The sequence below is a fragment of the Mustela nivalis genome (assembly GCF_964662115.1).
Source record: "Mustela nivalis genome assembly, chromosome: 10".
Taxonomy (NCBI): Eukaryota; Metazoa; Chordata; class Mammalia; order Carnivora; family Mustelidae; genus Mustela; species Mustela nivalis.
Genome location: NC_139029.1, coordinates 103,973,106 through 104,117,284, shown reverse-complemented (window position 1 = coordinate 104,117,284; position 144,179 = coordinate 103,973,106). Strand labels below are relative to the sequence as shown.

Genomic DNA, 144,179 nt, shown 5'->3' with positions numbered 1-144,179 from the left:
CACACTCACGCAGGTGCCCACGGGTCTGTTCAACTACAGGCACCAAGTTCACGCATGTTTGGGAACCAGACTCTACTGAACACAGCCACTCAAACTCGGGGCCCTTGGGAGCTTGTGCTCTTGAAATTAGACGCTGACTCAATAGTCAGGGTCAGCCTCAGCATCGACAGGTGTCCTTACCAGACCCAATGAGAGCTGAGAAGGTCCAAGCCCACTTCACCATTTCTCCTCTTCTCAGCTCGCTTTACCTGTCAGTCTAATACCTCTCCCTGCAGACGTCCTTTGCTGAGCATCCCCTGTGTCCCGGGCATGCGGCCCAGGATTGCAGACCTGAACTTGGCTCCAAGGAGGCACCATCTCAGCTCTGAGAATTTTCACACCCAAAATAACCTGTGGGCTTCTTGCAAAGCCCAGGGGAGACTTGAGTTGTGAAAATGTTTTGAACAAGTGGAGTATCTCAGTAATGTTATGCCGCGTACTTTGGTGGGGTGTGTAATAGGGCTCACTAGCGAGGTTGCCGCCGAAAGGAAGTGAACGTTGCAGACCTTGGCCCCCACTGGACCACAAGAGAGGTGGGAGGTCTGAGCCGCAATCAAGGTGTGAATATGTGAGAGACCATGAGCATCAGGTTCCCAGGGTGAATAGGGCTATGAAAACTAAAGCTGCTTTAGTTTGCTTTATCATTTTTTTTTCTTTTTGTGATATATAAGAAAAACAAAAACAACAAAGGAAACCAAATTCAGATTGGTACTTATTTTATGGGGGGCTCAGATACCAGTCTTTGGCTTATCCGGAAATTGAAAGTATCAGTTGCCCTAGTGATAGAGGCCTGGAGACCTGGGGGTGGAAGGTGGGGCCAAGGTTGTTTACCAGCTTGCTCTGGGGAAGAAGGTGAAACCGTCACCCACAGCACTAACCAGAGGAAACTGCCTGTTCCCCCAAGGTTGTCGTAGAGCTTCCTGCCAGAGCATCTGACCCTGGAGTTCATGACTGAAGCCTTTGCCACAAAGCCTTTCCTTAGATGGAGACCCCTGAGGGTTTGTGAATGACCAGCCAACTGCCTCCAGCTCAGACCGGAGCTCCTTCAGGCTGACTGGGGCGGGGCTGCAGGTAGAGACAGAAACAGGCTTTTGTTTGATTCTGTGGTTGGTTTTTTTTTTTTTTTTTTTTTTCAGGCTTTTGAATTTCTGTGTGGAAACCCTGGCTCTACCACGTGAAAGCTACAGGACTCCTTCCCTCTAACATGGGGACAGGGTATAACGCCTGCTGGCTGAGGGTCATGGAACTTTCTCTCCCATCCATCCCATTTTCCCCTTCCCTTTTCGATTCCCAAGATCCCTTCACCCTCCTCTTCTGTGGCTACCCAAAACTCAAAACTCTTCTATATATGGCAAAGCAACTTTGCTTTCTTTGTGTCATATGCTGCTCTCTAAGCCGGATCCTGGAACCTAACTTTTCAGAATTGAGTGCTAGGTAAGAGCATTGTTGACCAGAACTGCAGAAGTTTTCTAAAAGGGATTCTGCCTCCAGTGTTAACAGAACATTCATGTCCCCCCTAGTTCTACACTACACTACACTAGTTCTGCACTCTGTACTTCTGAGTTTCCCAAGAGAACCTACAATGAATGAGATGAACAAACTGACAGCCAAATGGGCCTACCCTCTTCTACTTCACAGATCTCCCGATCTCCGGTGCATTGCTCCTCTCACAGGGAGCAATCCGAGACCAATCACACCCACCCTGTCCCCCTACACGTCTCTCTCGTTTTTCTTTCAAGCAGCTTATTTGTGAAGTCTTTCAAAGTCACTACGCCATCATGCCGAAATACATGGTAGCCATGTATGTTTATCACACACACTTGCCAAACACAGGAAGGGGGAAAAGTTGTTTTGTAACAAAATTGCAAAAAGCAATCCATCAATGATAGAAATTGTCAGTCACTAATCTAACATTCTTCGTGAAGTGTGCCCCTTTCACTCTAACAGAACCTCAAGTGTTTAGCTATCAGCGACAATCTTTTGACTCTAGGGAAAGAAGACCTCCTGCTCTGGCCATAAAGAATGAGTTGCAATTGGCCTAGACCACAAATAGAATCTCATTCTCCAAAGTTTGGCCTCATGACCCAATGAAATAAAAGGGGAAGTTTGCTGGATGTGGCTTCCAGGAAAGCTTTTTCTTTCTTGGGTTAAAAAGAGACCAACTCCACTGGCAGTGTCCCTTTTGTCCCTTTGTCATTTCTTCTTTCCTGGAATACTGATACTATGCCTGGAAGTACAGCAGCCACCTTGGAACCATGAGGCACAAGAACAAGGGCAAAGATACAATCTCAAAATATGGTTTCATAGAAAGATAGCAAGAGCCTGAGATATTGATGGTAACCTTGAGTAGTGGACCAACGTTGGTCTAACAAGTCATGTAAAATGAATACATCTCCATTTGTTTATGTCATTGGGATTTGTGTTATACATACCTAAATACAGTCCTAAATGATACATGGTTATTGCTCTTAAGAAATGGTTAGTGGCTCAGCGTATACAAGTTAACGTCACTCTACTTTCTATATCCAGTGCATGATGGGGTAGCCCGGTGATGGGTATTAAGGAGGGCACATGATGTGATGAGCACTGCGTGTTATATGCAACTAATGAATCATTGAACACCACAGCAAAAACTAATGGTGTAGTATACAGTGGCTAACTGAACATAATACAAAAAAAATAAAATAAAATAAAATAAAATGAAATAAATTCAGTGCATGAAAAAATCCTCTCTGTTCTACCATCAAAATATATCCCTGGGGTGCCTGACTGGCTCAGTCGGTAGAGCATGGGACACTTGATCTTGGGGTCATGAGTTGGATACTCCACAAGGGGCATACAGCTTACTTAAAACAACAACAAAAACAACAGATCCTACAAAACATATCCCAGATTTCAACCATTTCTCATTGCACTGATATTAACCTGGATTAAACCGCCATCATTTCTCACTCAGAATATTACTAGCATTCACTCAATAGGCCATGGCCCGACTAACCTTCCCTTCTGCATTCTGTTCTCCACACAGCAGCAGAGAGATCCCATTCAAAAGCAAATCAGATGGTATCACTTCCATCATCAAAACTGTCCAGTGGTGTCCAGGTTACCCAGAGGAGAAGCCAAAATCCTGAAAGTGACCTACAGGGTACCTGGTGTGATCTAGCTCCTTTTTTTTTTTCTTTTTTGTCATTTTGTTTAGTTTCCATCATTCTGCTTTGAAGTTCTATTGCTGTTTTTTTCTTCAGCATCTCATCTACTTCTATGCCCATCCAGTGAGTTTTTCACCTTGAGTATTTTATTTTTCAGCTCCTGAGCTTCCTTTTTTTTTGGGTTTCTTTCTTCATCGTACTCATGTTTCCCTTTACATCCCTGAACGTAGTTATAATAGCAGCTGCATGGTCCTTGTGTGGTAATCTCTGTCACTTCTGGGCCTGTTTCTAGACAGAACTTTTCCCCTTGGTTCTGAGTCACATTTCCTGGTTTTTTTTTTGGCATATCTAATAATCAACATTGGATGCCGAACACTGTTATGTTGTCAATTGTTCAGTGTGTGTGTGGGCAGATGGTTCCTTCACTTACTGATTGACTCAAGCATTTTGCAGCTCTTGTTTAAGTTTGTCGGGGAAGAGCTAGCACTTTCTTTAAGGGCCAATGTGTCCTTTACTAAGCATTGCACCTTCTGAGATCCCGATTGAATTTCCTAGCCGGTCCAACCAACACTCTCCACCTGTGAGAATGAATCTAATGAATCATTGTGAACTAGCTCGGAATTCACAGTCCGGCGCTAGGTGTTGTCTAACATCTGAAAACACGGTTTCATAGACTGAATCTAGATTTCTAGTTGACGGCATGAGAATTACTCAGTCATAACTGGAAATGTCCAAAAACACTACTTTTTTTAACAAATTCTTCATTTTTTATTTCATTTTGCCATTTTTGCCATCAGATGAAATGATTAATGATGCTGAAGATGGAGATGAAGCTGGCAACAGCTCTTTGGGAGATGGATGGAGCTCAAGTGAATTAAAAAGTTATGAGGAGCAGAGAGACCCAGAGTACCAGAGTGGGGTCCCCAGGTCCTTCCTGTGCAGCAGCCCCCAAAAGCAAATATGTGTTCAGTCTGTGTAAGAGAGAATATCTCATGTTTTGTTTCTTCAAGTTTTTACTTAAATTCTAGTTAGTTAGCATGATATGCTAACATTAGTTTCAGGAGTAGGATTTAGGGATTCCTCACTTCCATATCACACCTGATGCTCATCATAAGTGCCCTCCTTAATCCCCATCCCCCATTTAGCCCATCCCCCACCCACCTACCTCCATCAATCCTAAGTTTGCTTTTTGTAGTTAAGAGTCTCTTATGGTTTGCTTCCCTCATTCTCTCCCCACCCCTTCCCCTATGTTCATCTGCTTTGTTTCTTAAATTCCACATATACGTGAAATCGTATGGTATTTGTCTTTCTCTGACTGACTTATTTCCCATAGCATAATACTCTCTAGCTCCATCCCCGTCATTGCAAATGACAAGATTTCATTCTTTCTGATGACTAATATTCCACCGTATATATACACCACATCTTCTCTATCCATTTATCAGTCAACGCACACTTGGGCTCTTTCACTCGTTTGGCTATGGTTGATAATCCTGCTATAAATATAAACATCAGAATGCATGTATCCCTCGGAATTTGTATTTTTGTGTCCTCTGGGTAAATACTTAGTAGAATAATTGCTGGGTTGTAGGGTAGTTCTATTTTTAACTCTTTGAGGAACTTCCATATGACCACAAAAACTTCTTAAGTGTGCATTAAACGAATATTTCGGCCTCTGTGCTAGTTTCTAGGATACCAAGTTGAGTGTGAGTCCATGGGCATGTTGCAGAGGAAGTGAAACTCAGAGTAGGGAAATAATTTGCCTAAAGACAAAGCTGTTGCAGGAGCTAGGAGTAGGGCCCAGGTGTTTTGTGCTCTTAGACTGACCTTTATGCTCAAACCATATCACCTTTTCCAGGCTTAGCTCCTCTGAGTACCCCCTCCCCCCAATTCCTGTGTTCTAACATTTGCTATACTGACTCCCCTCCAACACCTTCCCCTACCTTCTTTCAGACTAGCTAGGAAAGGTCTTTCAAGCTCACCGCATCAGACCGTTTAGAAAGACCGAGACCCACTCCATCTCGAGCCAGTGGGATGAGCTTTCTGATTCTCCCCACTTTGACATCTGCCTCAGATTTCTCCCCAAGGCCCCTCTTACCAGCTTGCAACAAGATGAGACCATGTCTGTGAAATTGTGTTGTGACCAGCAACACTTAAGCAAACAGGATTCATCAAAAAATAAAAAAATTAGAGTAGAAGACATCTGCTTCTGTGTGTCAGGCGAGGAGGGGATAAGGGTCACAAAAGGTCTTTTTTCTCCCGAAAGACTTGTTCCAGGGACTTGCTGCCCAGCCGCAGGGGTGCCTTCGCTGTTGGTTTCCTCAGGGTCCTCTCTGAGGCAGACATCCTTTTTCCAAAGGTCATACACTTACTAGAGGACTGAATGAGGTGGACGTATAAGCCTCAGGCATTTTAGTCTGAAGCAGGACCACTCTGATGGGCAGCGCTTGTTCCAGAGCTCCTGGCCAGGTGGGCCAAAGCTTTGTCAGGGCTGCATTGTGACTCAGCTTCTCCCTCTGCCCACTTCTGCCTCCTTCCCAGCCTTTCCCAGGTGACAATTCCAGGTGAATGATCTGCACCCAAGTTCTGGCTCCACATCTGTTTCCAGAGAACCCAACCCATGACTCCAGGAACCACTGGTGTACCATACAGTCCACGTTTCCTGCAGTCATGGCCTCAAGGTTAGGCGATGGGTGGTAACACCCTAGGACCTTCACCCTGATTCAACAGGTGTGGGCTCCTCATAACTTTCCACCTTCCTTCTTTATGAATGTGATGGAAAATTGAAGTGAACCTCCAGAATGTACTGGAAAAAAATATCAGATATGTATTGAGTGTACATTCTGAGCCAAAACACTATGCTGCCCACATGTGATCACATTTGATCTCCACAAAAGATCCCACAGAAAAAGGTAACCCTATCGCCCCCATTCTGTAAAGACCTTCCCTAGCCTCTGTCTGTGAGGTGTCGCGGCAGGTGTGTGGGTAGGTGATGAGCAAAAATCTCAGGGTCCTTCCAGGGTCCTGGCCCCTTTTTCCACAGCATGAGCCCCTGACAGTGGCTTCCTTCTCATCTCTAGCTGCTGTTTACATCCACCCTTTTCTCCTTCCTCCCCCAGCTCTCAGTTCTGCCCATCTGGCAGCCCCTGCACTGGCCCCACTGGCAAAGCAGCGGCACTTTCAGTGCCCAACCCCCACACTTGAAAGTAGGAACATGAGAAACTTTCAGCCCACATCCTGTATCTGAGCGAAGTTCTCACAGGTGGTTCAACCTAAACAAGACTTTATGCAACATCTTTCAGCTTACCGCCAATCTGGCAACCACCAAATCTGGGGTCCCAAGAGGTCACTCATTCATTTATCCATTCATCAACAATGAACTACCAGCAGTGATGGCCCTACTGGGGCCCAGGGGCCAGCTGGCTGGAAGAGCACAGATGAAGCACCTATTCGTTTGTTCATACTCTTGTTTATTTAACAATGACCTACTGAGATCCTATTTTGTCTGTAGCACACGTACTGACAAAATGGTGGGTGCAAGAAGCAGCCTTGACCTTGAAATCCTCGGGAAGGGAGAAAGGTTATTGTCCATTATTCAATTACTTTACTGTATAGCTCATTCCCACACATAGTGTCCAGAAGGACGTACAAGAGATTTTTAGTTCAGGTGGGATAGTGACTTCTTATGCAGAAGGGGTTCTCAGACAAGGTGGGCATCTCCTTTGGTTGGTTCCTCCATAGTTCTATTTGGGTGGGGTCTTTCAGTTGGGCTATCTGGGGGCCTCGCAAGTACATTCTTCTCACCAAGGAACAGATACATCTTTCAGAAGCTGCTCTCTCCTCTCTTCCCCCCAGTACTCTGTCTTGTAGACCAGCCTTTCTCCGCATGCTTCCCATGTGTTTCCAAGGCTGACATATGTGGAAAAAGCCCATCCCTTCCTCTGCCTAGAGGCACATAAACAATATGCCCCTTTCTGTTATACCAAATTTAGGCCTGAAACAGGTCCCAGGAAGCAACACGGGGAGGTGCCAAGCCTTAGGAATGCATGCGTGTTGGGTCAAGCAAGGAAAACCCATCTTGCCATATTTAGAACAGAGTGTTCCTTCCTCTTTTTTCTGCATTTTCCCCTTCAACTTTTCCTGTTGTTCTTCCCCTACGCCCTCCTTCTTTTGGGTACGTATTTCCGCAGTGAGCCAGGTAATATATTCATTCCTCTCTCCCTATTAATCCTTCCAATCTTTCGGAGACAATCCCTGTCCCAAGAAAAGACTGAGAGGCTGGAGGTGACAGTACCCTCACAGGAGCCTACCAGGTGTTGAGCACCTGCCAGCCACCACTAGAGGGCGATGCTTCCCCTGGCCTCTGGTGGGGGAGGCTGTCTCCCAGTTCTGGCAGGGGTTGGTTCACAGGCTGGGGGGTAGGGGTGGGAGGGTCCCTCCAGCCAGGTTTCTGTCTGGACAGTGGAAGTGCCTCTGTTGCCTCACTGACTAATAAACTGCCATCTTCCATTTTTATTCGCTGCTTTGGCAGAACAAACTTCTGAATTTCCTCCTCAAGCAAATCATTAAAGCATATGGTTTCTGACCAAATCTTGGGTTAATAAGTAAATTTTCCCCCACTTTTAGGGATCCAAGTCTTCCCTGGTGTTTCAGAGCTAGATCTTGCCTTCTGAGGCCCCTGTAAATCAAGGTGATTCAGAACTGACATTTAAATCTGACCTTATTAACAAAAAATAGATGTCCTTACATTTCTGGCCATCTGACATTTCTCAGTTGCTGTGATGCCCCTAAAGGCCTGTTGGCCACTCTTGCTCCCCGTGTCTGCCCAGGGAGACCATTCCCGCCCCCAAGACTTCACAGATGGTTGAGTGCTGAGTATGTTTCTAACTTTTCTTCTGCACCCTGGCAATGCCCAGACCCTCTTTCCAATCCTATCTCAAAGCTAGCTTTCTTTCTTTCTTTTTTGAAGTTTTAATTAAAATTCTAGCATACAGTGTATGATTAATTTCAGGGGAACAATATAGTGATTTGACACTTCCATACAACATTCCTTAGCCCCCATCACCTGTTTCAGCCAGCCCCTCACCCACGTCCCCTCTGGTAACCACAGTTTGTTTTCTATAGTCAAGTCTGTTTCTTGGTTTGCCTCTCTATTTCTTTTCCCCTTTGCTCTTTTGTTTCTTAAATTCCACATATAAGTGAAATCTATGGGATTTGTCTTTCTTCAGCTGACTTATTTCTCTTACCAAAGCTCACTTTCCAGAGGAATGGGGTCTGATCCCTGCCAGAGTGCCCCCTCATTCCATTCACCAGTCTCATCCCATTGGGATTGTGCTGTGGCTGGGATTCAATCCTCTGCTCCTTTCTTCTGTGTTTTTTTTTTCTTTTTCTTTTTCTTACAGATTTTATTTATTTATTTGGCAGACAGAGATCACAAGTAGGCAGAGAGACAGGCAGAGAGGCTCATGACTGAGCTGAAGGCAGAGGCTTAACCCATTGAACCACCCAGGCATCCCTAAATTCTGATTCTGAGACCTCAGAGTAACCCAAGGTTTCAAAACAGTATCCTTTTGCCACATGTGGATATTTAAATTAAAATGTCAGGGGCACCTGGGTGGCTCAGTGGGTTAAGCCTCTGCCTTCAGCTCAGGTCAGGATCTCAGGGTCCTAGGATCGATTCCCGCATCAGGCTCTCTGCTCAGCAGGGAGCCTGCTTCCCCCCTCTCTCTTATATGATTTCACATATATGTGGAATTTAAGAAACAAAAAAGCAAAGGGGAGAAGAAATAGAGGGGCAAACCAAGAAACAGACTTAACTATATTGTTGGGTCCGTTATCAAAGGAACGAGACTGAGACAAAGTTACGCAAAGCCTTATTCTATGCCAAACATTAGAAGTTAGGCTGACTGGCCAGGGAAATGAAGCTGAGACAAAGTGAAAGTTATGTAAAGCTTTATTCTATGCCAAACATTAGAAGTCAGACTGACCGGCCAGGGCCGCCTCTGAAGAGAGCGACGCCCCTTGGTCTTCCAGGCTAGTTTTTATAGGGCACAATCGCAGACATCTGCATATGTGGCTTTGGCTGATTGGATGTCTCCTACCTGTGTGTTTTAGTAATGGTTACCTGGAACCAATACTAGTAACTGTTGAGGCGTTTATTAAACAACAAAATGGCTTTGTTTTAGGTGTGTGTTTTAGTAACAGTTACCTTGTTTTATGTGTTGTGTTTTAGTAACAGTTACCTGGAACGGAGAGCAGTAACTTTTCTAGACAACAAAATGTCTATCTAGGCAACATGGAGTCACTATGGCTAAGTAGGCCCAGGCAGGCCCTGGGGGGTTAACATGTTTTAACGTGGAATTGACCCCAACACTATAGAGAACAAACTGGTTACCAGAGGAGATGTAGGGGGGTGGGGGTGAAACAGGTGATAAGGACTAAGAAATATACTTGTGATGAGCACCAGGTGTTGTATGGAAGTGTCGAATCACTATATTGTTCCCCTGAAATTAATTATACACTGTATGTTCACTAACTGGAATTTTAATTAAAACTTTAAAAAAAGGAAGAAAGAAAGAAAGCTTTGAGATAGGATTGGAAAGAGGGTCTGGACATTGCCAGGGTGCAGAAGAAAAGTTAGAAACACACTCAGCACTCAGCCATCTGTGAAGTCTGAGATCATGACCTGAGCCAGAGGCAGATGCTTAACCATTTAAGCCACCCAGGGGACCCCTTCCTCTTGCATCTTGCATGGCTCCTGCCCCTGTCCTTTCCAGGTTCCATCAGAAGTCATACATGAAGACTGACAGTTTGGACTTGATAAAAATATTTTTGTAACTGCACAAACACAATATAAACAAAATGTGAAGGGAAAAAATGGGAAAAAGTGAAAGAAACATGAGAGAAAAAGATCAATACATGTAATACAGAGATAATTCCTAAAAAGTAATAAAAAAAAGATGGACAATCTGATAGGAATGGGCGGGCCACTGAGAGTAGCAATAGTATTGGCCAAAAATACACACTTTAACTGCTCAAACTTGAGTTTTAATATAAGTTAAACTTTATTTTTTTTCATTTTTTATTTATTTTTATAAACATATAATATATTTTTATCCCCAGGGGTACAGGTCTGTGAATTGCCAGGTTTACACACTTCACAGCACTCACCATAGCACATACCCACCCCCCTTCTCTCAATCCCCCTTCCCCCAGCAACCCTCAGTTTGTTTTGTAAGATTAAGAGTCACTTATGGTTTGTCTCCCTCCCATTCCCATCTTCTTTCATTTATTCTTCTCTTACCCCCTTAACCCCGCATGTTTCATCTCCACTTCCTCATATCAGGGAGATCATATGATAGTTGTCTTTCTCTGATTGACTAATTTCGCATGATACCCTCTAGTTCCATCCACATCGTTGCAAATGGTAAGGTTTCATTTCTTTTGATGGCTGCATAGTATTCCATTGTGTATATATACCACATCTTCTTGATCCATTCATCTGTTGATGGACATCTAGGTTCTTTCCATAGTTTGGCTATTGTGGACATTGCTGCTATAAACATTTGGGTGCACATGCCCCTTCGGATCACTACGTTTGTATCTTTAGGAAAAATTCCCAGTAGTGCAATTGCTGGGTCATAGGGTAGTTCTATTTTCAACATTTTGAGGAACTTCCATGCTGTTTTCCAGAGTGGTTGCACCAGCTTGCATTCCCACCAACAGTGTAGGAAGGTTCCCCTTTCTCTGCATCCTCGCCAGCATCTGTCATTTCCTGACTTGTTAATTTTAGCCATTCTGACTGGTGTGAGGTGATATCTCATTGTGGTTTTGATTTGTATATCCATGATGCCGAGTGATATGGAGCACTTTTTCATGGGTCTGTTGGCCATCTGGATGTCTTCTTTGAAGAAATGTCTGTTCATGTCTTCTGCCCATTTCTTGATTGGATTATTCTTTGGGTGTTGAGTTTGCTAAGTTCTTTATAGATTTTGGACACTGGCCTTTTATCTGATATGTCGATTGCAAATATCTTCTCCCATTCTGTCAGTTGTCTTTTGGTTTTGTTAACTGTTTCCTTTGCTGTGCAAAAGATTTTGATCTTGATGAAATCCCAATAGTTCATTTTTGCCCTTGCTTCCCTTGCCTTTGGTGATGGTCTTAGGAAGATGTTGCTGTGGCTGAGGTCGAAGAGGTTGCTGCCTGTGTTCTCCTCAAGGATTTTGATGGATTCCTTTCTCACATTGAGGTCTTTCATCCATTTTGAGTCTATTTTTGTGTATGGTGTAAGGAAATGGTCCAATTTCATTCTTCTGCATGTGGCTGTCCAATTTAGCCAACACCATTTGTTGAAGAGGCTGTCTTTTTTAAATTGGACATTCTTTTCTGCTTTGTCGAAGATTAGTTGACCATAGAGTTGAGGGTCTATTTCTGGGCTCTCTATTCTGTTCCATTGATCTATGTGTCTGTATTTGTGCCAGTACCATGCTGTCTTGATGATGACAGCTTTGTAATAGAGCTTGAAGTCTGGAATTGTGATGCCACCCACTGTGGCTTTCTTTTTCAATATTCCTTTGGCTATTTGAGGTCTTTTCTGGTTCCATATAAATTTTAGGATTTTTTTGTTCCATTTCTTTGAAAAAAATGGATGGTATTTTGATAGGAATTGCATTAAATGTGTAGATTACTTTAGATAGCATAGACATTTTCACAATATTTATTCTTCCAATCCAGAAGCATGGAACATTTTTTCATTTCTTTGTGTCTTCCTCAATTTCTTTCATGAGTACTTTATAGTTTTCTGAGTATAGATTCTTTGCCTCTTTGGTTAGGTTTATTCCTAGGTATCTTGTGGTTTTGGGTGCAACTGTAAATGGGATGGACTCCTTAATTTCTCTTTCTTCTGTCTTGTTGTTGGTGTAGAGAAATGCAACTGATTTCTGTGCATTGATTTTATATCCTGACACTTTACTGAATTCCTGTAAAAGTTCTAGCAGTTTTGGAGTGGAGTCTTTTACTCATATACTATCATATACTATCATAGTTTTACTCATATACTATCATATCATCTGCAAAGAGTGATAGTTTGACTTTTTCTTTGCCAATTTAATTTCCTTTTGTTGTCTGATTGCTGAGGCTAGGACTTCTAGTACTATGTTGAATAGCAGAGGTGATAATGGATATCCCTGCCATGTTCCTGACCTTAGTGGAAAAGCTTTCAGTTTTTCTCCATTGAGAATGATATTTGCAGTGGGTTTTTCATAGATGGCTTTGATAATATTGAGGTATGTGCCCTCTCTCCCTACACTTTGATAAGTTTTGATCAGGAAGGGATGCTGTACTTTGTAAATTCTTTTCCAGCATCTATTGAGAGTATCATATGGTTCTTGTTCTTTATTAAAGTGTTGTATCACATTGATTGATTTGCGGATGTTGAACCAACCTTGCAGCCCACTTGGTCGTGGTAAATTATCCTTTTAATGTACTGTTGAATCCTATTGGCTAGTATTTTGGTGAGAATTTTCACATCTGTGTTCATCTAAGATATTGGTCTGTAGTTCCTTTTTTGATGGGATCCTTGTCTGATTTTGGGATCAAGGTGATGCTGACCTCATAAAATGAGTTTGGAAGTTTTCCTTCCTTTTCTATTTTTTGGAAGTTTCAGGAGAATAGGAATTAGTTCTTCTTTAAATGTTTGGTAGAATTCCCCCGGGAAGCCGTCTGGCCCTGGGCTTTTGTTTGTTTAGAGATTTTTGATGACCGTTTCAATCTCCTTAGTGGTTATGGGTCTGTTCAGGTTTTCTATTTCTTCCTGGCTCAGTTGTGGTAGTTCATATGTCTCTAGGAATGCATCCATTTCTTCCAGATTGTCAAATTTGTTGGCGTAGTGTTGCTCATAGTATGTTCTTATAATTGTCTGTATTTCTTTGGTGTTGATTGTGATCTCTCCTCTTTCATTCATGATTTTATTTATTTGGGTCCTTGGGTTTATCAATCTTATTAATTCTTTCAAAGAACCAGCTCCTAGTTTCATTGATTTGCTCTATTGTTTTTTTTTTGTTGTTGTTGTTGTTGTTGTTTCTATTTCATTGATTTCTGCTCTGATCTTTATGATTTCTCTTCTCCTGCTGGGTTTAGGGTTTCTCTCTTGTTCTTTCTCCAGCTCCTTTAGGTGTAGGGTTAGGTTGTGTACCTGAGACCTTTCTTGTTTCTTGAGAAAGGCTTGTACTGCTATATATTTTCCTCTCAGGACTGCCTTTGTTGTGTCCCATGGATTTTGAACTGTTGTGTTTTCATTATCATTTGTTTCCATGAATTTTTTCAATTTTTCTTTAATTTCCTGGTTGACCCATTCATTCTTTAGAAGGATGCTGTTTAGTCTCCACGTGTTTGGGTTCTTTCCAAATTTCCTCTTGTGATTGAGTTCTAGCTTCAGAGCATTGCGGTCTGAAAATATGCAGGGAATGATCCCAATCTTTTGATACCAGTTGATACCTGATTTAGGATCCAGGATGTGATCTATTCTGGAGAATGTTCCATGTGCACTAGAGAAGAATTTGTATTCGGTTGCTTTGGGATGAAATGTTCTGAATATATCTTTGATGTCCATCTGGTCCAGTGTGTCATTTAAGGCCTTTATTTCCTTGTTGATCTTTTGCTTGGATGATCTGTCCATTTCAGTGAGGGGAGTGTTAAAGTCCCCTACTATTATTGTATTATTGTTGATGTGTTTTTTTAAATTTTTTTATTAATTTGTTTATATAGTTGGCTGCTCCCACGTTAGGGGCATAGATATTTAAAATTGTTAGATCTTCTTGTTGGAAAGATCCTCTGAGTATCATATAGTGTCCTTCTTCATCTCTTATTATAGCCTTTGGCTTAAAAACTAATTGATCTGATATAAGGATTGCCACCCTGCTTTCTTCTGATGTCCATTAGCATGGTCAATTCTTTTCCACCCCCTCACTTTAAATCTGGAGGTGTCTTTGGGTTTAAAATGTATTTCTTTTAAGCAACATATAGATGGGTTTTGTTTTTTTATCCATTCTGATACCCTGTGTCTTTTGATTGGTACATTTAGCCCATTAACATTCAGGGTAACTATTAAGAGATATGAATTTAGTGCCATTGTATTGCCTGTAAGGTGACTGTTACTGTATATTGTCTCTGTTCCTTTCTGATCTACTACTTTCAGGCTCTCTCTTTGCTTAGAGGATCCCTTTCAATATTTCCTGTAGAGCTGGTTTAGTGTTTGCAAATTCTTTCAGTTTTTGTTTGTCCTGAAAGTTTTTAATCTCTCCTTCTATTTTCAATGATAGCCTAGCTGGATATAGTATTCTTGGCTGCATGTTTTTCTTGTTTAGTGCTCTGAATATATCATACCAGCTCTTTCTGGCCTGCCAGGTCTCTGTGGAGAAGTCTGCTGCCAATCTAATATTTTTACCATTGTATGTTACAGACTTCTTTTCCCAGGCTGCTTTCAGGATTTTCTCTTTGTCACTAAGACTTGTAAATTTTACTATTAGATGACGGGGTGTGGACCTATTCTTATTGATTTTGAGGGAGGTTCTCCGCACCTCCTGGATTTTGATGCTTGTTCCCTTTGCCATATTGGGAAAATTCTCTCCAATAATTCTCTCTAATATACCTCTGCTCCCCTCACTCTTCTTCTTCTGGAATCCCAATTATTCTAATGTTGTTTTGTCTTATGGTGTCACTTATCTCTCGAATTCTGCCCTCATTGTCCAGTAGCTGTTTGTCCCTTTTTTGCTCCGCTTCTTTATTCTCTGTCATTTGGTCTTCTTTATCGCTAATTCTTTCTTCTGTCTCATTTATCCTAGCAGTGAGAGCCTCCATTTTTTATTGCACCTCATTAATAGTTTTTTTTTTTTATTTCAAGTTGGTTAGATTTTAGTTCTTTTATTTCTCCAGAAAGGGCTTTTATATCTCCTGGGAGGGTTTCTCTAATATCTTCCATGCCTTTTTCAATCCCAGCTAGAACCTTAAGAATCGTCATTCTGAACTCTAGATCTGACATATTACCAATGTCTGTATTGATTAGGTCCCTAGCCTTTGGTACTGTCTCTTGTTCTTTTTTTGTGTGGTGAATTTTTCCATTTTGTCATCTGTCCAGATAAGAGTATATGAAGGAGCAAGTAAAATACTAAGAGGATGGCAAAGACCCAAGGAAAATATGCTTCAACTAAATCAGAAGAGATCCCAAATCATGAGGGGGGAGAAAGAGGATAAAAAAAGGTTCAGAAAGAAACAATTAAAAAAAGAAAATGAATAAAGGGAAAATATAAAAAAGAAATATATACACATATATATCATAAACTAGTTAAAAAACATTAAGAAAAAAAAGGGTAAAAGCTTAAAAAAATTAGCAGAAGAAGAGATAGGGAAAAAAATTGAAAAAGAAAAAAAATTAAATTAACTGCAAGACTAAAGAATCATGGGGAGAAAGCCATGAGTTCCATGCTTTTCTTTCTCCTCCTCTGGAATTCCGCTGCTCTCCTTGGTATTGAAACCGCACTCCTTTGTAGTGCCAAGGTGAACTTGGTCCTGGCTGGATTTCTTGTTGATCTTCTGGGGGAGGGGCCTGTTGTAGTGATTCTCAAGTGTCTTTGCCCCAGGCAGAATTGCACCGCCCTTACCTGGGGCCGGGCTGAGTAATCTGCTCGGGTTTGTTCCCTGAACGGTTTCCATAGAGTTCCAGAGGATGGGAATGGAAATGGCGGCCTCCCGGTCTCCGGCCCAGAGTTGCCGAGAGCTTGGGGCCCCACTCCTCAGTGCGCCCTCAGAGAACAAGGTAACCCCGAGCTAAGAGATCACTCCTCAGCTCTGTCTCTGTAGCTGGCTTCCCCGTTCTAATACCTGCAAGCTCTGCAACACTCAGACACCCCCAATCCTTCTGTGACCCTGCGGGACCTGAGGCCACGCTGACCCCGCCTGGGCTTCACCCCAGTTTAGCCTCTGGAGCGATGTCCCTCAGCGGAACAGACTTTTGAAAGTCCTGATTTTGTGCTCCGTTGCTCTGCCGCTTGCCGGGAGCCAGCCCCTCCCCACGCAGTCTATCTTCCCGTCACTTTGGATTCACTTCTCCGCTGGTCCTACCTTTCAGAAAGTGGTTGATTTTCTGTTTCTAGAATTGCTGTTCTTCTTCTCTTCAATCTCCCGTTGGATTTGTAGGTGTTTGCAATCTTTCAATAAGCTATCTAGCTGATCTCCTGCTAGCTGAAGTAGTCTCAGCCTGCTACTTCTCCATCTTGACTCCTCCCTCCTAAACTTTAATTTTAATATGTTAAAATAACTTGCTCAACCTTTAATTTTAATGTAAGTTAAAATAAGAAGGCATCATTGTTTGATATAAAAAGTATAAAAGACTGAGAATACCCATTATTTGTTAGAATGGGGGTATTAGGCATGCTCTATACACTGGTGGAGGTAATACAAACTGAACCACATTTTGAAGAGTAGTATAGCAATAATAAGTGCATGTTCTTTTTTACAGACTCATTGCAGTACTGCCTGTTGTTGTGGAATTTAGAAACAACTAAAATCAGTGGGAGATTGTAGCCATTAAAAGGGCATTAACTTGATATATCTAGATTGATGACATGTAAGGCTGCTTTATCTTAAATTGTCGAAAATGTGTGCATAGAGATAGACAGAGACAGAAACAGAAAGAAGAAAGTTATGGTAATATACTAAACCATTAACAGTGGTTTTTTTTTTTTTTTTTAGAGAGAATGAATGGTTACTTTCATTTTCTGCCTTACATACTTTCGTATTCTTTAGAGTGTTTTGCAATTTGCATTTGCTACAATTATAATTTTTTTTCAAATTTCTAGTATGGGGGGAAAAGGGAACAATTTGTTTATGTATTTTTCTCTCCCCCTAAGGACATAAATTATTAGAAAGCTGGAACCAAATCATATTTATATTTATAAAGTAGCTGGCATGAATACTCTACATATATATATACGAAAATATTCATATATATTTTCATATATATATATGAAATACTCCATATGAATATATATTCATATATAAATATATATTGTTAGATTAACATATATATTATTTACATACACATTTATATATATATATATATATATATATATTTTAGAGAGGCATGTACACAAGCTGGCAAGAGGGTTGTGGGGAGGGAGAAAGGGGCAGGGGGAGACAGAGACAGGCTCCATGTTCAGCACGGAGCCTGATGAGGGGCTTGATCTCACAACCCTGATTTCATGATCTGAGCCTAAATCAAGAGTCAGGTGCTTAACCAACTGAGCTACGCAAGTGCCCCATCCATTTATATATTTTGAGTTGATTTTCTTGTACACATTTTAAATTCGATACTCTATTTAAGCATATACTTCATTCCCTACGGTATTATATTTAGTTGTATTTTCATATTTGCCTCCCAAAGTAGAGTCAAGTTCCTTGACACAGATCAGATGCAACCCTTATATGCTCTTAGCAGCTCATTGCCAAGTATGGACTTTCCATAACATTTGCTGTACTTGTTGGATACTGAGTGATTAAAAGTCTTACGCCCTTTCTAGACTCCTCCCCCTCCCCAGCCATATTCTCTTCCTCCTCTTCAGTGGAACTTTGAATTTCGAACTGATGACTGCCTCTGTGATTGGGAAAGAGCCGAAGTCTGGGAAGGAATGTCTCCAGTTCAGGCTTTAAGTTGGGATAGGCAATGCAACAATCGAGCAGAAGACCTTACTCGGGACAGAGTCCATAACTTGAACCTGGAATGCAAACCGTTGTCATGATCTTGAAGGTAACACAATGCTGGCCAGGCTGGGAGGTGGGCAGAGAGCTGGGCAGAGCAGGACACGGCAGCCTGGGGGAGACCACCTTCACATATTTGGGCTGATCCAGTCTTAGTTCCTTCGCAACCATCTGCCTTGTTTTCTTATTGATTACTCTGGTTTGGGTGTTTCCCATAGACCTTTAAAATAATAACTGTAATAATTTTGACTACCATTTATTGAGTGCAGTCTGAATTAAGGGGTTTTTTTTTTACTTTTTAAATTTATTTTTTAATTATTTTTATAAACATATAATATATTTTTATCCCCAGGAGTACAGGTCTATGAATTGCCAGGTTTACACATTTCACAGCACTCACCATAGCACATGTTAAGGGCTTTTATTCACACGTGTAGTAGGGTAAGCATGGAGTCTGCCACAATCCTTCATGACAAAAAGCATCATTCTAATTTTCTAAATCAGAATAAATCTGATCCTATGCCCTTAACTTGCTGGACTGATGAGAAATACAACCTCAATTATTAGTAACACTCATTCCCCCCACCAACAACTGATCGGACTTTAGCCCACATATTCAGGAGTTCCCACCATCATTGTTGCTATGCTCCTGCCCAAGCCTACCGAAGGCAGGTGCTTTGGCTGACCCTGTTGTCCCTGAGTCGTGGGTATCCCATGGCCTCTTGGGCAGATAGGAGCTGTTGATGACTCACCAGTCAGGCCAAGATGGTCAGAGTGGAGGAGCAAAGAGCTGGGGCTCCCTGCAGACAGATACCTGGAGAGGACTGGCCATGCTATCCTGGAGTAGGGCCCAGAGCAGTTTGGAATCTTCTAGACTAGGCTCCTGGGCAGCCACCTTCCAGGTTTGAGCATCTATGTTTTAGTTACCAGTTCAGGCCTCAGGTTACTAATAACTTGGGCTTTGAAATATTTGTTTGTTTGTTTCCAAGCTTAACTTACATCAGAGCTGGCGAGGTGACTTCACTGTGGGCTTCCTCTCCAGGAATTCTTGTGTGGGATTCCCGGAGGCTATATGAGGCCTTCCAAATCTCCCCCTCCGGGCCTTCCCTTAACTTCCTCTCAGACTTTGGACTTGGCTTTGTTCTCCAGCAGCTGCTGACTTGTTCCCTGAGGCATGTGAGCTCACACACAAATCATTTTGCTCCAGCAAGTGTGGCCTCATTTGTGCAATCTTGACTCTGTGGTGTAAAGCTGTCCCATTTCTACTATTTGTGGGACCCAGTGCAAGGGTACAAGTAGAGGTCTGCATTTTGTATGTTTAAATATTTCAAAGAGCTAACTGTTAAAATATGATTTATACTTCTGTGTTAAAAACAGTATTTCACAACAACTGAGAAGATCAGGTTTGAATTTAGCATTTTCAGACTCCTGGGAATTCTGTTGAAGCCTGTGTTCGGAACTCAGCCCGCGGGCAGCCCCCTCTTCTCCCTTGCAGCTTCTCACCAAGCTGGGGCTTCTCTCTCTCTCTCTCTCTCTCTCTCTCTCTCTCTCACACACACACACACACAAGACCCTTTGGGACAAGCATGGGCACACCAGCCTTGGGGTCTACACTCAGGATGACGGGACCAAGGCAAAGTCCTGTTCAGCCCTGACAGTGGGCACCAGGCTGTTTGGACAGGAATCCTGAGATATGGTTTAGAAGAGGAGAGATGTGAGTTCCAGGTGGCTATGCCCTTAGCCCTGGAGTCTCATCTCACAACGACGGTGCAGCTGGAGGAGGACCAGAGCAGAACCACCAAAAGCAGGGGGCAGCCAACTATCGCCCATAGGTCAAATCCAGCCCATTGCCTATTTTTGTAATACAATTTTTGGGGGGAACACAGCTATGCCCAGTTTTTTGCCTATGGCTGCTTTCTCTCTACAGTTGCAGGGTTGGGAAGTAACAACAGATAGTATGGCCTGGAAAGACTACACTATTCCTTGATAGAGCTAAGTTTGCAGTTCTTCCTCCAAAGCATGGTACCCGGAGCAGTCACTAAGGCTAGTAGGGTGTAAGGCTGTTCCTGGGTCCAGACACCTTCATTTCACCATCAATTCTCCTGATTCTCCCACTTCTCTTCCCTTCCTTTTCCTTCTAGAAAAAAAATGATTTTTTTTTTAACCTACACTTTGAACCCCACTTTCATGAGTCTATTTAATCCTCACAGGTTATGAAGGCGGTCACACAGGCCCAATTGGGAGTTGAGCTGAGTGGGGCTCAGGGAACATCAGGCCCAGAATTTCACAGAGGAGCCACAGGGGGTGGCTATGTGATCCTAAGGGGAGTGAGAGCCAGGCGCTCAGGGATTTACTTCAGAGGGGCTTAGAATATTCCCTCACGACTGAGAAAACACCAGATGTATGCACCATAGAATAGGGGTGGCCAGTGGTGGTGGAGCAGGGGAACTCAGTCCTCAGACCCCGCTAACACTGCCTCAGTGCTCAGATTTTCTTATGATAAGGTAGGCATTCCCCAGCACACGTGTCTGATCATCTAACTGATTTAGTGGTTTCCTCGGGTCATTGTGTTCCCAAGAGGCAGAAAGGCAGAATAATCAAGAGCACAAGTGGGAGTCAGACTGCCTGGATTCACGTCATGTCTTTGTCGCTAGCTTTCTGGCTGTGCAGCCTTGGGCCAGTTGTTTACCTTCTCTGTGCCCCAGTTTTCTCACCAGTCAAATGGGGGTAATAAGAGGACTTACCTCCCAGAACAGCCGAGCTCTCGGCTCTCGGGACAGGCAGTTGCTGTCATTTTTCTGGATTATTTTTTCCCCAAATCCTTGGCACTGGATTCAACATGTACCAGGAGGTGTTACCCACAAGGGACTCATTGTGGACACCGTGCCCTGGAGTCTGCCACGTGCAGCACAGCCTCCCAGCCACCTCAGAGCTAGCCACCAACATACCTGAAGGGACCTTGCGCCTGTTAAACACTTAGCACACTGACCGATGACAGCCGTGTGCCAAGCATTACGTGGGATGCTTTTCATTTATTATTTATATAACCCTCACAACAAATAGCACAAAGCAGGAATATTAAAGTTTAAAAAAAAAAACATTTTTAAAGTTGGGGAAACAGGCGCCTGGTGGCTCAGTTGGTTGAGCATCTGCCTTTGGCTCAGGTTATGATCTCAAGATCCTGGGATCGAGCCCCGAGTCAGGCTCCCTGCGCAGTAGGGAGCCTGCTTCTTCCTCTCTTCCCTGCTCCTGCTCTATCTTGCTATCTCTCTCTGTCTCTCTTCAATAAATAAATCTTAAAAAAGAAAATAAAGTTGAGGAGACTGAACCACAGAGAGGCTAAAAGCTTTCCCTAGACCACAGACTAGTGAGAGGCAGAATCCAGGAATGCCTGATCAGATAGGTTAATGACACTTTTGTCCAGGTGGGAATCCAGTGAGCAGGTTGTAAGGTCAAGCTCTCAGGACCTGGGTGTGTGCTGGACGACATCACGGACAACAGAAATTTGGTTCTCTTCCTGACTCTGCCACCTTACTAGTTAGGTCATCTTAGACAAATGGCTTAACTTCTTTCAATGTCACTTAAAAGTCAAATGACATTTTGGTTTCCTGCCAGTGACCTCTTCACTGTGCCCTGGACTAGAAGCAAAGCAGTGGTGCTGGGGTGAAAATGGAACCATGAACTCTTATTTCCAGCAAGGATAGGTGTGGTGCTGAGAAAAGAAAGGGAGGGACAAAGGAAAGGTGGCCTGAGCAGAGCAGGGCATATCTGAGTCAAGACTCTTCCTCCTGCACCTACCCCAGGTCTGCTCCTTCCTCCTGAAAGGAGCCACCAAGGTGTGGAACAACCGCTAAAGATACCCTATGTCTAGAAGTGGGACCCGTGGACTGTGTATGTCCACCTTAAGAGTGTGACCCTCAAGGCAAGGCCCTCCACAAGGCTCCTTTGGCTCAGCTGGGAGAGCTAGAACGCCCCCACCAGGGCATTTGGTGAATTACAATCCCAGAAACAACTGAGAGAGGTAAGGCAAGGTGAGGCAAGACCCAAGGAGGCCCTAAGTTTCTTTCTGTAAAAAAAAAAAAAAAAAAAAAAAAAAAAATTATTTATTTATTTGAGAGGGAGAGAGACACAATGAAAGAGAGAACATGAGAGGAGAGAGGTCAGCAGGAGAATCAAACTCCCTGCTGAGCAGGGAGCCCTGTGTGGGACTTGATCCTGGGACTCCAGGATCATGACCTGAGCTGAAGGCAGTCACTTAACCAACTGAGCCACCCAGGTGCCCAGGCCCTAAGTTTCAAGGAGAACTGATGACTCAGCTGCAAAGTCTGACAGTTGGAGGAGCCCCTCTGGGCTTCCTTCCTTCCCACAGCTCCTGCACCTTCCCGTCCCCCCAACTCCTGGACACTCCCTTTTGGTCTCCTATCCTGCTCTGCTCTGGTCCTGATCCAGCTCAAGGACCAGTGCTGATCAGAATTTCTTCCCCTTCCTTGCTCCTATCCTGCTTATGGCAAATATATACAGGAGGTGAGAGATCGTTGAAGCCATTAGGCTTCTGCCCCTGGTCTTTGCATGCTCAGGTGTGGGTGGTAACTGCTGACCAACATGGGGTCTTTCTCCCCGTACCTCCCCATCTGGAGTCCTATCTCTTTGCCCAGACACCTGCTGTGTGAAGGGCCCTAAGTCTCTTATGACACAATAACCCACCCAAGCTCCAACTTAGACAAGCCTTCTCAGAAGATGGTTGGTAGTAACAGAAGGCAGGGGGAAAGGGATGCTTGAAGTCCAAGACTCATTCTTTCTGACTTGGCAGTCCTAAAATCTTTCCTTGGAAACAAACATGCCCGTGATTCCCTCCAAGTCACTGTGAGAAAGCCACTCTCCCATTCCCCCCTCCCTATGATTAGATCATTCCCCTCCCACTGTCCTCCTGGATTCATATTCATAATAATAATTCTAAGAAAGAGTGTTATTATCCCATCATTAAATGGAGGAACTGAGGCACAGAGAAGTTAGGGATTTGTTCATGGTCACACAGCTCAAGGCAGAGCTGGGCTGTGAACTTGGGTAGCAGATTCTGGCCCAGAACATTTAATCTCTGGTTCTGGTAGGATGTTCCCTCATTGAGTGGAACCTCCAGTGACCTTATGGACATGACACTCATCCTGGGAAAGGAGTCCACCTCTGAACTCACAGGAGCCACTTGCTTTCTCTTCAAGTTGCCAAGCACCCATCTCTACCAGGTACCAGCTCAGCCCCATCACCACTGTGGCTCCTGGGGTTAGAGTGCGGGTGATGGAGGATTCTGTGCCAGGAGGTCCAAGAGTCTCTGTCCCAGCACCCCCATCACATCTTCGTGAATGAGCACATCTATGAGGAGGCTTGTCAGACAGGCCTGGTCTTTGAGCCAGCTGCTTCTGCTGTCATTTGTGTTAAGCCACTTACCTGTTGGGTCCACTGGAGACTATAGGATGGAAGGATAATTAGATGGCGGTTTTGCTTCAGAATGCCAGCTGTGTCTTTGGATTTATAAATCTGCACATTTCTACCCTGCATGTAAAAGAGAAGCCCACCTACCTGCTCTCCAGAGGTTGGGGCTGGAAGGAAGGCAGAGCAGTGGCTGGGACCTCTCTGAGCGTCTCTGTGGCCCATCCTGAGGACAAGGGGAAAGGAAATGGGAGGCTCTGGGTGACAAGAGAGATCAAGTCCTGCTTCCTTCCCACAAATATGCCTCCAAAGGGTCTTACAGAAGGACCGAGAAGAGTAGCTGGACTCAGGACACTTAATTTATTGCCTCACCTCCTTCCAGAACTCTTCCTTTCCCAAGTTTTTATCTCCCAACTCCAGGGCTCAAACCCCATGCAGCCGTACTGGTAGACTGAGGACAGAGCATGATGTCGGGGAATCCGAGCACTCCACTTCCACACCTGTAAGGTTAGGAGCAAAGATTCTCAGCACTGCTTCCAAAATTACTTTTAAATCACCTCCTTATCATCTTTATTGCCACACCACACCCATATGTACCTTTCAGTTCCCTCAGGGAAGGCACCAAGAAAATAAGAAGAGCAGGGGTGGAGCGGGGGTCTCCTTCCTACCGTGTTGAGGACAGCTTGGCTTCTGCCCATCCGCAGACCAGTGCCCAAGCTGAAGAAGCTGAGGAAGAATGCTGCTCACCAAGCAAGAAGGTGCTCCCACACTAACCAGTCCCCCAGGGGCGGAAGTGGAGGGTCCTGCCGCTTATGCTCGCTAGACAAAAGCAAACCGTAGGGGGAGTTTTTCTCTCTCCTCTCCTCAGCTGGGGTACCAGCAGGATGCCCAGCCATCTTGGTTTGCTGAGCGTGGTCCCGGCTGGTCACTGTGGTTCCAGCCTCCCATTCACTTAGCGATTTGGCTGGTTTTTCAATTGTATTATAAGAATGTTTTTGTTACTAGTTGGATCAAAATGATCTGGAATGGATTCAATAGACTTCCACTTACTACTTTCACTTTCTGCCGTGTTTCATACACAGAGCTCTTCCTTTAACGTGGGGCTGCATCTAAATGTTCCCAAAGGATAGCCAATTTTCCCTTTCCTGGCCCTTTTGGACAAACCTAAATTATAGTGTCTTGCAGTGACCGCTGGCAGGGGGCTTGCTGATCAACGGACATTTGCTCAAGTGGAGGTGACTGGGGACAGCTATCTGTCTGCTCTCCAGGACTGGCTAGAGAGGTTCCGGTGACCAGTTCACCTGTGCCAAGGTCCCAACCATGCGTAGGCTTCGAGGTGCACAGAGACCTCCTGCCATCAGTGATGGGATCCATGGGAAATGTGGGACATTACAGGTTGGGGGGATGTGGATGACAAACGGGGACCCAGGCCAAATTAATGTTTCCTTTTTTCCATTCTTGTTGTGTATGTGTTTGTACAGGTATAAAAGTGAAGCTCAATTTACAGATAAGATTCACTAGGTTTTAAGTAATACCTCATTTATATCCAAATCGTCAGATGCTTCAAATAGAAAAGCAGATAAATCCATTGTAACAAGGGGTGAAATTTTTTCACCCAGTTCATGAAGTTAAAGGAAGGCTTTTGGTGGTTCATTTTGTCAAAGATAAAAACATCAGACGTTATTATAAATGCTATTGTAAAGTCAGTGAAAAAAAAAAGTTGAAAATATTTTTGGTGATAATAATAAAGTCAAATATTTGGGGTGCCTGGGTGGCTCAGTAGGTCAAGCCTCTGCCTTTGGCTCAGGTCAAGGTCTCAGAGTCCTGGGATCAAGCCTGGCATTGGGCTCTCTGCTCAGCAGGGAGCCTGCTTCCTCCCTCTCTCTCTGCTTGCTGCTCTGCCTACTTGGGATCTCTCTCTCTGTCAAATAAATAAATAAAATCTTTAAAAAAAAGTCAAATATTAGTGGAGTATAACATTATGTGAAAACAATATTTTTTTCTAAATTAAAAAAACACACCAAGGAGAAATGCTCAGGGGATTGGGTGGAGGCCACAAATCACTCACTGATGTGTCCAAAACAAACTGTGACAATTTATTGTGCAAAATAAAAATTGTCAAATTTTCAAATACTTTTAGATACACTGAGTAGCTGATTAATAGCTTTAAAGAGGTAATTGATAAAATGAGGTCATTAGGGTTGGCCCTAGTCCAGGATGACTGGTGTCCTTACAAGAAAAGGAGATTAGGACCAAGACACACACACACAGGGGACCATGTGAAGACACAGGGAGAAGGTGGTCATCTACAAGCCAAGGAGAGAGGCCTCAGAAGATCACCTCAGAAGATCAATCCAGCAGACACCTTGATCTCGGACTTTTAGCCTCCACAACTGTGAGACAAAATTCTGTTGTTTAAGCTGCCCAGTCCGTGGTATTTTGTTATGATCCCTGATGAATGAATATAGAAGGGATCAGCATTTTCAAAATAATTAAGTATGAAGAGCGACTTTGAAAATTCCAAGAAATACTATGAAAAAAATTAAAAATAATAAAACCATATTGAAAAATCCTTCATAAAATGCCAGTGATACTGAACTAGGAATATGGATAAGAAACTGATCAGTTTGTCATTATACAGCAAGAATAATTACTCAGATTTTTGTTGTTGTTGCTTTAATCATTTTATTTTATTTTCATCATAAGTGTACTTTTTAATTCCCCATCTCCTACACTACCCATCTCCCTAGGGCCCCCCACACCACCCGCCATAACCTTCAGTTTGTTCTCTATAGTTAAGAGTCCATTTCTTGGTTTGTCTCTCTATGTCTCTCTTTTCCTTTGCTCATCTGTTACGTTTCTGAAACTCCATATATGAATGAAATCATATGGTATTTGTCTTTCTCTGATTGACTTATTTCACTTAGCATTATACACTCTAGCTCCATCCATGTTCTTGAAAATGGCAAGATTTCATTCTCTTTTACAGCTGAATAATATTCTGTTGGATATATACATCACATCTTCTTTATCCACTCATCAATTCATGGACACTTGAACTGCTTCCATATTTGGGCGATTGAAAATAATGTTATAAATACAGGGGTGCCTGTACCCCATTTGAATTAGTGTTTTTGTATTTTGGGGGGTACATGCCGAGTAGTGTGATTACTGTTTTGTAGGGTAGTTTGTATTAAAAATTTTTTAAGATTTTATTTATTTATGTGAGAGAGAGAGAGTGAGAGCATGAGAGGGGAGAAGGTCAGAGGCAGAAGCAGACTCCCCATGGAACTGGAAGCCCAATGTAGGACTTGGTCCTGGGACTCCAGGATCATAATCTGAGCCAAAGGTAGTCACTTATCCAACTGAGCCACCCACGTGCCCTATTTTTAAGGGTTTTTAAAAATTTATTTTTTATTTTTTTATTTTTAAGTTTTTGAGGAACTGCCATACTGTTTCCCACAGTGGCTGCAATATATAACAAGAATAATTACTCAGATTTTAAAATTTTGATTTATTATGCAGATACGTATTATTTTTTAGAAAAAACATTTTTTTGAAAATAGTTTTAATGGAAATATTTGATAAGTTTATTTGTATAACAACACAATCAAAATTAACTCTTTCAAAAGTGACAAAATTCTAATGTCCCTTTCACTCTCTAATGTGTCTGGCTTTGGGTGATGGATTATGTGATGGGATTCAGAATGTTGGTCAGACATTCCATTAGACACTGAATGTTCTCTTACTTCCGCAGAATAGAAGACACCAGATTTGCACCAAGTGCTGACCCAGCCATTTTGTAAGTGAATTACAAAAGGAAAACTTGAACATATCGTGAGGCCCAGGATCTTTGGCTCAGGGTTTCCCCAGATGCCCCCATGATCGTGTGATCGCTGTGGTTTGCCCTTTAGACATCTGTACAGGCATCTGTATTGCTGTCTTCCTGCTGAGGGTCCATGCACCAGGATGGCTCCTTATCTCATTGCCCGGCTCTGCAGGCAGTAAGTCACCCTTGGTAATCCCCAGCCCTTGGCCCCAAGGCCCTTCCTGCTGCCTTATTTAACCAACACTTACAGAGCGCCCTATATGCAGGCCCTGTGCTCTGCACTCAAGAAACATCAACTTCTTGGGCACCTTTTCCTCTCCCACTCCCCCTGCTTGTGTTCCCTCTCTCTCTGTCTCTGTCTCTCTCTCTCTCTGTATCAAAAATATATAAAATCTTTAAAAAAGAAAGAAAGAAAAAGAAAAGAAAAGAAACATAAACTTCTTGAATCTTCACAAGGACCCCCTGAGGTAGTCATGGTGATTATTTCCACTTTACAGAGAGGAAACTTAGCCCAGGAAGGCTGAAAGCCTTGCCTAAAGTCATACAGCGGGAAAATGCCTGTCAAAGCCGGCAGTGTGGCTCGGGTGTGCATGATCTTGCCCCACACTGTGCTTTCCTTTGGCCCAAGTACACCCCGAAACCCACCCTCACTCACAGCCCCGACTCCTGTCTCTGAATCTTACTCAGAACTAGGGAGAAAGTAGAGAGGAGCAGGTCAGGGGGCGCCATTCAGTATTTTAGGAGCCCACCTTGTCCTCTGACTTCAGTACACCCCACCCAGATCCTGGAGCCCCAGGGCTGACCGCCTGTCTGGTCGGCCTCCTCGTGAGGCATGGACCTGCAGGCGGTGCGGGCACAATCGAGCATCGCTCGCGAGTGACGAGCCCCTCGCGGTGCCATCCCGCTGGGATCCAGCCCTACGCTCCCGCCCCGCCTGTGCTCGGTGACCAGTTCGGAGCTGGGCTGCTATGGCGATGGTCCCCAACCCCAACATCCTTTCCCCTCCTGGCCGGGGCCCAGCCAGAGCGACCCCTAGCGGCGTTCCGGGAGAGCGCAGTTGCTGGCACTCCGCGCTGCCTCCTCTCCCCTCCTTGCAGCATTCACCCTTCATCCCCGCAGGTGGTGGGGTCCCTCCACCCCACATCCCCTTGAGCTGAGCGGAAGGGATGGCCGCGGCGCCGAAATCTCTGCTTACAGAGATGGAAATGGCCGCAGGAAGCTGCCATGCTGGCAAGGCGGGATGGCATAGAACGCGACAGGGTTGGGGTGTGCCCAACGAGGAAATCCCCACTGCGGTTCCCGAAGGGGGCGATTCAGGATTAACGGTAAAGTGACACTCAGCGCATTGGAGGTGTCGGTGATCAACGCCTCTTGTACTTATTTCTCGCTGCTACCTGCGCCCTTCACCCACACATTGGCTGGGTGATCTATTGCTGGGTGATCTATTGCCAAAGGTTGTCAGGAGTTTTTTAAATCCTCTGTAGGAGCATCCAGCATCCCTGAGGCGGCTTGAGCCTTCGAGCAAGACAGATGTTGGCCAGAATCCAAGGGAAATACTGCGCTTCCAGCCGGCTGGTTGGAGCATCAGGTCCTACTCAGGAAACTCACCAGGTAATTGCGGGCCCTCGCTTGCACCCACTGCCTGCCGTCTGCGGTTCTAAAGACTCTTCGTGGGCCACCACGGTGTAGCCAGGGGCAGTCACCACCATCCCCAGCAACATGGGGCAAGTGGGCGATGCCCTGTATTTTAAAAACCTCCTGGTGCAAAGTTCCATGTGCCCAGATCCGAGGCAGGTAAGTGTGTGGGACTAGGTGCCCAGATTTTGTGCCACTTTTCCACCTCACTTGCTTCACTCTAGCTTCTCACTCCTTCACTCCTTTCTTCTTCTTCTTCTTCTTCTTCTTCTTCTTCTTCTTCTTCTTCTTCTTCTTCTTCTTCTTTAGCCGAGTTATTTGGATCTGACAGGTGGCTGGTCCGTCAGCTGAGGCATTTCACAAAACGGGTTATAAATAACAGTAGGGTTTTACAAGCTGGTAATAGACTAAACACATTTGGGGAAATGCTATCCTGTTTTCTTGCTATGTGTGGGCCACAAATTTGATTCTGTATTTCTCGTAGCTAATGAAAGATAGGAAATGAGTTACACAATTTATAATGTCCAGAAAGAAAAAAAAAAAAACAACAACAACAACCAACAAGACAATTTAAAAAAAAAAACACAACTATTTTAGATTCTAGGAGAAGAAATATACTCCCTCCCCCCCAGGGTTTGTAAAGAGAATGCTGTATAATGTTAGGATGAACACTCTTAAAATAAACACAAGGCCTATTTTATATATGGATGGTCCCTATGGCTTCTCTCAGAAGAAAGAGAGGGCCTAAGTTGAAACCATAACCAATTACAGCAAACCTATGGGAAGGCTGTAACAGAAAAGCCATGTCTGAGCTCTCTGCTGGGCTCTCTAGAGCAGGGCTGTCCAATCCCATAGCCACTAGTCACGGATGGTTACTGAACACTTGAAATTTGTCTAGTCTAAACTGAGATGTGTATGTATATAAGTATGAAATACACTCCAAATTTTGAAGACTCACTAAGGGGAAAACAAAAGTAAAACATCTCAATGACTTACATATAAATTACATAAATGAGTAGAGCAGTCCCAGGAAAAAATGATAATAATATAGATAAGTTAGATTGAATAGAACATATTAAATTAATTCCACTAGTTTCTTTTTACTTTTCTAAAGGTGGCTATTAAAAAATTTAGAGTTACATCTATAGCTCCCAGTATATTTCTATGAAACAGAGCTGCAACGTTTCTTAAACTACATATGCTAAGATATCAATAAATATGCATGAACAAAGGATGCCATAGTTTAACAATTTGGGAAACACTGTCTAAAGTTAGCCTTTTCTTGGTGTGTTCTGTAGGATGATAAGGTAACAAACTTGAAAAAAATTCCATAAATTAACACACTTGGGAAATGCCAAAATAAGCATAGAGGCCTTCTTGGGACTCTTTATAATGATAATAGGGATTTTCCAAGAAAAGCTTCTCCTATGTAGCATTTCTTCAAGGTAATCAAAGACACTTTTTCATCATGAACACAACACCAATTGATGGCATTCTGAAGGGCACTTGAGGGAACGCTGGCCAGGAGGATAAAACTCAGGGGCCTTACCCTGTTCCCTTAGATTCCCTGTATGGCTTGTGGTTTGGCTCTGAAGTCTTTCCTTGCTTTTTACTCCAACTGACATCTAAACTGATATTTTCACCTGATTTCAAGTCCTTACCCCAGACTTAATGAATCCTATTCTTTGAGACCACACTTTTTATCTTAACATTGGCTGCATGATAAGCCACCCCCAAATACAGTCCTTTAAAACAGCCACAATTTCACATGCTATGACATGGGTGAACTTTGAGGATCTTATGCTGACTGAAATAAGCCAGTTGCAATAATACAAATACTGTATGATTCCATTTACATGAGATATCTAGAGTAGCCAAAAGCAGGGGCACAGAGAGTAGAATGATGGTTGCCAAGGACTGTGGGGAGAGGGGCTGGGTAGTCATCAAATGGGTAACAGAGAGTTTCAGTTTGGCAAGATGAAAAACTTCTAGACCTCTGTGTCATGATAATGCTTGATTATAACAAATGCTACTGGTCAGTGCACTTAAAAATGTTTAAGAGGGTGAATTTTGTATGTTTTTTTTTACCACAATTAAAAAAAATTTAAATTAAAAAAAAAAAGCCAGCAGCAATTAATTTCATTCACAATTCCGTGGGTCAGCAGTTTGGGCTAGGTTGAGCTGGGTCCTTTTTCTACTGGTCTTGGCTGGGCTCCCTTACCCATCTATGGTCAGCTGCAGTCAAGGAGATTGTTTCTGGGAGTTTCTGGGAATTGCCTAGCTCGGGGCTGAAGCGGAGAGCATGACTGGCCACATGCTTCTCATCTTCCCTCAGGCTGGCCCCGCTCACGTGACAGTCTTGGCATTCTGAGACCGTGAGAGCCAAAGCCTCATGGCCTGTTCATGATTGGGCTCAGAACTCACCAGTGTCACACCAGCTGCATTCCATCAATTGAAGCAAATCACAAGGCCAGCTCAGATTCAAAGGGTGGGGTGAGCATCTCTATTGCCTGGTGAAAAGAGCTCAAAAGCTCTGTGGCGGTTTTTACAATGCTCCTTGCTTGTCCCATAACTCCATCTTCCAGAAAAATCCATCATTATCTGTCTCTTGTGTTTCCTACATACAGAAGCATCCCCTTTTGTACCTTTCCTTCACTTTCTCAAACCCTTCTCCATCTTACTCTATGCTTTTTGGTGGTGAATTTTCACATTATCACTTTGCAAGGCTTCCTGTGCCCCCGTCTCTCCACGTCTTTACTATATCTTTACATATCCAAATATATATCCAATATATATCCAAATATATCCAAATGCTGGATATCCTAAAAAAATATTCTCCAAAAATGTTCTCTTGATTCTCCCCGCTTACCTGTGTCTTGCTTTTTTTTTTTTTTAATGAATCTTTAAATCCAGATGCATTGTTGCCCACTCCTCAAGCCAGACTCCTTTTTATTTGGCTCTAATAGTTACTCCGTTCTCACTTGTCCTGTAGCACTTAATTCACCAGGTCATAATTTTCCACTTACGTATCTGCCTGCACTGATAATGGTGAGCCCTGTGTCTTGTTTACTCATATAGCTCAGCACCTACGTGGTACCTTGTAATGGTCCCTCAGAACAACGTACTGCTTAAAATATAAGCCATGATAAATTATACTAGCCATCAAGCATGCTTAGATATAGCCTTGAGAAAAACATGTACTGCCAACAGGCCTCTGAGGGGAGAGGACGATAGACGTCCATGAAGCCAAGCAGCTAAGGATGCCCTAGCTTGTTGCCCTAGCTTGAAGCCCCGTGTTTGGGCTTGCTCACTGTAGGTCACATACTACGTGACCAGACATTTTGCCTTTCTTCTTACTTATCTACAAGACCTCTGGTCAATGTGTAACCTACTCTGGCTTCTTTGTTGGTTGTTACCTACTTTCCAATAAATAGGAGAGTGAGGACTTGTTTGGGGCGATGGTCTTTTGTGTTTTCTATTGTGGCCCCCTGCTCCCGTTCTCTTGCTGCTGACTCTTTTGTGCCTCATTCTTCTTGCGTGCACCGTGGGGAAGCAGCAGTACCTGCCACAGGGTAGGCAGCCATTAAATCATTATCAAATACATGAATGAACATTATTGAATGAATAGTGTAATACAGGTGCATTCCCATGGTATTTACTGCAAGTACAGTATCTAACCAAAAAGTTATAGAAGATGGGAACTGCTCCTTCTCCATTTCCTCCTTTCAATTTGTGACTCACCTTTTATTGGAAGAATGCCTTCTTTTAATACCTCCTATCTGGTTTCCCATATGTGAATTTCTATGGTAATGCTCTCAGCCTTCTGTGCACACACTTAAGGGTGCCACCTGCCAGAATGTGTCTCTTCAATAGATTATTTCTTCTTCGTATGTGCTTTCAGGGAGAGAGCTCTCTGGAAACAACATCCCCGACCCCTTTAACTTCATCATGTGCACTTGAAAAGAATGGGATTGTGCAGCTATGGATAGATACAGTGTTTTATGGATGTCAGTTAAAATTAATCATGTGCTTTGATCTAGACACCATTTTCTTTGTTCTATTGCTGTGAGAGGTTCTTTAAACTCTCCTACTATGGTAGTGAACTTTCATTTCTGTCAATTTTATATTATGAAGATTACACATTTCTATATCTTTTTATTGGATCAACTTATTATTCTCAAGTGCCCTTCTTTATTTCTAGGGATGCTTCTTATCTTAAAGTCTGCTTTGTCTGATAGCAGTATGCTATACCAACTTTCTTTGGTTAATGTTTGCATGGTACACTTTTTCCCTCCTTCTACTTTGATTGACTCTATCTTGTTGGTATGTATCTTAAGAGTATTTTTTAAGTTTTTTTAATTTTATAAGTATTTTTTAAAATATTTAATTTTTTCAGTGTAACAGTATTCATTATTTTTGCACCACACCCAGTGCTCCATGCAATCCATGCCCTCTCCAATACCCACCATCTGGATCCCCCAACCTCCCACCACCCACCCCTTCAAAACCCTCAGATTGTTTTTCAGAGTCCATAGTCTCTCATGGTTCACCTCCCCTTCCAATTTCCCTCAACTCCCTTCACCTCTCCATCTCCCCTTATCCTCCATGCTATTTGTTATGCTCCACAAATAAGTGAAACCATATGATAATTGACTTATTTCACTCAGCATAATCTCTTCCAGTCCCGTCCATGTTGCTATAAAAGTTGGGTATTTATCCTTTCTGATGGAGGCATAATACTCCATAGTGTATATGGACCACATCTTCCTTATCCATTTGTCCGTTGAAGGGCATCTTGGTTCTTTCCACAGTTTGGCGACCATGGCCATTGCTGCTATAAACATTGGGATACAGATGGCCCTTCTTTTCACTACATCTGTATCTTTGGGGTAAATACCCAGTAGTGCAATTGCAGGGTCATAGGGAAGCTCTATTTTTAGTTTCTTGAGGAATCTCCACACTGTTCTCCAAAGAGGCTGCACCAACTTGCATTCCCACCAACAGTGGAAGAGGGTTCCCCTTTCTCCACATCCTCTCCAACACATGTTGTTTCCTGTCTTGCTAATTTTGGCCATTCTAACTGGTGTAAGGTGGTATCTCAATGTGGTTTTAATTTGAATCTCCCTGAGGCTAGTGATGATGAACATTTTTTCAATAAATCATGCTGGGAAAACTGGACAGCTATATGCAGAAGAATGAAACTTGACCATTCTCTTACACTGTACACAAAGATAAACTCAAAATGGATAAAAGATCTCAATGTGAGACAGGAACCCATCAGAATCCTAGAGGAGAACATAGGCAGTAACCTCTTCGATATCAGCCACAGCAACTTCTTTCAAGATATGTCTCCAAAGACAAAGGAAACAAAAGCGCAGATGAATTTTTGGGACTTCATCAAGATCAAAAGCTTCTGCACAGCAAAGGAAACAGTCAAAAAAACAAAGAGGCAACCCACGGAATGGGAGAAGATATTTGCAAATGACAGTACAGACAAAAGGTTGATATCCAGGATCTATAAAGAACTTCTCAAAATCAACACGCACAAAACAGACAAGCATATCAAAAAATGGGCAGAAGATATGAACAGACACTTCTCCAATGAAGACATACAAATGGCTATCACACACATGAAAAAATGTTCATTATCACTAGCCATCAGGGAGATTCAAATTATAAGTATTTTTTAAACAAGAAAACAGTTTGGGAATCTTTGATTTATACCTATGATATTTAACCTATTTACATTTAATGCAATTACTGGTATATTTAGGTTTAAATCTATAATCCTTTTTTTTTTTTAAAGACCCCAGGGCCATGGAGCTTGAGCAGGAGACCACCTTTGTATGGATGGGTTTTTGGTGTGGCTTATTACATTTGACAGCGTGGGAGTACAAGCAAGGAAAACACTTGGGACAGACCATCCTGTCCAAGTTGTATTTCTGGACAGGCTCAATAATGCCATCTGAGAGGCAGAACACCAAGGTCAGGGTGGATTTTTCTGGATAGTGTTGCCCAAGTATGGCTATTCTCCAGCTGTTTAGTCACAAAAATCAGATGCCACTGGCCAAGTGGGATGCCCTCCCTGTCTTGAATTTTGGCTTTGAAACTCTTGATGATGTCACTGGGATCAGCCTTAAGGGTGTGGTCTTGTGCATCAAGGTCTCACAAAGATCTGCTGACTGACTGCCTCACTGGAGAGAAAGAGCTAAAGCCTACAATGTTTTTGACCCACATGTTTTACATTCTGTTTTCTCTCCTCTTTGGAGGGGATAACAATTTGGAAAAGGAAAGCAAGGAAGGAAAATCTTCAGACTGAAGACTAGTTTTCAGGCAAATAATTTCTAGCAAATAGTACATCCAGAATTTGAGAATCTGGGCATTTATCCTATTCAAAAGAGTTAGATATTCTATCGTCCGGTAAAGGGAAAGGGAGAGAGATACAGAATGAGACTATGCTAATCTGTTACTGGAAGGAAGCAATGAAATCATTCGCTCCAACTACATGAGATTGGAAGCCAGAGAGATTATGTGACATCCCCCTCAAGGCCTTCAGCATGTTAATGGCAGTGATCACACTAGACATTTCCTGACTGCCTCTCTCTCTCATTTCCTCTCCTCTGTCACCATACCCCTAATACTGCTGTGATCCTGGTTCTTAGAGTTCTTTGAAGGGTTTGAACAGCACTGCCCTGGAATTATAGGCTGGGTTCTGCTCTGACCATTGATAGAGAGGTCAGACAAGGGAATAGTATAGCCCTCTAGGGTTTTCCAGGAGCCCACACCCGGATGGGAAGACTTTCAAAGGAAGCAGCTCCACTACTGAACTAACACAAATGATTGTGAACTTTCTTGAACTCACTTGAGAGCCATAAGATCTGGAAGGGCCACAATGCCATTCAACAGATTGGGATCACAATGCCATTCAACAGATTGGGAACCCAAAATAAGTCAGAGGTAGGACTGAGTCCAGACCCCCAGGCACCAGCAAAACTCTCCATATGCTATACTGTTAGTGGTCCCTAACTCACCCATTTTACTTTTAAGGGAGAGGAACAATTTGAACATTCTAAAATACAGCTAGAGAAACACAGGACAGAGTAATGCTGAGCTAGGAGAGCTGGAGTACAATATGGGAGAAAACACACTTGCTTTTCTTCCAGGTGTACCTGATATATGCATTGCCTCCATGCCTCACTTTTATGGCTTCAAGTTTCACGGCAACTCCTTCTCAGACTGCAAAACTCAAGAGAAATTCATCTTGCAATTCCTAGTGCTTCCACTAAGGCAGACAGTATATCGAGACAGTTTTCTACAAGTTGTGACTTGAAAGAGATCAGAATATCCCTGCCCCCAAAAATGCCCTTGTACTAGCCTATTCTTCTATATAAAATATTCACAACAGTTACTTCTATTAAAATTAATTCATTTGCTGTCCAATGTTTATTTGAGGGGCCATTTTGCACAGGAAATAGAATTTCAGTGTGACATGAGAATCAACAATGGTTTGATTAGTGTTCTTAAGAAGAGGGGGATAAGAACATATACAGTATTTTATAATTAAAATTATCTCCCTGATGCCGAGTGATGTGGAGCACTTTTTCATGTGTCTGTTGCTCATCTGGGTGTCTTCTTTGCAGAAATGTCTGTTCATGTCCTTTGCCCATTTCTTAATTGAATTATTTGTTCTTTGGGTGTTGAGTTTGCTAACCTCTTTATAGATTGATGGGAAGAGTGATGGACTCAAGAAGATAACCACCTGGGAAGTGTTACCTGTTGGGCTCAGGGTCTGGTGGCCAGGTATGCTCTGCTGGGGGTAACCAAGACTGTAGGATGGAGCCTGAGCAGAGAGGAGCCAAACTAGGGCTGCTTCAGTGACAGAAGTCTTAGACAAAGTGGGAAGAATAGGAACAGGCAAATAAATAGGAGAAAAGCAGGTAGTGGATTTGGGGGCAAAAAGACAGAGTAGGCTACATCCCTCTATGCCTTTGCTTAAGGAGGGTCCCTTCTTCTTATAATGAATGAATACAAATTTAATCAATTCTTCTGTCTAAGAAAGCGTGAAATCATCCATTAGTTGCTTCACTGTCCAAATAGATTATAGCCCACTACACAAATCATTTTGAATTATGTAAGCTACTCCATAATGGAGCTTATAGGTGTGGTTCCTGGGCTCAAGCTCAATCTTGATAGCATGGTTTCCCGGACAATAACAGGTTCTTAAATGGGTTTGAGTTTTGTAAGCACTATGAAGATCAACATTTACTTTAGAGGCAATCACAATAAAGAAGAATCTGGTAAGTCATAAGAGAGGAGAAGAAGGCTCTAAAAGGCAAGTTGGATGAGGTAGTCTATACCACTGAGGCAAGATGGCCAACCTCACCATCCTCACTGGGAAGAACTACCACAATTCTCTGTGCCTGCGAGCCACTCTCTCCCTCTTGTTTTTTTGCCCCTTTAAAACTTTCAAACAAATTTCCTGAGATGGTCACCTTTGGCAAAAGTACAGGGACATAGTCCCATCCCCAGTGATAGGGTCAACCCTGCAGTCTCCCTCCCTTCACAAGCCTCAAGGCTATGGCATCTTAATGGTCTTGTGAGTAGGAGCAGAGAGGAGTGGGCTTTCAGGAGAAACCCTGAAGTTTATCAGTCTCAGTAGGTTGGGAGTCTACAGAGAGTATTAAAAAGACTCAAAGAGGGGCTCCTGGGTGGCTCAGTTGGTTAAGCGTCTGCCTTTAGCTCAGGTCATGATCCCAAGTCCTGAGATCAAGCCCCTTATCAGTCTCCTTGCTCAGTGGGGAGTCTGCTTCTCCCTCTGCCTCTCTCTCTCTCTCTCTCTATCTCTCATGAATAAATAAATAAATAAATCTTTTAAAAAATAGTCAAAGAGCTCTTAATCTTAGGAAACAAACTGAGGGTTGCAGGAGGGGAGCGGGGTTGGAGGGATAGGGTGGCTGGGTCATGGATATTGGGGAAGGTATGTGCTATGGTGAGTGCTGTGAATTGTGTAAGACTGATGATTCACAGACCTCTACCCCAAAACAAATAATACATTGTATGTTAATAAAAATAAAATAAAATAAAATATTAAAGAGACTCAAAGAGAAAAATAGGAAAAGTTTCTTACAAGTGAAGCATGAGTTTACAAATGCTGCTCTTCCTCTAGCTCATTATTCTCTCTGTTGTTTCAGGATGTGCTTCTTGTGCTTACTGCTGGCATAGGTGTGCATTATTGGGATGGGTTACCATATTGTTTGTTTCTGTCTTCATAATTTGGAAATTCAGCATGGCCCTTTTTCTTTCTACTTCGAACATTAAGTTTTTAAAAATATTTTATTTATTTATTTAAGAGAGAGAGAGTGAGAGAGCATGAGAAGGGAGAAGTCATGGGAAGTTGGGAGCCTGATGTCGGACACGATCCTGACACTCTGGAATCATGACCTGAGCCAAAGGCAGTTGCCCAACCAACCTAGCCACCCATACCCCCAGAAGAAAAAATTTTTTAGGGAGTTTGAAATTCTTTAACCAAATTTGAAGGATTGGGATCATGGACCTAAAAATCCCAAAGCTGAAATGAACTGACACTGGTCTTGAAAATTAATGTTAACAATAAAAAATAATATGGAGAAATCATGCACATGGTGTCCTTGGCTCTGTTAAAGCATTTTCAAATCTTCATCTTACTGGATATTTGAAACAGGTCTTCTCTGAGAGGGGAACAGGAAAAGCATTCATACCCTATCTCACAGACCAGTTAACTAAGACAGAAGTGAGTTGTATGACTTGTCCTAAGAAATATAAAGAGTTCATGGCAGAATACAAATCAGGAGCCAGGATTCTTTACTACTAGCAGATGGTTCATTTCCCTCTGGGTGAAATTATTACTCAGGGAGACAGCTTTTTTTTTTTTTTTAAGATTTCCTTTATTTATTTGAGAGATAGAGAGAGAGCATGAAAGGGAAGAAGGTGAGAGGGAGAAGCAGACTAGTGAGCTTCTAGTAAGACTAGTAAGGGAGCCCGATGTGGGACTCGATCCTGGGACTCCCAGATCATGACCTGAGCTGAAGACCATCCCTTAACCAACTGAGCCACCCAGGCACCCTCAGGAGACAGCTTTAAGTGCTAAATGGACTTCTACCTTTATTCTTTCTGTGTTTTAGTTTCCAAATGAATAAGATGGAAGTAATAATAGGACCCACCTCATAGGGTTTTGGTGAGGATTAATGAATGAATTTAAGTAAATTACTCAGAACAATTCTTGGTATATAACAAGTGCCAAGTCAGCATTAATAATTGCTATTATTAACATGTAGAAGAGGCTAGAATACATCTAAATCAAAGCTTACTAGCTGTAAGATTTCATTCCAGGCTTAAGGCACTGATTTCTAAGGTTCTTTAATTCTCTCTTGGAGGGACAGCACTACTTCTAAGAGATATCTTCCTGAACTGCCTGCTAATTATGGGTTTGTCGCAATACACTAGGTTCTCATGCAGAATTTCCGCTTCCATCTGAGAGTTAACAGGAAAGTTATCTGGGAATCTGTAGTTTCTGAAGATACCTATGACTCTCTGGGGAGCTTTTATGTGATAGTTTCTCACCCCTCAGATAATAGATTCTGCCTAACAGCTGACACTACTTTACCAACTGGGCCCAGTACCAGCCAGGCCGGGGCCGCTTCAAGTTGGCCCACTTCAAGCATACCCCTTCACCTGAGGGTATCAACCCCTGTTCCTGTACTCCCCTGATCTAAGCCTTTGCTGAGATGGAGGATGAGATCACTAGCTGTGAATGCAGTGTGTGACCCTACCAAGCTTTCAATGACCTGAAAACGGGTAAATAGTAAAAAGACCAAGGATCAAAGTCTTTTAACCTTCAAGCACAGTTTGAGCAAAACCTTCCAGAGCAGGCTTTAGGCAGCCATCCTAAATAAGCCAGCAAGCAGCGCACAGTTAAGTTCCAAGCTTTCTTATTATTTCCAGTGCAGTGGTGACTCTAACATTAAGAGGAAAGGCTGGCTCACAAGACGTGGTTGTTGATTAAAGTCCAGCTCAGTTGCCAAGGAAATTTAGCAAAGTCCAAGTACTTGTAAACTCAGATGAAAACAATCTTCCACTTGGAATCCAACAAAAGCTGGCACTGATGAAGCACTCAGTGTCCTCAGTCAGGGGCTCCACTCCAAGGGGTGTAATTAGAACTGTAGAGACATTGAAACATATCAACCTCAGGCCACCTACTCCAACCACTCTCACAATTTAGGAATAAGGTTGAGAATGAAGAAAACTAGTATGAGAGGCTGCATCAGACTTCTCCCGGCTTCTCAATCCCGATAACAGCTAAAGTTGAAATGAATGGTCTTTCCATTTGTACTAACAAATCTTTGCTTCCCCCGCCCCCCAAAACAGTCAGCTGCAAACTCTTCTGGATTTTGGTGGCTAGAATTTTAGAACTCTTTTTTGAGATGACTTCCCTCACTGATTTTATGACAAGGTGATCGGCAAACCAAGGATTCCCCTCACCCCGCCTTCCTTGCGTCTCCCTCAGCTTCACTGCCATGGTTTCCACTACTGAGAGCCACCAGACCTTCACTGCCTTAGTCATAAAATTCCTGCTTTGGTCTGAGTTTAACAGGCTGGACTTTGACTGGGAGTACACTTGTCCTTGAGGGAGTCTTCCTCAGGATAAGCATTTCTCCAGGATCCTGGGGCACCTGAACCATGTTCCATATCATTTTGACTGGAAAGCCTACAACATGTCTCCTGTGAAAAATCACTGAGGTATGCAGAAAACCTAGCTCCTTATGACCTCAGTTGGAGATGAAGGACCCTATTCCAGTGAGAATGCTGGAGAATGAAAAATGGGAAAGATTAATTTAATTCAAAGAGTTGTCATGGAAGTCAACTCTAAGTTGATATTCATAGACTTTCTTCTACTTGTGTATAGGAAATATGTGAAGCTTACAAACAGGAGGCCAAGTAGATCAACAAGCCCAGGCTCATTGCTTTGGTCATAGTAATTGTTGGCATCTCCAACATCTAGTCTGGCTATGAGATCTCCCAGCTGTTCCGGTGAATGAAGACTTGTCCCCATCTCCTCTATGTGTCACTTGTTCAAGAGACACTCATCTTTAGTCTGCCTACTTTTCAGAGTACTTGTTTAGAAGGCTTTCTTGAACTGAACCCAAACAAATAAAGTTTAATATCCAAAATAAAGTTGAAATATGAACTTAAATAACTTCTAAAGAAGAGAGAGAGTTTGACTTCTTCCTTGCTAATTTGGATACATTTTATTTCTCTTTGTTGCCTGATTGCTGTTGCTAGGACTTTTAATGCTATGTTGAACAAGGGTGGTGAGAGTGGGCATCCTTGTCGTGTTCCTGATCTCAACGGGAAGGCTGCAAGCTTTTTCCCATTGAGGATGATATTTGCTGTGGGTCTTTCATAGATAGATTTTATGTTCTCTCTACCCCTATACTTTGAAGCGTTTTAATCAGGATTTTGTCAAATGCTATTTCTGCATCAATTGAGAGGACCATGTGGTTCTTCTCTCTTCTCTTATTAATTTGTTCTATCACATTGATTGATTTGCGAATGTTGAACCATCCTTGTAGCCCAGGGATGAATACCACCTGGTCATGGTGGATAATCTTTTTAATGTGCTGTTGGATCCTGTTTGCTAGGATCTTGTTGAGAATCTTAGCATCCATATTCATCAGTGATATTGGTCTGAAATTCTCCTTTTTTGTAGGGTCTTTGCCTGGTTTGGGGATCAGGGTAATGCTGGCTTCATAGAAAGAGTCTGGAAGTTTTCCTTCTGCTTCAATTTTTTTAAACAGCTTTAGGAGAATAGGTGTTATTTCTTCTTTGAAAGTTTGGTAGAATTCCCCAGGGAATCCATTCTTAATTTTTAAAATGCATATAACATAAAACTTACCATCTTAACCATTTTTAAGTGTATAGTTCAGTATATAGTTCAGTTCAGCACTATAATCACATTATTGTGCAACAGATCTCTAGAATTTCCATCTTGAATGACTGAAAGTCTATACTCATTGAACATCCACTACCCATTTTCCCTCACCCCAAAACCCTGGCAACCACCATTCTAATTTCTGTTTCAAAGAGTTTGACTACTTTAGGTACCTTGTTTAAGTGAAATCATGCAGTATTTGTTTTGGTTTTTTTGTGACTTATTTCACTTAGCATAATGTCCTCAAGCTCCATCCATGTTGTCACAAATGGCAGGATTTCCTTCTTTCTCGTAGCTGAATAATTTTCCACATTGTGTGTGTATTTGTGTGTGTGTATTTGTGTACATACATATAAAAATCTTCATCCATTCATCTGTTAATAGACACTTAGGTTGTTTCCCTTATCTTGGCTATTGTGAATAATGCTGCAATAACATGGGAGTTCAGATATCTTTTCAATATCTCATTTTAATTTACTTTGGATACAGACCCAGAAGTGGCATTGCTAGTGGTTCTAATTTTAATTCTTTGAGGAATCCCCTTATTGTTTTCCATTGTGGCTGAGCCAATTTACATTCCCACCAACAGTGCACAAGGGTTTCCTTTTCTTCTGATCCTCGCCAACACTTGCTATCTTTTATCTTCTTGATGATAGCCATTCTAACAGGTTTGATTTCTCATTACAGTTTTGATTTGCATTTCCCTGATGATTAGTGATGTTGAGCATCTTTTGATGTTCCTTTTGGTCCTTTAGATGTCATCTTTGAACAGTTTTGCCTATTTTTAGTTAAGATTGTTTGGATTTTTTTGTTATTGAGTTATAGGAATTCTTCTTTATATATGTTGGATATTAACCCAAATTTATGGTTTACAATTTTTTTTCTCATCCCATAGGCTGCCTTTTCATTCTGGTGACTTTTGTTTATCTTCTGTGAAGAATTTCACTTTTTGTCTTGCCTAAAATCTCTAGCTAGGACTTCCAGTTCTATGCTGAATAGAAGTGGCAAAAGGAAGAATCCTTGCCTTATTCCTGATCTTACAGGGAAAGCTTTCAGCTTTTCACCATTGAGTATGATGTTAGCTACAGGGTTGTTTTTTTAAGATTTTATTAATTTATTTGAGAGAGAGAGAGAGCATGTGCAAGAGAGAGTGAGCATGAGCAAGGTGAGAGGCAGAGGGAGAAACAGAATACCCAAAGAACAGGGAGTCTGATGCAGGACTTGATCCCAGAACCCTGGGATCATGACCTAAGACCAAGTTAGATGCTTAACCAACTGAGCCATGCAGGTTCCCTAGCCATAGATTTTTTTATACATGGCCAGAGTTCTTAGTTTTTAGTAACAAATTGTACTCTGATTAATCTAAGCAATAATTGAACTTTTAAAGTATGTTTTGGTACACAGAATCTCTGGAAGACTGAAAGAGATGGAGACAGTGCCTATCTCCTGTGGAAGTGGCTTTAGTTGAGATAGCACAGTGTCCAATTGTCTACAACCAATAACACTCAGGGCTGTGCCAGCAGGTTACCATTGCTCCCCAGGAAGAAGTCACTTTCATCACTGCACTTCTTAGAAGGTAGATTCTCTCACATATGGCCACCTCTCATGTTGAAGTCCAAGACTCACATTTATTGGTAGATTCTAGGTCACAGGCCTGTTCACTAGCACTGAGTGAGACAGGAAATGTGAGTTTCTGACTTCCACTTGGAAAAGTGGGATTTGTAAGGAAGAAATTATCAAATAGTAGATATAGTGTACAAAGATATTGGATGACAAAAAATGAGAAATACCAACTCCAGAAATAAAAGGATTGAAGTTAGTTAGCAGGCATATTACAGATAAACATCACACTTTTTTATTCTAGCAGAAGTCAAGAAAATTCTGTTTTGACCTGGCTAGACAGAGATCCCTCGGCACTTACAAAGTTTTACGTAAATAAGCATCCCAGACTGGAATACAAATCAATAGGACAGAATCATAGATGAAGGCTGCTTTTCTAATTTTGCCCATGCTTACCACCCAAACCACATCTCTAATAATGAAGAATGTTCTGCTTTCTCCAAAGAGCTTTACATTAGTGGTTTTGAAGATAAGAAGAGAATTCATTGAAATCTAAGTCAATTTAATCATAATCATAATTTTCCCTTTCTTTCTTTTCTTTTATTAACATATAATGTATTATTTGCCCCAGGGGTGCAGATCTGTGAATCATCAGGCTTACACATTTCACAGCACTCACCACAGCACATACCCTCCCCAATGTCCATCACCCAGCCACCCTATCCCTACCACTCCACCCCCCAGCAAACGTCAGTTTGTTTTATGAGATTAAGAGTCTCTTATTGTTTGTCTATTTGAGTCTATTTTTCTGCGTGGTGTAAGGAAATGGTCCATTTTCATTTTTCTGCATGTGGCTGTAAAATTTTCCCAACACCATTTGTTGAAAAGACTGTCTTTTTTTCCATTAGACATTCTTTCCTGCTTTGTCAAAGATTAATTTACCATATAGTTAAGGGTCCATTTCTGGGCTCTGTGTTCTGTTCCACTGATCTATGTAACTATTTGTGTACCATACTGTCTTGATGATGACAGCTTTGTAATAAAGTTTGAAGTCTGGAATTGTGATGCCACAAACTTTGGCTTTCTTTTTCAACATTCCTCTGGCTATTCGGGGTCTTTTCTGGTTCCATATAAATTTTAGGATTATTTGTTCCATTTCCTTGAAAAAAATTGATGGTATTTTGATAGGGATTGCATTAAATGTGTAGATTGCTTTAGGTAGCATAGACATTTTCATAATATTTTTTTTTCTTCCAATCCATGGGCATGGAATGCTTTTCCATTTCTTTGTGTCTTCCTCAATTTCTTTCATGAGTACTTTACTTTTCATGAGTTTTCTGAGTACAGATTTTTTGCCTCTTTGGTTAGGTTTATTCCTAGGTATTTTATGGTTTTGGTGCAGTTGTAAATGGGTTCGACTCCTTAATTACTCTTTCTTCTGTCACATTGTTGTTGTATAGAAATGCAACTGATTTCTATGTATTGATTTTATATCCTGACACTTGAATTCCGGTATGAGTTCTAGCAGTTTTGAAGTAGAGTCTTTTGGGTTTTCCACATAAAGTATCATATCATCTACAAAGAGTGAGAATTTGACTTTTTCTTTGCCAATTTGGATGCCTTTACTTTCTTTTTGTTGTCTGATTGCTGAGGCCAGGAGTTCTAGTACTATGTTGATAGTGGACCACCCTGCTATGTTTCTGACCTTAGGGGAAAAGCTCTCGGTTTTTCCCCATTGAGAATGATATTCACTGTGGGTTTTTCTTCGATGGATTTGATGATATTGAGATATGTGCCCTCTATCCATACAGTGTGAAGAGTTTTAATTAAGAAAGGATGCTGTACTTTGTCAAATGCTCTACTGAGATTACCATATGGTTCTTATTCTTTCTTTTATTAATGCTTTGTATCACATTTATTGATTTGCAGATGTTGAACCAACCTTGCAGCCCAGGAATAAATCCCACTTGTTTCTGGTGAATAATCCTTTTAATGTACTGTTGGATCCTATTGGCTAGTATTTAGGTGAGAATTTTTGCATCTGTGTTCATCAAGGATATTGGTCTGTAATTCTCCTTTTTGATGGGGTCTTTTAAAAAAATTTTATTTATTTATTTGACAGAGAGAGATCACAATTAGGCAGAGAGGCAGGCAGAGAGGGGGGGTAGAAGGCTCCCTGCTGAGCAGCGAGCCCAATGTGGGGATCGATCCCAGGACTCTGGGATCATGACCTGAGCTGAAAGCAGAGGCTTTAACCCACTGAGCCACCCAGGCACCCCTTGATGGGGGTCTTTGTCTGGTTTTGGGATCAAGGTAATGTTGGCCCCATAAAATGAGTTTGGAAGTTTTCCTTCCATTTCTATTTTTTGGAACAGTTTCAGGAGAATAGGTATTAATTCTTCTTTAAATGTTTGGTAGAATTCTCATGGGTAGCCATCTGGCCCTTGGCTCTTGTTTCTTGGGAGATTTTTGATGACTGCTTCAATCTCCTTACTGGTTATGGGGCTGTTCAGGTTTTCTATTTCTTCCTGGTTCATTTGTGGTAGTTTATATGTCTCTAGGAATGTATCCATTTCTTCCAGATTGTCAAATTTGCTGGTGTATGGTTGCTCATAATGTGTTTTTATAATCATTTGTTTTTGGTGTTGGTTGTGATCTCTTCTCTTTCATTCATTATTTCATTAATTTGGGTCCTTTCTCTTTTCTTTTTGATAAGTCTGGCTAGGGGTTTATCAATCTTATTAATTCTTTCAAAGAACCAGCTGCTAGTTTTGTTGATTTGTTCTACTGTTCTTTTGGTTTCTATTTCATTGATTTCTGCTCTAATCTTTATTATTTCTCTTCTCCTGCTGGGTTTAGGATTTCTTTTCTGTTTGTTCTCCAGCTCCTTTAGATGTAGGGCTAGGCTGTGTACTTGAGACCTTTCTTGAGAAAGGCTTGTATTGCTATATACTTTCCTCTCAGAACCACCTTTGCCATGTCCCAAAGGTTTTGAACAGTTATGTTTTCATTTTCATTTGTTTCCATGAATTTTAAAAATTCTTCTTTAATTTCCTAATTGGCCTGTTCATTCTTTAGTAAAATGCTCTTTAGCCTCCATGTATTTGAGTTCTTTCCAACTTTCCTCTTGTGATTGAGTTCTATCTTCAGAGTATTGTGGTCTGAAAATATGCAGGGAATGATCCCTGTCTTTTGGTACCAGTTGAGACATGATTTGTGACCCAGGATGTGATCTATTCTGGAGAATGTTCTATGTGCCCTCAAGAAGAATGTGTATTCTGTTGCTTTGGGGTGGAATGTTCTGAATATATCTGTGATGGTCCAGTGTGTCCTTTAAAGCCTTTATTTCTTTGTTGACCTTTTGCTTGGATGATCTGTCCATTTCAGTGAGGGGGTTGTTAAAGTCCCCTACTATTATTGTATTATTGTTAATGTGTTTCTTTGATTTTGTTATTAATTTTTATATAGTAGGCTGCTCCCATGTTAGGGCCATAGATATTTAAAACTGCTAGATCTTCTTGTTGGACAGACCCCTTACATATAATATAGTGTCCTTCCTCATCTCTCATTGTAGTCTTTTACTTAAAATCTAATTTGTCTGACATAAGGATTGCCACCCCAGTTTTGTTTTGATGTCCATTAGCATAGTAAATTGTGTTCCCTCCCTCACTTTCAAACTGGAGGTGTCTTTGGGTCTAAAATGAATTTCTTGTAGACAACATATTGATGGGTCTTGGTTTTTTTTGTTTGTTTGTTTGTTTGTTTGTTTTATCCATTCTGATCCCCTGTGTCTTTTGATTGGGGCATTTAGCCAATTTATATTCAGGTCAACATTGAAGTATATGAATTTAGTGCCATTGGATTGCCTGTAAGGTGACTTCTACTGTATATTCTCTCTGTTCCTTTCTGGTCTGTTACTTTTAGGCTCTCTCTTTGCTTAGAAGATCCCTTTCAATATTTCCTGGAGGGCTGGTTTGATGCTTGCAAATTCTTTTAGTTTTTGTTTGCCCTGGAAGTTTTTTTGTTTTGTTTTGTTTGTTTGTTTGTTTGTTTTTATCTCTCCCTCTATTTTCAATGACAGCCTAGCAGGATATAGTACTCTTGGATGCATGTTTTTCTCATTTATTGCTCTGAATATATCATGCCAGTCCTTTCTGGCCTGCCAGGTCTCTGTAAGAGGTGTGCTGCCAAGATAATATTTCTACCATTGTATGTTATAGAACACTTGTCCTGAGCTGCTTTAAGGATTTTCTCTTTGTCACTAAGACTTTTAAGTTTTACTATTAGATGATGGGTTGTGAACCTATTTTTTATTGATTTTGAGGGGGGTTCTCTGTGCCCCCTGGATTTTGATGTTTGTTTCCTTCGCCATATTAGGGAAATTCTCTACTATAATTTGCTTCCATATACCTTCTGTCCCCTCTCTCTTTCTTCTTCTTCTGGGATAACAATTATTCTAATATTGTTTTGTCTTATGGTATCACTTATCTCTTGAATTCTCCCCTCGTGGTCCAGTTGTTTATCTCTCTTTTTCTCAGCTTCTTTATTCTCCATCATTTGGTCTTCTATATCAATAATTCTCTCTTCTGCCTCATGTATCCTAGCAATAAGAGCCTCTATTTTTTATTGCACCTCATTAATAGCTTTTATGATTTCAACTTGGTTATATTTTAGTTCTTTTATATATAAAAGAAGTAAAATATATATATATATATATATATATATATTTCTCCAGAGAGGGATTCTCTAGTAATTTCCATGCTTATTTGTGAGCCCAGCTACCACCTTGATAATTGTCATTCTGAACTCTAGTTCTGACATCTTACTAATGTCTATATTGAATAGGTCCCTAGCCATTGGTACTACCTCTTATTCTTTTTTTGTTTTGTTTTGTTTTAGGTGAGTTTTCTGCCATGTCATTTTATCCAGATGAGAGAACAAAACACCAAAATGGTAGCAACGATCCCAGAAAAATAAACACTAACCAAACCAGAAGAGCCCTGAAACTGGGAAAAGAAGAAAAGAGAGGGAAAAAACTATATATATATATATATATATATATAGAGAGAGAGAGAGAGAGAGAGAGAACTATATATATATAAAATACTATATATACTATATATATAGTATATATATCAAAATTTTAAAACTATAGAACTATATATATATATAAAATACTATATATACTATATATAACTATATATATAGTTATATATATATAACTATATATATAGTTATATATATACTATATATATAGTATATATATCAAAATTTTAAAACTATAGAACTATATATATATAAAATACTATATATACTATATATAACTATATATATAGTATATATATCAAAATTTTAAAAGAAAGAAAAATTGTATATATACAAAATAAGAGTAAACATGATGAAGGGATGGGCCATGGCTATAAAGATAAAAATTTTTAAAAAGATTCTTAAAAAGGAATTTGTAAGATGATAAGTTGGTTGAGGGGCACCTGGGTGGCTCAGTTGGTTAAAGCCTCTGCCTTTGGCTCAATTCATGGTCCCAGGGTCCTGGGATCAAGCCCTTCATCAGGCTCTCTGCTTGGAGGCAGCCTGCTTCCTCCTCTCTCTCTGTCTGCCTCTCTGCCTACTTTTGATCTCTGTCAAATAAATAAATAAAAATCTTTAAAAAAAAAAAAAGAAGTTGGTTGAAAAAAGAAAAAAAAAAAAGAGTAAAGAATGTGATCAGGCTGGAGACTAGAACAAGCCACACATTAGATTTAGGGTATATTTTGATCTGTTAGAGGAATCTGTATCCCAAAATTTTAAAGAAAGTAAAATCTATATGTATACAAAAAATAAAATTAAATACAATGAAGGGATACAACATGACTATAACAATGAAAATTTTAAAAGATTTTTTTAAAGGTATTGATAAGATAAAATTGTTTAAAAGGGTTAAAATAAGAAAGAGGAAAAATTTTAAAAGTAGAGTAAGAAAAAAATAACATTTAAAAAATTTAACTTGGAACAACTAAGGAATCATGGAGAAAAAGCCTGGAATTCCATGTGTTGCATTCCCCTAGTTCTGGAGTTCCACAGTTTTCATTGATTGGTGAACTTGGTCTTGGCCAGATGTTTTTGCTGATCTTCTGGGGAAGGGACATTTTGCCGTGATTCTCAAATGTCTGCCTGAGGCAGAATTGCACCACCTTTGCTGGGGGCCAGGCTAAGTAATCTGCATGGTTTTTGGTGTCGGGAGCTTTTGTTCCCTGAATTCTTTCCATACAACTTTAGAGGATAGGAATGAAAATGTTGGCCTCCCAATCTCTGGCCCCATAGGACCCAAGAGCTTGGGGCCCCACTCTTCAGTGTGCCCTCAGAGAAAAGCAGTCAACCCTCCCATCTCCCTGGTCTCTGGCCACACTCTGAGCTCACCCAGTCTGTGACCAAGCATCTTTATCTCTGTCACACAGCCCTGCCTGGAGTCTCCAAATCCAGCAGACTCCTGCCACACTCTTCTGTGCCACTCCTCCTGGAAGAGGAAGGAGGGGGTCTCCCTGGATTCGCCACTTGTGGGGACCCTGCTTGAAGAACAGTGGCCTGACAGTGTCTGGGATCATGGTTTAAGGTAAGCTCGAGCTGAGAACCAACTCCTTGGCCCCATCTCTGGAGCCCGCTTCCCTGCTCCAGTACCTGGGAGCTCTACCACCCTCAGACACCCCTGGTATTTTTGTGACCCTGTGGGTCCTGAGACTACACTGTCCCCACAAGGGCTCCATCCCCTAATCAGCCTCTGGAGTGACCTCCCTCAGTGGAACAGACATCCATAAGTTCAGATTTTGTGCTCTGCTGCTCCACTGCTTGCTGGGAGCCAGCCCCTCCCCCACTGAAGTCTATCCTCCCGCCTTGGATTTACTTCTCCACACATCCTACCTACCAGAAAGTGGTTGCTTTTCTGTTCCTAGAATTGTTGCTTTTCTTCTCTTGGATCTCCTGTTGGGTTTGTAGGTGTTCAGAATGGCTTGATAAATATCTAGATGAATGCCTGAGACCTGATGAAATTTAGGTCTCCTACTCCTCCACCATCTTTCTCCTCCCTGAATGCTAACTTTCAATATGAGGACACACATTACTTTTTTCAATTATCATATTTTATCTGTTTTTAATCTAACTTTTTGTTTTTGTCAAAATAATACATGTAACAATTGCACCCAAAACCATAAGATACCTAGGAATAACCCTAACCAAAGAGGCAAAGAATCTATACTCAGAAAACTATAAAGTACTCATGAAAGAAATTGAGGAAGACACAAAGAAATGGAAAAATGTTCCATGCTTCTGGATTGGAAGAACAAATATTGTGAAAATGTCTATGCTACCTAAAGCAATCTACACATTTAATGCAATCCCTACCAAAATACCACCCATTTTTTTCAAAGAAATGGAACAAATAATTCTAAAATTTATATGGAACCAGAAAAGACCTCGAATAGCCAAAGGGATATTGAAAAAGAAAGCCAAAGTTGGTTTGGCTTCCGAACTTCAAGCTCTATTACAAAGCTGTCATCATCAAGACAGCATGGTACTGGCACAAAAACAGACACATAGATCAATGGAACAGAATAGAGAGCCCAGAAATAGACCCTCAACTCTATGGTCAACTGATCTTCGACAAAGCAGAAAAGAATGTCCAATGGAAAAAAGACAGCCTCTTCAATAAATGGTGCTGGGAAAATTGGACAGCCACATGCAGAAAAATGAAATTGGACCATTTCCTTACACCACACACAAAAATAGACTCAAAATGGATGAAGGACCTCACTGTGAGAAAGGAATCCATCAAAATCCTTGAGGAGAACACAGGCAGCAACCTCTTCGACCTCAGCCGCAGCAACATCTTCCTAGGAACAACACAAAAGGCAAGGGAAGCAAGGGCAAAAATGAACTATTGGGATTTCATCAAGATCAAAATCTTTTGCACAGCAAAGGAAACAGTTAACAAAATCAAAAGACAACTGACAGAATGGGAGAAGATATTTGCAAACAACATATCAGATAAAGGACTAGTGTCCAGAATCTATAAAGAACTTAGCAAACTCAACACCCAAAGAACAAATAATCCAATCAAGAAATGTGCAGAAGACATGAACAGACATTTCTTCAAAGAAGACATCCAGATGGCCAACAGACACATGAAAAAGTGCTCCATATCACTCGGCATCAGGGAAATACAAATCAAAACCACAATGAGATATCACCTCACACCAGTCAGAATGGCTAAAATTAACAAGTCAGGAAATGACAGATGCTGGCGAGGATGCGGAGAAAGGGGAACCCTCCTACACTGTTGGTGGGAATGCAAGCTGGTGCAACCACTCTGGAAAACAGCATGGAGGTTCCTCAAAATGTTGAAAATAGAACTGCCCTATGACCCAGCAATTGCACTACTGGGTATTTACCCTAAAGATACAAACGTAGTGATCCAAAGGGGCACGTGCACCCGAATGTTTATAGCAGCAATGTCCACAATAGCCAAACTATGGAAAGAACCTAGATGTCCATCAACAGATGAATGGATCAAGAAGATGTGGTATATATACACAATGGAATACTATGCAGCCATCAAAAGAAATGAAATCTTGCCATTTGTGACAACATGGATGGAACTAGAGCGTATCATGCTTAGCGAAATAAGTCAAGCAGAGAAAGACAACTATCATATGATCTCCCTGATATGAGGAAGTGGTGATGCAACATGGGGGCTTAAGTTGGTAGAAGAAGAATCAATGAAACAAGATGGAATTGGGAGGGAGACAAACCATAAGTGACTCTTAATCTCACAAAACAAACTGAGGGTTGCTGGGGGGAGGAGGGTTGGGAGAAGGGGGTGAGGTTATGGACATTGGGAGGGTATGTGCTTTGGTGAGTGCTGTGAAGTGTGTAAACGTGGTGATTCACAGATCTGTACCCCTGGGGATAAAAATATATGTTTATAAAAAAAAAATAATAATAATAATAATAATAATACACGTACATGAATCAGTCAAAAATACCACACTATTACATAATAAAAATAGCAGTTCCCTAGAAGGTTAATTCCATCCACTATATTTCTTAGTATCTATTTATATTATGTACCCAGTAGTCATTATTTGCACATGTGAGAGAAGAGATGGCCAGACAGGAATAATTTTGTAAATCATAGGCAGAAATGTTCTTTTTAATAAAATAGTGTATTTTATTTTATTTGAGTTTAAAATAAGAATAAAATAAGAACAGGATAATTGCTGAATTTCATACAATTTTTTCAATAAAATTTATTATGCTTACTTACTGAGTACCTAATATAGTCCTGTCACAATTCTATGCATTGAATACGTAAATGAAGGAAAGGGAGAAAGATCCCTGTCTGTATATAGCTTGTGTTTTAGCCAGGAAGACAGATATTAAATAATAAATATAATAAATACATAAACTGTAGAGTATGTTGGATGCTAAAGCATGTTATAAAAAATGGAGAGGAGAGGAGCTGGAGGCTTCCAGGGGAGGGGTGGCTGTTTGAAATGGGGTGTTAAGCCAGTTTTTTAGGCATATGAACTATGTGCTTGCTTTAATGCTCTGTTGTTAACATGTTGGATTCTTAATCATTTTTTAACATGGTGTCTTCTGTTTCTAATTATATGGGGCTCACAAATCACCTGAACAAGTATGTAAAGGAATGAAGATGTTAGTCTTGTGGCTAACTTGGGGACAGTGTTGTGGAGGGAAAGATCGGTACAAAGTCCCTAAAGAAAAATTCCTGACATATTAAATGAAGGAGACATATTAAATGGAGAAAAGAGAGCAAAGACAGAGAGTTGTGGGGGAAGTTGTAAGAGATGTGGTCAGGAGAGAGCAGATTGTTTGAAGCAGCAGTTGGCAAACTTTTTCTGTAAAGGGCGAGTTAGTAAATATTTTAGGCTTTGTAGGCCATATGGTCTCACTGCAACCACTCAACCCTGCTGTTGTAGTAGTGGTGAAAGCAGCCAGAGATAATGCATAAATGAATATGCATGGCTGTATTCCAATAAAATGTTATTTATGGATGCTGAAATTTGAATTTTGTATAATTTTCATGTGTCACTAAATGTCCTTTTGGGTTTTATTTTCACCCATTTAAAATTGTAAAAATCATTCTTAGTGCCCAGGCTACTGTACAGAAATAAGCAATAGGTCATATTTGGCCCTTAGACAATTGCTTTCAGACCCATTTAAGTCTTTATAGAGCATTATAAAGTCTTCTGCCTTTACTCTGAAACAAAGAGGATCTTTGAAGGCTTTTAAATGGACAAATCATTTGACTTCTATTTTTAAATAATTTGGCTGCTTTGCTGAGAATGTAGTTTGGAGGCTACTGCAGTGATCCAGGAGAGAGATAATGGCTCAGAACAGGGTAGCAGCAGTAGAGGGTGGTCAGAAGTGATTGAATTTAGGCTGTTTTTTAAAGCTTTTTTTTTTTTAAACAGGTTTTTTTTTAAAGATTTTTCTTTTTTATTTGACAGACAGAGGTCACAAGTAGGCAGAGAGGCAAGCAGAGAGAGAAGAGGAAATAGGCTCCCTGCTGAGCAGGGAGCCCAATCGGGGCTCAATCCCAAGACCCTGGGATCTTGATCTGAGCCAAAGCCAGAGACTTTAACCCACTTAGCCACCCAGGTGCCCCTAAACAGATCTCTTTATGGATTATATATAGAGTATGGCTGGGGGAGGAAAGGTTTCAAGGATGATCCCTGCATTTTGACCTGAGAAACTGCAAATATGGAGCTGCCATTGACCGGAATGAGAAAGGCTGAAGTTAGAGAGAGCTCTGGAAGAAGGTCATGAATTCAGTTTGGGGCTTGTTGAATTAAGATTCCTATTGGATTTCTAGTGGGAAATGTTGAGAAGGCAGTTGGCCTTCATGCAGTTGGGCATGAAAGTTTTGGAGGTTGGAATGTAGTTGGTACTTAAAGTCAATAGATTTGGTGAAATCTTTAAGGGAATGAATACAGAAAGAGAAAGGAGTCCAAGGACTAAACCCTGGCCATTCCAATATCCAGAAGCTGCAATGAGTAGTCCAGAGAGTACTAGCAATGGGTAATGAAGACCAAAGAAGGAGGGATGCATCAAGGGAGAACACCAAGAGAGTCAAGAGTATGAAAAGAGGAGAAAGTGATCAACTGTGTCTGATACTGTGTCCAATAGGTCAAGTAAGGTGTGGTCTATGAGCTGACCATTAGGTTCAACAACATGTGGGTCATCACCAAGGGCAGAGGTGGAACTCCACTTCATGACAAAAGTCCGAGTGGACAGGGTTTAAGAAAAAATGGAAGGAAAAGAATTGAGGACAGAATACACAAACCTATCTGATGTGCCTCAAAGGAAAGCAAAGAAATAGGTTAAGAAAAAAAATGATGGAAACTAGGAGCTGGCTTTGTATGTTTAAACTTGTGCTTCAATGCTAGAGGTATGAAAAACATTTAACACTCTTCCAGTACTTGCCACCTCCAGATTTTATGTTATTAAAATTTTCATTTACTCAAAAATTTTAATATCACTTCATTTTATAATAGAACTAAACTCTCATATTTAAATTAATGCAATGTTCATGACCAGTGCTCTTACTACAGCTTCTCTAATACTGGATTCTCCAGGTCATTTCCTCCTTTGTTTTGTTTTTGTTTGACAGGAAGGGCCTGAAGCTGTGCTCTTCCATGTTCTCACAGTCATGAAAATGCCTGACTGTTGCCTTTATACTTGATTAATAGCTTGTTAAACATAAAATTCTTGGCTCTTTCTTTTTCTCAAAATATCATATTAGTCCTTTTTTTCTGGCATTGCGTATTGAGCTACTTCTGTTGCTGTGGCTTTTCATTTACTTTTTGTTATTGCTGTCGTTGGCTGATTTTGCAGCTGAACAATTTTTTAAAGTAGTGCTGTGGCTGCTGCAGACCTTGAGTCCTTTCACAAGTGAGAATGTCTGCCTGTTCCTTTGATACTTGCAAAATTCCTTAGTGGAGTATTATATAACAGGCTAATATATTGTTTTCATTAGAACTCTATAGGTGTAGACAAAACCTCTTAGCACCATTTCAAATTCTCACTGCCTTAACTTTTTTTTTAATTTTTAATTTTTTAAATTTCTTTTCAGTGTACCAGAATTCATTGTTTATGCACCACACCCAGTGCTCCATGCAATATGTGCCCTCCATAATACCACCACCATGCTCGCCCAACCTCCCACCCTCAGCCCCTCAGATTGTTTTTCAGAGTCCATAGTCTCTCATGGTTTGTCTCCCCTTCCAATTTCCCCCAACTTCCTTCTCCTCTCCAACTCCCCATGTCTTCCATGTTATTTGTTATGCTCCACAAATAAGTGAAACCATATGATAATTTACTTTCTCTGCTTGACTTATTTCACTCAGCATAATCTCTTCCAGTCCCATCCATGTTGATACAAAAGTTGGGTATTCATCCTTTCTGATGGAGGCATAGTATTCCATAGTGTATATGGACCACATCTTCCTTATCCATTTGTCCGTTGAAGGTCATGTTGGCCTTAACTTTTAACTTCAGCCACAACTGCAGCAACCAGCTCTGCATAAGTTTCAGCCACATTCATGGAGTTGTTGTCCTTTGTTCAGACATGTGTCCTACACTTCTGGCTTCTCATGTGAGGCTCCTTAGATAGAGGCTTCCACTAAAGCATGGACAACCTACTCACGTAGAGGAGTTAATGTCATCCCTGGGAGGTCAAGAGACCATGTCCTTTCCACTTTTCTTCTCTGGATGGTCTAGAAACACTTTTCATAAGACTTCTAAGATAGTCCCAAGGGACTGGGCATCCAGTTGCCTCTAACAAAAACCAACTTAATAATATATTTTTGTATTGGTCTTCCCTTTTTCCCATTTCATTTTTTTATCTTTTATTCCTGCTTCCCAGATTCTTTTTTATTTTTAATTTTCCCCTGAATGTGTTTACTTACAGAATGGAGGGGGTGGATAGGTCGAGTGACTGGGTGATGGGTAGTAAGGAGGGCATGTGTTGGGATGAGTACTGGGTGTTACATGCAACTAATGAATTGCTGAACACTACAACAAAAACTTATGATGTACTGTATGTTGGCTAACTGAACATAATGTGGAAAAAATGAACCCCTCTCACCATTGTAACATCAAGCTGCCAAATGTTTGAACTCTGAATATCTGTGCTTTATCTCCATTTACATTCAGCACTTGTTAGAAATATGTTTTTCTTTCATTTATTTTCAGCATAACAGTATTCATTATTTTTGCACCACACCAGTGCTCCATGCAATCCGTGCCCTCTCTAATACCCACAACCTGGTTCCCCCAACCTCCCACCTCTTGCCACTTCAAACCCCTCAGATTGTTGAAGGGAGTTGGGGGAAATTGGAAGGGGAGGTGAACCATGAGAGACTATGGACTCTGAAAAACAATCTGCTTCCCAGATTCTACTCCCAAATGAAATACTTTCACATGAACTACTTCCAGGATAGAACTACTAACCTTAGATAGTAGACACTACATTTTGCTCTGGCACTGAATATTGTTGTGGGGATATTTGAGGCCATTGGGTACCCACTATCCCTTCATCAATCTATACATTTCAAGTTATTTCATAATTTTTTTCCTGGTGCCTGAAGAACTCAATAACTTAACTAAGCTATGTCTTGGCTTTGATAGTTCTTTATCAATTTTTCATGGAAGAGAGCTAGAGGTGATGATTAACTTAACTGATGCCTTGTAGGCTGGCCTCCTAGAGAGGAAGTCAGCTCACTGCCTCTGGACACCAGTGATAGCCACCTAGGGTTTAATGCAATCCATCTGGCAGAGAGCTGACATTTGGATCAGGACCTCAGCCAAGTTCCCATCTAGTAGTAGTGCTGTAATCACAAGGGTTAAGACCACACCTGGGGAAAGCCAAGAGTTCTCCCAGTTGATGAATGCTGAGATAGTAGGTAGAACTGAAAGCCAGGGTTCTGCTGTTAGAGCTTATGTCCTAATTTCACTAGGAAAGGTTTGGTTCTTTAATAATTAAGAAATTTAAAGACCCCAACATCTAAGGTCCAGGATCTCTCTTTCTCAGACCTAGATTCACTGTCTGCTAGATTGTTGTAGACTTCCTGAGAATAAGATGGTCATGAAAGGATCATTCACATGTACTAGAGATATTATGCCTTTGAGGAGGTAATTAAAGTTAAATGAGGTTGCAAGTATGGAGCCCTGATCCAATGAAACTGCGCCCTTATAAAAAAGAGAAACTAGATCTTTCTCTGTCTCTGTCTCTATCTCTCTATGTGAGAATATAGACAGAAGGTGACTGTCTGCAAGCCAGGAAGAGAGCTCTCACCAGAGACTGAATCTTGTCAGAACCTTGATCTTGGACTTTCCAACCTTCAGAACTATAAGAAAATAAATATCTGTTGTTTAAGTCACCCAGTCTATGGCATTTTGTTATGGCAGCCAGAGCAAGCTAAGACAATGTCCAAACCTAATCTGATGGCTATTTCTCTTATTACCCACAGAGGATGAAAGCAGGAGAATACACAAAGACAATGCACCCAAACTGGTATGCTAACTGGATTGCTTGCCCAATGCTATAAATATCCCAGAGCCATTCCCAGCAACAGTCCATCTGTTCTTAGCCATCTGTTACAAACCCAGGATTCTGAGGACAGGAAGTTTTCTGGTGCTGAACAACTGTGATTTGGGAACCCAATCCAGATATCCCTTCCCACACCTTTTTCTTTTTATTCCCCCAACCTTGTCTGAGCAACTGTGAAATCAGGACTGCTGCACTGAGGGATGGGTGGAGAACACTATGGGTCACTGCTGTCTCTACCTGGTTGTTGATGGTTTCCCCAATTGCAGCTTTGCCTGTTACCTTTGACTGAACACCTGCTATGGTCCCAATACTCTGCCATGTGGGCACTGAGAAGCCATTCTTGTTCTGGTGCTGTTGCAAATGAAGTGGTCCAACTACTGCATGACCAGAAGAATGGGAAAACATTGGTGCAGGATTCCCACTAAGGTGATGGTCCCAGGTATGGGTAAAATGCCATGGATATTTATGGAAGTAGAAGAAGTACCTTGCTAGGTAGGAAGGAAACCTCTGAAATCACAGGATATGGGATAGTGATGCATTCTGACTGCCCTGCATTTGATCCTCCTAGGAGAACTCTCAATCAGGTTGTCCCAAGTTCTTTGATGCAACTCTCACAGGTAGTGGACTCTTCTGTTAATCTTCATGCTAGTGATTCCATTTCTTCCCCCAAGTTTTTATTTAAATCCCAGTTAGCATACAGTATATATTAGTTTCAAGTGTAGAATTTAGTGACTCAACCCTTACATATAACACCTTCTGCTCATCGCAACAAGTGCCCTCCTTAATACCCATCACCTATTTCACTCATCCCCTCACCCACCTCCTCTATGGTAACCATCAATTTGTTCTCTATGGTCAAGAGTCCGCTTCTTGATTTGCCTCTTCCTTCCCACCCCATGTTCATTTGATTTTTAAAATCCACATATGAGTGAAATCATATGGTATTTGTCTTTCTGATTAAATCTATATCCAGAACTAGGTGCAGCTAGGGAGAGACAAGAGGTCATTTTGGTGTCTTGCAATGTCATTGCCCTTTTAGAATATTCTATTGAGTTATACCACCCAGTATCTCCCAGTATAACTCACTGTCAATGAAAGATTCTGGGTCCTAGGCCTAGTAGTCCATGCAGGAGAGATTTCCTTCCCTCTGGGATGTTACTGGCTTCATAGCCATTTGAACTGACTTGGGACCAATGTTGTAGTCATTACTCAGTTACATCTTGACCTTTGTTTTGCATCTCCCAATAAGGGCCTTGTTCAACTCCACAGAATGCTTATGTCCATCAGTAAGGAGAACAATCAATGACTGGTTGACCCTGGTTATACATGATACTTTCTGGTCTGTATATTGTGCCCAAGAGGGGGTCTTCTCCTTTATGAATGAGCATCTCCCTTGGTCAGCCTCAAGCAAATAAGGTCTGAACCCTGCAGGTTCATTCCACCATTTTTAGCTTTCTGGTATTCCCTTCCAGGACTATGTGCCCATCATTTATTCTGGATACAAAGAAGTCATATTGCTGTGGAGTAGGAGTCATAGCACTCCTCAACTTCATTGTAGTCTCATCTTTGAAATGCCAAGAACTATCCAATTCACTAGAGATTTGAAGATGCATAAAAAATAGTACCTGCCTCCAAAGAGCTAACTTATTAGTAGAAGACATGGACTGTAAACAAGTGACACAAAACACAATGGTGTATATAATGAAAATATGCATAAGGTTATAAAAAATCAATTTCTCAAGCACATGTGATGAGTGAGAGTTGAGTCTATTTCATGTAAGAAACTCCATATGAAGCAACATCATCATAAAGTTGTAAGAGATAAGGCAATCTTAGGCTTCATTAGTGGAAATATAGAATTCATCAAAAAGAAAGATAAACACTGGACTAGGAGTCGGCAGCTCTGTGTTTCAGTTCAGGCTATACATCTGGCTGTGTAATTTCATGAAATTCTTGTTCTCCATTTCCTCATCTGTATATATGAACGATAAAGTCTAGCTTGCCTCCCTCTTTGGGGACAAGTAAGAATCAAATGGGTTAGAAGAGTCTATTTTTATATATAATTTTTTATTATGTTAGTCACCATATAGTACATCATCAGTTTTTGATGCAGTGTTCCATGATTGCATATAACACCCAGTGCTCCATGCAATATGTGCCCTCCTTAATAACCATCACTGGGAACATCCATCTCCCTACCCTCAAAACCCTCATTTTGATTCCTGGAGTCCACAGTCTCTCATGGTTCTTCTCCCCCTCTGATTGCCCCCCTTCATTTTGCCCTTCCTTCTCCTAATGTTATTAATTAATGCTATTCCTTATGTTCCACAAATAAATCAAACCATATAATAGTTATCTTTCTCTGTTTGACTTATTTCACTTAGCATAATCTCCTCCAGTTACATCCATGTTGATGCAAATGTTGGGTTTTCATCCTTTCTGATGGCTGAATAATATTCCATTGTGTATATGGACCACATCTTCTTTATCCATCATCTCTTGAAGGACATCTTCGCTCCTTCCACAGTTTGGCTTTTGTGGATATTGCTGCTATGAACGTTGGGGTGCATGTACCCCTTCTTTTTACTACATCTGAATCTTTGGGGTAAATACCCAGTAGTTGCAATTGCTGGGTCATAGGGTAGCTCTATTTTTAACTTTTTGAGAAACCTCCACACGGTTTTCTGAAGTGACTGTACCAACTTGCATTCTCACCAACAGTGTAAGAGGGTTCCCCTTTTTCTACAACCTCTCCAATTCTTCTTTCTTGCCTTGTCAATTTTTGCCATTCTAACTGATGTAAGTTAGTATCTCATTGTGGTTTTAATTTGAATTTCCCTGATGGCTCATAAAGTTGAACATTTTTTCATGTGTCTGTTAGCTATTTGTATATCTTCTTTGGAGAAGTGTCTGTTCATGTCTTCTGACCATTTTTTGACTTGATTATTTGTTTTTCAGGTGTTGAGTTTGAGAAATTCTTTATAGATCTCAGATTAACAGCCCTTTATCTCTAGTGTCAAATATCTTCTCCCATTCTGTGAGTTGTCTCTTTGTTTTGTTGACTGTTTCCTTTGCTGTGCAGAAGCATTTTATTTTGGTGAAGTCCCAAATGTTCATTTTTGCTTTTATTTCCCTTGCCTTTGGAGACATGTTAAGAAATGCTTATAACAGCATATAAGGGAAAAAGCTGGAAACAACCCACTTGTTGCTCTATGTAGAAAGGATAAGTAAATTGTAGCATACTCATATAATAGAATACCATACAGATATGAAAATGAGTGAACAGGAGCACGTGGGTGGCTTAGTCATTTAGGTGTCTGCCTTCAGCTCAGGTAATAATTCCAGGGTCCTGAGCTACCTGCTCAGTGGGGAGTTTGCTTCTCCCTCTCCCTCTGCCCGTCCCACCTAACTCTTGTTTCCTCTCTCTCAAATAAATAAATAAATAAATAAATAAATAAATAAATAAAATCTCTTTTTAAAAAAAAGAAAATAGGTGAACAGTTGCTACCTGTAACAATTTGGATGAATCCAGAGTGAATCCAAAGACTTAATGCTGAGCTAAAAAATGAAGAAAGAAGAATACATTTGACATTATTTCACTTAAAGTTAAAATTAAGGAACATAATAAAACTGATAAAGATATTCTTATTATAATAAACAATTATAAAGCTAATGAATATATTATTTAGGGATACAGGCATATGTGATAAAATTATAAATAAAGCAAAGAAATGATTACCACAAAATTCATGTAGCTGCTTATTCCAGGGGAGTGAGAAACATCAAGCTGGGTTGAGACACACAGAATGATACTCAAAGAAAGTATTATCATGTTTAAGCTGGGTGGTAGAACATGGGTTTTCATTTTAAAATTTTTCTTTAAATGCGTATCTAAACTCATGTGTGTAGTACATTGTACCATAAATTTGAGAATTCAAAAATAATGAGGGCTTATTGAAAAAAATCTAGCAATATCAAAGGATACACAATGCCACACTTTTAAATCTTTATTATTCTATAAAGCTTATGCTGATAATTCTTTTCAATACTTAGGTGCTCAGATGGAAGGCAGGCTTGATAAGGACACACCCGGAGCCCTTAAGGAACCATTAAGAAAGGATAGTTTACTCGCAGGTCATTCATATAGGGTAAGAGGCACCAAATTCAAGAGAAAATATCTTACTAAATCTAAACAGCAACTAGACCTAATAGTGCCAAAGAGGATAACCCTGAAACTTTGCTATTTTTGCAAATCCTTGACTTAACCTTGATTTGACACAATTCTGGCTCTTTGTCCCAACCATATTCTCCTGTGTGCCTCAGGAAAATGCTTTTCCCAGTTCAACCTGGACCACCAACTAAACATAAGGAGGCAGTGCTGTGTAAAGATTAAGAGAATTCCATTCTGGAGGCAGCTGTCCTGGCACTGAATCCTGGATCTGGTGCTTAAGATTTGTTTGATCAAGTTTCTCATCTGCAAAATTGGGGTAAGAGTAATAATGGTTTTCATAGGTTAAATGAAATAATTAATAGACCCTCAGATGAACATTCATTGTTTTTCAGTCACTCAGTATTCGCCCTCCACTCTCTTGGAATTTCATTTTGTGATCAGTCCTGATGGAAATTTGAATCCAAGTGCTCTGTTTTTGTCACTAATCAAGTGTCTGATGAAATCTCAGACTACTTCTCCTGGGGTTTTGATTCTTATGTGGAATGAAGCATGGTTAAAAAAACAAAATTAAGGTTTATTCTAAGACCTCATCCCACTGCACTACCTCCTAAAATGCTTGATTTCTGTCTTATCACAGACAGTACTATCTTATCTTTGATTCTGTGAACGTCCTCATATTTTTCCAAAATACCAATCTGTGCTTGTTATAGTTGGTATTAGTTACTTGCAAAAATAAGTCCTTAGTGATATAAAACACCAAGAACAATCTCTGGCACATAGTGTTTGTTGATATTACTGCTTTCACAACTGAAATCCTCCCTGACAGCACTTCTACCAGACTCTCTGGTCCTGCAAGTGAGAACTAAACACTCAGGACCTAATTATCAGGGGGTGAATGGATATAATTTAGTTTCTAAATGTAATACAGAAGTCAGTCTGCATCTATAGAAGTTGGAAAAGGTGCTGATGTCCCACAAGGGTGCGCATCTACCCACCAACTACCTTTTAGGTATTGTACAGGAGTAACAGATAAGCAATACGGACAATAGGTACTAGAGTATATAAGGTATTTCAGAGGAAGAAGAGATCAGCAAGCTTCATAGAGAGGGTCTAAGCTGTGCTTTGAAGAACTGTAACATTGGCAGTGAGGAGAAAGCAAGTAAGGACTGAGGAGAAGAAGATGTTACAAGCAAAGGGTGGAAAGATAGTGTAAGCAAAGGCATGAAGTACATGTTTGGGGACAACAAATGGACCATTTGGCCAAAGCAGAAATTTATTATAGGATAATGGTAGTAGATAATGTTTAGAAAGGTAGATTGGAATTAATTTTAAATATAAAAATCTAGACATAGTCAAGTTGCAAATATTTCTATTAAAAGAGACTCCTTTCAGTATCATCACCATCATCTCTACCCAGCAGCAACACAAAAGTATCAACTGAATGTAATTTGGAACTATGGGACACTAGAGAGTTCTTGCAGACCTTCAGAGAGGACATTTTTGAAACCATACTTTCTTAGAAAAAATTATCATATAACCATGACTTACGGTCATTCCAAAGAGCAGGTGTGGGTAAAATGTTCAGAAAGTAGCACCTAAAGACGGAAAGTTTGTACTGATTGTATAAATTAAACATGAAGAATTCCATAAAGAAAAAGGGTTTAAAAACAGCAGATAAGGGACGCCTGGGTGGCTCAGTGGGTTAAAGCCACTGCCTTCAGCTCAGGTCATGACCCGGAGTCCTGGGATCGAGCCCCACATCGGGCTCTCTGCTCAGGAGGGAGCCTGCTTCTTTCTCTCTCTCTCTCTCTGCCTGCCTCTCTGCCTACTTGTAATCTCTGCCTGTCAAATAAAGTAAATTAAAAAAAAAAACTAAATAAATAAATAAATAAAAGAGTCGGATGCTTAACCAACAGCCATCCATTAAAAAAAAAACAGCTAATAACTTCTAAGGGTTTTTATTATTTGCTTTCCAATAAAGATATGCTTTGATGTCAGGGACAAAATGTCCACAACATAAAAACCTAACCAGAATGTTTAAACAGATGCTTATCAACCATGGGAACTGCCATAAAAGCTATTAAGCTAGTGATTTCCATTGTGATAGTCTCTACCACCTTGTTAGGGGTCATAGCATTGCTTTGTTCTATAGGTTGCAGGTCTAAGGTGAGGTGTTTGTAGGGGAGCAGATCTGTCGATTTATTGATTAGTTACATGCACATATGAATTCATTGTTCTCCACTTGGAAGCCCTTACAATAACCTGGGATTCAGATGGTATAAAAAGCAAATCCAGGGGTGCCTGGGTGGCTCAGTGGGTTAAGCCTCTGCCTTTGGCTCAGGTCATGATCTCGGGGTCCTAGGATGGAGCCCGGCATTGGGCTCTCTGCTCAACAGGGAGCCTGCTTTCCCCCCCAACAACCCCCTGCCTGCCTCTCTGCCTACTTGTGATCTCTGTCTGTCCAATAAATAAATAAAATCTTAAAAAAAAAAAAAAGCAAATCCAGGCTCTGCTAGACCAGTACCAATGACAGCCATGGAAGAGCTTACTCTCCTTGCAGGTGAGTCTGCAGACAGAGACAGAGCCTTACTCTCACCTGACTCCTTTTTCTCTCTGGATCTGAGAGCCATGAAGCAGTCTTCATATTATACCTCCCGGCTCTTCCACTTTTCTTCCATCATATCAAATTTCCAAGAGAATCTTGACGTATATGATCAGTCTGTCTCTTATTCCTATACTCTCAGCCTCACTCTAATAACATTTCTACCTTCATTGATCCCATGGGCATGGTGCTAAAAGAAAGGACTTATTTTCTTCCAATGCTTGTCTTATTCTCCAATCCCTTAACAATTGTTTCTTGTTCTGCATTCATCTTCCTGCACCACCTTATTTTAATCGGTATCATTTTTATTTACATGCTTGAATCCTTGGTCTAACTTTTCCAGGGATGAAAATCAGTAGGAACTGAGAGAGAATGATGTGAGTTATCTTGGTTCTACTGTTTTCAGCATTACTCCTTTTTTTATCTCCTTCTATCCTACAGAGTTGCTGATGTATCATAAAGATCTCAGCTAGAAATTAATAATTTAAAGGGGTTAAGTCAGTAAATTATTTATAACCAAGCTATATCCTCAGTTTATTAGTTGTTCTAGAGCTGTTGTTTACAAAGTTTTTATAGTTTCAGAACATTTTCTAAATGAAACCTCTAGCTCAATTTATAAAACACTCAAGTCAGATGTGCTCTGGTAGAACAAGGGAGAGACATCTGAAGTCTTGCCTCACAGCTCCTGGTACTTCTCTTCTACTGTAAGAGCTCCAAAACAGTGGCTCCAAGAAAATTCTCAGGCTCCAGGAGATATTGAATTCACTGTTTTTGGAGGATGCCTTGTCTGTGGAAGGCTCTACTCATCCCGGTTCAGGGAGGTGAAGCACTGATGGATGTGTACTCATTAAGTAGAGTCCATTCTGGGTAATTTCAGTAGAAATTCAGTAGATCTTCCAAAATAATAGCCTGTGAACTCTGCATTCAGTAACATTTATTACTGACATGAAAGTGGAAGAAGAGAGTGCCATGGCCATTTTTTAATAAGAGGAGGAAAGTGTAGATCTCTTGGGGCCTTCATTGGCAAGCCTACTCTTGGGCATAATCCCTACATGCCACTGGGCTGGAACAACATATGACAAATAGGATGGTGCTCAAGGCCTCAGAATCAAATTGCACAGGGTATAGACAATTAATTCAGGATACATGTGTTTTCTTTCCCTCTAGGTCTGGCCCTTCTGCTGAATGCTCATCTAGGTAAGTCACGAACTCTGTCTTTTATCTTTGATGCAATCTTTTCCTACCATAAACCACTAATCTCTATAAATTATTCATCATGCAATTGTCTGATTAGTGTATTTTTTAAAAAATATAGCAAGAGATAAGCCATCTGAGGGAAAGAGAGCTACTGTCTACTTCACAGACAGGTTTGATATTAAGGGAACCTATTATTTTGGATTGGCTGTCACTACTAACTTCTTTAGCATGACCACTGGGATTTATAAATTGGTATTCACTGGGCTTTACAGGACTACTGGACATCTTTTCTTAAGTGGTTCTTAGGCTTAACATCACAAATGAGTCTGCTGGAGCCAAAAATAACTAACTCCAAGTCAGTGACTAGTTCCCAAGTTAGATCTTTGAACTTATCTGCAAGAATATTTATATTAAACATCCCCACACAGAGATCAGACATTGAGGCAAAGAGAGGGAAACAGAGACAGAGCCAAAACCCACAGCACATTTCGGTGGCACCTTAATCAAGTCATTATTCTCACTTCTTACTGCTCTCAGGTTCCGCTTACCAGCTGACATGCTACTTCACTAACTGGGCCCAGTACTGGCCAGGCCTGGGGCACTTCATGCCTAATGACATTGACCCCTGCCTATGTACTCACCTGATCTATGCCTTTGCTGGGATGAGGAACAATGAGATCACCACCATTGAATGGGATGATGTGGCTTTCTACCAAGCTTTCAATGGCCTGAAAAACAAGTAAGATGGTGGAGATATCTCATTTGGTATCTCTTAGGGTGGTGCTCTCCAAATGTTAATGTGCAAACAGATCACCTGGGATCTTCTTAAAATGAGTTCAGGTTCAGTGAGTCTGAGGTGAGGATGAAGATTCTACGTTTCCAAAAAGCTCCCCTCTGATGTTGATGCTTCTGGTCCAGGAAGCTATACTTCAAGTAGCAACGATATGGACAACATAGCACACTGTCTGCTCTAGCAAGTATTCAAAATATATCAGTTCTATTTCTCCTTTTCCCTGTCAATTTCTTTTTTTTAATGACCCAAGAAACTGCAAGCCACTTTAGCCGCTAACATCAGAGAGCAGGAGGTGGAAGATAATGAAGATTAGACAGCACTGAGCCCCCCAAATCAGAAATGTCTGCTGTATTTTAAGAGTAACAATGAAGCATAACAAAGAAACAACAACCTTGGTATCTTTTAATTTCTGATTTACTCAGTCAAGCTATTTCTAGGAGAAATAAGGCTACAGACCATTGCTACCATCAGTAGGGGTACTATCCTGAATGTAGCTGTGAGAATTTAAGTTATGATACATAGAGGAAGTAAACACTTGCAGAGTGGTATTTCTTGAAGTGTGACCCACTGACTATGCGTCAAAACCACATGGAGGCACCTGATAAAAATGTCAATCCTTCCCACAGCCCAGCCAGAATTTCTGAGAAAGGGGCTATAAACCCAGAATTTTAATGTTTTGCCACTCTGTTGCACTCCATTCTTGAGAACCACTATTTAAGAAAAATGTGCATAATTTTAAGCAATTGATTTCTATTCATTTATCTTGGAGCCTGAGAAAGTAATTATTCTCAAGCAACATTTATTATTTCATCTGATTATAACAGAATATGATTTAATTATGTTTTTAAGTTTTATATATCTTATTGCCAATATACAGCTATTTTTACAAAATCTGGTCCCATAATTTGGATTTCCTCAAAGAACTTTGAGTGCCTTTATGATAACAACACAATTTTTTGTTGTTGTTGAAGTATAATTAACATAAAACATTATATTAGTTTCAGGTGTACAATATAATGATTCAACAATTCTGTACATTACTCAGTGTTCATCATGGTAAGTGTACTGTTAATCTCTTTTATCTCAATAAATCACCTCATCCCCCCACCTACCTCCTCTCTGACAACTATCAGTTTGTTCTCTATATTTAAGAGTCTTGTTTTTTGTTTGTCTTTTTTCTTTGTTTGTTTATTAAATTCCACATCTGATTGAAGTCATATGGCATTTGTCTTTCTCGGACTGACTTATTTTACTTAGTATTATACTAAGTATTGGCTAACAACACAATTTTTATAAAGATAGTCTTCAAAGGCACCTGGGTGGCTCAGTCATTAGGTGTCTGCCTTCGACTCAGTCATGATCCCAGGGGATCAAGCTCTGCACTGGGCTCCCTGCTCAGCTGGAAGCCTGCTTCTCCATCTCCCACTCCCCCTGCTTGTGTTCCTTCTCTCACTGTGTCTCTCTCTGTCAAATAAATAAAATCTTAAAAAAAAAAAAGTCTTTGGTAGTGAAGGAAAATTATCCTACAGAATGTCTTATCAAGGCAACATCAAAGTATATGACCAGGCTCAATACCACAGCAATGTTATTTTTAATAAAAGGACTCATGGATTTTGAAGTTTCTCTTTTCTATTCTTTGCTTTATAGGAACAGCCAGCTTAAAATTCTCCTGGCCATTGGAGGCTGGAAATTTGGAACTGCCCCATAAATCCTCTGTGGGAGAGTCTGGTGTTCATTTGCAACTGAAAACAAGTTATGTTCCTTTACACTTCACAATCTAAGACAGGTTGTGAAGGATGCACATTAAAAAATAGAGAACTGGAATAAATTACTCGATCAAGACCTCAATATTAAAGCAGAACACAATTTGTTTTACATGTTTGCATTTAGATGGATATTCTGGGATTCCATTCACAGAGGTTTAGTTACTGAGATTGCAAAACAACCTCTTCTTAAAGTATTTCACAAGCACAGTCCCTGTGAGAGTGCTACATAGCACTTCTTTATACCTTCTGGGGGAAGAGAAGAGAAAGTCATACAAATAAACAAGAAGACTTCTTTAAGGGCATATGAACTTTGGGGGCTATTTGGAGAGAGAACTGTGAGGTGGGGTAGTGTTCAAAGCAACAAGTGCAACCTAGGGGGAAAAAAAATCAGAGCTGGGCGAATAACAAATAAAGGGAACACTGAAATCCCATGGCTGGCTGAGTACTTACTGATTACAAAGTAAGGACTAGAGAAAACCGGAACCATACTTATTTCTGGGTTGTGGGTCCCCATGAAGAGCTCTGAGGCAGAAATATAAAAGTTTGATTTTACCACAGGGTGTTGGGACCACCAAGGTGTTCCCTCACATTGCCTTCGTTGGGTCTCCTTTAGCTTCACTGCCATGGTTTCCACTCTTGAAAACCACCAAACTTTCATTGCCTCGGTCATCAAATTCCTGCACCAGTATGAGTTTGATGGGCTGGACTTTGAATGGGAGTACACTGGCTCTTATGGGAACCCTCCTCAGGACAAGCATCTCTTCACTGTCCTACTGCAGGTGAGGGAGGATGTGGCAATCTCTAACCCAAGAAAATCCAAAGCCTATTCTTTCCAAGGAGAATCTGGTGTTTCCCAAGCCCAACTAAAATGGAATTTAGAATTATGGAATCTTCCCATCACAAAGATTCATGCCTTCAGTCAACAGCATTTCATAACAGAACAACAAGAACACATGTGCTCTATGTGCCAGGCACTATTCTACCTTATTCTACTATTGTATTTTAAAACTGTAACTCATTTCACCTGTACACCTATTCTATGATCTAGGTACTATACAAATCATAATCTTTCTTTTACAGAAGAAAGTAAGGTTTAAGTATCTTGCTTAATGTTACACAACTAGTAGATGTCAGAACTACCCATGCAGTCTGGCTAAAGAGCCCACTGCTTCTAACCATTACACAAGGCCTATTATTACTGAACACTTACTCTGTCCCAGTCACTGGGTTAGGTGTCAGGTTGAAGATAAGAATAAGATAATCCTTGGCTCTAGGGAATACAATATGAGGTGGCAGGTTGAAAAATAACTGACATTTAAAATATGCTTTGAGCATGCTGTAGTGGGTACAGAGGGTAACTAATTCTACTCTGGGGAAGGATCTAGAAGAGTTTTCTAGAGAAAGTGACACTTGAGCTCAGTCTTCAAAGCAACTGGTATTAGCAATGAAGATAGGAACCACACAAATGAAGCCATGTGGATGACTGTGAGTCTGCATACGTGGCAAAAATCAGATCATGTGGGACTTGTAGATGATGTTAAGGAATTTGGATTTTTTCTCTCAAGGTTATGGGTAGCTTTGAAAGTAGTGGAGAGATATGACAAAACTTGCGCATTAGAAAGATAACTCTGGCTTAACCATAAAGGATAAATTACAAGGAGGTAGGAAGGCAGAGATAAAGAGCTGATAGCCCAAACAAATGTCCTAACAGTGAGGACAGAGGGCAAGTAAGCAAGGGACATTAGGGGGATACAATCAATAGGATTTGGACACCAAATGGAAGTGAAAACTAAAGGACTTCCAGTTTTCTGACTTTGAGAACTGATTTGGTAGTGGTCCTATAACTAAAATATATATACAAGGAGAAGAGTAGATTTGAAATAAGAAGGGCTCATTAATGTGCCTTTGAACATCAAGAGTGAGAGGAATCTGTAGGACCTCCTATAGGAATGGCCAGTAGTCCCTGAATGAGTACCAATCTAGAGTTCAAGACATATTGAAGTCATCAGCAAAAGCTGATAATTAAGAGATTACCAAGAAAAAGTGAATGGAGTAAGAAAAGCCAAGAATGGTTTTTAGATTTACCCTCTCCCAAGACAGAGACTCTTTCTCCACCATCCCATATACCAGATCATCAGCCAGCCTCCGAATGGTTTCAATATTAAATAACTAATCAGTTGAAAGTCAATCTACTTATTGAACAGCTCTGGAGATCAGAAAGAACATCTTGTATTGCATAGAGCACTGGGTGTGGTGCATAAACAATGAATTCTGGAACACTGAAAAGAAATTAAAAATAAATAAAAATTAAAAAAAAAAAAAGAAAGAACATCTCTGTCCTTAGCCGAAACATACCTCCAGTCATAATTATAACTTCCGGTCATGGGGGCTAGCTCTGCTCACCAAAATAACAAAGGACAAAACACCTTTTGTAATCTATCATTCAATATTTGCAGACTGTTATAACATCCTGCCTATAATTCCTCTTCTTCCAGTTTAAACACCCTAGTTAGTTTGGCCAATGTCCCGTGACAATTTTCAGACCCTTCACTGGAACACACCCCCGCCCACCATGAACCCTGAACCCAGTCCTCCAAATGGGATTAGAGTCACCCAGAATAAAGGTGCCCGTGCTGAATGGGAACCCATCCCCCGGCTGTAACCACTTCCCTTTTTGACCAAATCAGCATTTCATTTGATGAGATGTCAGTCCTGTAAAGTAATTCACTTACTGGATGAAGGGAAGCAACATATATATTGTCAAAACCTGAGTATAGATTACTACAGCAACTCTAAGTTCAGAGTATAGGGATATAACTGGAGCTCTGACAGGTCATCTGGGACCTGCATTCTGGGCATGACCTGGCTACTAATTTGCTGTGGGACTTTGGTGAAATTGTCTAGCTTCTGTTCATATTAGATAGCTATAACATTGACTGATACCATCAGTCCTATCTACTTTATAGTGATATTGAGAGACTGAAGATGAAATATATGAAAGCATTTTGAAAAAGAAAAGGATGATACAAACCTACTTATTTAAGGAGCTGAAATCAGAGGCACAGATGCCCTACAGTACTTGATTATTCTATAGTAAATGCATGAAGCTTTTGAGCAGGAGGCCAAGAAGATCAACAAACCCAGGCTGATGATCACTGCTGCAGTAGTGGCTGGCATCTCCAACATCCAGTCCAGCTATGAGATCCCCCAGCTGGCCCAGTGAGTGATTCACCCTATCCTCAAACTCCTGTAGTTATTGCTTTTGCAAGGTAGACTTGTCCTCAGTCTGTCTTGCTATTCAGGGACCACCTTTAGGAGGCTTTGGAAGTGGTACCTTTCACCTACATAGGTGTGGGAAATGACTATCACACATCTTTTTAAATCCCTTACCCCAGCTCAGGTACCTGGACAACATCCATGTCATGACCTATGACCTTCACGGCTCCTGGGAAGGCTACCCTAGAGAGAACATCCCCCTGTACAAATACCCAACTGAAATGGGCAGCAATGCCGTCCTCAATGTGGTGAGTCCCTGGACATATGCAGATGCAGAGCAGAGATAAGGCTATACATCACATGGAAATTCACGGACAAAATGAATGAAAATTCTGCAAATGTCTCATGTGGATAACTACCCTTTCTAGCGGCTGGGCCTATCTCATTAACTATAATTTCGCCAAAATGCTTTGAAAAACTACTTTCTATCTGTCATTAACATCATACAATTGTGTCTGTTAGAACAGTGGACTAACACAACTAAGCACGGGGTCATCAGCGAGGTGGAGCCCCTAGCTAACAGGCAGCCATTGCAGGATTACGTCATGAACTACTGGAAGGACAATGGGGCCCCAGCTGAGAAGCTCATCGCTGGCTTCCCCACCTATGGCCACACCTTCATCCTGAGTGACTCCTCCAACACTGGCATCAGTGTCCCCACCTCTGGCGCTGGTCCTGCTGGGCCCTACGCAAGGCAGGCTGGGTTCTGGGCCTACTATGAGGTAGGGAGATGAGGCTGGACAAATCTGTGAATTTCATGTCTTGTGCTGAACAGAATGAATGCTCATCCTATCCACTGATCATCTATTTAAAATACAGCTATCGTTCTAAATGTTTCAAGAGTTGAAGTAACCTATTCATTTACCTAATCCAGTAGGAAGGCCACCTATAATGTGTCATATCCCTTCAAGCAACAGACTACATATTTAAGGTGATTTATATGAGCATGTAAGGAAATAAAAGAATGATATTTCTCGAATTAATGTAGTCTCCCAAAATCGAGCATTAAGGATAAGGATAACAGGAATATTTCAAAAGCAACTTCGTATTATTTACTTCAAATAACAACCCATAATTAGAAAACAGGAAAATCCCAATTGGAGACATAAAAGAAAAAAAAATAAAAGAGGCAAGTGTTTGTTTCTCCTTTCTTGGGAATCTTATTTACAAGATTTGTATGTCTTGACTTTTTAAAGATCTGTACCTTCTTGAACAATGGAACTACTGAGGTATGGGATGCCCCTCAGGCTGTGCCCTAGGCCTATCAGGGCAATGAGTGGGTTGGCTATGATGACATCAAGAGCCTTAGTGTCAAGGTAAGGTCAGCCCCTCTGACCTGCTGCAGGCCCAGCCGTGAGTCTGGGGAAGTAAAATGACCTCTGGTATCCTCTATCTTTGAACAGGCTCAGTGGCTTAAGGAGAACAATTTTGGAGGTGCCATGGTCTGTGCCATTGACCTGGATGACTTCACAGACACATTCTGTAACTAGGGCAAGCTCCCCCTTGTCAACACCCTGAAGAAAGCACTTGGGCTGCAGAGTGCAGGTAAGTGAAAGAGGATGCCAGGGGTATACAATTGTTGCTTCTCCAGCTTAAAAGGCAGATCTAATATCTGTTCACCCCCACTGGCCAGGGCCAGGGAGTCACTTCCCATTTCACCTCCCTGCTCTTGCCCAGCTGAGACACATGGGCTCCATTCTTCCTCTACCCTTGAACTTCCAGGTCAGGAATGTTGTGAGTTTATGAGAAACCATGCCTAGCTGGATGAGTTTTCCATGTGAGCTATGTCTCAAAGTCTGTGGAATAGCCCCAAGAAATTCAGTTGACCTTCGATATATAAGCATTTACTTTTCTATGGACTCCTCCCTCATTAAAAGTCTTTTCTGGCCCACCTGGAGACTGAACAAGAAACCCTCAGAACTGCTCACATGTTTCCAATCTGTAATTTAGGGGAAATACCACATCCCTAAATTTTTTCCAGACTTTTCTCTGGAATAATCTCTAAGCTTATTGGCTTGCCACTTATACCCAGATCCTCGGCAAGTATTATGCACATACCAGTGCTCAGTAATTTTTTTCTAATGATGCTAACATCTTAAGGGAAGAAAGAACTTTTCAGATTTAAAACTAGAATGGCTTGAAATTGTAACTTTTCCTGAATATGAAGTAATCTTGTATCCCCTCACTTGTAGGGACCAGTGCTAACAGCACCTCACCTCCAGACGTTTTCCTCAGGGCCACTAGTCTCCTTGCCTCTAGGCGACGGTGGGAACCTCTTCCAGGTCCACGAGTCTGTTCTGCTGTTCTGTGCTGTTTCAGGTTGCACTGCTCCTGCTCAGCCCGTGGAGCCCATAACTCCTCCCAGGAGTGAAAGTGGGAGCAGGAGCAGCAGCTCTGGGGGCAGTTCTGGGGGCAGTGGATTCTGTGCAGGAAAGGCCAACGGCGAATAACAAAAATGCCTTCCGGCACTGCCTGAATGGAGTCACGGACCAGCAGAATTTCGAGGCCGGGCTCATCTTTGACACCAGCTGTGATTGCTGCAACTGGGGGTGAACCTGACCTGTCTCCATTCCCGAGTCTCCTCACTTAGTACATCTTGCTCCTACCTACAGTTCTACAATAAAAGCCGTCAGTCTAAACATGAGTCTTTTTGGTTGTAAGTGATTGCAGGGGTTGGGGGGGAAGCTTTCTAGATGTGAAAATACAAGTTGCTCAGGGGCAGAGGGTGGCCAAAGGGAGTGTGTGAGGAAGTGGGGGAGCCAGCAAGCCTGCCATCTTCTGTTTGCCTAGGTTGCATCCATTTGCCTTCTGCATGAGGGATGGAGGCTGTCAGGAGGAGATGCCTGAATGTTTGGTGCTGGGATGGGATGAAGACATGAAGAAGATAGGTCTGTAGCCTGGTGACTGTCCTCAGGAAAGAGCCAGAGTGATTCCGTGGCACACGTGGCTACAGGCCTGTGTGGCTTCCTCAAAAAGAAACAGCCCAGGGCATTCTGTCCCTATCTGCTGAGATCCCAAAGCTGGTCCGGCGCCTCCTAGACCAGGTGCTGTGAAGATCTGTGCCATGGACCCCTTTGGGGGATGTCTGCCCAGCCTGTGGACCAGCAGTGTTCCTCTATCAGGAGATTGCTCTCTTCTTTGAAGCCAAGGCTGTGGTCCCTGGCTGTCGTGCTTTACTGCATCTTCTCCTCCCCTGGCTTGGCTGATTGACTAGGATGAACGTCAGACACAAGAGCGATAATCAGATCATCAAGCCATGAAATCTGCAACAGACAACACGGAGTGGCTGTCACGCCCCAGAGTGGCTTGCCCTGGGATATTTAAACTCAAGAGCTGTAGTGAGACTGTGGAGAAGGGCAGTTGCTCTGGATCCAGAGCAAGAAGACCAAAGGGGAGCTACAGAGAAAAGCCACCACAAGAGATGGAGGACATTTACTGACAGCTGTCCACCGTTAGATTCCAGCTCCTTCCTGAGACCCAGATGCATTTATGCATTTGGGCTCTGTGAAACACACCTATACCTATACAATACATTCCTCTTTGCTGCTTCAGCTGGTTTAAATTTGCTTTTATTGCAACTAGCAGAATCCTAACTAATATAATGGCTCCTAAAAACTGGCAGGCTTCGTGTATGTAAAACTCTGTTCTAGGTGTTTTACATGTATTTTATTATTTAATTCTCCCGGCAACCTTGTAAGGAAGATAATTGATTCCAGGAAACTGGGGCACAGAGGAATTAGGTCACCTGCCCAAGATCACCCAGCTAATAAGTGGTAGAGCCAGATCCCAAGCCAGGTAGGCTGGCTCCAGAGTTCACAGTCCTAACTACAATGTTTCGTCACCTCCCTTGATACAGACGTCCGTGTTCACACAGCAGATGGCCACTTGGGGATAATGATAAGACACAGGCTGCTTTCTGGGTAATGGTGACATATTCATGAATTCACAGCACTTAGTGATTATTATGTGCCAGATAATATTCTTGGTACTAAAGGCATAGTGGTAGATAAGATAAAGACTCCACCCTTCTGGTGGTTATATTTTGATGGTGAGAGTGTTAGGCAAACAAAGAAATAAAAAAAAGAATAACAGCAATAGCAAGTGACAAGGACATGAATGTACTTTAGCTTGGGCAGCCCAGGAAGGCCTCTGTGCAGTTGGACGAGTGTCTGACTCTAGGTTCTGGCTCAGGTCGTGAGATCAAGCCCTGTTTCAGGCTTGGAGTCTGCTTGAGATCCTCTCAACCTCTCCCCCTGCCCCTCCTCGGCCACCCCACCCCCGCAAATAAATAATTTTTTTTAAAAAAGGAAATCCTCTGTGAGGAGGTCCCAAATGAGATGAGCCTTGACATTCGAGAAGAACCAGTCATTTTGAGATTTGGGAAGAGGGCATTTTGGGCACAGGTGCAGCAACTACAGAGTCCTTGAGCTGGAAATGAATATGGCAGATTAGAACATAGAAGAGCAGGGCTGCACTGAGGTAGTGGACACAGGAAAGAAATAGGCAGGGGTCAGATGATGCAAGGGGTTGAAACATGGTTACAAGTTTGTATTTTATTGCAACTGAGCTATGGAGCCATTAGAAGTTTATAGCAGGGATGGAGAGGTGGTGACATTCACCATGGAGAAGACAGGGCTGGAACAGAGTTACAGAACATGGGAAAATTGCACACATGATTGTAGCTGATGTACTGACTTTTGAGAGCTCACATGACATATCTTGGAGATCAGAAACAGATATGGGAGTGTCCTCAATAAGCAGGTAAAAGCAAAAGTCTTTAAAATTCAGTATTATTATTAATATAATTACATTTCTAACCAAAGAACAAGAAAGCCTAGAGTAAGAAGAGCATAGAAATTTGGGCTTACTCTTTGGAAGAAGTTTCTGTTTAGGTCACTACTATGGCAAATAACACTGAGGAGGGGACATGAGGATGTGGGGAACTGGACTTGGTGAAGGCCATCAAAGAGGCCATTGACTCTGAGGAAAAGCATCTTTGAACAACACAGTGGCCAGCTTCTGAATCAAAGTGGTTTCCCAGACTAACACCTTCTTCTGTTATCATTATATTTTCTCATAAAAATTGATTCTGTCACCATTTCTAGAATACAGAAATTATTATAGCCTAAAAAAATGGTATCCCTCATTTTTCCAGCCACTTTTCCATATTAATGAGCCAATCAAATGAATGTTTACTACACATCTACTACATGTAAGAAGTGAACAGGCACCACCCAGCTCTAGATCCATGAAGGCTCTCGTGTCACCTCCTTTGACTCTTCTCACTCCCTCCACTTCAACTATGTTAGCCTCTTTTCTGTTTTTCAAATAGTCCAGGCATGTTACTGCCTCGGGGCTTTTGTACAAACTACAACAAACACTCTCCTCAGATTTCCATTTGACTTTTGACCTCACTTTCTTCAGGTCCTTCCTCAAAGCTAACTTCCTGGCTGCACAGCCTAAAATTGAAACCTTATTCTTTCTGCCCTTCCTGTGCTTCTTTTCTCTTGGTACCTGCCATATTATGCAATTTACATATTTACCATTTTTATTGTCTGCCTCCTTCAGTAGAATTAACCTCTGTGAGGATAAGGATTTCCGTTTACTGCTATGTTCCCTTTGCCTAGATTGGTGCCCGGCGTATTACAAGAGTTTCATACGTACTTGTTGAATAAATAAATCAGTGAGCTCAGGAAGGGAGACAGGAACTAACAAGGAGAGTATTCCAAGCATGAAACTAGGCATTTTATATAGGCTATCTCCTGTGTGGTGACTATTGTCCCCACATTACAGGTGAGGGAATTGAGATCTTTTAAGAAAACGTTGCCCTAAATTATGTAGTCGATAATTAGAACTGATTTTCAAAGAGGGAGCTTTCTGGCTTCCTTCTCACCCTAATGCTGCCCTTCAGAGAGCAATGTCACAATGACCTGGAGGACTTTAAGGGTGGGGCTACTGCTTAGCAGCCAGTCTGAGTTACACCCTTCATCTTCTTGGTTACTCACTTCATCTTATGAGAGTGGTGACTCATGGAGCCATTGTTAAATGAGGGAAACAGCTCGGTTCAAAGGCCCTCCAATGGGGACATTGGGTACAAAGCTTCTTGGAGATCTTCAAAGTCCAAGCCATCTGATCCATTTGAGTACACGAATGACACAATCCTGCCATGGATCACCCATCCAGATCTTTGGAAGCTTGTTGAAGGTAATCATGTTCTTAAACTCTAGTACATCTATGAAAACGCATTCCTTCGACATGGGAGTCTAACTGGAAAGAGAGGGGGTATGCTCAGGATTTCATAAAAGCCCTGATCCAGGCAGGGCAGGGGGAAGTGCTCTTCTTACCAAATCCTGAGCCTTGATAAGATGTGGCACAGCACCCATAGAGATGAAAGGGCAATTTTTTTTTTTTTTTTCCACAGAGGTGCTCTGGGATTTACCCGTGGCTCTGGGCATGGAGGTGGTAGACCAGAAGTGCATTAACTTTTGTTAAATGCCAATATAGGCTCGTCATTTGCTGTGTAAGATTTGTCTGGTGTTACCTCTTTCAATTCCCATGGCAGCCCTAAGGAGGCAGGAAATAATTAGTGCCTTTCTATAGATGAATCAAGGCTAAGTAGCTTCCACAAAGTCATGTAGCTAGTAAATGACACACCAGTACCTGTTGGAAACCAGTCCTGAGGGCCTTCAAAGGCTGTGTTCATTCCTCTACGACCAGATGAGAGAGGCTGGTACTTAAGTCTGGAAAGTGGGATTTAGAAAGTCTATGTTCCTCTCCTTCTTCCACCTTCTGAAGACACACCCATTCTCCAGCAGAACCCCTATTCTCTAGATCAGAGATTCTGAATCCTAAAATAATCCAAAACCAAGTCCTACTTTGAGTAACACATTATTTGGTAATGTCCCTTTTATTATCCTAATTAAATTCATGGATAACATACCCTGTCATGCATAATTTCATAAATAATGCCATAATTGTAAAGGAGAAAAGTAATTTCTAATAAAAAATGCATTTCAACATATAAATACCCAGATGTGACTACTTTATAAGACAAGGAAATAGTCAGGCTTTTGCACCATATAATAAACAATGAATAGGCCTAGCATTAAGAAGGCTAAATGTCATCTCATACAAGTGGTTTAGGAAAATAAAAAAAGCAGACTTATAAGTGGGCATCAGAACAAAGACCAGTTTCAGAAAATTAATAACACTCCAGACTTACTGTTTCCTGATAACAAAAAGAGGTGAATAGTTTTAGGTAAAGTAGGGATAATACACAACTAATTATAAACCAGTGAAGTAAAAAAAAAAAAAAAGGAAAAGTTGTATGCCTATGTTATTTTTCAAATGTTAATGTTCTTCCTCTAGGATTGTCAGATTTTTAAAAATATTTTATTGGTCTATCATGCATACCAAAAAAGGCCCAAATCATAACTGAACAGATTAAGGAAATATGCAAAGCGAACTCCTCAGGGTAAGCAGTATACCCAGTCCAAGAAATGGAACACCACTATCTCTCCAAAAGTTCTTCTCCTGTCCCTTCCCTTTTACTGTTTCCACCCTCCTTAAAAAGTATGCCCATTCAACTTCTAATACTAAATTAGTTTTGCCCATTTTTGGATATATGTAAATGTACTCATGCAGTATGTAAATGTCTAAATTATTTCATTCAACACTGTGAGATTGAGCTAAATTGTTACATGTGCAGGATTTTTTCCTATTCATTGCTATATAATATTCCTTCATATGAGTATTCCACAACTTGTTTTTCCATTCTACCATTAATGGGCATCTAGTTGTTCCAGTTTGGGACAGTTATGGATCACATTGTATTTAATGTTCTTATATATGCCTTTTTGTGCACAGTTGTATGCGTTCCTGCTGACTAAATACCAAGGAGTTGGAATTATTAGATCCTAGGGATGTCTACTTCAGCTTTGGTAAATACTGCAAAACAGTTTTCTGAGATGAATCCATCAGTTTCCATTTACACTAGGAGTGTATTCAAGATTTCAAGCTGTTTCATATCCTAGCAGCCCCAAGTGTTAACTGTCTTTATTATTTTAACCATCTTGTGGGTAGCTCGTTGTGGTTTAAATTTCTAACTCTTTTATAATACTGATGTTCATCACTTGTTATACACTTACTGGTTATTTGTATATTCTTCTTTTTGAGTTTCCCTTTCAAGTATTTTACCATTTTTTTTATTAAGTTGTTTTTTCTTATTGATCTGTAATTGCTGCTTTATATAGCCTTGATCAACACTATCCAATAGCAATATAATGTGAGCAATGTGTTTAATTTTAAATTTCTAATAACCACATTAAAAGGTAAAAAGAAACATGCAAAGTTAATTTTACTACTGTTTTATTTAAGTTGATATATCCAAAATATTATCATTTCAACATGAAACCAATATAAAATTAATTAATGCAATATTTTGTACTCTTTTTTTTCATTCTAAGTCTTTAAATTCTGATGTGTACTTTACATTCATACAAATCTCAATTTAAATTAACCACATTTCTGGGTCCCTGTGTGGCTCAGTAGATTAAGCGTCTGCCTTCAATTCAGGGAATGATCCCAGGCCCCTGGGATGGAGTCCAACATCAGGCTCCCTGCTCACTGGGGAGCCTGCTTTTCCCTCTGACTACTGCTGCCCTTGCTTGTGATCTCTCCCTCTCTGTCAAATAAATAAATAAATAAATAAATAAATAAATAAATAATAGATTAACCACATTTCAAGTGCCCAAGAGTTAATATGGGTAGTGACTTATGCATTGGATGGACACTGCAAGTCTTGATGCTTTTGTGCTTATGTCTTCCTCAACATCTTGGCTTACTTTCTCACTTTTCTAATGGTATCTATTTTTATAATTATTACTTTGAAATATTTTCAAACCTAAAGAAAAGTTGTAAAGACAGTACAAAGAATTCTCTTACCTATTTACCCTAATTCTTTGTTAGATGTTACTTCTCTCTCTGTCCTCTCTCTCTCCACACACATACACACACACACCCATCCAGCTGAACTTTGAACACTGAAGTTAAGAGTGATTACTCCCTGTGTGGTTAAAAATCTACCTATAACTTTTGATTCCCCCAAAGCTTAATAGTCTACTATTGATAAGAAGCCCTGCAAATAACCGAAAGTGCTGATTAACATGTATTTTGTATGTTATATGTATTATACAATATATTCTTACCATAAGGTAAGCTAGAGAAAATAAAATGTTATTAAGAAAATCATAAGAGAAAATATTTACAATGCTGTACTATAAAAAAAATCTGCACGTAATTGGAACTTTTCATTGTTTCTCATCTGTCTCTCATGCTTTTTACCCTGTATTCTCTTTTTGCATCTCCAAGATTCAAGTCTGAATATTTTCTTCTGATTCAATTCCCCAATTCCTTCTCTTTTTTTCAGATTTTACAACCTGCTGGCAAACTCATACCTTGCGTTCTTACTTTCAGAGATGGCACTTTTTATTTGCACAATTTTTATTTGGTTCCTTTTTATTGTTTCTAAAGTTTTCCAACTTATAATTTAATTTCTTGACTTACCAGCATTGTCCCCTTTGCTGAAATGATTTATTACTTAATTCAATAAATTTTTAAATGAGACAAAAATCTATATAAAGCTTGATGTAAAAAATAAAATCTGTTTATCCCATTCCATTAGACCGCTACAACAGAGAGGGTGGTTTTCCAGAATAATTCTTTTTCTTTTTTATAAGATTTTATTTATTTATTGGAGAGGAAGCACGAGGAAGAGAGCACAAGACAGGTGGGAGGGGGTTTGTACAGAGGGAGAGGGAGAAGCAGACTCCCCACTGAACAGAGAGCCAGACCCTGGGATCTCGACCTGAGCCAAAGACAGACACTTAACCAACTGATCCACCCAGGGGACCCCAGAAGAATAATTCTTATAATGGGCCCATGTGTAGTCAAATGAGGATAGCTGATAAACTGTCTCATAAAACTAAAACAATCTCCATAAATATCAGGCATCCTTCTGATGTTACAACTATGGTTAGAAATGTACATGATGGGAACTGCAAAATTCTTCAAGTCTTCATCAATAGTGGCCCCAATATAAAACTTGGTCTAAACATTCTCTGGTACTAGACCATCACCTGCATAGTTTCCTTTGTGTGTGAGCATCATTCAGACATTGAATCCTTGATAATCCTTAGGGCTGCCTAAGGTTCTGCCTTAACTCTTCAATTTCACCATTACACAATGCTTATACAAGAGATACATGTAGCATATGGACAGTCCATCTTTGTAGTATGTTTGGATTGGCTTTAATGAGAAGTTTATAATTTGCATCAATTGGGATGTTGGTGGACTGATGGGGAAATTTTCTCTTTCTTTAATACACTGGGACCTTTATTGACTTTGTCTTTAGGGTGTGATTACCTTTTCTTTTAGCCTCTTACCTCAGAAGCCAAGTATTTGCTTGATGGCCACAAATTCCTTGCTTTCTCTTGCTTCCCATGTTTACCCTGCAGTCTGGAAGCTTCCTCCAAAATCGGAGCCAAGTACAGTTACTTTAAAGTTCATGTTTAATAACTCTAATCTCTAGATTTCCTTTGGGTTTATTTCCATTCTTTTTTTTTTTTCTTTTTGGTGTGAGTGCTGTTTTATCTGTTTTATATTAAATGCCAAACATTTTTCATGAAAAACTGTAAAAATTAGTTGAAGCTTTAGATGATGTTATATTCAGAGACTATTTACTTTTTTTTTTTTTCTGGTGTATAGTAAGGGTAGAAGCAGATCACCTTAATACAGTTGGAGACTATGTAGATACAAAGGTGGATTTCAGGATTTTTTTTTTCTTTTTTGAGAGTCAGTTTATTTCTTATTTACTCTTATTCCTAGAGTTTATCCCTTTAGGGCCCCAATTAAAAACCCAGGGTGTTTTCCAATCTCCCATCCTCCATGGCCAACTTAATTTTTGGTCCCCAGATTTCAGCGACACACATGTCCAAAGTTCCACGCAAATTCTCTACTTCTCAGCCACTCTTTGATTAGATGTTCAAAGAGAACAGGAGCACCCACTGTGGCTCACAATTTTGGGCTTCCCCTCTCTCTGCATTCTTGGCCTTGTCTATTCTTTCTTCCGTGGTAAATCTCTGATGTCTCCAAACATACGTATTTTATTTTGTCCAGCTTTTCTAGCTCTTCTCAGCTGGAGGATTAGTCTGAAGCAATCTAGCCCATCAATGGAGGAAATTAGGTGCCATGATATCAAAGTATTTTGCAAGATGTGTTTCATGTCACTGATAATGTAAACAGTAATTTCAAAATGCACAGTGTGTATCTAGAAATATTACTATTACCTGAAATATTAATGAAAGAGGAAATTGTCAAATCAATACCAATATTTTAATATTTTATCATCAGTTTTACTGCAATTATATTTTGAGTATTTTGAGTAGACAGAATGCTTAGAGCAAATTATACAATACTTTTGAGACCGTATCCTTATTCTATTTATAAGCTTTGTTTCTCACACAATCTTCTCCTATGTTACTAGGCTTTATGCATTATTTCTTGTAAAAAAAATTTTCCCGGTGTCATTACCTATAAGTCAGGTACAACGAATTATTTTTGTAAAGTCCAGCAGGACATCTGAATGTTATGTAGGACACGTGACAGTGCACTGTGTGATGGGACAATGAGCTGCAGGTGTCTGGCCTCCCTGGCGCAGTCACCAGGAGCATTCCCTTGGTAATTTTTAAAAAGATTTTATGTATTTATTTGACAGACGGAGATCACAAGTAGGCTGGGGAGGGCAGGCTTCCTGCTGAGCAGAGAGCCGGATGTGGGGCTCAATCCCAGGACCCCAAGATCATGACCTAAGCCGAAGGCAGAGAGGCTTAACCCACTGAACCACCCAGGCGTCCCCCACTTAGTAATTTCCAACAAGCAAAAGGCTTCCTCAAGTTTCCAAAATATCCTGTAGGACTCAGTATCACCTTTTTTGGAAACCCTTCATTAAATGTATGAAACCATCCCTGTGGACAGTTCTAAGCCAGGGTGTGTGTGGATCCCAAGGTCATCTTTAGAGCCCAAAGGGTAACATGGACCAGTCACACTGTAGGTCTGATGTCTCCCACCTCTGATAACTCCTAAAGCCATCCAAAACTCAAGAGAAAACAGATTGGTGTTACTATCCACGACAGGTAAATGTAAAGAAGGTAAAGAAGTCAACATACACCATGACTTTTCTTCTTCGGTTAGGATGGGAGTGCTCCTGAGGAGGCTGAGTACCATCTTAATAATAACTACTTGCCTCCTGTGGCTAATAATACATTATATGTTAATAAAAAATTTTTAAATATAGACCAATAAAAAACTATGTAGACACACACACTCACACACAAAGTTGGAATTGTCACCTTCCTGATTGCTCTCATCATGTTCTCTCAATCCTGCTCTTACCCAATAAAGAGGAATTATTCCCAATTTGGAGATAAGGAAACTGGGACTTAAACATTTAAGTGACGACCCAAGATTTTTACAACTATTAAGCACTTCTGTGATTCCTCTGCAGTCCCTGCTCTACTCAAGGCTTCCAACTCTTTTAAATAAGCCTGGGGTGCCTGGGTGGCTAAGTCATTAGGTGTTGGCTCAGGTCATGATCTCAGAGTCCTGGGATTGAGCCGCCCATCGGGCTCCTCGATGAGCCTGCTTCTCCCTCTCCCTGCTGCTCTCCCCGCTTTTGCCCTCCGTGTCAGTATATTAAAAATAAATAAATAAAAGCCTCGTGCGTGCCACGTTTAGAAGTAGAAGGGGGCAACCTGCGGAAAAATTGGTCTAAGAGGGGCCTTAGAGGGGAATTGTCTGGGCTAAGCTCCACTTAGTCCCCATTTCCCCTGCTGCAGGCGTTGTCCTGGGAGCCCACCCCACCCGCCACCACTGCAGGGGCTCTGTTTTCCTAGGTCCCTGATCCTGGCATCCAGATTTCGGGGCATTCTGAACCCAGTGTCCCGCTTCAGCAGCGCATTCCCGGTGGCCCAGCTTCCAAAGCCCTTCTGCTCAATCTCTGAGGTCCAGCAAACCCTCCACCTGCGCCCAGCCACAGGGCACATTGCTCTCCGCCGCGCACTCAGCGGGGTCGGAGACCTCTCCCACTGCGCAGGCGCGCGCGAAGCCCCTCCCCTTAGGTTCCCCTGCGTTCCCTTAGCAACGCGGTACACAATTGCTAGCCCGGCCACGCGCGCGATGTGTTTCGGCAAAGCGGGTGCGCGGGGCTGGGGTGGAGGAATCTAGGGTAGAGGGCAGGAGGAAGAGTGGGGAGGCTGGAGGGCGGGGGCACGCAGTCGTACCTTCCACCGGGTTCGGTCCGGTTTTTGTTCTCGATCGGGCCCAGTCCTGTCTCGGCCTCCCCACAACCTACGTGCCCCCAGGGCATTCACTTAGACGCAGGGGCCTTCCTCACGTGGAGTTTCTGCTCTTTTTGATCCTCAGAGACGCTGGTTAGCTACCCCTTTGGTACACGTCAACAGAGGAAGCTCTTTCCTCACTACCACCCCCAAAACTTGTTGGGGAACAAGTTTCTCCCTCTTCGAGGAGCGCCCCACAGAGGGCCTGGGTGTTACATAGCAGAAGATGTGAGTATACACCTTCCCTTGGGTGGGTCTCAGCGTCCTGTCTGCGAATACCCAGGTTCCGTGGAAGAACATTTCGATGGGATTTGTGATCTTTGGGCTGGCAACATGAGAAGGTGCCCTGGTCCTCTGCAGCCAGCTGTCAGGGCCAGTGTAGGAAATTAAAAGACCCTTGTTCCTCACTTCCAACACCCTCCAAACGCAAGCCTTTCTAGCCTTTCTTCATATAGTCCTCTATATAGCCCCCACTCCATCCTCACCTTCCGAAGCCTCCGAACCAATGCCTCGCATTAGTCCAAACTGGGAATGTTGCTGTGCTGCTAGATCAGTTTGTGAAAGGCCATCAGACTGAGGGTGGGATTATGGCAAATTCAGTTCTGTGGGGCTTACAGGACGGGATTCACTGGCATGCACAGGAATGTCATTTACTCTGCCTAGGCAGCCACATTTCTTTGCAGACTGGTATACCGGTCTTCCTCATAGAATTGTTGCTATGGTCTTCACTCAGAGGAGTCAAAAAAGAAAGAGCAACTTCTGCAAAAGAGTCAGATAAGAACATTTGGAGTTCATTCTGTTTTGATGACTGTAATATTCTCTGTGTGTTTCCTTTCTTTCTTTCTCTCTTCTTTTTAATATACTACCTGAAGGTATATGGATTGGCATACAACCTCTCTAAGATCCCGACCAGTAAAAAAGGATATACTTTTGGTGCCAGAACAGCTGAGAGGTTTAAGGCGATCAACAAGGTTAGAAATGGCTTGAATGTGCTTAGATTTTCGTGACATGTATTTGCATTGGGAAGCAAAGCGGGGAGAGTGGGAAGTTACAAAAAAATGTGCCCTGAAATTCAAGAAAAATATTTAGACGAACGCTATGAAGAAATCTATCTGGAACGTTTAGGGGTTAGCATCTCAAACGTGTATGAGAGTCCTGGGCGCATGGAAAACAGTTCTTTTTTTTTTTTTTTAAGATTTCCAGATTTTTATTTCTGGAACTGTACACCAGGTATTAAAGTACAACAAATACAAAATAATGCTCAAAAAATCAGTGTTTATGTACAAATATTAAAATCAATGCAACAATAGCAACTTCCTCTTGAACATCTGTTACTAAAACTTGTTGTGATTGTCACTAATTAATCTCATACTCACAGGGTACTTATTTCAAGCTGGGACAATTGGAATCACTGGTCATCTAAGAGGAATTTTAATATCTACCTAACAATAAAACTAATAGTTTCCTCCTTTTAGTGAAAAAATAAAGAACTTTTTAAAAAACATAGTAATGTCAATATTTTTATAAATTATTTCAATTTCCATTTGTAGACAATGTGCTTTGAAACTCTGGGCAAACAATCTCCTTGGTGTTCAGGTTTATTCATTATTTTACATTCTTGAAAGAAATGGTACCAAGACCATTTCTTTGGGGCTGACACAGCTTAAGTTTAAGTACCAAAGCTTTGTTTCTATATATCCTTTTATCTTGCCACCTAAAAAACAAATTGCTACTTTTGAACCTTTTAGTTCTCAAGTCTAAAAGTCTTCAGTACAGGATCCTAATCAGTTGTTGGATATTTTTCTGACACTGGAGCTCCAAGAGAGGGGTACTGGCTCTAAAGAGTCTCCCAGTGGGATGGTGGGGGCAGCAGGTGCAACAAGTCACTTTAGTCCTTTACCTCCTGCTGATCTCTTTCTACAGCCTCAGCGTATGTGTGTTTCAATAGCTGAATCCCATGTTTATCTTGGTTTTCTCCCTACTGTAGCCTTATATCTATAGCTGGGGTGGTAAAACTATAGCTGATACATGAACAGAAAAAGGATGAGTCGGTTTTCTTTAATTAGAGTCTATAAGTATATATCTCACCCTCTAACATGTTTATCTTTTTCTGACAAACAGGACACGATGCTTTACCCAGGCATGTACCAGGCTTCAAATCCTCAGGAGCAAATACACAAACAAAATTTTGCTCCATTCAATGCCTTGTTGCCTCGATTTAAGACATACTCAAAGGACAATTCTTATCCTGGGTATGTCTCCTCTCTTCTGGAGCATTTCATCAAACAGCGATAGGAAAGGATGCACAAAGGAGGGGTTCCATCCAAACCATGCCTCTGAATAAGAAACCACCCACCCATCTTTAAAGAGCCAACCTCTGACCTTCCAGATCTCTGGCATCATAGAATTCTAAATCCTAGTGGTTCAGTCAATCAATAGTTACCAATGTGCCAGGCACTTCCAAGGGATCCAGAGGTTTTGTATTAAACCCATCGCACAAGGCTCCTCATTCCTTGCAAATTACACTGCCAAATCTGGACAGATGAGAAGCAAGTACACTTTAAAAAAAATCAGTGGTAATAAGGACAGTTACCATATAATTTAGCAGTCAGACAGTGACCCTTCTGAAAGTGTGGTTACTAATTATGGCAAGACATTAGCCATGAGCTAGGACTGTCATAGGCATACTGGGCAGTGTGGTGACCCAGTGATGCACTGTGAAGACAGTGAACAAGGTGGTGGTGATGGGATGGATGGCGCCACTTTGGCAAGGATGTCCAGAAAGGTCTTTAGGGGAAATGACACTTGACCTGAAGTCTGAATGACGACACTGAGCCAGCCTGTGAAGATCTGGGCCAGGGCTTCCTAGCAAGGAGGAGCTACAAGTGCAAAGGCTGTAAGCTGGGGAGGAATGGGTGGGAGGAGTAAGGGGGAGGCTGGTGTGGCTAGAGTGTGGTGAGCAGAGAGGAACTGAAGACAGAGCAGGAGGGTGGGGGCTGAGCACGTGGCCCTTGTAGACCCAGTGTTTCAGGAAGCCACTCAGCATGGGTGGAACTTCGGGGCAAAGAGTCAAGGTCTTTTTTGGTTCATGAGAAATGCAGGGATCAGTGAATGAGTGTAACTTTCACCAGGCTGCATTAAGGAAGTGGAATCTTGGCCCCCGTGTTGATTCTAAGTACAATTTCTTTCTTTTTTTTAGAGATTTATTTATTTATTTATTTGACAGAGAGAGAGAGAGCAAGAGACACAAGCAGGCAGAGCAGCAGAGGGAGAGGGAGAAGCAGGCTCCCCACTGAGCAGGGAACCCGATGCGGGGCTGGATCCCAGGACCCTGGGATCATGACCTGAGCTGAAGGCAGTCGCTTAACCAACTGAGCCACCTAGGTGCCCCTAAGTACTATTTCTAACACAGCAAAAAGTCTACACCAAAGACCAAGTGTTATGAACAATGGCAATTATAATATAATGCCACCTCAAACTTTAACTGGTTCTTCCTCCTTATCCTGAGATTGCTGATTGAATAATCATCACTCTCTTACTCCCAGTTTCAAATCATGGGCAGTACTTACTCACGATGGTGGTGGACTCTCTTCTCACCTACCCCTCCTGGGATCTCAGCCAAGGACACTGGGTTGCAGAAATATTTTTCAAACCAGAATTGATTTTAATCTTACCTGGGATGTCAAGACTAAATATATATTTTTTTAATTTTATTTATTTGAGAGAGATAAATAAGGGGAGGGAAGTGGGAGAGGGAGAATGGGAGAGGGGGAAGGAGAAGCAGGTTCCTTTCTGAGCAAGGAACCCAGTGTGGAGCTCAGTCCCAGGACCCTGGGATCATGATGTGAGCCAAAGGCAGAGCTTAAGTGACTGAGCCACCCAGGCGTCCCAAGACTATCTGTAATACTCACAGCTAATCAGAAATACATTAAGAGGCAAGGAAACCCCACAGTTGTCCCACATTAGAAAGCTAATTGGCCTGTTGACTTTTCTCAAAGAATTAGGCCAAGTTCAGGGATAGCTGTGGTACTGATGGAGTTCGTATATGGTCACTAAGTCATTACACACGAGGCTTAAATTTTTATTTCTAGCCCTGGCACATACAACCCGGAGATGAAGCCACCCCCCAAAATCACTTGGCCAATGAAATTTGGATCTCCAGACTGGGCTCAGGTTCCATGTCTACAGAAAAGAACCCTAAAAGCTGAGGTAAGAAGACTTGAATTTATGTAGAGCCCTCTCTCTGGTACTTTCATATGTATCAGGAATTCTTATCCAGAAAGAGCTGCAGGAAGTCCTTGCTCCCCTGACAGTAGTTTGTGCGGTTTTGTGCAGATATGCATATGAGAACCCTTTTGGAGAGTTGCCCAGTTTCGTTAGATTTTTATAGGTGGCTATGACTGACGAAAGTCGCATTTTCTTTAATCCTCAAATAATGTTCTGGTACAGGAACAGGACAATTCTATCTTGGTGACAGAGGAGGGAAATCAGACTCTTATAGATTAAGTGACCTGTGCAAGCTGACAACTTGAATCTAGATCTTGTGACTCCTAAGCCAGTGCTCTTTCCATATACCACTAGAGTATCACATCATGAGGGGGCTGTAGAGCATTCTGGTAAGAAGATGGATTCAGGGGACAGATTGCCTGGGTTCAAATACTAGCTCCCATATTGCTGGCTGGGTGATCTCAGGCAAGTTTTCTAAGCCACAGTTTTTCTTCTTTAAAAGCAGAGAGAGTCAATTATCATATGGTTTCACTTATTTGTGGAGCATAACAAATAGCATGGAGGACATGGGGAGTTAGAGAGGAGAAGGGAGTTGGGGGAAATTAGAAGGGGAGGTGAACCATGAGAAAATATGGACTCTGAAAAACAATCTGAGGGTTTTGAAGGGGCAGGGGGTGGGAGGTCGGGGTACCAGGTGGTGGGTATTATAGAGGGCACGGATTGCTTGGAGCACTGGGTGTGGTGCAAAATGAATACTGTTATGCTGAAAATAAAAAATAAAAAAATGAATATTATAATAGAATCAATTTGATAAGGTTTTAAAGATCAAGCTAATGTAGAAAAGCATTTAACATAGTACTTATAATGTAATAAATGTTCAACCCACATGAGCCATCATAATTCCAGAGGTGCTGTTTTTTAAGAGGAAATTTGAGTTAATTCCACAACTATTTGTTAAATGCCTAACGTATCAACATCATCACGCTAGATCTCTGAGTAACATTCAGGAATCAAATGCATAATCTTTGTTTTTGAGAAGCTTACCAGGAATTCTTGGAGACAGGGAGATGACAGAGAGCAGCTGTACATTGACAGAATCCTAAGACTTGGTTCCTATGGGGTGGGCTTCAGCTGTGATGTGCACTTCTATTTTGCAAGTCAGGAAGACCAGAGGCAGAGGGTTCGCATCAGAATATTGACCCAAACAATATTCCTTCATTGCAGTTGTCCACCGACAAGGACTTCAGAAAGCACCGGAACCGTGTGGCCTACCTAAGCCTGTTTTACAATTGAGGTGCTGTGACTACCTTCACGCGCCCCTCCTGACCACAGATCTAGGACTGAGGACAGGGCTGCTCTTCCCCCCTGCACTGCTGTGCTCGCTTGTCTGCCAGCATGGGACCGAGGGAGGGAAGGGGCTCCTAACTCCTATGTAAGAACAGAGAGACTACATCAGAGTGTTCTGTATCCATGTGCTGGTTTGTCATGTACATATGTAGATGGGCCTGGGGGTCCTGCCCAATGTTCAGTGCGGTGGCTCCATTTTACTGAAATACTCATGGGTCTCTGTCCTCACGCTCTAATTCCCAGTCTTATGTGTTCTACCATGAGATCTGGGGACAGGGACTGTTGGCCTCACCATTGACTGGATGGTCAATTTGGATTGGATTGGATGGCCACCTTGGACTTATTCATGGGCTTGCTACACTCAGAGGGTACTGACAGGCAGGGTAAACATTTATTTTTAAGAAAACTTTATTTTTAAGAAAACTGTCCAGATTTCTGAGTTTCTGGCATGCAATGGGAAGGTCAAGAATTTGTTCCCTTTCCCAGACTCACTGGAACAGAAACTCCCCACTTCCCATTACCTCATCTATGTCATTTGTCAGTCATCATGTTAATTGAGTTCCTACCATCTGTCAGGAAGAGTGGCAAGGACTGGGAATATAGCAGGAATTAAAATAACCTCATCTCCTGGTCTGGAAGCCACAGAAGCAATGTCCTGCTGTAGACATATTCCGGGACTGTCTGACTTGCTGGAACACACCCTCTAGGCCCTGGAAATGCTCTATGTGGTTCCTTTAGCAATTTCTAGCAATCCTCAGGGAGCCTCAGTTTTATATTCTGGACCTTGAGCACATGGAAAAGGGAGAGAAAGCAACAGTGTGAAAAACCAGAGGTCTAAAGGCCTGTGTGGGGGACGGGAGGTGTCGGGGGACAAGCCAGGACAAGAGAGAAATGGCATGGAAAAATCCAAACTGAGCCTTGGCCCATTAAAGCTGGGGGCTGGATCTCTGCTCCCTGCTCCTTGCTGGAGAGACACAACAGCTAGGGTCTGTATGACTTAGCAGCTCAAAGCAGCACCATCCCATCTCGGCTGCTGTCCAGCACAAAGCCTGGGGCCCCAGGCTCTCTACATAAAGTCTGAGCCTAGAGGGGCCTCAGTGTCTCTGTGAAAGGGGAAGAGCTGCAGAAGGCAGAGTACCAGAAATGCAGCCTAAAGCCTGCTTCCGGGTCTACCTTTGTCCACTCCTGAGCCCCACCCCCCACTAACCTCCCAGCCTATTTTCTTGGCAGAGCCCCCACTTGCTGTGGCCAACTTCAGAGAACTCATGACACATCAAATCTTCTCAACAAGATAGCATTCTTCTGCACATGGCTTTGATGGCGAATGACACATGGAAGCAGGCCTCAATCAAAACTCCTACCATCATGGCCAAAAAGCAGATTTTGAGATTTCTGGTGACATTTGCATAGTAAGAGCTGGGTCAAAGTGGAACTAAGAAAAGGGGAAGCCAAGACCTCACCACTACTGGTTGGCTCTAAATTCTGGATTTAGGGCGGAGATACAAAGGGGTCTTTCATTCTGTTTAGGTCTTTCAGCCATGACTATGAGCCCAGGAGAATGGACAGAGTTCTAGAGCAGAAGCTCTACCAGGAACAAAGGATATGCCTCCAGGAACAAAGGAAATTGAGTCTCCACGGAAGCTAGAATGTGGGGGACCCAGTTGAAGGCTAGGGAACAGCAGAGGAGCCTGCTAGCAGAGCCCTCATCCTCAAATATCTGATCATCGGTCTCTCCTCCACAACAACCAATATGCGTCCCCTTGACAGAAGAATCAAGTCCGGACATTTCACAAGGTCCTGTCCATCTGACCGCAGCCCACCTTGGTTGCTTCCTCTCCTGCTATCCCCTCCAGGTACCTTGTGTCCACCTGCTGGCATGTCCTGCTGCTCTACAATTGCACAAACTCTCTCCAGCCTCTCTGCTTGTCCTTAGACCAGTTTCTGCGTGAGATCCCTTTTCTAACTCTCTCTACCTAGTGAGTTCTAGAACCCAAATATAGACTGGGTTCCATGTGACCACTTTCTGCATGAATTCATGTTTAAAAACCATGTTACAGCTGCCCAAAACAAAGATAAATTCCAATCTTTATATCTCTTACAGAACATTAAAAAGTCTCTGACTTGTAAGCATAGGCAACATTTCTCAAAATCTTCATCCTATGTTCCCCTCCAAGACGTTGCTGTGGAACATTTCCCCCAATAAACTCCAAATTCCAAATCTCTATTTTCACCTCTCCCATCCATAGTTCTTCCCCTTCTTTCTTCCCTGTTACCTTCCAACTTTTTAAAATTTAGTTTGCTCCTCGTTCCATTTACATCTTTTGACCCACTAGCATCATCGTCCTCTCTCTCTCTCTTTCTCTTTCTCTGTATGTTTTTCTGTCCACAAATCTTCAGTTTCTACCACATAATATACAAGAATCAGACAGGCAAGATCTTTACTAGTGTGGTGGGGACAGAGTAACATATTGCAAGATGGGGAACACTCCCATATTAATAAATCTTGTCCCTGTCCTACAGTGATAGACAAGGCAGAACAGACCATAAGCTGTGGACAGCTTCTGTTGGGTATTATTTTCTAGAATCCAGGAGCAGACGGAATTGCTAGCTCTGGCCTTACCAATACCATATGTTGTTCCCATGGCTGCATTTAGTCCCTCCTGATGAATTTTAGGTCACTCACGATAACCCGAATTTGGTGTATCTTGGTGCTGAGAACTTTTTAGCAATTATATCTCTATCTATAATTAAGGCCAACCACCACCAGAGCATGAATAGAGGTGATACCGAGGCAGGAATGGTGGCTGAAGGGGAAGGGATGAGGATGCAAGTGAATTAGGGCTGAGCTGAGCTCCCTTCCCTTTGACAGAAAAGGCTGTGTTTCCCATGAGAGAAACACAACAGAAAGAGAAAGGAATGGCCAGAGTTCAGACATTACCCAACTCCATAAGATCAATTCCATTGTGTGTTGGTGCGGGGTAATGATGCAATGATGTAGGAAAATGTACACCTCTATTCACCACTATCACTCCCACACATCTGGATGGAGAATTCTTTGCATCTGTCTTCCCAGGTACATCCTTCTAATTATATTTCTTGCAAGAATTTTGGGTCCCAGAGCAGTACCCATTTTTACCTCCTTAAAGGTGGCATTACTGCACTGCCGATGATTGTTCATAACCTACTGTGGATTGCAAGTTCAGGCACTGGGCTTGCTTCAGACAGGAAACATGCTCACAAGCAATAGGCTGATAGAAAATTCCTAGTGAGCCAGCGCCATGTCTTATTTGTCATCACGTGCCTCTGTGCCATTCACAGAGCAGACTTTATCATATAGAAACACGATAAAAAAAATACATTGATCTGGATCTGGTTTTAACAGTAACTGTGTGATTGCCCATCCACACCTCACTTTCTTCCACTGTAAAATGAGATTGGGTTTCAAAACTCAAAAGCTTTCAGGCCAGGCAGATAAAGTCATATGTGAGCAGGCTGAGAGCACCCATAGTGAGTAGGGGGGAAAAGGGTCTATAAAAATACCCCATTTAATGAAAAAAAAATTCATTAAAACTGTGATGCTATCTCAAGAAGAACCACCATTTTGTCATCTGAGCTGGCCTCAGACCACCAGTCTGAAATATTCTCTAAGATTTCTCTTTCTTCTCTAACTTTCAAGAATGGAAAGAAGAATGTGTTAGAAGGGAGAGTTCTGGGAGGGCTGGTCACCTCCACCAGAAAGTAGGTGCTACTGTGTCCTTAATCTCTGTACTGTGGGTCCTCACTCAGGGAGCTCTGCCCTGTATTCTCACCATTGGTCAATTCACAGATCCCCCAAAGAATTGTTGCTAACTTTCAGTTTAGAATAAACCTTTTTTTAATGTCCATTTAGCCACATCATTAGTTTTTATGTAGTGTTCAATGATTAATTAGTTGCATATAACACCCAGTGCTCATCACAATACGTGCCCTCCTTAATGCCCATCACCCGGCCACCCCATCCTTTCACCCCCACCTCTGAAACCATCAGTTTGTTTCCTCCAGTGCATAGTCTCATAGTTTGTCTCCCTCTCTGATTTCTCTCCCTTCAATTTTCCCTCCCTTTCCCTATGATCCTCCATGATATTATATTCCACATATAAGTGAAACCATATGATAATTGTATTTTTCTGGTTGATGTATTTCCCTTAGTATAATCCCCTCCAGATCCATCCACATTGATGCAAGTGGTGGGTATTCATCCTTTCTGATGGCTGAGGAATATTCCATTGTATATATGAGCCATATTGTCTTTATCCATTCATCTGTTGAAGGGCACCTCGGCTCCTTCCACAGTTTGGCTAGAGTGGACATTTGCTTTATGAATGTTGAGGTGCATGTGCCCCTTCTTTTTACTACATCTGTATCTTTGGGGTAAATACCCAGTAGTTCAACTGCTGGGTCATAGGGTAGCTCTATTTTTTAACCTCTTGAGGAACCTCCACACTGTTTTCCAGAGTGGCTGCACCAGCTTGCTTTCCCACCAACGGTGTACAAGGGTTCCCCTTTCTCCACATCCTCACCAACATTTGTTGTGTCTTGTTAATTTTTGCCATTCTATCTAACGTGTAAGGTGATATCTCATTGTGGTTTTGATTTTTAGTTCCCTGGTGGTTAGTGATGTTGAAGTTTTTTCAGGTGTCTGTTATCCCTTTGTATGTCTTCTTTGGAGAAGTGTCAGCTCATGTCTTCTGCCCATTTTTTGACTGGATTATTTAATACAAGCAGAATACAAAGAAGACATCTAGAAGGATCAGTAAGGATGTTTAGAGATTCTTCATTTATTACTTGAGGGAGTATGATTCTAGTGCACAGAGGGATCAAACTAGTCTAATAAAATGCTGCTGTCAGCCCAGAGAAACAATAGAGCAATCCCAGAGTCTTGCTGGGAGGGAGGAAACAGTTGCCTCTTGCTAGTCTACTTAGAAAGGGCAAAACCCACCCTGTTGACAGCCAAGTCGAAGACAGTATAATATTCCCTAAGGAAGACATCTCCCAGAATCCACAGGGGCTGCCCAGTGGAGGAGGGCATGTAAGTGACTTCAATCCCAAGGGTGCAGTAGCCATTGTTCTGCAGAGACGAAGGACATAAGGATATAACCAGATGCATGGAGAGGCCTTTCCCCACAGGTACATCCCACCCTATATTCCACAACACCTGTGGGGTCCCTGGCTTCTTGTTCACCCTCAGCCCTGCCACTGGTGACTCCCCATAGGTGCTCAGATGTGAGCTGGGACATGGAACAGCTCTTTGGACCCATCCAATCCCATTTCCCTGGAGCCTGGGGTGCATACGTACGTTGAGGACATAAGTAGAAGGAGGCAGAGGTAATGGGGTCCCACTGATGACGAAGGTGATGGTGGGCAAGCTCTGTATGGAGTTGCAGTTGACCACAAACTGAGAGAGAGGAAAAGCAGAGCTGTAGAGTGCCAGGGGCCTGGGGGCCCAGACAAAGGGCCCGAATCTCCCATTTCCTGTGAGACTCTCTTCCTGACCTTCCAGCAGACATTGGTTGAGAGCGTGGAAGGCAAAGCCTGATTCCCAGGTACAACACTAACCAGAAGCTTTTGCTTTCCTGGGCCTCTTCGGACACATCTCAGCTCTGAGATTTTGGTTGTACTGATATGGCCATAAGGAGTCAGGCTCATTTCAGAACACAGATTTCTATTGCCAGGAAGTCCCATTTACAGAGCAGAAGCCTGGGCACATTCAGTGTGAAACATGCTCTCACACAATTCATATCCACAGTAGTGTGCACCTATCTATGTACTCAAATCACACACACACACACACACACACACACACACACACACACACACCCCGAGGACCAAGATTTAGTCTGACTAAACTAGACTCTTGCATGCAGGAGGAGCAAACTACAGAAGCACATTTAAGGAGAACAGGTTTGGGTACAGTAGGCTGCTCAGAGTAAAAGCCAATGGAGTATTCCTAGGGAAGAAGGAAACCCAAGAGGACTGGAGAAGTACAATATGCCTGAGTCTGTTGTGTACAGTCAAATGACAGTGGCCACGCCAAGGTGAGATGTGTTCCTAGGGCTTGCAATGGAACAGCCACCCCTCCTGACAACCATTCAGCCCATTCTCACAGTTGGAGTTGGTGTTATTCCCTCCCCTTATGCCTCCTTTAATTCAAGGTTCATGCCTAAAAGGCCATGATGTGTCCCCACCTGTTCTGTCCCACTAGGAGCTCAATTCTCCACCAATCCCTTCTTCTGTCTCTCATGAACTCATTGCACTCAGGCTCCTGTGCTGAGGCTGCCTGGATGTGCAGAGGAGCCCTGGCTTCTGGTTACTCACAGCACCATTCTGATCTTGCTGGGCTCCTGTTGCCTTCACAAAGGATTCTAAGTACTGCTGGGGAACAGTCAGTGGGAAGGTTCCTGTATCCACGATCCCCTGGCAGCCCTGGGAGCACAAGCCGGTGGCCTGGTTACCGATGAGAAACCTGAGGGGAACACCAATACAGAGAGAGTCAGGCATTTCTTGGGGTAGCTGGGTGGCCCAGTCAGTTGAGTTTCTGACTCTTGCTTTTAGTTTGATTCATGATCTCATGGTTGTGAGACCAAGCCCTGCATTGGGCTCCATACTCAGCGTGGAGTCTGCTTGGGATTCTCTCTCCCTCTGACTCTCTCCCTCCCTGTTCTCTCTCTCCCTCTCTTTCTTTCTTTCAAATAAATAAATAAATCTTTAGAGAGAGAGAAGGAGAGAGTCAGACATATTTGCCATAAATAAGTGCCACATCCACCCTAATCTCCCAAAAAGCCAGGGCACACCTTGACACTGCAATCCATGTAATAATGTAATGAAAATTAATAATAATAGTAATTACTATTGGAGTAATATCCTCAGTCTTGGTCTGGTGACTACTCCAGCTCAGCTCTGGGGAGTAGGTACTATGTCTTATCCTCTTTAATCTGCCTACGTGAGGCCCAGCACATAGTGCCAAACAGCTAGAGCTGGTAGTCACATTGTAAATACACATTCGACACTTACCATGTAGAACACACTCTTACACTCTTACAAAAATTATGGTGATATAAAGAGGACTAAATTGTATTTGCTATTTTTAAACAGCCCATTCTAATAGACATGAGACAACACCATAAGCCAATAGCTGCCAATCTCCATAATGTAGTCCTATGTGATTCAGTCCCCGATCACTCATCCAGCTTTTTCTGCAGCTCTACTCTTCCTCTTAAGTCCCTTTGTATTTTGGGTATAGTTGGTGAATCAAGCTACTTGAACGTAATGGTAAACAAGACAAACACCACATACATAACAGAAACACATAAATGGTGTTTAATTGCATCTCTGGTGAGTGCCATGAAAGAAATGCAATAGGCCAGAGAGGAGGGGACTTGATCTACTCTGGTAGTGAGAGTGAGTCAGTCAGACAAGAGTTATTCTGAGAAGAGATGCTTAAGGGGTGAGTGCAATCGGTCCAAGTGAAAAGACCCCTCTATTGCAGGCACAAAAAACTACTTGTCAGACATTCAACTGCTTACCTCTCTCTCTACTCATGCATATTGGGCTTATTACCCTGTGTCTACCTGAAGATGGGGAGCTAGATATTGGGACAGAAGCCAGTAATACTAGGGGACTGGAAGAGAGATTGGGCTCCTGAGAGGCCTTTGGAGAGGCCTCTCCTCCAAAGAGGAGGAGCTAGGAAGTAGGAGCTAATCTGGGCCCCAAAGGATGCACACAGGACATGAGGCACTTCAGGTGATATAGTCAAAAGAGAAGCAAGAAAGTCATGGCAAGGTGCAAGGACATGTTGAAGTCCTCACTATGCGTCAGGAAGTGGTAAGAAGGCCATACTGACAAATAGTGCCCCGCTGTTGTATGGTCTTGAGTAAAGGTCAAAGAAATGCATCTTGAATTGGTAGTGATGGAGATTTCCTGAAGGCCTGGAATATAGAAGTAACTGATTCATGGTCCTGAGCTCTGGGAGAAGATATGCTTGTGCTCAAATTTTGAAATTTGTGAAATGTGTGAACTTTGGATAAGTCACTGAACCTCTGAGCCTTGATTCCTTTATCTACGCAATGAAATATACTACTGAGCACTTTATAGTGTTTAGCGGAACATATATATACAATAATACATATAAAATATTTAGCACAGTATCTGGCACGTAGAAAACATCAAAGACAGCTGTTACTTTCACTGATGAAGAACTTGGTAAAGATTGTGCTACCTGGGATAATGAAGCTTCCAGGAACAAAGACATGGATTCACAGAATCCTAGGAATGACCAACCTGCTGACATGACAAGGTTCAGTGACCAACTCAGAAAGTTCATTCAAGAGCTAGATGCCAGAGTCTACTGAGCTCCAGGAACAATCAGCTTGAGGGTTTGCTGATTCTTTCAGAAGTGTGTGCCAATGCAAGAACAGGAAATAATGTCACATTGGAGGAACATCCTAGGGGTGTCCATGATCCACAGGAATTTTCCTCTAGTACTTACTCATCGATAGCAATCTGCCAGTACAATTCTCGGGTGACGGGAGTCCAGATGATCTCACCAGAATAAAATTGGGAGTTTGAACCTCCCAGGATGAGTTCCCCACCATACTCATAGGTTGGTTGGCTATGGAAGAAAGGAGAAGAGCATGAATTCCCACAGTACACGTGATCAGACATCTCCTTCCTCCCCTCTCACCATCCTTCTCTTTTCAGACATAGAGGAACCAGAGGACAAGGGGTCTTGTGCTTTGATATGCTCTTCAGACTCAACCAGAGGACCTGTTTATTCCTCCCCCTCTCCCTTGCTCATGCTCTGTCTCTGTCTCACTGTCTGTCTGCCTCAAATAAATAAATAAAATCTTTAAAAAAAAATACTTCCAGTGCATTTAAAATAAAATTCTCTCCAAAATGAAATAATAAATTTTCAGAGATGGATGAATTGCATTTAGCTAGTTAAACTCATTGTATCGGGAAATTTTAAGACCTTGGCCCTGTCTTATGTTGACTTGCTGAAAGCCCCCATAGCCTCATTTGCTGAGATCTACCCATGGCAGGGGTGCTCACCGAGAGAAGTAGAAGCTGAAGATGGGCTGGGTGAGCTGGCCCTGCTGCATCATGTTCTGAAGAACTGTTGGGCTATTGCCCGCAGCCAGGTCAGAGTAGGCCATTCCCAAGATACCATCAAAGTATGAATAGTAGAAGGGGTAGTTGGGCTCACTCTCACTCAAGCCAAAGAGCTGGTTGTTGATGACGATGTTCTGAACCTGGGACAAGCAGAAAGAAAAGATTAACAACTCAGGTGGACAAAGTTTTCCCAGACTTAGGTGCCCAGGGAATTGAATCTAGACCCTTTTGCAGAGAGAGGAAGTTGGGTTATTTCATGCTTAGCTCAGTCATGGGTGGGGTCTGGAAGATGAAGGGATTCAGCATCACCCAACCGTACATGTCTTAGAAAGAAGAGTGTGGGAGTTGGGGAAGCAGAGGCCATTGTATTCTAGAGTTAGAGTTTCTACTTCCATGGACAGTGAAAGGACAGTGGCTGATTTTATTTTGAACAATCCATGTGCACAAATGACATAGAAGCTGTGGGTGCTTGATATAAAGAAAAGAAAATAGTGAAAGGAAGGTCTTTAATATCTACAGTAAAACCATGTGGAGAAGGAAGCAGATGTGCTCCATGTGGCTACGGAGGGCAGCATAAGACCAGGGAGCAAAGTCAGGGGAGGCACAATAAAAAGAGCTCCCTGCAGTCAGGACTGCTGGGGAAGCAATTCCTGTCTTGGGAGAAATGTTTAATTAAATCCTCTTCAGCATACTTTCCAAACATCAGTTTCCAGGAATTTGTACCTATTTAGTAATCGTGGGTCTCTCTGAGAGCATTAAGCTCCAAAGAAGGGGATCCAAAGAGCAGACCCACAGAAGGATTGAGAACAGCACTTACAGCCACAGTGTCATATCCCAGGAGCACAGTCAGGCTGCCAAAACCATAGGCCAGAGTATAGCTTTGCTCAGTGCTTCTGTAGGTAGAGGAACTGCTGGGGTTGAACTTGTTATGATTAGCTGCAGATAGACAGAAGGAAATATTAGCAGAATTCATGGCTCTCCCAACATATTTGGAGGACACGTATCCTTGATGGCCTGAGACCATCAGACCAAGCCTGGGATTGGGCCTCACTCTCAGATCCTTTGTGCTGAAAACAATCTGTAGCCCCAGAAAAGTCTGTCCCCTTGGGAAAAAGATGCTGCCCCTTCCCTCCATTTCCTGAGGGATGGCTCAACTCAAAGTGCCAGGAATTGGGACCCATAGGAGAAAACTGAGGAAAGGGAACAATGTAGAAAAGAATGGAAGCCTCAATCTATTTCTGCTGTCTCTCTCCAGAACTGTAGCACCAGCGAAAGTAGACCAAGGTCAAGATTTCTAGATGGTCTGAATTTAAGGAGGATGAGATCATGGGTATGCACCAAGAACTCTGGAATTGGGTGATGAGATTGTGCCCAGTCCTGACTCTGCCCTGCTCTCTGCTCCTCTCCATGGATGAGTGATAATGGTGGTATACTCACAGCAGGCCCGGCTCTGGCAGTAGGTAGAGGGCACCCACAGGTTGGAGGAGCCTGTGTCAAAGAGGATCAGGAAATTTTGTGGTGGTGTCCCAATGCTGATCTCTCCAAAGTAGTAGTTCTGCAAAGAAAAGTTTTTCACTCTCTTCAAGCAGCCAAGTTTTGTCCTAAGGATGGGGAAAAAGTTGACTCACTAGAAACCACATCTTGCCGAAATCATTTCCCTGGGGAGTTAAGTACCTTCTCCCTCAAAAAGTTCTTCTTCTCATCTGCAGCCAGTTTCCTCTCAATATTCTTCATTTTTGTCCCTAATTACAAGCCTGTGACTAGCTGAATCTGGCAAGACAATCTCATCTTCCAAAGCATTTTGACTTTTTATCAGGTGATATCTCTATGGATTTACCATAGGATTCAGCTGCAGAGGTTCTATGCTAGAACATGCAAAGGTGGAGAAGTAATAACTTTTTCTCCATTTCCAGTGTCCATCCCCTCTCCCCACTTCACACACACACACACACACACACACACACACACACACTTCTTTCTCTTCCAGTGTTAAATATTTCTTCACCATTCTCCTCACTCTGGTCACACAGTAGCTAAGGCACTAGAAAGTCTAGAATGAGAGGTAGCATGGAAAGCAAGAAAAGAACTTCACTGAGACACAGTTTAAGTTCTAAGTGAATGCAGGCCAGTCATGTCACTTACCTGCCTCTTCTTACACCATCTATAGAAAGTGAAAGTCAAAATAGGAGATACCTAGGGTGGCTTCTAGAGCTGACACTCATGTGACGTCACTAAGGGTGGTCCATAGGACACCAGTGTGTTGAGATGCCCTGAGCAGACACTGCAGCCTTGAAGAACACTCAAATACTTGCTCTAAGGTCTACCAGTGTATGTTTCCAAATGGGAAGATATATGGCATCTGGAGCCACTGGAGATTTGTCTGGCAGCTTTGCATGTGCTTTCCTTCTTTCCCCTGCAGCCCATCACTGGGACTTCCTTTGGCTCTCTCAACTGACATCAATATGGTCACTGTGAATCTCATAATTGTATAAAGGGAGCTTTAGAGAGTGATCCAGTAATGGGAAGAAAGAAGGAAGGAAAGGGAATACTGTAGTGTTAAGGGGTTCCAACTCATTATTTATCCAGACACATAGGAAGGTGAGACTTAGGTTTAGTAAGAAGTCCAAAATCAGAGCTAATGAGAAGTCTAAATAAATATCCAAGAATGGTTTGTGGCCAAGGGTTATGGACACCACCTCCCCTTCACTTACATCCAGGTAATTGGTGAAGGGCTCATAAGCAACAGCATCATTATTGTAAAGATACTTGGCACCTGGGTCGACCTTTGGGTGGTTCTTCAGGAATGTGTCTAGTACACCCCGCTCTTTCATCACCTGGCGGATGGACTTGCCTTTCTTCAGAATGATTCTGCAGAGATTAGGACAAACAAAAGGAGTGATCTTCACGTTCTTCATTAAAGCAATTCCTTCAATGATCTGGTCTGGAGTTTTCAAATCTCCTTAGAACTCTGAAAATCCACTGCAACATATATTTGGGTTTTTCTACTTACATATTGTTTCCACAGAATAAATTTCTGTTTATCTGAAGTCCCTCCTATAAACTTGGGACATGAATCCTGTTTCCCTCTTTCTTAGCCAACACAACACCAATCCACCCTTACACACACACACACACACACACCCCACATTCATCTATACATACATACATACATACATACATACATACATACATACATACATTTTAAGTCATGGTTCAGTTAATGGTACCAAGACACAATATGATTGCCTTTCCAAAAGATCTGTAGCTGAATCCTCATACATACCTTTCCACACCCTCTGAGAGGTGTAGACAAATCAAGACCAAGACCAGGATCTTCATGATGCTGATTTTGGTGGCCCCCACACACAACAAGACACAGCAGCACACCCAATGTGTAGGACACACAGAGTGAGACTGGGTCTCTCTTTTATACTCTGATCTCCCTGCACTTTTCACCTGTAGGCACGTGGTCTTCTTAGCCTTGTACCAACCTGTGCCCCTACACATCTATGGATTCTGTTTGTTTTTCCTCCTGGCAAGAATTATGGCCTTTAATATCCACTCTGTAGTCAACTTAAGAAGTGATTAGTGACTTTGCTGATGGAATCCAAAGATTAGGATGTGATAGCAAATGGGAAATGCACTGGAGACAAAGTATCCTGGTGCCCACATCTACTGGAAAATGGGTGCTGGCTCCTTCTGCCAGAACAATGGAATAATTTGTTCTTCGGCTCCAAAGTCCATGTGCTTTTGGAGATTTGCAGTAGACTCTCCAGTTCTTCTTCTCCTTTTCCTTCCTGTTCCTCTCATCAGACTCCTCTGTAGTCTTCTAATGTGATTCTCATGGTCCATGACACTCTGATCTTCATTTTCAATTTCTTAGTTCACAATTAGCCAACATATATGGATTGTCTACTCTGCACTTACCACTGCACTAAGCTCTGGGAGTACAAAGAAAATTCAGAAATGTTCCTCCTATGCAAAGTCAGCATCCTGCCTAATGACTGACACAGAATCTGATTATGAGATGATGTGATCACTCTAGCATCCAAATGTCTGTTGAATGAATGAGAATGGTAAGAACAGTATTCATAAAGCAAGCAGAGGCAGGAAGTGACAGCTCCTGTGGGGGCATGGAAAAGCCTTCAGAGAAGAGGTAACTTGAGTTAGGATCTTCCTGGTTGGTAGATGAGAAAGTAAGGAAAGTGGAAAAGCCACTGGAGGCAGAAGCAAAGCCTGAGCAATAGCACCCAGAAGTGCAGTTGGTGTCATGGAACACTGTGACTAGTGTGGCCACAAGAGCACTTCTCAACATGGCTCTTCACAAGCCAAGACCCATCCAAAGGACCTGCACTGGGTCTGCACAGTCCTCATCATGCCACTTAGCTCTGGAAATTATTTTCTACTCAGGCTTCCATTGCAAAGGAAAGGACTATAATGCTAAAATAGGAATACTCTTGATTCTACAAAAGTATATTAAAGCAGCATGTGCTCAGTATCCACAGTATTTAACTTCTGTTCCATCAAACTATTTACTGTTAAGCCTCATACTGATGAAGCACACAATGGAGCATCTGGATCAAACTCTTGGAGCACAATGTTAAGTGTCTACACTGGCATGACTTGATGGTGAGGTGGACCTTGTATGCCATGTTAAGTAACATGGACTTTATTCCTTAAGCAATAAGGAGCCATTAATTTGTTTTAATCAAGGAAATGAAACACTTAATGCTTTTTATATATCCTTTACTAATTTCTAGATTGTAGCCTTCTAGAAGCATGTGGTGAAAGAAGCCAGTTTACAAAATGACTCCCTACATAAAGTTGTAGCGGGCACAAGAGAAGTTACTGGAACTTTGTCATGAATCTACCTTGAAGCCTTTGAGCTATGCACAAAACCAAAGAGTTTCCAATTTCACATGCATGCTCTAATATTTCTGTATAGAAAGAAATTATTAGAGGGAAACTAGAAGATCTACAGAAGATATGCTTATATCCACAACTCCCACATATCGACCTTGGACCAGACACATATTTCATTTACCATTGTAATAACCCAAGAAGCTGATTTAACTTCCCGGTGATCACATAGTGAACCAAAGGCAGAGCTGGGACTTCAAGTCCCATTTGCCTCAACTCAACCCGTATCTCAGCATAGCCTCCTCCTCTAAGCCTGGGGTCCTCGTGTTCTCTCTGCCTCAATGTGCACAAAAATATCAGCTTTAACGATAATGACAGAGATTTACATGCGACTTAGTTTTCTGTAGAAAGGGATTCTAACATGTTCTTCCACTCCTAGTTGTCCACTGCCTGCCTAGACAATGTAACCCTGCATGCTGCTGCCTCCTGGTGGCAACATTCCTAACTTCACAGAAGCAGAAACAGAAACCTTTCATGGCACTCTTCAAAAGTCTAATGAGAAAGTGACAAAAGCTCCTAACATCAAGTGCACAGCTCACTTTCCTGTGTGGAGATGACTGGTGCCTGCTCATTAGCTACGCCCACTGAGCCTGTGTCCTGCCCCCTTGTCCACCCACCTACAATCTGCCAACCATTCCTGGGACTTGTCCAGCACACATCTGCGTCTCTGACCTCTTGTCAATCCCTTAACACTGCAGGCTCTCTTACTGCGCTTACCAAGTCTTCTCTGCAGCAAGACATTAGTACATAAGCTCTCTGAGTCGGCTTCCTCAGCATGAGATGTCATGCCTGTGAAGCATAGAGCAACCACTCGTTTCTATCAGAAACAAATCATGGACTACTTGTCTTCTCTCTCTCACTGGGTTTAAAGTCTTGTAGAAGCCTGGGTTCTGAAATCTCACCCACTGTGCTAAGCACAGTGCCTTCCACCCAGAATCATCACTCAGAATTATCTACCAGGAGAGTGGGAAATAATTCTCAAAAGAAATGGTACCAAGGCAGGATTCAGGACTGACAAAACTAACGTTAAGTACTGATGCTTTATTTATATGCATCCTATCATCTTGTCACTTACAAACTAATTCCTGATGCGCCTGGGTCAAGCTTCTGTCTTTGGCTCAGGTCACGGTCTCAGGGTCCTGGGATAGAGCCCCGCATTGGGCTCCCTGCTCAGTAGGGAGCCTGCTTCCCCCTTTCTCTCTCTTTCTGCTGCTCTGCCTACTTGTGATCTCTCTCTGTCAAATAAATAAATAAAATATTTTAAGAAAAAAATTCCTGCCTTTTCCCCATTTTGTGTGATTGGATTTGGGTCTGAAAGTCTTCAGTATAGGATCCTAATCTCTTGTTGGACATTTTCTGACACTTGAGCTCAAAGACAGGGATACTGGCTATCAAATATCCCTGGGTGGAATTATGGGGGCAGTAGGTGCAATAAGTCCCCTTAGTTCTTTATCTCCTGTAGGTCTCTTTATACAACCTCAGCAAATGTGTCTTGAGATAGCTGAACTCCACTCTCATCCTGGTTTTCTCCTTACAATAGGCTTATTTCTATAGCTGGCGTAGTGAAACCATAGTTTATACAGGAACAGTGTGGGGGCAAAGGGCATGTTGTCCCCAAATGTGCCACTTTGACATGTTGATTATTTTAAATAAAAGTTACTTAAGAAATGGCTGGTACAAGGACACTCAGACCCTCCTCCATCCCCCTAAATGCAAGAAACCAATCTCCCATATGAAAATGCTCTCTCTGTACTAGGAAGTTAAAAAAAAATCTTTATCACCAAAGATAGAGACTTGAAAGCTGTGAAAACAAACCTTGTTATGTTTTCTAATCTACTACCTCAGCCTAAATTCTATTTAGAACTCCCTAATTCAGGCTTCTGAACACCTTTTTTCTTTACCCAATCAATTCCTCACAAATTTATTTTCTCATTGTCTGAATAGTGCCTGCCTTGATCATTTCTTTAGGTCTTCATCTTATTTGGGGGCCTCCCTGCAACTTAATAAAACGTTGGGTATTTTATTCCTGTTAATTCATTTCATGTAAATTTAATTCTTAGTCCAGATGGGAGACTTTGAATGGTAGAGAAAAAATTGTCCCTTCCCAACAGCCCAAAGAGGATGATTCTGTTTTTTCTACCTGGAACTTTTTAATTAAGATTTTATTTATTTATTTGACAGAGATCACAAGTAGTCAGAGAGTCAAGTGGAGGGGGGTGGGGGGAAGCAGGCTCCCTGCTGAACAGAGATTCGGGGCTCTATCCCAGGACCCTGAGATCATGACCTGAGTCGAAGGCAGATGCTTAACCCACTGAGCCACCCAGGCGCCCCTCTACTTAGAATATATACATATGTGTGTGTGTGTGTGTGTGTGTGTGTGTGTGTGTGTGTGTATAAAATCACCCTCTAACTTATTTGTTGACTTATTTCATGGAAATGGGTCATTATGCTTAACCCAGGCATGTACTAGGCTGCAAATCCTCAGGAGCAAATACACAAATAAAACTTTGCTCCATTCAATGCCTTGTTGCCTCTGATTTGAGACATAGTCAAAGGACAATTCTTATCCTGGGTATGTCTCCTCTCTTCTGGAGCATTTCATCAAACAGCGATAGGAAAGGATGCACAAAGGAGGGGTTCCATCCAAACCATGCCTCTGAATAAGAAACCACCCACCCATCTTTAAAGAGCCAACCTCTGACCTTCCAGATCTCTAGCATTATAGAATGCTAGTAGTTCAGTTAATCAATAGTTATCAATGTGCCAGGCACTTCCAAGGGGTCGAGAGATTTTGTATGAAACCCATCACACAAGGCTTCTCATTCCTTGCAAATTATACTGCCAAGTCTGGACAGATGAGAAGAAAATACACTCAAAAAAATCAGTGGTAATAAGGACAGTTACCATATAATTTAGCAGTCAGACAGTGACCCTTCTGAGAGAGAGCTTACTAATTATGGCGAGACAGTAGCCATGAGCTAGGACTGTCACAGTGTGGTGACCCGGTGATACACCGTGAAGACAGTGAACAAGGTGGTGGTGATGGGATGGATGGCGCCACTTTGGCAAGAATGTCCAGAAAGGTCTTTAGGGAAATGAGACTTGAAGTCTGAATGACAAGACTGAGCCAGCCTGGGAAGATCTGGGCCAGGGCTTTCCAGGTAGTCTGCTTCTGTCTCTCTGTCTTCCTCTGCCCTGCTCATTCTGTCTCTCTCATGCTGTCTGACTCATGCTGTCTGTCTCATGTGCTCTTTCTTTCTCTCTCTCTGAAGTAAATAAATAAAATCTTGAAAAAAAAAAAAGTTCTTCTAAGTGCCTGAGGTCCTGGTGTGCAGTGGGAAGGAAGGTCCTGATTTCTTCGCCTTTCCCAGATTAATATAAAATTCACAGAACCCAAAATTCCCAATTTCCCATTATATAATCTGGTTCATTTGTCAATCGTCATATAAACTGAGTTCCTATCATTTGTCAGGAAGAGTGGCAAGGGCTGGGGATATAGCCAGAATCAAAATTAGCTCCTTCAATTTGCTCCTTAGATTGGCCTGAAGTATGCAGATTTCTCCCCCAGAAGGCTAATGGAGTGGATCTGATCTCCAATCTGAATGGTCCCCAGAAGCCTTTCAAAGGTATAAAGGTCAGAATGCACAGAAGCCACCTTCAAAGTACTTATCAGACACCCTGGCCTGAGAGGTAGGCCCTTTCCTTCCAACACTAACTGAAATAATTCTTTTAGAATGGTCACTAAGTGTGGTCTATCTTATCTTTTAATTGGAAGGTCTTTTGTGCCCACTCAGTCATTAGCAGAAAGGTGGCAAGTCTGTATATATCTCAATACCAAAGACTGAGAAGCTGCCAGTGACTACAGAAAAGCGTTAATATTAGTATTAGAATACTCTCTGGATTGATGGCACAGAATCTGAGTGAACACATTCAATTTAGGTTGGAAGGAAAATCAAATCATTTGCCATTCCTGGGGTAGAATACTGAAATCCTTCTCTAGTTATTTACATGGATGCAATAAGAATTTAGTATTTGCTTTGGGGCTGTGGGAAAGATGATGGTCACACACATCAAAATCCAAAAAAGGAAATTCAGATTGATTTTTGTTTTTATTTTTTAGTGAAAAGTGTTCCACATCTATTTTTCCCAGGCTGCTTGTGTTCAGAGCCACAAGAAGCCAGGATATGGGATCTCAAGAGAAGGGTAGCAAGATGACTTAAGAGAATGACAGAATTTTCCTCAATGTATTTTAAGCCTCCATTAGCCATGCCAGTTATTCCAGAGTAAGCCTAGAAGCTAGTTTCCCATATGTAAGGACCAGAAACTGGAACACAGAGTGAGGATTAGAAGTGCTGTGCCAGAAATTCCACCCACAGAGAACACTATGATGAGCTTCTCTGCAGGGAACCCATAGTTTCTCCTGTACTTTAGATATATTCCTGAAGGAGGCAACACAGGCATTATTTCCTTGCCAGTCATTGTCCCTTTTAATTAACAAAATCCCCCAAAGAGAAAGCCTCTTTCCCCACAATAGCTCTCCCCAGTCCCCTCCCTATAGCCCCTCTGCATACAATTTGAGCCTTTTCTTTGTTACACAGTTCAAATAATGCATGCTACTTTGATCCTCGGATCCTACATACAGAGGAATGTTAGGTCTTGGACATCTGTCCCAGCTATCGTGAAAGTCATAGGTCATCACACTGATTAAATTAAGGAGTCTGGAACAAGATGTTTTGAGCCATCAGGAACAAGCAGCATTTTCTTATAGACAATTCAGGAGCAGGAAATGGTAGCAGTGGAAAGCTCATGATGTCAAGCAGAAATCCAAATGGCCCCACCATTGTGATTTCCTGAGAACCTCCAGGGAACCTATCTTCTGTGACCCCCATAGAGCTAAACAGGATGTTTCCTCTACCTGCTTGAAAGAAACAGAGCAAACCCAAAGCAGAAGGTTAGGAAATGTGGTGTTAGAACATGTGTCTCAGAAACATGTCTCTAGGGCCATGGGCATCACAGGTAAGTCACTCTCCTATTGCTTTGTTGAGCATCACTTTCTTGATTATACAGCATTTTCCGAAAGAAATTACTAACGAAGATTGCTAGTATGAGGATTTGCCATGGTCTTGAGTCTTGTTCCTCTTCTCCCCGAAGTCCACCACATTGACAATTTAAAGGGGCCACTGCCGTATTTCAGAGTCACTAAGTTCCCAAACCTCTTTGGCAACTAAAGGTACAAACCTTCTTCAGATCATGTTGTTGACCAAGAAAGAATTCACTGACAATTTAAGCAAACAGGCATTTATTTGGGCAATTAGAATTGTAATTTGGGAGACACAGATTCAAGTAGAAACTTGACTTCGAAGGAAGCCAAAGAGGAGGCAGACCTGTAAAGGTGAAAGTTTATGAGAGCAGATCTCATTTAAGTCCTCCATGCAAAACAGGGATTGAATCTAGGTTAACTGGGATTGGTTGCGTTAGTGTGTAAATGAGGGATTGAAATTCTTAAACTGCATTGGCTCCTGTCCAAGGGAAGAATGTGACCCATTCAAGTGTCATGGCGAAGAGGAAGTTGAGTCCAAGTGGAGGGTTTGTAGCTGGCAAGAAGTTCGTGGTTCCTCTAATGAGGGCTTGAATAAATTCCTCTTCCCTTATGGCCTCCCAGCCCAATTTTCAAAGAGACTCTCTCAGCTAAGTTTGCTTGCTCCATTTTGAAATCTCCTTTTACAACGTTTACGTGATCACGTGGGGTACTATCCATCAAAAAGCTTAGGACTCTCTTCTCCAGGATTTGGGGGCCCTGAGAGACCCAGTGCACTCACTTCCCAATCTCTGTAATTTCATATCCTGTATCAGTGGTGCCTTAACCAGCAGATACAGCTGTTGTGATAAGCAGTCTGGATATCCTGTTTCTTTTTTTCTTTCTTTTTTTTTTAAGATTTTATTTATTCATTTGACAGACAGAGATCACAAGTAGGCAGAGGGAGAGAGAAGCAGGCTCCCTGCTGAGCAGAGAGCCTGATGCAGGGCTCAATCCCAGGACCCTGAGATCATGACCTGCACTGAAGGCAGAGGCTTAACCCACTTAGCCACCCGGGTGCCCCTAGATATCCTGTTTCTTTAGCTTCATCTTCAAAAGCCTCTGGGATTTCCAGGGGACAGAAGAGAAGGGGACTTGGGTGGCTACTTTCATTTTCTATTTTCTATACTAAGTGCCTCATGGACTACTCCCCAGTTCATAGCAACTCCCCATTTTTGGAAATAACTCCTAAAATACAGAAGTAGGTTCTAGTGAGGTATAATTTGAAAGAAAGAGAAACAGACTCTAAAATCCTTGAATCTGAGTTACATTTAATGACAATTCCAGAGAGAAGGCCCAGGAACTCCTGGTAGAGGGTCCAGGAACTCTCGTGCCTGCTGTGACTTTACCCTTTCTTTTAAAGTTCTCATCTCCCTGTTTTGTGTGGCCTGCTAAGCTCTTTACCATCTCAAGGCCTTCGCTGATGCTGTTGCCAGGTTGCCAGTTCCTGAGGAAATTCTTCCTCTCCTTTGTATTCCTGATTCCATTTAATTCTTCACAATTCAAAGGTAGGTGACTTCCTCTGAGAGGACTCCCTTGACCACCCTATTTCTTTTTCTTTTTTTCTTTTTTTTTTCTTTTCTATTTCTTTTCTTTTCTTTCTTTTGCTCTAATTCCTCCACTACATTGTAAGCCCCACAAGAGCTGGATCATGTTTGTCTTGTTCACTGCTCTATCTCCAAAGAGATGCATAGTGCATGGATTACAGGTGTTTGATAAAACACTTACTGACGAAAGATATAAGAAATTGTTCTACTCTCTCAACTCAAGAGTTTCTTCTTTGGGTTCTTGCAGAAACTTAAATCCTTCCAATAAATTCTTTTTTTGGCTTATGCTAACCAAAGAGTGTTTCTGTTGCTTGCAATCCCAAATACCTTAACCAGTGTACTGAAGACAGCACCCTTTGCTATCCCCAGGAAATCAACCCTTATAGAAAATCCATGAAGTCGCCATCCCTTCTACAAGAAGACATGGAAGGAGTGCTCCATTCTTACCTTAATAAAGATGGTAGATTGCGTTGAATATTCAGTCAATGCCATCAAATTCATTGTGACAAAGGAAGTCAGTGACAGAACAGATGAATATTTTGTGGTTCATGGTTGTGGATGGTGGTGAATCTAGGCAGAGAGCTGGTCTGTATTAACAACAGCAGACCCTAGAAATCCTCCCACACCATCTCTGATACCAGCTTTTATTATGCACTTCGTAATAACCCCTATTGGATTTTTACAGTTAAGATGACCTAAAAAATAGAAATTTACTCAATGGATAAGTGTTTTTAACATAAACTTTTTTTCTTCAGTATACCCATTGAAGAGTGTTTTTGTATTTGTATAATCAAAGATACACATATATTTTCTTTATTAGGGACAATGGTGCTGATACTGTATGTCTTTGATTCTAAGATGTTCATTGTTTTATATTAACTGTTTCCAAAATTAAGATGTAATTTACAACCTGTGAATACATTTAATGACGTCCTTCTAATGCCCAAAGAATGTACTATTAAATATATTCAGAGTCCTCTATTTGAAGGTGCTTGTAATATCTTGGGATATTTCATTCCTCTGCCATATTCAGCAAGTTGATAGCCTATTAACACGTGTTTAAACACCAGGTTTGTTCCTGATTATACTAAGCCTGTGATGAACCCATTGTAAACTTGATCACAACCTCCCTAATTTATTTTTTTCTAGTTCAGGTATTTAATATCTAGAAAGTTTTTTTTTTAATGAAAGTAAACTAGTACAAATTGGGTAACTTAAGAGAGGGTGGTGGGGAGAGATGTTGAAGTTTGGGGAGATTAAGCTACCAGAATTTGAGTGATTTGTGGACAAAATAAGGAAAACTGCCAGAAAGTTTACTTAGGTGTTAGATCAAGAAGAAAAGCAGTCACTGCAATTCATTCCAACACTGCAGTTTCAGAATGGATGTCTCTGGAGAACCCAGGAAGAGAAGAAGAGACAGGGGCAAGTTACCACTTATGTCAAATAATTTTGTGCTGCCTAATTTTTAAAATAATTGTGGGAATGCACCATTTTCATAATTAAACAGTGATTTACCACAGACTTGGGCAACTCTGTACATGCAAGTCAGATCTAATCTCACAATCTCCCTTGTCCAACTTCAAGCCTAAATGCCTGTGAGACTCCTAATACTTTCTGATTGCTTATGAGAAGACAAGCCCAGGGCTCTGCATTCTCATTGGCCAGTGTGCTTCTCCATATGCAAGCCCCTTCTCACTCATTGGTTGTTTTCCACAATCCTTTGAGTGTTTGAAGGCCCACTCTCCATTTACCATTGCCCTTTCTCCACATCTGCTGCCACCAGTACTTCCCACCGGCAGATGTCAGTTTCTCCCAGACACCAGCCTCTTTCCCCTCTGCAATATCCATTTCCAGCTCCCCTCTGTCACCATTGTTTCCCACCCCAATCCTATGAACTTTTTCTCTTGTCTTCGCCCTCATCCCCTAGCCATGGAAGGACTCTTACTTTGAAGTGCCAAAGTTCCAGCTGTCAATGGCCAGCAAGTCAACCAGATGTCCATGGCTGCAGAAAGAAACGAAGGGCCACTTTCAAGTGACATCTCTGTGAGTCTGCAGGATACAGACATTGTGGAAAGTGACCATTCTTCCCTCATTCTCCACTGGAAATGGGCAGCTCCCAGGTACGATCTCTAAAGTCCCACATGACAAGTTCTCTTCCCTGTCCGCCCACATTAACGTTTATACCATAGCTTACCATGTGTGTCAGACATCTATGGCTCCTTTTCAGGAAGAAACTATCTGCAAAGGGCTTTGTCTGCCAGAATCTTATGATATTTGAGAATGAATTAGGGACCGAACTTGGGATCTCCATTCTACTTCTGTCTCCCATTCACTATGGATTCAGTTTCCCAGGCCATTCTTTCAGGTCTCAGAACTGAGGACACAGGATATCACCATCATTACATTCATAGGGAGAAGTCTTGTCATTTATGCCAGTGAGGGCATATCTCGGGGATGTGCACAGATGTGAATCTGCATCTGTAGGGAAGAACTTGGCTGGTTCCAGTGGATACTGGGGCCAGTCAACAAAGTAGCACACTGGCTAATAGGCTGGGCCTGAAAGAAGAAAGCAGCTGCCTGTAGTGTAAGTCTCTGTTGTCAGCATTACTTGCTGATGACCTCTGCAAGGGGAAGGGCTACCTCAGAGTTAGCTTGGCATGAACCCAGGAGTTACTACTATGTTCCTATCCCACGCCAATAGGACAACTTGTTAAACAGTCATGACACTTTTTTTTTTTTTTCAACAGAATCTGAGCAAGGCCTAAGCATCTCTTATGACTCAAAGAGCTTTAAAAAACAACAAGAAACAACACATAGAATAAAATCAATTTGCTGTCACAGAAGTAAGTAGCCAGGATATTTATGTTTCTTGTATAAATAACTTCACAGACTGTTCAAGTTCATTATCAATAAAAACTTTTGTAGATGGCATATGATGGCATTGGTGCTTTGTGTAAAGGCTTTACACACATTGTTTTGCTTAAATTTTAATTCCTACGATGGTTCTATGAGGGAAATATTATCTCATTTTTATATGAGGCTTGGAAAAACTTACCAAAACTGAAAAATTGAAATTTAATACCATTTACTCATCCCCAAATATTTACCCAAATATTTACTGTGCATGTACTATTCCCAGGCAGTCTTACTCCAAAGCTCATGGACTCCTCACTCTCCTCTCCTGAGTCCCCCAGTCTGGACCTTAGTCTTGTCCCATACCCATAGACCCACACCTAGGTATCATGAAGAAGGTGAGGTTTGAGGGGAGAAAAGACAACACCAAAACAAGTATAGACTGCTAGTGATAGAAATTGCACCAGTGTTGACATCAGAACATATGGATAAGTCCTGATACTGAGTAATGAAGGACAAGTCGCTTTCCCTCTCTGTGTCTTAGTTTTTTCATCTGTCAGTTAGGCATTTTGGATTTGATGGGCTTTGTTATCTGCCAGCTCTGATATTCTGGAATCCAGAAAAATGGCTGGTGGCTTGTGGTTCTAGTCCTGACTTCATCATGGAAAGAGAAGGGAGTGCAGCTGAGTTGGAAGAAAGGGAAGGAAAAAGGAGTAAGTTTCAGGAAGATTGATGTTATTCCTGACCCAGGTGCCCCTGCAGCAGAACAGTCACACCTGAAAAATCAGAAACAAGAGGAGGAGCAAGATGGCAGAGGAGTAGGAGGCTTAAATTTCAACAGATCCTAGGAGTTCAGCTAGATAGATATCAAACCATTCTGAACAGCTACAAACTGAATAGGACATCAAAGGGAAGAAGAGCAGCAATTCCAGGAACAGAAAAGTGACCACTTTCCAGAAGGTGGGACATGCAGAGAAGTGAATCCGAGGCAATATATGAGAAGAGAGACTGCAGGGGAAGGGGCTGGCCCTTGGCAAGTGATAGAGCAATGGAGCACAGAATCGGATCTTTTAGAAGTCAGCTCCATGGAGGGTTGTCGCTCTAGAGGCTAAGCAGTAGGTGGAGCCCTCATGGAGACAGTGTGCTTGGGCCACTGCTCTTCCAGCAGGAACCCCATAAGTGGCAGATCTGGGGAGACTCACCCTCCTCCTCTGGGAGAAGCAGCAAGGTAGGAATCTGCTGGTTTGGGCGACCCCAAACGGGGCCATGCACCAGAGATAGAAATGCTTGGTCACAGGCTGGGTGAGTTTTGGGCATGGCTGGAGACCAGGGAGTCAGGAGGGATTGACTGCTTTTCTCTGAGGTTACACTGAGGAGTGGGGCCCCGGCCACTCTGCTCCTTCAGGCAGGAGACTGGGAGGCCGCCATTTTCATTCCCCTCCTCTGAAGCTACGGAAAGCATTCAGGAAACAAAACCTCCTGAGACCAAAACTGCAAAGATTACTTAGGCTGGCCCCTGGCAAGGGTGGTGCAATTCTACCTCTGTCAAAGGCATTTGAGAATCACTGCAGCAGGCCCCTCTTCCAGAATATTAGCAAGAATATCCAGCCAAGACAAAGTTTACAGATCAATGAGAACTGCAGAACTCCAGAGCCAGGGGAAAGTAACACAGAATTCCTGCATTTTTCCCCATGATTCTTAGTCATTCAAAGTTAAATTTTTTAAGGTTATTTTTTTCTTATTCTATTATTTCAATTTTTCCTCTTTCCTATTTTAAACTATTTTATCTTATCAATATCTTTTTTAAAAATCTTTTTAAATTTTCATTGTTATAGTCATGTTCCATCCTCTCATTGTATTTAACTTAATTTTTTGTATACATATAGGTTTTTCTTTCTTTGAAATTTTGGGATACAGGTTCTTCTAACAGATCAAAATATACCCTAAATCTAGTGCATGGCTTTGTTCTAGTCTCCAGCCTGATCACATTCTTTCCCCCTTTTTATTTTCTTTTTTTCAACCAACTTCTTATCTTATCAATTCCTTTTTTAGAACGTTTTTAAATTTTCATCTTTACAGCCATATTCCATCTCCTCATCGTGTTTACCCTTTTTTAAAAGATTTTATTTATTTATTTATTTATTTATTTATTTGTCAGGGAGAGAGAGAGAGAGGGAGAGAGAGAGCACACAAATGGGCAAAGTGGCAGGCAGAAGCAGAGAGAGAAGTCTCCCCACCAAGCAAGGAACCCAATGTGGGACTTGATCCTAGGACCCTGGGATCATGACCTGAGCCAAAGGCAGTGGCTTAACTGACTGAGCCACTGAGGCATCCCTATCCTTATTTTTATATATAAATAAGTTATTCTTTCTTTTTTTTTTAATTTAATTTAATTTAATTTTGTGTGTGTGTGTGTGTGTGTTCCAAAGTTATTCTTTCTTTAAAATTTTGGGAGGTAGTTTCTTCTAACAGACCAAATATACCCAAAATCAAGTGTCTGGCTCTGTTCTATTCACCAGTCTAATAAATATTTTCTTTCCTCCTTTCTTCTCCCCCCAGCCTCAGATCTCTTCCAATTTGGTTAGTGTTTATTTTTCTGTGATTATTGATATGCTTTTAGTATTTTGTTCTCTCATTCATCATTTCTTATCTGGATAAAATGACAAGGTGTAAAAACTCAAGATTAAAAAAAAAAGAATAAGAGGTAGTACTGACAGCTAGGGACCTAATCAATACAAACATTTGTAAAATGTCAGAACTAGAGTTCAGAATGATGATTATCAAGGTAATTATCTTTTTGGGCTCAAAAAGGCATGGAAGATACTAGAAAATCCCTTTCTGGAGAAATAAAATCCCTTTCTGGAAAAATAAAAGAACTAAAATATAACCAAGTTGAAATCATAAGAGCTATTAATGAGGCGCAATAAAAAATGAATGTTCTTACTGCTACGATAAATGAAGCAGAAGATAGATTTAGTGATATATAAGACCAAATGATGGAGAATAAAGAAGCTGAGAAAAAGAGAGATAAACAGCTAACTACTGGACCATGAGGGGAGAATTTTAGAGCTAAGTGATACCATAAGACAAAACAATATTAGAATAATAAGCTCTATTACAAAGCTATTATCATCAAGACAGTATGATACTGGCACACAAACAGACACATAGATCAATAGAAGAGAAAAGAGCCCAGAAATGGACCCTCAACTTTATGGTCAAATAATCTTCAACAAAGCAGGAAAGAACGTCCAATGGAAAAAAGACACTCTCTTCAACAAATTGTGTTGGGAAAGTTGGACAGCCACATGCAGAAGAGTGAAACTGGATCATTTCCTTCCACCACGCAGAAAAACAGACTCAAAGTGGACGAAAGACCTCAATGTGAGACAGGAATCCATCAAAATCCTTGAGGAGAACACAAGCAGCAACCTCTTCAGCCTCACCCATGGCAGCTTCTTCCTAGAAACATCATCAAATGCAGGGGAAGCAAGGGCAAAAATGAACTATTGGGACTTCATCAAGATCAAAAGCTTTTGCACAGCAAAGGAAGCAGTCAACAAAACCAAAAGACAACTGTCAGGATGGGAGAAGATATTTGCAAATGACATATCAGATAAAAGACCAGTATCCAAAGTCTATAAAGAAATTCTCAAACTCAGGGTGCCTGGGTGGCTCAGTGGGTTAAAGCCTCTGCCTTCAGGTCAGGTCATGATCCCAGGGTCCTGGGATTGAGCCCCGCATTGGGCTCTCTGCTCAGCGGGGAGCCTGCTTCCTCCTCTCTCTCTGCCTGCTTCTCTGCCTACTTGTGATCCAAAGGGGCATGCACACCCAGGTGTTTATAGAAGCATGTCCACAATATCCAAACTGTGGAAATAACCTAGATGTCCATCAACAGATGAATGAATAAAGAAGATGTGGTATATATATATACCACATCTTCTTATTCATATTCGTATTATATATATAATACGAATACTATGCAGCCATCAAAAAAACTGAGATCTTGCCATTTGCAATGGTGTGGATGGAACAAGAAGGTATTATTCTGAGCAAAATAAGTCAATCAGAGAAGGACAATTTATCATATGGTCTATCTGATACGAGGAATTTGAAAGGCAGGGTGGGGGGCTCATGGTGGGTAGGGATGGAAATGGGATTGGGAGGGTCACAAACCATAAGAGACTCTTAATCTCATGAAACAAACTGAGGGCTACTGGGGTGTGGGGGAAGGGATAGGATGACTGTGTGAAGGATATTGGGGAGGGTATGTGCTATGGTAAGTGCTGTGAATTGTATAAGACTGAAGATTCACAGACCTGTACCCCTGAAGCAAATAATATATTATGTATTAATTAAAAAATTAAACAAAAACAGGAAGTCATCAAACAGACTTCCAGCTGGGACTTGTTGCTCCCAACAGACTTCCAGGGTATCAAGGGCTCAACTGGGGCTTGATACCCCCAACAGACTTCCAGGGTATCAAGGGCTCAAGGGCCTTTGGATTTATTGGTGGCCTTTCCCAGGGCTCCATTTTATCATTCCCAAATCTAGAATTCTAGTTCCTGAGCTCAGAGCCCAGGGCACCAGATGGGAGAGACTCCATGTTACAGCCTCATGGACACAAATACCCATTCTCTACCCCATTTCTAGGGAACTACCCCTCCCCATCTGTGGGAAGGAAGAAGTTTGAAAAGACTAGAAGACTCAGAGCCCCAGAGCAGCATCCTCAGCATCATGCCTCCACACCTGCTCCCTTGGTCACTGTCAGCCTCCGTGCTCAGGTCTATAGAAGAGAAGACCCCTTTATCACTGTGGGAGCAGCATAGCTGCCACCTCATGACCACGGGTCCCCAAGGTCTTCACGTTCATATATCCACCCATCCCAGATTCAAGAGAACAGGCACTGACCCACAGTGCAGAGAGAAATCCAGCAGAACCCCCTCACCAGCAGGCCTGACACAACTGCTTACGATGGGAAGTATTAACTCAGCACTAAGGTCAAGTCCCCCTAGGCCTGTGGAAGCCCAAAGACAGAATGAAGGGCACTGTGCTAGGAATCATGGTCCCAAGCCCAGGGACCAGGCCCCAAGACCAGGAAAGCACATAAAGGACTGAGTTGAGATACTGAAGCATTTAATTGAGGAATGTAGTTTTCCTTCTGCAGAACTGGGCCCTACACTCAAGGCCAGTAGCAAAGGTCCTGGAAGGGATCCAGTTCAGGGAAAAGGGCACAGTTAGCCCTGCTCATCTTCTTCACTTTCCCCCTTGTGCTTCTGTTGCCACAGCTCTGGAGGGGAAAGACAGGACAGCCACAGGATGCTGCAGCTGCTGAGTCTCTTCCCTTATTCCAGCCCAGGGCAAGGAGAAGGAGAGGGCAGTTGCTACCAGAGAAACATGGACCTTGTACCTCTGCACACTTCTGTATTGGCAGTAGGGTATGAGGAACATTGTGACCTACTTTTGGTAGAGTCTCACTTCCTGGGAAAAACAGATCAGGGGAGGGTGAAGTGTGCTGGGAGAGTGCTACCCAGGTGTCAGGGCTTGTCTTTCCTCACCTTGATGCCCCCGAGACCATAGATTTGCCGCTGCCAGCAGTTGTACTCCCTGAGAACTGGTACTAAGCTAGGCCAGCAGATAAGAGTGGGCACAGGTGTAGGGGCCACTGCCAGCTTGGCCTGAAAGCAGATCCTCAGGCTAATCCAAGACCTTGGCTAAGTGCATCTCGCTGCTTTCTCTGGAAGGAGCTGATTCATATGCCTAGAGTGCAATTCCTCTATTTGGATCCCTAGAACTTGACACAAACTAGGCACTTAATAGAAGTTGGTTGGTTTTATCCCAAAGCTTAGCTATTGATATGGTAAGAAATATTTATTATTTCATATAGCTTCTGCAATTTAGGAGCAGCTTAGCTGAGTGTTTCTGGATTAGATTCTATCCTAAAAACTGCAGGTTTCAGTCAAGATACTGGCTGGAACAGTCATTTGAAAGCTTGACTGAGTCCAGAGGATCCATTTTGAAGATGAATCACTGACATGGCTGGCAAGCTGGTGCTGGCTGTTGGCAGGAGGTCTCAGTACTTCTCTGTGGACCTCTCATTAGAGCTCTGAGAGTGGCAGCTATTTCTCTCAGAGTAAGTGATCCAAGGAAGAGCATGATGGAAGTCCCACTCCAGCATATCCACAACATACTAGTAGTTACAGAGGCCAGTCTTACTCAGTTGTGGGAGGGAACGGGCAGACAAGAATCATTCATTCTTTGATAGGTAAAGAGATGCACTGGCATACAAATGTGCAGATAGCCCAGCCCAAGATCTTTCTGGGAAATTAAGAAAGTCTTACAACTCTACAAAAATTAATCCTCAGCATTCCCCTAAATTCTCATACCTTACAATTTGTCTAACATCTAAGACATGTTTTATTACCTTGAGAGAAAACCTTTTTTTTTTTTTTCCATCTTAGAGTATACTGAAAATTGGCCCAGAAATCTTTCTGATCCCCTAGGGGAGAAACATCAGCTTACCATCCACTTCCTACTTCCATCACTGCCTGAAGATCCCCATGTACAGGTACTGAATCATGAACACCCACTGACATATGGGAAAAGGAAAAATAGTGCATCATTTAAGGGAAACCATTAGCTTGAAGAAAAAAAAATAGATTCCAATAAATACAAAAGTATTTTGAGCTAATATGAAAATCCTTTATATAACATTTTTGATATCTCATACAATGTGTCTTCATTACTTTTCCTTTCTTAAGAAATAGTTTCTTTATCACTTTCACTGATATATTTTTCTTAATGGAACTTATAATCAATTTATCAAATAAACACACATACGCTCTTTGGGACTTTCAAACATTTAGAGACTGATATGTGAAAATTGATATTATAATATTGAGTTTTTCCATCTAGGACATGATTTCTGTCTTTTTTTAAATTTATTTTTTATTTATTTTCAGCATAACAGTATTCATTATTTTTTCACTACACCCAGGGCTCCATGCAATCCATGCCCTCTATAATACCCAACACCTGGTACCCCAACCTCTCACCCCCCCCGCCACTTCAAACCCCTCAGATTGTTTTTAAGAGTCCATAGTCTCTCATGATTCACCTCCCCTTCCAATTTCCCCCAATTCCCTTCTCCTCTCTAACTCCCCATGTCCTCCATGCTATTTGTTATGCTCCACAAATAAGGGAAACCATATGATAATCGACTCTCTTTGCTTGACTTATTTCACTACACATAATCTCTTCCAGTCCCATCCATGTTGCTACAAAAGTTGGGTATTCATCCTTTCTGATGGAGGCATAATACTTCATAGTGTATATGGACCACATTTTCCTTATCCATTTGTCCGTTGAAGGGCATCTTGGTTCTTTCCATAGTTTGGCGACCGTGGCCATTGCTGCTATAAACATTGGGGTACAGATGGCCCTTCTTTTCACTACATCTGTATCTTTGGGGTAAATACCCAGAAGTGCAATTGAAGGGTCATAGGGAAGTTCTATTTTTAATTTCTTGAGGAATCTCCACATTGTTCTCCGAAGTGGCTGCACCAACTTGCATTCCCACCAATAGTGTAAGAGGGTTCCCCTTTCTCCACATCCTCTCCAACACATGTTGTTTCCTGTCTTGTTAATTTTGACCATTCTAACTGGTGTAAGGTGATGTCTCAATGTGGTTTTAATTTGAATCTCCCTGAGGGCTAGTGATGATGAACATTTTTTCATGTGTCTGATAGCCATTTGTATGTCTTCATTGGACAAGTGTCTGTTCATATCTTCTGCCCATTTTTTGATGTGATTGTTTTGTGTGTGTTGAGTTTGAGGAGTTCATTATAATTCCTGGATATCAACCTTTTGTCTGTACTGTCATTTGCAAATATCTTCTCCCATTCCGTGGGTTGCCTCTTTGTTTTGTTGACTTTGCTGTGCAGAAGCTTTTGATTTTGATGAAGTTCCAAAAGTTTATTTTCGCTTTTGTTTTTTGTTTTTTGTTTTTTTTGTTTTGTTTTGTTTTGTTTTGTTTTTTGCCTTTGGAGACATATCTTGAAAGAAGTTGCTGTGGCTGATTTATTTCTGAGGGATTATGAGAGCCACAAAGAAGAAATTTATATATTTTATTTCCTCTGATCCTCAGAGCCCAGCAGATTGCCTGGGATGTAATAGAAAGGCATAGTCCTTGTTGACACTCAAATGCCATCACCTTTCCCCTTCCTTCTTTCTCCAAGCCCAAGAAATATCAGAGGAACCATCAGCAGTCCAAAATCCCTGCCCTTAAAACTACCTTTATCTCTAGCATCTACTCTCTCTAGTCTAATACCATAAAAATCCTCTTGTAGAGCCCAGAGAACAACAAAACTGGACTGGTATTTAGTGCTTGCAGATGAACCATCCTTTAGTTATTTTAGGATTTTCTTGCAATCACTCATCAGTCACATTCCATGCCCTCTCCTCAACTTCCAAATCCCTTCAAGAATGACATGACAATTCATCGACAAGGAAAGAAATATGGTATGTCCTCCACTCCCAAAATGTTCATTAATTCTTCTCTCCCTCTTTCTCTTTTCCTATTTTTAGGATCTGGTTTTCCTGTTATTTGATTGTTCAAAGTTCCACCAAACACTCTACAGTCTCACACTTCTATGTCTTTGCTCATACAGGTCCCTTCTCTTACAATGTCCCTCCAGAAAATGGCAGAATTTACCATTACTTTGTCACCATTGTGCATGCTCTATCATTGTAGTATTCAGTTGGGTGTGGAAATGTTTGTCTCTCCACTAGACATGAAGCTTCCTGGGACTCTCTTATTTTATCTTTTTTTTTTCTTACAGTGTCTTGAAAGGTATTTTATGCTACTTAATAAATATTTATTATCCTTGAAGTATCTCAATGATATCTAATATCCTTCACAAATATCCCCCATCCTTCTTCTTTACTTTAGTTAAAATAGGAGGAGACATGATATTGTTGAGAGCTCCACATCTATAGTTCCTTCACCCTTGTACATCTCAGATCCATATCTTCAGTGTCTGCCATTGTACTCAGCACATAATGCATTTACTGAAATAAACTGAAGCATTGCAAATAGACACTGAGCATACACTATGTGCAGGTCACAGATTCCTTCCATAGAGTAACCCTTCATCTTGGTACTCTACCTCTAGCTCTCTGCCTTTCTTCAACCTATGATCCAAGGGATAAAAAAAGACAGCCTCTTCAATAAATGGTGCTGGGAAAATTGGACAGCCACATGTAGAAAAATGAAATTGGACCATTTCCTTACACCACACACAAAAATAGACTCAAAATGGATGAAGGACCTCAATGTGCGAAAGGAATCCATCAAAATCCTTGAGGAGAACACAGGCAGCAACCTCTTCGACCTCTGCCGCAGCAACATTTTCCTAGGAACAACGCAAAAGGCAAGGGAAGCAAGGGAAAAAATGAACTATTGGGATTTCATCAAGATCAAAAGCTTTTGCACAGCAAAGGAAACAGTTAACAAAATCAAAAGACAACTGACAGAATGGGAGAAGATATTTGCAAACGACATATCAGATAAAGGACTAGTGTCCAGAATCTATAAAGAACTTAGCAAACTCAACACCCAAAGAACAAATAATCCAATCAAGAAATGGGCAGTGGACATGAACAGACATTTCTGCAAAGAAGACATCCAGATGGCCAACAGACACATGAAAAAGTGTTCCATATCACTCGGCATCAGGGAAATACAAATCAAAACCACAATGAGATATCACCTCACACCAGTCAGAATGGCTAAAATCAACAAGTCAGGAAATGACAGATGCTGGCGAGGATGTGGAGAAAGGGGAACCCTCCTACACTGTTGGTGGGAATGCAAGCTGGTGCAGCCACTCTGGAAAACAGCATGGAGGTTCCTCAGAATGTTGAAAATAGAACTGCCCTATGACCCAGCAATTGCACTATTGGGTATTTACCCTAAAGATACAAACGTAGTGATCCAAAGGGGCACATGCACCCGAATGTTTATAGCAGCAATGTCCACAATAGCCAAACTATGGAAAGAACCTAGATGTCCATCCACAGATGAATGGATCAAGAAGATGTGGTATATATACACAATGGAATACTATGCAGCCATCAAAAGAAATGAAGTCTTGCCATTTGCGACAACATGGATGGAACTAGAGCGTATCATGCTTAGCGAAATAAGTCAAGCAGAGAAAGACAACTATCATATGATCTCCCTGATATGAGGAAGTGGTGATGCAACATGGAGGCTTAAGTGGGTAGGAGAAGAATAAATGAAACAAGATGGGATTGGGAGGGAGACAAACCATAAGTGACTCTTAATCTCACAAAACAAACTGAGGGTTGCTGGGGGGAGGGGGTTTGGGAGAAGGGGGTGGGATTATGGACATTGGGGAGGGTATGTGCTTTGGTGAGTGCTGTGAAGTGTGTAAACCTGGTGATTCACAGACCTGTACCCCTGGGGATAAAAATATATGTTTATAAAAAATAAAAAGTTAAAAAATATATATATAATCAAATAATAAAAACTTTAAAATGACTCCATTCAGCCCCTATTTTAAGATAAATAAATTTCTCATTTCCCAATTCTAGCTCTTTCCCTGTCTTGGAAAATCTCCTGCGATACACCTCTGGGATCTTTCATGCCACCTTCAATCACCTTTTTCTTCACCTTCAAACTGGCTTCAGCCTTATCTTTCCAAGATCAGCCCCTACACAAACTCCCCATAGAAAGAAGAGGTTTTTTATTTCTGGGTGGGGAAGTTCCACATGTTAATCACCAGAAGCATAACCTGGTTTTCATTCCTAATGAGGAAGCATGAGAAATGACAGAGTGAAGTCCATTTTAGCCAGGCATGAGGAAACTGCCACCAGAGCCAGGTACTCATCTCTTGGGATCCTTTTCCTGCCTCTCCAAGGATCAATTTTATGTCAATCAGTCAGGTTAGAGAACCTGGTTAACAAGCCACCCCTCATCCTTTCTGGAGCAGAGGGACAGAGGCCAGACTGAATGGAAGAGAGCCTTCCTCTTATAAAACAGCATGTGTATGGGATCTTGTAAAGAACTTTGCTCTCTGACTGGAGGGACAGTGAACATTTACCCAAAGACACCCATGAGACTCTGGAGACTGTCTCCTCCCCCTTCAGCCCCCCAAATTGTCAATTGCACCACTTATTTGAAAACAGAAAACGGTATCTTCCAAATATGGTTGACTTCTCCCATTCTGATCTCAGGAGAAAGGTAATCCTTCTAGAAAGTTTTCTAACTGAGGTGAATTTCAGTCCATTTCCAAATTACTTTCCTATTAGGTCCCTCTGGTAATTCTGGACTTTCTCTTGCTCACTGCGCTTGGCTAAGGAGCTTCAGAAGGACACAAACCAGAGCATGACAGGGACTTCCAGTGTAAAAGTAAGAGTAGAGAAAGAGAAATAGAGGATTAGAACAACAACAACAACAAAAAAAAAAAACAATTTTCCTAGTAGATAAATTTATTGCTGAAGAGAAGGAGCTCATTTTTTTTTATTTTTTTTTATTTTATTTTATTTTATTTTATTTCCTCTCCTCCAAGAGTCACCCTTTCAATACTGTGTACTTTAGCCCTGAGTGGGGAAATGGTCCCCAATACTACCTTTGGATTTCAAGTTCACCCAGAGGGTCTGTCCTGTGACTCTCCCAGATATTCCAGAACAAAGTATTGACTACTGTTTGAGGTCCTGGAACCAGGGTACAAGAATCACCACTTCACTACAGGGCATGATCTTGTGGTTGACTAAGCAGTTAGGGCATAGATAAGGTCTGTACACAAGCACAGTTTCATGTTCTCCAGCATGTATTTGGCAGCATCTGGATGGACCTGGGGCCAACTGATAAAGTAATACACAAGCTTTGTGGCTACACCTGGATGTGAAGACCAGGACTAGGAGTTGAAAGTCTTGAAACCTGGTATCTCTATGCCCTGGTCTCTTTCATGGACTCCCAGAGGAGGAGCCCCAGAAACACTGTGAAGATGCTATTTCTCCCTCTGGGATGTGAGGAAGGCATAAGGTGAGCCAGCTTGGTGAAGCCAGGCTGCAAGCTAAGTCCCCTTCGCAAGGACCTGGGAATGGAATGAGAACAAATAGAGGATAAATATGGCCACAAGAGTCCCTGAAGATTTTTAATTTCTCAGAATTAATGATGGATCCTCTTGAAATTAGCCCATTCTACTGCTACCTTAATCCTACAGCCTGACAAGGGTCATTCTGATCCTCAGTAGCCCTCATTCCCATTTCCTATTCAAAGGAATAAGGATGTGGGGACTGGGGAGAGTGAGACAGAAGAAGCTCTCCTTCTCTCTCTCTCTCTCTCTCTCTCTCTCATTTTCTTTCTTCCTTCTTTAATTTTTAGTAATAATTTTGAATGTCTTATATGATAGGGGAAGTCCAACTACTCAGATTTTCAATTATCAAAGTCAGCTGATGGTGGAAACACCTTTATCAGAAAGACACTCATAGCGCATTTCAGCTGCAGCTGCATAAAAAGATCTGTAAAAACACTAGGAATGACCCCCATGACCTAGCTGGGGGCATCCCAGGGAAGCTACAGGCCAGTGGCTCTGCTGAGTAACTCTCAAGAACAATCAGCACACAGTGATCCCTGCAAAAGATTTTCCTCTCCACAGGTTGCACCTAAACCACACCTGGTGAGGAGAAGATCCTGGCCTGTGTTCTCCCCCACCAAGTAAGTGGTGAACTGGAAAGAGCATGGGCTTCAAGCAGACACTGTTACATCTGAAGCCTGGCTCTTCCACTTCTAGCTTCAGGGTGCTGGGTACCTTATCACATGTCTTCTACCTCCGTTCACTTACTGACAAAAATGGAGGGAGTAAAACCTATTTCAAAATTGTGTTGCAAGGATGGGGTGAGGTAACAGAAGGGACATGCCCTCAGAACTGAATAAATATCTCTTCATTAAGCTATTGGGCCATCCACCTGGACTAGGGAGCAAGGCTCCAAACAAATGCATACTTACCTCTTGTCAATTACCTTGAGCTGAGCTCCAGCCCATCTACTCTTGTCTTAATTCAACTGCACGTTCAGTAAGGGCAACAGCCATCACTTGCTGAGGCCCAGAATGCTTCAGAGCCTGTAGGCCAGCCGCTCACACCTGGAGTTCAGCATCCTCAGCCCACTTGGGAACCACAGCCTTCCAAGCCTGTTCTAGATGGTGTGGTGGCAGGGGGTGGATCTGAGCACAGAGAGCAACATCTGTTCTCTCTCTAGAGCAGCTGGCACTCAGAAAGACATGGGTGATGAGGAAGGGGAGAGAAAAGGAAAGACGGAGTTGTGGCAATGTTACTATTAGTTAAAATATGGCGGACATAAGCAGTGGGACTTAGAGTGGAAACTACAGAAGCAATGTCCTGCTGTAGACATATTCCGGAAATGCCTGAATTGCTGGAACACACCCTCTTGGCCCTGGAAATGCTCTATGTGGTTCCTTTAGCACTTTCTAGCAATCCTCAGGGAGCCTCAGTTTTATATTCTGGACCTTGAGCACATGGAAAAGGGAGAGAAAGCAACAGTGTGAAAAACCAGAGGTCTAAAGGCCTGTGTGGGGGACGGGAGGTGTCGGGGGACAAGCCAGGACAAGAGAGAAATGGCATGGAAAAATCCAAACTGAGCCTTGGCCCATTAAAGCTGGGGGCTGGATCTCTGCTCCCTGCTCCTTGCTGGAGAGACACAACAGCTAGGGTCTGTGTGACTTAGCAGCTCAAAGCAGCACCATCCCATCTCGGCTGCTGTCCAGCACAAAGCCTGGGGCCCCAGGCTCTCTACATAAAGTCTGAGCCTAGAGGGGCCTCAGTGTCTCTGTGAAAGGGGAAGAGCTGCAGAAGGCAGAGTACCAGAAATGCAGCCTAAAGCCTGCTTCCGGGTCTACCTTTGTCCACTTCTGAGCCCCACCCCCCACTAACCTCCCAGCCTATTTTCTTGGCGGAGCCCCCACTTGCTGTGGCCAACTTCAGAGAACTCATGACACATCAAATCTTCTCAACAAGATAGTATTCTTCTGCACATGGCTTTGATGGAGAATGACACATGGAAGCAGGCCTCAATCAAAACTCCTACCATCATGGCCAAAAAGCAGATTTTGAGATTTCTGGTGACATTTGCATAGTAAGAGCTGGGTCAAAGTGGAACTAAGAAAAGGGGAAGCCAAGACCTCACCACTACTGGTTGGCTCTAAATTCTGGATTTAGGGCAGAGATACAAAGAGGTCTTTCATTCTGTTTAGGTCTTTCAGCCATGACTATGAGCCCAGGGGAATGGACAGAGTTCTAGAGCAGAAGCTCTACCAGGAACAAAGGATATGCCTCTATCTGAAGTTGAGTCTTCACAGAAGCTACCCCAGCTGAAGGCTAGGGAACAGCAGAGGAGCCTGCCAGCAGATCACTCTTCCTCAAACATCTGATCATCGGTCTCTCCTCTGCAAAAACCAATATGGGTCCCCTTGACAGAAGAATCAAGTCCGGATATTTCGCAAGGTCCTACGCATCTGACCTTTGGCTGCCTCCTCTCCTGCTATCCCCTCCAGGTACCTTGTGTCCACCTGCTGGCATTTCCTGCTGCTCTACAACTGCACAAACTCTCTCCAGCCTCTCTGCTTGTCCTTAGACCAGTTTCTGCGTGAGATCCCTTTTCTAACTCTCTCTACCTAGTGAATTCCTACACATGCTTCAGGGTGAAATCTAACAGGGTTTCCTTTGTGATACCTTCCTCTTGCCTGCTGCTCTCAGGCACCTTTCCCTGTAACAGTCACTATGTCACTTGTATTACTGTGAATTTGGTTATAGCAAGCATTGCTAAGGACTTGTTATCACAAGACATGTCAGATCTGGGGACGTAAAGAGAAAAATGAGCAACCTCTTTTTTTTTTAATTTAAACTTTATTTTATTCTTTTTCAGTGTTCCAAGATTAATTTTTTATGCATCACACCCAGTGCTCCTTGCAATACGTTCCCTCCTTAATACCCACCACCAGGCTCACCCAACCTGTCACCCCTCTCCCCTCCAAAACTTCAATTTGTTTCTCAAAGTCTACAGTCTCTCATGGTTCGTCTCCCCCTCCAATTTCCCCCAACTCCTTTCTCCTCTCCTTCTCCCAATGTCCTCCATATTATTTCTTATGCTCCACAAGTAAATGAGACCATATGATAATTGACTCTCTCTGTTTGACTTATTTCACTCAGCATAATCTCCTCCAGTCCCGTCCATGTTGATACAAAAATTGGATATTCATCCTGTCTGATGGAGGCTTAATATTCCATTGTATATATTGGCTTTTTCCACAGTTTGGTGACTGAGGCCATTGCTGCTATGAACATTGGAGTACAGATGGCCCTTCTTTTCACTACATCTGTATCTTTGGGGTAAATACCCAATAGTGCAATTGCAGGGTCATAGGGTAGCTCTATTTTTAACAATCTCTTTCCTCTTGATCATAACTGAGTTGGAGAGACAGATGTGCCATGGATACAATACTGTGGGATGTGTAGTGAACTGTCAGAGGTACAAAATGCTGTGGGGGGAGGGAAGGAGGAGTAATGACTTCTCATGTGGGGTGGGAGGGTAGGCAGAGGACACGCAGAAAGATTCAGGGATCAGGGAAGATTTTACTAATTGACGATATTTCATTAGTGATGGTGGCACAAATAGTAAATGGAAAGAAATCTCAGAATGTGCTTTACAAGTAGAACCCAAATATAGACTGGGTTCCATGTGACCACTTCCTGCATGAATTCATGTTTAAAAACCATGTTACAGCTGTCCAAAACAAAGAGAAATTCCAATCTTTATATCTCTTACAGAACATTAAAAAGTCTCTGATTTGTAAGCATAGGCAACATTTCTCAAAATCTTTATCTTACATTCCCCTCCAAGATGTTGCTGTGGAACATTTCCCCCAAGAAACTCCAAATTCCAAATCTCTATTTTCACCTCTCCCATCCATAGTTCTTCCCCTTCTCTCTTCCCTGTTACCTTCCAACTTTTTAAAATCTCATTTGCTCCTTGTTCCTTTTACATTTTATGACCCACTAGCATCTTCTTCATTTATCGCTCTCTCTCTCTCTCTCTCTCTCTCTCTGTCTGTTTTTTTGTCCACAGACCTTCAGTTTCTACCACATAATATACAAGAATCAGACAGGCAAGATCTTTATTAGTGGGGTAGGTACAGAGTAACATATTGCAAGGTGGGGAACACTCCCATATTAATAAATCTTGTCCCCATCCTACAGTGATAGACAAGGCAGAACAGACCATAAGCTGTGGACAGCTTCTGTTGGGTGTTATTTTCTAGAATCCAGGAGCAGACGGAATTGATAGCTCTGGCTTTACCAATACCATATGTTGTTCCCATGGCTGCATTTAGTCCCTGCTGATGAATTTCAGGTCACTCATGATAACCTGAATTTGGTGTATCTTGGTGCTGAGAACTTTCTAGCAATTATATCTCTATCTCAAGATCTTGGCTCTGTATAAGTGAGGCCAACCACCACCAGAGCATGAATAGAGGTGATACCGAGGCAGGAATGGTGGCTGAAGGGAAAGGGATGAGGATGCAAGTGAATTGGGGCTGAGCTGAGCTCCCTTCCCTTTGACAGAAAAGGCTGTGTTTCCCATGAGAGAAACACAACAGAAAGAGAAAGGAATGGCCAGAGTTCAGACATTACCCAACTCCTTAAGATCAATTCCATTGTGTGTTGGTGCGGGGGAATGATGCAATGATGTAGGAAAATGTACACCTCTATTCACCACTATCACTCCCACACATCTAGATGGAGAATTCTTTGCATCTGTCTTCCCAGGTACATCCTTCTAATTATATTTCTTGCAAGAATTTTGGGTCCCAGAGCAGTACCCATTTTTACCTCCTTAAAGGTGGCATTACTGCACTGCCGATGATTGTTCATAACCTACTGTGGATTGCAAGTTCAGGCACTGGGCTTGCTTCAGACAGGAAACATGCTCACAAGCAATAGGCTGATAGAAAATTCCTAGTGAGCCAGCGCCATGTCTTATTTGTCATCACGTGCCTCTGTGCCATTCACAGAGCAGACTTTATCATATAGAAACACGATAAAAAAAATACATTGATCTGGATCTGGTTTTAACAGTAACTGTATGATTACCCATCCACACCTCACTTTCTTCCACTATAAAATGAGATTGGGTTTCAAAACTCAAAAGCTTTCAGGCCCAGGCAGATAAAGTCATACGTGAGCAGGCTGAGAGCACCCCTAGTGAGTAGGGAGGAATGGGTCTGTGAAAACATAAGATAATCCCAACATGCATTAAAATTGTTTTGCTAACCTACAAAACTAGAAACAAAACAATGTCCAAAAAACCCACTGTGTTGTCTGATCAGACCTGGCCTCTGAGCACCCGTTTGGAATATTCTCAAAGGTTTCTTTTTCTTCTCTAACTTTTAAGGATGGAGAGAAGAATGTGTTAGAAGAGAACATGCTGGGAGGACTGGTCACCTCCACCAGAATACCTCATGTAGGTGCTACTGTGTCCTTAAAGTCTGTGCTGTGGGTCTTCACTCAGAGACCGCAGCTCTGTGTTTTTGCCCATTGGTCAATTCACAGATCCCCCAAAGAACTGTTGCTAATGAACTTAGAATAAACTACTCAAGCAGAACACAAGGAAGACATTTAGAAGAAACAGCAAAGACTATTTGGAGATTCTTGATTTATTAGTTGCAGGAAGTAAGATTCTAGTACACAGAGGGATCAGACTAGTCTAAAATGCTGCTGTCAGCCCAGAGAACCAACAGGGCAATCCCAGAGTCTTGCTGGGAAGGAGGAGACAGCTGCCTTTTGCTGTTCTACTTAGAGAGGGCAAAACCCATCCTGTTGTTCCCCATGTCATAGATAGTGTAATATTCCTTGAGGAAGACATCTCCCAGAGTCCACAGGGGCTGCCCAGTGGGGGAGGGCAGATAAGTGGCCTCAATCCCAAGGGTGCAGTAGCCATTGTTCTGCAGAGACAAAGGACATGATAATAAGGTGCATGAGGAGCCTTTTCCCACAGGTACGTCCCACCCCATATTCCACAACACCTGTGGGGTCTCTGGCTTCTTGTTCACCCTCAGCCCTGCCACTGGTGGATCCCCATAGGTGCTCAGATGTGAGCTGGGACATGGAACAGCTGTTTGGACCCATCCAATCCCATTTCCCTGGAGCCTGGGGTGCATACGTACGTTGAGGACATAGGCAGAGGGAGGCAGAGGTAATGGAGACCCGCTGATGACGAAGGTAATGGTGGGGAATTTCTGTATGGAGTTGCAGTCGACCACAAACTGAGAGAGAGGGGAAGCAGAGCTGTAGAGTGCCAGGGGGCTGGGGGCCCAGACAAAGGGCCCGAATCTCCCATTCCCTGTGAGACTCTTTTCCTGACCTTCCAGCAGAGGTCTACTGAGAGCGTGGAAGGCAAAGCCTGATTCCCAGGTACAACACTAACCAGAAGCTTTTGCTTTCCTGGGCCTCCTTGGACACATATCAGCTCTGAGATTTTGGTTGTATTGATATGGCTATAAGGAGTCAGGCTCATTTCAGAACACAGATTTCTATTGCCAGGAAGTCCCACTTACAGAGAAGAAGCCTGGGCACATTCAGTGTGAAACACGCTCTCACACAATTCATATCCACACTAGTGTGCACCTATCCATGTGCTCAAATCACACACACACATACACACACCCCGAGGACCAAGATTTTGTCTGATTAGCTAGACTCTTGCATGCAGGAGGAGCAAACTACAGAAGCACATTTAAGGGAACAGGTTGGGCACAGGAGGCTGCTCAGAGTAAAAGCCAAAGGAGTATTCCTAGGGAAGAAGGAAACCCAAGTGGACTGGAGAAGTACAATATGCCTGAGTCTGTTGTGTACAGTCAAATGACAGTGGCCACACCAAGGTGAGATGTGTTCCTAGGGCTTGCAATGGAACAGCCACCCCTCCTGACAACCATTCAGCCCATACTCATAGTTGCGGTTGGTATTTCTCCCCTCCCTTACCCCTCCTTGACTGAAAGGTCATGCTGTGTCCCCACCCGATCTGACCCACCAGGGCTCAGTTCCCCCCACAAAACACCTCCTCTTGTGCTGAGGCTGTGTGGATGTACAGAGAAACCCTTGGCTTCTGGTTACTCACATCACCATTCTGAGCCTCCTGAGCTCCAGTTTCCTTCAGGAAGGAGCCTATGAACTGCTGAGGAACAGCTAGCACATAGGTCCCTGTGTCCACAATGGCCTGGCAGCCCTGGGAGCACAAGCCAGTGGCTTGGTTACCGACGAGAAACCTGAGGAAAACACCAGTAGAAGAGAATCAAGTTCCTCTGCCACAATCATGTGCAATGTCAACTGATAAGTGGTCATATGGTCTTGAATAAAGGCCAAAGAAGTATATCTTTAATTGGTGGTGATGGAGATTTCTTGAAGGCTTGGAGTGTAAAAGTAACTGGTTCATGGCCCTGAGCTCTGGGAGAAGATATGCTTAGACTAGAATTTAGAAATTTGTGAAATGTGTGGGGCACCTGGGTGGCTCAGTGGGTTAAGCCGCTGCCTTCGGCTCAGGTCATGATCTCAGGGTCCTGGGATCGAGTCCCGCATTGGGCTCTCTGCTCGGCAGGGAGCCTGCTTCCCTCTCTCTCTCTCTGCCTGCCTCTCTGTCTACTTGTGATTTCTCTCTGTCAAATAAATAAATAAAATCTTTAAAAAAAAAAAGAAATTTGTGAAATGTGTGACTTTGGTATAGTTACTGAATCTCTGAGCCTTGATTTCTTTATCTGCACAATGAAATACACTACTGAGCACTTTACAGTGTTTAGTGGAATATACATACAATAATACATATAAAATATTTAGCACAGTATCTGGCACATACAAAACATCAGTGATAGCTGTTACTTTTACTGATGAAGGATTTGTTAAAGATTGAGCTATTTGGGACAATGAAGCTTCCAGGAACAAAGACATGGATTCACAGAAGCCAATGAATAACCAACCTGCTGACATGATAAGGCTCAGTGATAAGTCAGAAAACTCATTCAAGAGCTAGATGCCAGAGTCTACTGAGCTTCAGAAACAATCAGCCTGAGGGTTTGCTGATTCTTTCAGAAGTGTGTACTAATGCAAGAACAGGAAATATTCCCACACTGGAGGAACATCCTAGAGGTATACATAATCCATAGGAATTTTCCCCGTACTTACTCATCAATGGCAACCTGCCAGTACATTTCCCGAGTGACTGGAGCCCAGACGATCTCACCAGAATAAAATTGGGAGTTTGAACCTCCCAGGATGAGCTCTCCACCATACTCATAGGTTGGTTGGCTATGGAGAAAGGGAGAGAAGCATGAATTCCCACAATACACAACATCAGGCATCTCCTTCCTCCCCTCTCAACATCCCTCTCTTCGGACCCACAGGAACCACAGGTCGAGGGGTCTTGTCTTCTAGTCTGCTCTTTAGACTCCACTAGGTTCAAGGCACAAGGGAGAGGAGACTTCTCAGAGGAAAACTCAAGAGCAGAGAATTGGAAACACAGACCATGTCCATAAAAGAGGAGTCAGAATTAAAACCATGCCTCTGAAAAGAGACTACAAAGTCATCCCAGGGAAACCCTCCTAGAGACAAAGTCAGAACAAGAAGAAACACCTCAGGGGGTACCTAGAATGGTCTGACAGAATGAGATCTCCCGTGTTCAGGGAAGGGGATGCTTTTGTCATGCTCAAGTTGGTAACTAGACAGTGTTAGGGGATTTGGGGCTCTTCTGTTCCCTATCCTGGCCCAGTAAGTAAACTTATCCATGAAAGTTCAAAGCCAGTAGAGTAGGAAAGGTACTGGATCTGTGACCAAGATACTTGTGATTGAGTCATGGCTTCATGCCTATCAAACCTTGCTCAGTATTGACCACCTGTTTAAGCCTACATTTCCTCCATGAAAAAATTGGGCTAATGAAAAGATTTTTGAGATGTCATGTGAAGTAATAACTGCAGGTACTCTCTGTAGAGCCAAAGATGTTATTACAAATATTATTTATTATAATTATCTTTATTATAAATTTGATTTTACTATATTAGTAAGTAATCATGTGGCTTGTTCTAAAGCTCTACAGATACACAAATCTAAACAATGTCCACATTTACTAATTATATCTTAGGGGACTGTAGCTCATTTAAGGAGAGGGTCATCCTATCGCTGTGACCTAAATTAATATTCTTCTAGTGCAGGGGCACCTGGGTGGCTCAGTGGGTTAGGTGTGTATCTTTGGCTCAGGTCATGATCTCAGGTCATGAGGTCCAGCCCTGCATCGGGCTTCCCTGCTCAGTAGGGATCTGCTTCTCCCTCTCCCTCTGTTCTTCCTCCCTGCTCATACCCTCTCTCTGTCTCTCTGTCTCTCTCTCAAATAAATAAACTAATTCTTAAGGAAAAAACCTCCTCTAGTGCATTAAAATAAAATTCCCACAAAAATGTAATTATGAATTTTCAGAAATGCATAAACATCTTGTGTCAAGATGTGTTAAAATCTTGGCCTTGTCTGATATTAACTTGCTGAAAGCTCCTACATTGCCTCATTTTCTGAGACCTACCCAGGGCAAGGGTGCTCACCGAGAGAAGTAGAAGCTGAAGATGGGCTGGGTGAGCTGGCCTTGCTGAAGCATGCTCTCCATGACTGTTGGGCTACTCCCCACTGCCAGGTTGGGGTAGGCCATTCCAAGGATACCATCAAAGTTTGCATAATAGAAAGGGTTGCTGGGTTCAACCTCACTCAGACCAAATAGCTGGTTCTTGATGACGATGTTCTGAACCTGGGACAAGCAGAAAGAAAAAATTAACAACTCGGGTGGACAAAGTCTTCCCAGACTTGGGTGCCCAGGGAATAGAATGTACACTTTTCTAGGGAAGTTGGCCTCTTTCATGCTTAGTTCAACCATGGGTGGGGTCTGGAAGATGAAGGGATTCAACATTACCCAACCATATATGGCTTGGAAAGAAGAGTGTGGGTACTGGGGAAGCAGAGGTCATTGTGTTCTGGAGTTAGAGTCTGCACTTCCATGGACAGTGAAAAGACAGTGGCTGATTTTATTTTGAACAATCCATGTGCACAAATGACATAGGAACTATGAGTGCTTGATGTAAAGAAAAGAAAATAGTGAAAGGAAGGTCTTCAAATACCTACAGTAAAATCATATGGAGAAGGAAGCCGATGTGATCCATGTGGCTGCAGAGGGCAGCTTAAAACCAGGGAGCAAAGTCAGGGGAGGCACAATGTAAAGAGCTCCCTGCAGTCAGGACTGCTGGGGAAGCAATCCCGGTCTTGGGAGAAATGTTTTGATTAAATGGCCTTTAACATCCTTTCCAAACATCAGTTTCCAGGAATTTGTACCTATTTAGTAATCATGGGTCTCTCTGAGAGCTTTATGCTCTGAAAAAGGGGAGCCAAAGAGCAGACCCACAGAAGAACTGAGAATAGCACTTACATTCACAGTGTCATATCCCAGGAGCACAGTCAGACTGCCACTTCCATAACACAGTGTATAAATTTGCCCATTGTTTCTGTAGGTAGAGGAACTGCTAGGATCGAACGTGTTGTGATTGGCTATGCAAGGATAGAATGGAATGTTAAGGTCAATACATTTTCCAAAATACTTGGAGGACACTTATCCTTGATGGCCTGAGACCATCAGACAAGGCTGGGACTGGGCTTCAGTTTCAGATCCTTTTGCTAAAGATAATCTGTAGCCACAGAAAAGTCTGTCCCCTTAGGAAACAGATGTCATCCCTTCCTTCCTTTTCCTGAGGGATGGATCAAGTCAAAGTGCCAGGAATTGGGGCCTACAGGAGAAAGCTGAGGAAAGGGAACAATGTAGAAAAGAATGGAAGCCTCGGTCTATTTCTGCTGTCTCTTTCCAGAACTGTAGCACCGGTGAAATGTAGACCAAGGTCAAGATTTCTAGATGATCTGAATTTAAGGAGGATGAGATCATGGGTATGCACCAAGAACTCTGGACTTGGGTGCTGAGATTATGCCCAGTCCTGACTCTGCCCTGCCCTCTGCTCCTCTCCACGGGTGGGTGATAATGGTGGTATACTCACAGCAGGCCTGGCTCTGGCAGTAGGTAGAGGGCACCCACAGGTTGGAGGAGCCTGTGTCAAAGAGGACCAGGAAATTTTGTGGTGGTGTCCCAATGCTGATCTCTCCAAAGTAATAAGACTGCAAAGAAAAGTTTTTCATTCTCATTAAGCAGACAAATTTTGTCCTAAGAATGGGGAAGAAGCTGACTCACTAGAAACCACATTTTGGCAAAATCATTTTCTTGGGGTATAAGTAGCTTCTCCTCCAATGGGCTCTTTTTCCCATCTAGAGCCATATTTCTCTCAATATTCCCCCATTTTCATCCCCAAATTCAAGACTTTGACTGGATGAGAATTAGTCTGGCAAGCCAATCTCTTCTTCCAAAACCATTTTCTACCTTGTATCACATGATAACTCCATGGACTTACCATTCTATGCCAGAACATGCAAAGTTGGAGAACTAATCACTTTTTCTCCATTTCCAGTGTCCATCCTCCCTCCCCACATCACACACACACACACACACACACACACACACACACACATGCTTCTTTCTTGCCCAGTGTTAGATATTTCTCCACCATTCTCCTCACTCTGGTCACACAGGAACTAAGACACCAGGAAGTCTAGAATGAGAGGTAGCATGGAAAGCAAGAAGAGAACTTCACTGAGACACAGTTTAAGTTTTAAGTGAATTCAGGCCAGTTATGTAACATACCTGCCTCTTCTTCCACCAACTACAGAAAGTGAAAGTCGAAATAGGAGATACTTAGGGTGGCTTCTAGATCTGACACTCATGTAACATCTCACTAAGCACAGGCCATAGGACACCAGTGTGTTGAGATGCCCTGAGCAGACACTGCAGCCTTGAGAACACTCAAGCACTTGCTTTGAGTACCAGTATATGTTTCCAAATGGAAAGATATATGGCATCTGGAGCCACTGGAGATTTGCCTGGCAGCTTTGCATGTGGTTTCCTTCTTTCCCTTGCAGCCCATCACTAGGACGTCCTTTGGCTCTCTCAATTGACTTCAGTATGGTCACTGTGAATCTCATAACCACATAAATGGAGCTTTAGAGAGTGAGCCAATAATGCGAGGAATGAAGGAAGGAAAGGGAATACTGCAGTGTTAAGGGGTACCAACTCATAACTTACCCAGATACTTTCCATAGAAGGTGAGACTTAGGTTTAGTAAAAAGTCCAAAATCAGAGCTAATAAGAAGTCTAAATAAGTATCCAACAATGGTTCTTGGCCAAGGGTTATGGACACCACCTCCCCCTTCACTTACATTCAGGTAATTGGTGAAGGGCTCATAAGCAACAGCATCATTATTGTAAAGATACTTGGCACCTGGGTCGACCTTTGGGTGGTTCTTCAGGAATGTGTCTAGTACACCCCGCTCTTTCATCACCTGGCGGATGGACTTGCCTTTCTTCAGAATGATTCTGCAGAGATTAGAACAAACAAAAGGTGTGACCTTCACATTCTCCATTAAAGCAATTCCTTCGATGATCTGGTCTGGAGTTTTCAAATCTCCTTAGAACTCTGAAAATCCACTGCAACATATATTTGGGTTTTTCTACTTAGATATTGTTTTCACAGAATAAATTTTTGTTTATCTGAAGTCCCTCCTATAAACTTGGGACACAAATCCTGTTTCCCTCTTTCTTGGCCAACACAAAACCAATCCACCCTTACACACACACACACACACACATATACACCACATTCATCTATCCATCCATCCAACCATCCATCCATCCATCCATCCATCTATCCATCCATACATCCATTTTAAGTCATGGTTCCCTGGGTTTTCAGTTAATGGTACCAAGACAAAATATGATAGCCTTTCCAAAAGATCTGCAGCTGAATCCTCATACATACCTTTCCACACCCTCTGAGAGGTGTAGACAAATAAAGACCAAGACCAGGATCTTCATGGTGCTGATTTTGGTGGCCCCCACACACACAACAAGACACAGCGGCACACCCAATGTGTAGGACACACAGAGTGAGACTGGGTCTCTCTTTTATACTCTGATCTCCCTGCACTTTTCACCTGTAGGCACATGATCTTCTTAGCCTTGTTCCAACCTGTGCCCCTACACATCTATGGATTCTGTTTGTTTTTCCTCCTGGCAAGAATTATGGCCTTTAATATCCACTCTGTAGTCAACTTAAGAAGTGATTAGTGACTTTGCTGATGGAATCCAAAGATTAGGATGTGATAGCAAATGGGAAATGCACTGGAGACAAAGGATCCTGGTGCCCACATCTACTGGAAAATGGGTGCTGGCACCTTCTGCCAGAACAATGGAACAATTTGTTCTTTGACTCCAAAGTCCATGTGCTTTTGGAGATTTACAGTAGACTCTCCAGTTCTTCTTCTCCTTTTCCTTCCTGTTCCTCTCATCAGACTCCTCTGTAGTCTTCTAATGTGATTCTCATGGTCCATGACACTCTGATCTTCATTTTCAATTTCTTAGTTCACAATTAGCCAACATATATGGATTGTCTACTCTGCACTTACCTCTGCACTAAGCTCTGGGAGTACAAAGAAAATTCAGAAATGTTCCTCCTATGCAAGGTCAGCATCCTGCCTAATGACTGACACAGAATCTGATTATGAGATGATGTGATCACTCTAGCATCCAAATGTCTGTTGAATGAATGAGAATGATAAGAACAGTATTCATAAAGAAAGCAGAGGCAGGAAGTGACAGCTCCTTTGGAGGCATGGAAAAGCCTTCAGAGAAGAGGTAACTTGAGTTAGGATCTCCCTGGTTGGTAGATGAGAAAGTAAGGAAAGTGGAAAAGCCACTGGAGGCAGAAGCAAAGCCTGAGCAATAGCACCCAGAAGTGCAGTTGGTGTCATGGAACACTGTGACTAGTGTGGCCACAAGAGCACTTCTCAACATGGCTCTTCACAAGCCAAGACCCATCCAAAGGACCTGCACTGGGTCTGCACAGTCCTCATCATGCCACTTAGCTCTGGAAATTATTTTCTACTCAGGCTTCTGTTGCAAAGGAAAGAACTATAATGCTAAAAATAGGAATACTCTTGATTCTGCAAAACTACATTAAAGCAGCATGTGTTTAGTATACACAATATTTTAACTTCTTATTCTTATTATTTTTTTATTATGTTATGTTAGTCACGTGTTCCAAGTTTCATTGTTTGCATATAACACCTAGTTGCCCATGAAATACGTGCCCTCCTTAATACCTGTCACAGGGCCAACCCATCTCTACCCCCTTCCCTTAAAACCTTCAGTTTGTTTCTCGGAGTCCAGCCTTTCATGGATTATCTATATCTCCGATTTCCCCCCCTTCATTTTTACCTTCCTTATTCTATTCCTATTTTTACCTTCCTTCCACACTATTCCTGATGTTCCACAAGTAAGTGAAACTATATGAAAATTGGCTTTCTCTGCTTGACTTACTTCACTCAGCATAATCTCCTCCAGTCCCATCCATGTTAATGCAAAAATTGGTTATTCATCCTTTCTGATGGCTAAGTAGTATTCCGTTGTGTATATGGACCACATCTGCCTTATCCATTTGTCTATTGAAGGACATATCTGCTCTTTCCACAGTTTAGCTATTGTGGACATTGCTGCTATGAATATTGGGGTGTTTATGTCCCTTCTTTTCACAACATCTGTATCTTTGTGGTAAATACCCAGTAGTGCAATTGTTGGGTCATAGAGTTGCTCTATTTTTAATTTTTTGAGGAACCTCCACACTGTTTTCCAAAGTGGCTGCACCAACTTACATTCCCACCAACACTGTACGAGGGTTCCCATTTCTCCACATCCTCTCCAACATTTGTTGTTTTTTGCCTTGTCAATTTTTGCCATTCTAACTGGTGTAAGGTGGTATCTCACTGTGGTTTTGATCTGACCTCTTTGGTTAGGTTTATTCTAAGGTAGCTTATGGTTTTTGGTGCTATTATAAATGGAATCAATTCTCTAATTTCTCTCTCTACAGTTTCATTGTTAGTGTATAAGAAAGCAACTGATTTCTGTGCATTGATTTTATATCCTGCCACATTACTGAATTGCTGTATGAGGTCTAATAATTTGGGAGTGGAGTCTTTTGGGTTCTCCACATAAAATATCATGTCATCTCATGGGGAGTTAGAGAGGAGAAGGGAGTTGGGGGAAATTGGAAGGGGAGGTGAACCATGAGAGACTATGGACTCTGAAAAACAATCTGAGGATTTTGAAGGGGTGGGGGGTGGGAGTTTGGGGTACTAGGTGGTGGGTATTATAAAGGGCACGAATTGCATGGAGCACTGGGTGTGGTGAAAAATAATGAATACTGTTATGCTGAAAATAAAAAATAAATTAAAAAAATATATATCATGTCATCTGCAAAGAGAGAGAGTTTGACTTCTTTGCCAATTTGAATACATTTTATATCTTTTTGCTGTCTGATTACTGTTATTAGGACTTCTAGTACTGTGTTGAACAATAGTACCAAGAGTGGGCATCTTAGTCATGTTCCTGAGCTTAAGGGAAAGGCTCTCAGCTTTTCCCCATTGAGAATGATACTTGCTGTGGGTTTTTCATAGATGGATTTTATGAATAGGGATAGAGGAATATTCCCTCTACCCATATACTCTGAAGAGTTTTAATCAGGAAAGGATGCTGTATTTTGTCAAATGTTTTTCCTGCATCAATTGAGAGGACCATATGGTTCTTCTCTTTTCTCTTAATAATTTGTTCTATCAGATTGATTGATTTGCAAATGTTGAACCACCCTCACATTCCAGGGATAAATTCTACCTTGTTGTGTTGGATAATCTTTTTAATGTACTGTTGGATTCTATTAGCTAGTATCTTATTGAGAATCTTGGCATCCATATTCATCAGGGATATTGATCTGAAGTTCTCCTCTTTGATGGGGTCTTTGCCCGGTTTTGGGATCAAGGTAATGCTGGCCTCATAGAAAGAGTCTGGAAGTTTTCCTTCTCCTTCTATTTTTTAAATTTAATTTAATTTATTTATTTGACAGGTAGAGATCACAAGTATGCAGAGAGACAGACAGAGACAGAGAGGAGGAAGCAGGCTCCCTGCTGAGCAGAGAGCCCGATGTGGGGCTCCATCCCAGGACCGTGAGATCATGACCTGAGCCAAAGGCAGAGAGGCTTAACCCACTGAGCCACCCAGGCACCCCTCCTTCTATTTTTTGAAACAGCTTCAGAAGAATAGATATTATTTCTTCTTTGAATGTTTGATAGAATTCCCCAGCGAATCCATCAGGTCCTGGACTCTTGTTTTTTGATCACTGCTTCAATCTCATTACTAGTTATTGGTCTAGTTAGGTTGTCAATTTCTTCTTGTTTAAGTCTTAGAAGTTTATAGTTTTCAGGAATTCATCCATTTCTTCTAGGTTGCTTAACTTATTGGCATATAGCTGTTGATCATAATTTCTGATGATTGTTTCTATTGCCTTGGTGTTAGTCATGATATCTCCCCCTTTCATTCATAATTTTATTACTTTGGGTCCTTTCTCTTTTCTTTTGGAAAAATCTAGCCAGTGTTTATTGATCTTATTAATTCTTTCAGAGAGCCAGCTTCTAGTTTCATTGATGTTTTCTACTCTATTTCTGGTTTCTAATTCATTGATCTCTGCTCTAATCTTAATTGTTTCCCTTCTTGTGCATGGGTTAGGCTTAATTTATTGTTGATTCCCTAGTTCTTCAAGGTGTAAATAGAGTTTGTGTATTCAGAATTGTTCTTTTCTTTTTCTTTTTTCTTTTTTCTTTCTTTTTTTTTTTTTTTGAGTGAGTGAGTGAGTCTTGGATGGCTATGTATTTCACCCTTAAAATCACCTTTGCTATATCCTGTAGGTTTTTGGACTGATGTGTTTTTGTTCTCATTGATTTTCATGAATTGTTTAAGATCTTCTTTGATTTCCTGGTTGACCCAAACACTCTTGAGCAGGATGGTCTTCAGTTTCCCAGAGTCTGAGTTTCTTCCAAACTTTTTCTTGTGATTGAGTTGCAGTTTTAAAGTACTGTGGTCTGAGAATATGTGGGGAATTATCTCAGGCTTTTGGTATTGGTTGAGACCCAATTTGTGACCCAGCATGTGGTCTATTCTGGAGAAAGTTCCATGTGCCCTTGAGAAGAATGAGCCTTCTGTTGTTCTAGGGTAGAATGTTCTGTATATATCTATGAGGTCCATGTGGTCCAGTGTGTCATTCAAAGCTCTTGATTCATTGTTGATTTTCTGATTAGATGATCTGCCTATTGCTGAGAGTGGAGTGTTAACTTCCCCTACAATTAACGTATTATTATGAGTATGTCACTTTATTTTGATAACTGTTGGCTTATGAAGTTGTCTGCTCCCATGTTGAGGGCATAGATACTTGGAATTGTTAGAGCTTCTTGTTGGATATATCCTTTAAGAATGATATGGTGCCCTTCTGTATCTCTGACTACAGCCTTTGGCTTAAAATCTATTTTTTCTGATATGAAAATTGCTACCCCAGCCTTCTTTTGCAGTCCATTGGCATGAAAGATGGTTCTTCATCCCTTCACTTTCAGCCTGGATGTATCTTTCAGTTCAAAATGAGTTTCTTATAGACAGCATATGGACGGGTTCTGTATTTTTATCCAATCTGTAACCCTGTGCTATTTTGTGGGAGTATTTAGGTCATTCACATTGAGAGTGATTATTAAAAGATATGATTTTATAAAAGATATGCTGCCTGTGAGGTCCTTGT

At 41.9% G+C, this 144,179-nt stretch overlaps 3 protein-coding genes, 1 long non-coding RNA gene and 1 pseudogene across 8 annotated transcripts; 3 read left to right on the top strand and 2 right to left on the bottom strand.

Moving 5' to 3' along the window:
- Window positions 1–23,513: 23,513 nt before the first annotated feature.
- On the bottom strand, window positions 23,514–24,260 carry LOC309842740. The gene is made up of 3 exons (XR_014299751.1): window positions 24,032–24,260; window positions 23,736–23,863; window positions 23,514–23,589 (listed from the first exon to the last, which is right to left on the bottom strand). It is a non-coding gene; the product is annotated as an uncharacterized lncRNA (long non-coding RNA).
- Window positions 24,261–28,285: 4,025 nt separating this feature from the next.
- On the top strand, window positions 28,286–68,448 carry LOC309843249 (acidic mammalian chitinase-like; the record flags this gene model as incomplete). The annotated part of the gene is made up of 5 exons (XM_082688577.1): window positions 28,286–28,517; window positions 28,677–28,803; window positions 65,918–65,947; window positions 66,485–66,686; window positions 68,388–68,448. Exons 1-5 carry the CDS (start codon window positions 28,359–28,361, stop codon window positions 68,446–68,448), a joined length of 579 nt encoding a protein of 192 aa, XP_082544703.1. The 5' UTR covers window positions 28,286–28,358.
- A 671-nt stretch (window positions 68,449–69,119) lies between these two features.
- Window positions 69,120–74,376, top strand: LOC309842739 (acidic mammalian chitinase-like; annotated as a pseudogene). Its single transcript, XR_014316534.1, has 7 exons — window positions 69,120–69,285; window positions 71,601–71,725; window positions 71,907–72,030; window positions 72,319–72,504; window positions 72,979–73,098; window positions 73,186–73,327; window positions 74,102–74,376. The product of XR_014316534.1 is annotated as an acidic mammalian chitinase-like (transcript).
- Window positions 74,377–77,772: 3,396 nt separating this feature from the next.
- Window positions 77,773–90,860, top strand: CIMAP3 (ciliary microtubule associated protein 3). 4 transcript variants are annotated; one of them, XM_082687433.1, is made up of 6 exons: window positions 77,773–77,986; window positions 85,262–85,404; window positions 86,049–86,147; window positions 87,298–87,428; window positions 89,268–89,385; window positions 90,628–90,860. In XM_082687433.1, exons 1-6 carry the CDS (start codon window positions 77,812–77,814, stop codon window positions 90,694–90,696), a joined length of 735 nt encoding a protein of 244 aa, XP_082543559.1. In that variant the 5' UTR covers window positions 77,773–77,811; the 3' UTR covers window positions 90,697–90,860. The 4 variants fall into 4 exon arrangements, with proteins under 4 accessions (XP_082543559.1, XP_082543560.1, XP_082543562.1 ...); XM_082687435.1 differs by lacking the exon at window positions 77,773–77,986 and adding an exon at window positions 84,962–85,034; XM_082687434.1 differs by lacking the exon at window positions 86,049–86,147.
- Window positions 90,861–95,594: 4,734 nt separating this feature from the next.
- LOC309843248 (uncharacterized protein) lies at window positions 95,595–139,473 on the bottom strand. The gene is made up of 18 exons (XM_082688576.1): window positions 139,329–139,473; window positions 138,730–138,886; window positions 137,460–137,577; window positions 136,844–136,962; window positions 135,972–136,171; window positions 134,571–134,693; window positions 133,513–133,660; window positions 132,563–132,661; window positions 132,191–132,340; window positions 103,181–103,353; window positions 102,609–102,765; window positions 101,335–101,452; window positions 100,715–100,833; window positions 99,838–100,037; window positions 99,275–99,397; window positions 97,105–97,252; window positions 96,086–96,184; window positions 95,595–95,857 (listed from the first exon to the last, which is right to left on the bottom strand). The coding sequence occupies exons 1-18, from the start codon at window positions 139,382–139,384 to the stop codon at window positions 95,705–95,707; spliced, it is 2,460 nt and encodes an 819-aa protein (XP_082544702.1). The 5' UTR covers window positions 139,385–139,473; the 3' UTR covers window positions 95,595–95,704.
- Between the last annotated feature and the right edge of the window lie 4,706 nt (window positions 139,474–144,179).

Excerpts from the sequence above, each read along its gene's own strand:
- CIMAP3 (XM_082687433.1), top strand. The coding sequence starts at position 77,812 with ATGGAGCCATTGTTAAATGAGGGAAACAGCTCGGTTCAAAGGCCCTCC. Across the intron at positions 85,405-86,048 it reads GGTGTTACATAGCAGAAGAT|GTATATGGATTGGCATACAA; the intron begins GTGAGTATACAC and ends TACTACCTGAAG. Across the intron at positions 89,386-90,627 it reads AAAGAACCCTAAAAGCTGAG|TTGTCCACCGACAAGGACTT; the intron begins GTAAGAAGACTT and ends CCTTCATTGCAG.
- LOC309843248 (XM_082688576.1), bottom strand. The coding sequence starts at position 139,384 with ATGAAGATCCTGGTCTTGGTCTTTATTTGTCTACACCTCTCAGAGGGT. Across the intron at positions 100,038-100,714 it reads TGGGATATGACACTGTGGCT|GTTCAGAACATCGTCATCAA; the intron begins GTAAGTGCTGTT and ends TGCTTGTCCCAG. Across the intron at positions 99,398-99,837 it reads TTCAGCTTCTACTTCTCTCG|CCAACCAACCTATGAGTATG; the intron begins GTGAGCACCCCT and ends TTTCTTCCATAG.